The sequence below is a fragment of the Triticum dicoccoides genome, chromosome 4A (genome assembly GCF_002162155.2).
Source record: "Triticum dicoccoides isolate Atlit2015 ecotype Zavitan chromosome 4A, WEW_v2.0, whole genome shotgun sequence".
In the NCBI taxonomy this organism is placed as follows: domain Eukaryota; kingdom Viridiplantae; phylum Streptophyta; class Magnoliopsida; order Poales; family Poaceae; genus Triticum; species Triticum dicoccoides.
In genome coordinates, this window is record NC_041386.1 from 377,789,754 (window position 1) to 377,933,932 (window position 144,179).

Sequence of the window (144,179 nt, forward strand, 5' to 3'; positions counted from 1 at the left end):
GGTGGCGGAGGCCGAGCTGAAGACCCTGCGTAATGAACGTGCTACCAAGGGGAGCCAGCACGAGGCACGGGAGGAGAAGCTGAAGGCTAGAGAGGATGCGGTTGCCGGCCGTGACACCGAGCTACAACATCTGGCGCGGCGCAGGCCGCGGAGCGTGATCGCCTGGAGAAGATGAAGGAGGAGGTGCAAGGGGAGAAGGCCCTGTTGGAGGCCAAGGCCAGCATCCTTGCCAACGACTGTGCCGCCTTTGACTCTCTTGAGAAGAGATCCCGCGAGGCATTGCAGGAACTCTACGGGAGGGGGTTGAAGAAGTCGTTGGTGACCGTCGAGGAGGGCCCTGCTGAGCTGCTCCCTCAGCTTGTCGAGGCGCTCGAGGGTGTCGCCAATGGGGTTGGCACCATCATGGAAGGGGAAGCTCGACCGCTCTCCTACTTGTCTATGATGCGCGTCTTCAGCCACCTCCACGCTCGCGACCTGAGCACCGACCTTGGAGCTCTACTTGAACCTATGGATGAGAAGCACTATGCAGCTACTGCCGACGCCATCAAGGACTTGGTGGAGGCCCTGCTGGAGAATTTCCTGGCCATCAACCCTGTGCCTCTGGCTGATGGTGCCGCCGATCCCATGACTACAGAAGACGACACGGGAGACGGCGACGCTGCCGATGACGGGGCGCTCCCTGACGGTAGTGCCTAATGCTGAAGAGGAGGCTTAATGGTGGTGCTCCTTTCCACTTTTACTTTCCTGCGATATGCACCGTGCCTCGTGGAGGAGTTAAAACTTCTGTTTGGCATTTGGGGAACAACATGTCTTATAATAATTTGGTAGGATTCCGCGATTTCCTTCCTGTTTGCTTGGTGTTCTACGTCGGTAGGGCCTAGCCCCGCGCATACCTCTGCCGCCGTTGGGTCGTCCGGATCACCAGGACGAGACCGAGGGGTTAGGGGCTACATGACCAGTTAGGCTCCCGAGTCGTGATGCTCAGGAGTCCCCCTTGATGCACAAACGTCCTGCTGGAAGGAGATGCCATTGGAACGCATCGGTGCTATACAAATGGTTTTTAACCCCTTTCCGCGACGGCATTTGGAGCCGTCGCCAAGTGAGTGTGGGCAATAGGGGGTCCTTCCCACACGACCGAGAAACCGTCGGGGATATGCCCTCCTAGCACACACGCTTGGAAAAATGATGTCGTGTGCGACCTACGAGCGCTCAAATATGAAAATATGTATAGTAGAGCTAAAAAATACAATTATACAGGCAAAATTGTTTCGGGTCGCAAGTACATCCCACATAGTCAGCCCTCGCTAAACGTTTTCATTCGTATGTACATCCCACATAGTCACTCCAAGGAAAACTTCTCCGTTCACAGGTACATCACACACAATTTTTCCCATTAAATCATTTATTATAGTGTTGCCATTGCACACGATATTAATAATTTAATCGTTTGCATTGTTGAATGCATCACACACGGTGCGCAGAAGAAACTGTGTGCCAAAGGTTGTCCATCACACACACTTGTTATGTGGTAAACGTTTGTGCAAGGTCGCCTAACGCAAATAGTTTTCAACAGGAAGTCGTGTGTGCAGTGGATATTGATCGCACACGTACTCGATCCTAGAAATGTTTCTCATCTCCACGTATATCACAGACATTTCGCTTTTGCAAACCGTGTGCTGTGTAATCCCTAATTAATAAAATCACATGTTTTGAATTTGAAAGTAGGCAATCACTTATTTCATATCCAACCATGTTTATTACAAATATAGGTTCAACCACGAATCCATGGGTACATATACTAAAGAACTACAGAAGCACCAAATAAAGAATGATGAACCACGGTTGTACTGAAGACTGTAAAGAGAGAGGCGAAAGACATTCTGGTTGTTGGAGAAGGTGAAGCGGAATGCCCATATTGTGCCCTCATTCATGAGTAATGCGTGCACGACTCTAGGCCAACCCCTTGTGATGGTTGCCGTCCATCCTTCACTGTCTTCATTAGGACTTATCGATGCTCATTGTAGTCTGGATGAAATACTTTAACCTTCATTGCATGTCCAGCAATCATGTACTTTGCGAGGTAATCTTGAGTGAACTGCTTCGGGAACCACTGGGAACAAAAAATATTCACACATCATTGTCTAATAACTCATTATGGGCAGCAAAAAAAAGAAGGCTGCAGAGTTTGTTGTTACCATCCTACAACTCACTATTGTGTTGGATAGAGCATAAACAAATAAATTTCTTGCCACCATTCTTATCTTTTTGCTAATAATCCTTATCAGTTTCATCACTTGATGCTTGTTCATCAATATCTCATTGCCCCATACGCAAAAAGGGTGGATGCATGGATCCTTGCCAAGGGCATATGTACCTACAAGCAACAAGTCAATAATAGAAGCTAACTAGTGTCCAGGCCTGGATCTATATGCACTACATTGTGGAACGACGGGGGGAGTACAAGCCGAGGGATTAAGCAAACCTCGGCGGAAAATGGTGGGCACTCCCGTTGTTGTCCTGCATAAGTAGTGGAAAGCCATGATAAGTACAACAATCTTAACATCAAATAAATATAGCAAATGTGAACAACATCATCCCCAAATAATAGCTTGAATGTGTTGGTTTCAGCATGCTTTTAAAGCAGATATAAAATGGAAGGCAGTGTTACCGACAGCATGCTTAACAGCCATCAAATATTGCAATTCAAACTGGTATTGTTGAAAATGAATAGAACGTAGGTAATTCTTAAACATCACACTGGATTAATGTGTAAAACTGAAATAAAGGGCATGTATTAACTATGCTAGGAATAGCCGTTCAAACTGGTATTGATGTAGTCAAGCGGCACAATTTTGACTTGCACATAATGAACAACACATTGTGATTGACTGAAATAAACAAGCATAAATGACCAGTATATCAACCAAATATAGCCATTGAAAACTCGAGAGAGTCTCACTGCAACCAACCTAACAAGCAAATACAGATAAACAGGGCATATGCTTGAAAATTGGACAAATGCTCACTGCAACCAACCTAACAAGTAGATAAAGATAAACAAGGCATCTGCTTGATAACTAGACAAATGTTAACAAAGCAACCTAACAACCAAATACAGATAAACAAGGCATCTTCTTGATAACTGGAGAAATGCTAAAAAAAGCAACCTAGCAACCAAATACAGATAAACAAGGCATCTGGTTCATAACTGAACAAATGCTCACTACAACCAAACTAAGAACCAAATACAAATAAACAAGGCATCTGCTCGATAACTGGAAAAATGCTCACTCCAACCAACCTAACAACCCAATACAGAAAAACAAGGCATCTACTCACTATAAGCAACCAAATATAGCCATTCGTGAAACTGAAGTGGACAATTCATACTTAAAGCACCACACAGCAAATGCTACTACAACAAAGGGTACGGGTTGGCATGCTAGAAAAGGTAAGATTTGCTGATAGAATGTTGCCTCCCATTTCATGGACGGGATCCTTCCAGTTGGAAGAGCATAGACCCATGGTGCGCTCTCTGATGTCACGGATGGGCTGTTTCACCTTGGAAGAACCTTCGTGGGTGCCCTCCTCATGGTCGTGGTCATGGTCGATGATATCTGACCTAGCAATTGAGGATCCCAAGCCGCCGTCGTAGAACTTGTCCTTCAGAAATGAAAAATGGGCTCGATGGCGTATAAAGCTCGCAAATCCTTGACCGCTTGGTGGAGGAAATCAGCGGCAGGGCTGTCGAAGAGATCAACGGCGGTTGAACCAGAGGGGTTGGGGTTGGACCTCTTAACCTGTGACATGGCCCGCGTGAGGCCATAAGTGTGGATGAGCTTGATGTCGTAGCGAGCTTTCCTAAGATACAGTAATACACTAGCCCGCTGACATGAAGCCTTTGGCATGGCAACATAGTAAATGTCTTCAATGGCTTCCGCGGCTACATGTTGCTCTGGGATCAACAGGTCAGGGCGAATGGCGGCCACTTCACGAATGTCCGCCGAAGAGGCCATGATAAACCTCTTCTTGGCCAAACGCTCGTCGGGCTCCACAGGATACGTGGTCGAGCTTACACTATGACATTCTGGAGCAAGGGATGTGGATCTGGCAGGAAGGGACACCGCAGACCTCATCAAGAAACTCAGGGGGATTGGAGCAACGGTATGGGAATCGCTGGGTAACCTGAACTTTATTATCTAAGCTAGGAGGAACGGGCAGACCGACAGGGGTTGGCAGCGGCGCCGGTGGCCACCGCAAGCTAGATTTCGAGGGGGGGAGAGGCGGGTGCGGGACTGTGGAGGAGGGGTTGGTGTTTGAGGATACGCCGCGGCTACTGGAATTTTTAGTAATGGTGGGTGGAGATGGTGGTGGACGAGGGAGGGCGACGGTTCTAATGGTTCGGCTAATGTAATTTTACTATAAGGTCGGTGCTGGAGGAGTGTGGGCGACGGTTGAAGTATGGCGGCTACTAAAATTTGGGTAAAGGAATTGATGTGGGGCGGGAGTACCCAAGATCGCGCATGGTCCAATAACAGCAAGCGTGTTTGATAATAAGGAAAAGTGGTGCAGATCCGCAGATTTTTGCAATGCTCAAGGAGTGTAGTTTGTTTCTTTTTTATATTTCTAGCTAGCTGGTCTATCGCACATGGTTCGTCCTAATTTCCAAATAAACTTACCCGCCTTTAGCTTGCACAGGTGATGGTTTTACAGCGCACTTGCATCGCACACGGTTAAGCCAGTACCTCCACCGTTTGCTCGTGCTTGCGCGATCGTGGTGATTTCAGCGCACTTGAATCGCACACGGTTGAGCTAGTACCTCCACCTTAATTTGATCGCGCTTGCGCGGTCGTGGTGATTTTAACGCACGTGCAGCACACACGGTTCAGCCAGTAGCTCCACCTTAGTTTGCTCGCGCTTGCGCAGGCGTGGTGATTCACTTCGCACTTGTACCGCACACGGTTAAGATATTGTACCCCGCGTCCGTTGAAGGTCATCTGAGTCTTTGCAGCAAAAAATAACGTTAGAGAGGGTCACAAGACGGCCACACCAGCATGTGGCCCAAATATATATGAGTGAAAAGGGTGGTCTGTGATGTTCAAAATTCCAATGCACAACTTTGACCCCACGGGCCCATGGTTGGGCGTGTCGTTGAAGCTCGATGAGAGGGGCCAGAAGTCAAGAACCACTTGGAAGTGGCCAAATATATGCACGAATATTGGGGATGTTTAAAACTTTAAATACACAATGCATAACTTTGGTGGCACCTGCCTCATTTACCAGAAAGCACCCTAACAACCACCTAGCTAGGATATATATAATGACACAATGTTGTACCTAGCTAGGATGCTTGGCCCACCACCTCCCACTTCGTGTCAGTAGGGCGGATGCATGTAATGATCGATACTTTGGTCATACATGCATGTCGCCATGACCTACCATAAGACGGACCAATGAATCTATCATTTGGTCAAATGACATTTGTTGTTGTCGATAAACCGCTTGGGCCAATAGATTGAACCATCATAAAAATCGCACGAGAGGGACCACAAAACCAACACCTCTTGCATGCTGTCGGATTTCGGGTTCCGGAAAAACCCTTGAGGTTCGTACACTTGGGTGCGCATGAAGATCTCTCCCCACCCCCTTGCACTCTCCCTCACCGCGATCTCAAGGCTTAGCGCGTCGAAATCTCAGAACAAAGGGACACAAAATTTATACTGGTTCGGGCCACTGATGTGGTGTAATAACCTACTCTAGTGTGGCATGGTGGATTGCCTCTTGGGCTAGGGATGAACAGTTACAAGGGAAGAACAGCCTCCTGAGGAGAGGCGCTCTTCTGTTTGGTGAGTTTGTGTGGATGAGGATGATCTGAATGGCTCCGATCAGTTGCCTCCTACTGTGGTGGCTAGTACTATTTATAGAGGCCCTGGTCCTCTTCCCAAATGATGGCGGGAAGGGATGCCACAACGGCCAAATTTCAAGGGAGAAAACTAGTACAAGTTATCCTGATTAAAGGTGGTCTTCGCCTACCAAAGGCTCTAGTGGTGACCCCGTCCTGGGCTCCACGGTGACCTCCGTCCCGCCGTCTTGCTGGTCTTGGTCTCGTTGCACTGATATGGAAACCTTTGCCTGATGCCTCGGGACTCCTCGCCTGCGCTTACCTCTTTAGCACCAAAGAGGAAACGAGGACACTATGCACGCTGGCGCCCGCCTGGCCCTACTAGTCATGGCTTGCATGACAGGAACCTCGCGAGGTGGCCCTTGCGTTGATCTCTCTGCCCCTCTCGAGCCAGCCTGGTGAGGCCGCCCCCGAGGAGGTCTTGCATCGTCTGCCTCACGAGGCTCGGCCCCTCGCGAGGGTCTTGAGTGTTTGCTGGTGAAGATTGGTCGTACGGGGCCGCTGGCGAAGCCACGCCATGGGCCACAGGCAGGAAAGTCTGGGGATCCCCATTCCCAGGACGCCGACAGTTGCCCCCGGGCCCAAGGCGTTCTCGGACTTGGCTTCGAGGCGAAGCCAAGGGGCAAGTGTGGAGAGCCGCGCGCACCAATAGTCTGCGACCTCGGTTGACGCATGGCTTTCGATCAGATGTGGGCGTCTCCGCTTCCCTATGCTCCCTTGGCAACTACCCGACTTGACGAGTCACTGTTGCATGCAGAAAAGGGTGATTATTACCTTAGATTGTGGAGGCCGACAGTTGGCCTCCTGCTGGCTATTAATGGGAAGGGGCAGTGGAGCCCCCGCCACCCATCTCTTCCTTTGCTCCTCCTCCTCCTTCTTCTTCTTCCTTGCTTTGCTGCTACACCACGTCTCCCATGGTGCCAATTCGAAGGTTCTCCGCCACCGAGAAGGGAAAAAAACCCCGCAACGAGCCCGGGCCACTTCCGCCAAAGAAGAGGCTGGCCCACCACCACGACGTAGTCGTGAGGCCTGAGGTGTCGAGGCCTTGGTGAGAGCGGCCACCTCCTGGCTAGCTGCTCCCTCTGTACGCCCAAGCCGAGGGCGCCGGAGTGAGAGGCGGCGAGCCGCGCCGTGGTGATGCACGCCGTCGCCCCAGGAGCCCACACAGCGGCCTCCTCATGCAAACTCGGGATGTGGGTGGCGATACCTCCACGCACTTGGATCCGCTTTCCACAGTTCTTCTCCACCGAGATGACGCCGAGGGGCCCCCTCGAGCTTTGGCTACAGCACACCGACTGCGACGCCACGGCGACTGGAGCGGAGGTTAAAGACGTCTCCCCAGGAAAGATCTTCATGACCCATGGCTAGGGCGAAGTTGCTCGAGTCTGCCATGCGGAAGGCGCCCTTGCCTTCCATTTTGAGTGCGACGGCGCCTCCACGATGCTCTTCAAAGCCATCGACGAGGAAGGCCGCCGCCTAGAGTGCTATCTAGGAGGGGGTCGTCGGGACGATTCCGCGGCCAATGCTGAGCCTGCCGCTGGCTTCCCTAGCAGCTCCTCCAGCATTAGCGGCGGCTGAGGGAGTCCTTGATTAGGGGGTCCTCAGACTGCCGGACTATATACTTTGGCCGGACCCTTGGACCATGAAGATACAAGATTGAAGACTTTGTCTCGTGTATGGGTGGGACTCTCCCTTGCGTGGAAGGCAAGATTGGGAATTCCGATATGTAGATCTGCTCCCGTGTAACCGACTCTGTGTAACCCTAGCCCCCTCCGGTGTCTATATAAACCGGAGGGTTTAGTCCGTAGGACAAGAACAATTGTAATCATAGGCTAGCTTCTAGGGGTTGGCCTCTACGATCTCGTGGTAGATCAACTCTTGCAATACTCATATCATCAAGATCAATCAAGCAGGAAGTAGGGTATTACCTCCATCGAGAGGGCCCGAACCTGGGTAAACATTGTGTCCCCCGCCTCCTGTTACCATCCGCCTTAGACGCACAATTCGGGACCCCCTACCCAAGATCCGCCGGTTTTGACACCGACATTGGTGCTTTCATTGAGAGTTCCACTGCACCATCACGATTAAGGCTTGATGGCTCCTTCAATCATTGGCAATGATGCGATCCAGGGTGAGCTTTTCTCCCCAGATAGATCTTCGTATTCGGCGGCTTCGCACTGCGGGCCAACTCGCTTGGCCATCTGGAGCAGATCGAGAGCTACGCCCCTGGCCGTCAGGTCAGGTTTGGAAACTTAAACTATAATGCCGACATCCACGGAGACTTGATCTTCGAAGGATTCGAGCCCGTGTTAGGTGCACCGCACAGCCATGATGAGCATGACTTAGCTCTGCCGGCAGACAGTGTTCGGGAGATCACACCTGTGGCAGCTCCGGCCCTTGATCCGGAGCAGGTTGCGGCGTCCGGGGACTGGTGGATGGACCCTGCCACGGAGGCTGCACACTTAGCGGTGACAGAGCCGAATACTGACTTCACCTCCTACAAGACCTGTGTTGGAGGATCCTTGGATATGTCCCCAGCCACGGGCTCCGAACCGCCTGTGTCCGTACCTATCGAATCTGATGCCGACCATGGAGTTTTCCTCCATGAATATCTTTCAGCACTCGCCCTTGGGCGATGTGCTAAATTCATTAAGGTCTCTCTCCTTGTCAGGAGGCCCTTAGCTGAACTGTGTCCGGCTTGAGTGGGAAGCGGACAACGAAGAAATTTGTCCCCCACCCACCACCCACTTAATAGCCACTGTCGACGACTTAACCAACATGCTTGATTTTGGCTCCGAAGACATCGACGGTATGGACGACGATGTAGGAGAAGAACAGGAACCACCGCCCACAGGGCGCTGGACTGCCACCTCATCATATGATATATACATGGTGGACACCCCCAAAGAAAGTGATGGCAATAAGGCAATAGAGGATAATCCCCTCGAGAAGCAATCTAAGCACCAGCATCAACGGTGCCGCTCTAAGCCCTGCCATAGCAAAAACGGTGATACCGGCACAAGAGACAATAACGCAACGGATAGCGCCGAAGACGAAGACAATCCCCTCCAGGCCTCGAGCGGGAGGATTGGCAAGCTAGCCCTAAGGAACAGGTAGCAGACAGAGAATCAGAGGATGACAATTACATGCCTCTCTCCAAAGGAGAGGTGAGCCTGGGCGATGAAGAATTTATCGTGCCTGAGGATCCCGCCGAACAGGAGCGCTTCAAGCGCCGGGTTATAGCCACAGCAAAAACCCTGAAGAAAAAGCAACAGCAGCTTCAAGCTGACCAAGATCTGCTAGAGGATAGATGGACTGAGGTCCTGGCGGACGAGGAATACGAACTCGAGAGCCCAACCAAAAGTTACCCAAAGCGCAGGTTGCTACCCCAACTCGAGGAAGAAGCATTAAAGCCTACACTTCCAGCGTATGATGCGGCTGACCGGCCACCTCGTGGCTGAGACAAAGCGGCATGTCAGGCCGAAGTCTAGCCCGCACCCCGTCGCCAGTTAAACAAAAATACCAAGGCCCGGGGTAACATGCAGGACCTGCAAGACGTATTGGAAAACAAGGCAGGAGATGCAAGATCGATCTACAGATCACGGGGGCACGCCCCAACGCGTGACAATGACCGTCACGCCGGATATACTAAAAGCAAATCCGGCCGGGCCGAATACAGCAGACAAGACTCGTATGAACTGTGTCATGATATAGCCCGGCACAGAGGCGCCGCACACCCCCTATGCTTCACTGATGAAGTAATGGATCACAAATTCCCAGAAGGTTTTAAACCCGTGAACATTGAATCATATGATGGTACAACAGACCCCGCGGTATGGATCGAAGATTTTCTCCTCCACATCCACATGGCCCGCGGTGACGATCTACATGCCATCAAGTACCTCCCATTAAAACTCAAAGGACATGCTCGGCATTGGCTCAATAGCCTGCCGGCAAACTCCATTGGCAGTTGGGAGAATTTGGAGGGCGCATTCCTTGACAACTTCGAGGGCACTAATGTGCGACCACCGGATGCCGATGACTTGAGTCACATAACCCAATAGCCAGGGGAATCAGCCAGGAAATTTTGGACTCAGTTCCTAACTAAAAAGAACCAAATTGTTGACTGTCCGGATGCCGCAGCCTTAGCGGCATTTAAGCATAACATCCGCGACGAGTGGCTCGCCCGACACCTCAGCCAACAAAAGCCGAGATCCATGGCAGCCCTCACGACACTCATGACCTGCTTTTGTGCGGGCGAGGATAGCTGGATGGCTCGCAGCAACAACACATCAAGAAACCCTGGCAATTCAGATGCCAAAGATAGCAACCGCAGGACACGTTGCAACAGACACAAGCGCCGCAACAACGGTGACAGCACCGAAGACATGGCAGTTAATGCTGGATTCAGTGGCTCTGAATCCGGTCAATGGAAAAATCCGTTCAAAAGAAGCAATCTGGGGCCGTCCATCTTGGACCGCATACTCGATCGTTCGTGTCAAATTCACGGCACCTCCGATAAACCAGCCAAACGCACCAACCGAGAATGCTGGGTGTTCAAAGAGGCCAGCAAGTTGAATGCCGAAAACAAAGAAAAGGGGCTGCATAGAGACGAAGAGGAGGAGCCCCGGCCGCCGAACACAGGAGGACAGAAGAAATTTCCTCCGCAAGTGAAAAAGGTAAACATGATATATGCAACCCATATTCCCAAGTGGGAACGGAAGCGTGCACTTAGGTACGTCTATGCGATGGAGCCAATCGCCCCAAAGTTCAATCCATGGTCTTCTTGTCCGATCACCTTCAATCGCAGGGACCATCCCACCAGTATCCGTCATGCCGGTTCTTCCGCATTGGTCCTTGACCCCATCACTGACGGATTTCACCTCACTCGAGTCCTTATGGACGGTGGCAGCAGCCTGAACCTGCTCTATCAGGATACAGTGCGCAAAATGGGTATAGACCCCTCGAGGATCAAACCCACCAAAACCACCTTTAAAGGTGTCATCCCAGGTGTAGAGGCCTATTGCACGGGCTCAATCACACTAGAAGTGGTCTTCATATCTCCGGACAACTTCCGAAGCGAGGAGTTAATATTTGATATTGTCCCCTTCCACAGTGGCTATGACGCACTGCTCGGACGAACCGCATTTGCCATATTCAATGTGGTACCGCATTATGCATACCTCAAGCTCAAAATGCCAGGACCTTGCGGGGTTATAACAGTTAATGGAAACATAGAACGCTCGCTCCGCACGAAGGAGCACACTGCGGCCCTCGCAGCAGAAGTGCAAAGCAGCCTTATGAGGAAAACCGCCAACACGGCGAAAAAGACCCCGGACACCTTCAAGAGAGTGCGGAGTACCCTACAAGAGGATCGCCAGGCACGTTTAGAGCTCTCCTAGCAATTGGCCTCCTGCCTAGTCCCAGTCAAGCGGCGAAATTTGTGCCGCGCGTACATAATTACGCACTCAAGATACCATGGGCATAGGCGGAGGCACGGCCATGGCATGGCCCAGAATGCGGCTCAACTGCTTCAGGACCCGTATACCTTTAACATTTTCTTCCTTTCAGGCCCCTATTCTCTGAAGGCCCTCTCCGATCGTCTGATTATAGGACCCGTCATGGGAAGGAAACACCAAGGAAGCAAGAAGCTTTGACGTACAAGGGCATCCTCAGGTGGTCTCTGATAACGATCGATATACCTGTTTTGCATACCCACACGCAGCTTCAACTTGGATAGGACATGTCAAATAGTCCTATCTTTTACATATTGCACTACATATATGCATACGCTTTGACGTATCATCTAAATAACAATGTACAACATTAGCTCATTATTGCATTCCTTCATCTTTTTTCCCTGTCTGCTTATTTACGACAAATCGCACCCGTACATTCTGATACGACCAGTGCGCCAGGAGCTTCAGTGTACCCCATAACATGGCATGAAAAGTCCGTACACTTTCGACAGTGCGGCACCCCGAACTTATAGAATTATATGCATCAGCTCCGAATCATGTCTTGGGTCAATAGTTGGGTTTGCTCGGCTCCCATGTTTTAGTACCTTACATTCCGCTATATCGGCTAAGGTAGCACTGGGAGAACTACTGTGATTGGGTCCCGGTTCTTCCGGACAAGCACCTCAGTAGGGAAAGCCGAAAACTGAATGTCATGATGCGGCGAGAGCCGGTCGCTGTTCGAGAGGTCTCAAATCCTTAAAGATTTTTTCCGCTTCGGACGAGGAGTCGGCCTTGTCCGATTTAGGCGTACATAACGCCCCATGTTCGGCCTTCTGAATACTAGGGGCTTCACAGAAATTTAAAATTGTAGACTTCTATGGCTAAGTGAGATTGATAAAGCTTTATAGTCTGATTGCCTGGTTCGCTGTGCTGAACACCTCCTTCGAAGGACCCAAAACTGGGATAAAGAGTGGTCAGGTTTATCCCGAACACCTCAGTACTAGTTACATGGGAGCAGAAGCCGACGACTGGACAACTCTCAAATTTTATGAACAGCCGCACAGAAGGTAATATTTTAAATTAACAAGCGTTACATAGCGCACATGAACTCATTCCACATTACAGGATCACATGAGTACATTCATTCAAATATTACATCCTTAGCACATTCCTCTGCCACAAGGCGAGCACCCTTCAGGACACTGTCATAATACTTTTCGGGGTGGCGATGCTCCTTGCCCTCCGGCGGCCCCTCCTTCACCAGCTTTTCGGCGTCCACCTTCGCCTAGTGCACTTTTGCTTGGGAAAAAGCCCTGCGCGCACCCTCAATGAAGACGGACCGCTTTATGACTTCAAACCATGGGCATGCATTCACAAGACGCCTTACCATGCCGAAATAGTTGCCAGGCAGGGGCTCGCCAAGCCACATCCGGTCTATGAGGCCCTTCATGGCCAGTTCGGCTGCCTTGTGAAGCTCGACCAGTTGCTTCAACTGGTCGCTCAAGGGCATCGGATGTTCGGTCCCAGTATACTGAGACCAGAACAACTTCTCCGTCGACCTCCCTTCCTCGACCCGGTAGAACTCCGCGGCATTAGACACACTACTGGGTAGATCCATGAACGCTCCTGGAGAGTTCCAAATTCGGTTAAGTAAAAGGAAAGTTTCCTTCACATGCTTGCTTTGCATAATGAATGCCTTATCCGCCACTATCTTCTTGACCACCTCAATTTCCTGGAGGACCTTTTGGGCTTCGGCCTTGGCATTTTGTGCGTTCTCGAGGGCCTTCGCAAGCTCAGACCCTTGCATCTTAGAGTCACGCTCCAAGGACTCGTACTTCTTGACAAACTGTTGGAGCTCTTGTTGCACCTCGCCGACTCAGGCCTCTTGCTTCTCGCGCTCGGCGCGCTCCTTGGCCGCTTTTCCTTCGGCCTCGGATAGTGCCTTCTTTCGGGCCGCCACTTCGGTCGTGGCCCCTAGCAAAATTCATGACGATCCTGTGATCTAACAACCACTTTCCTTTTTCTTTATCAATAAATAGACGAGGTATTACTTACCTTTGTTCTCTTCGAGCTGCCTCTTGGTAAGGCCGATCTCTTCCTCGGACCGATCAAGGTCCCGCTTCAGTGCGGAGACCTCCGCCATGCGAGCGGCAGCGGCCAGCAGTGAAGCCTGCTTATTCACATAGACAAATTCTGATTAGACTCCTGTGATTATTATTTGATCCTCTGTTCGGCCTTTCTTTGCGAACACCAAACAAAACATCAGGGGATATTGTCTATGCTGTAACATTTTCTCATAATTTGATTACTTACCTAAAAGCCTGTTACGAGGCTGTCACAGGCTTCAGTCAGTCCGCTTTTGCTGGACCGAACCTTCTTGACCACCGCACTCATGATAGTGCAGTGCTCTTCGTCAATGGAAGTGCCGTGAAGCGCTTCTAGCAAATTGTCCGATGCCTCTGGATGGACTGAGGCCATCGGCACAGACGGCTTGCCCCCTTGGCGAGGGGTCGCCTGAAAGAATCCGGAACCACTAGAGGTTCCGACGCAGTGTTCGGCTTGGGGATAGACTCGCTGCCCCCGGCATTAGAGCCCATGGGAGTCTTGCCCCTCGTGCGCCCAGCCTCTGGAATGTCGCCTTGGGGCGCCTCCGGAACTATCTCCCCTTGGTTCAGTACCCTTTGAGACAACACCTCGACGTCGTCCATAGGGTGGGGGGAGGAGGCGGTCGGGAGTGAATCAATGTTCATCTCCAACGGGCCCAAAGACTCATCCGAAGAGGATACGTTGATATGGGCTTTGGATGGGATGCATGATCATGTTCGGCATGATAAGAAGCAATAAAATAAAACATACCAAGAACTATTATGGTATCCGGATACTTACGACTTTGACAGGGCCTTGTCCCTGGGTAACCACTCCTCGTCGCTAAAAGCGGCCGCCGTGGAGCAGTCCGGAAGGAGAGTCCTTCCCTTCTTGGACCCTTCGGCCTCCCCTGACGGGGCGGCCTTCCTTTTCTTGTCTCCCCGGCCAGGGGGGGAGAACTTTCCACTTCCTCCTCGTTTTCGTGGGAGGAGGGAACCTCGGTGTTATCGGACGATGAGTCTGATACGACCTTGCGTCGGAGACCTTTCCTGGTCCCCGTGGCCTTCTTCTTGGCCTTCTTCTCAGGCGCCTCATAGGGCGCCGGAACCAGCATCTCCGTTAAGAGAGCCCTTGCTGGATCTTCGGGCAGTGGGGCCGGACAATCGATCCGCTCCGCTATCGCGACCCAGTCCTGTTAAATGGCGTGGAGGCTTAGATCCCCCACATGATTATACTGGGGAAAGAAACATCTTACGAGATATAAGGAGCTCACCGGATTGGCAGGGCACTTTGCGCTGAGTCCGCGATCCTCGCTAAGGGGAGGAGGTACCTCGACGGACTTGAACATCACCTTCCAGATGTCCTGGTGTGTCGTGTCGAAGAGCTCTCGTAGCGTCTGGTGCTTAGCCAGGACGAACTCCCACATATTGAATGCCCGTCTTTGACACGGGAGGATCTAGCGGAAGAGCATGACCTGGACCACGTTGAAAAGCTTGATTTTCTTGCTTATCATGTTTTTAACACAATTCTGAAGTCTGGTCAGCTCCGCCGATGAACCCAGGATAGGCCCTTCTCTTTCCAGGAGATGAGCCGCATGGGGATGCCGGATCGAAATTCGGGAGCCGCCACCCAGTTGGTGTCACGCGGCTCGGTGATGTAGAACCACCCCGATTGCTACCCCTTCACGGTCTCCACATAGGAGCCTTTGAGCTAGGTGACGTTGGGCATTTTGCCCACCATGGCGCCTCCGCACTCCACTTGCTGGCCGACAACCACCTTCGGCTTAACGTTGAAGGTCTTCAGCCACAAGACGAAGCGGGGCTTGATGCGGAGGATGGCCTCGCACATGACGATAAACGCCGAGATGTTGAGGATGAAATTGGGGTCACGGAGGTCCAGCCCGTAGTAGAACATGAGCCCGCGTACAAATGGGTGGAGGGGAAATCCCATCCCGCGGACGAAATGGGTAAGGAATACAACCCTTTCGTGGGGTTCGGGGGTAGGCACGATCTGCCCCGCTGAAAGCACAAGTGCTCCCCAGGTAGTTTTGATAATTGATGACAACATATCTCTTGTTGCACTAACATTTCGATCTAGCATGTTTCAGATAAGTTCAACAATGGAGTGGCATGGACTAAAGGTTGTGGGAACTCCTTCAAGATGCTAAGGACAAAGGATTGGCTAAAGCCGCAAGCTCAAGACTCCTCATTTTACATTTTAGTGATCCAAGATCACATTGAGTCTTTAGGAAAAGCCAATACTATCAAGGAGGGATGAGGTGTTGCTTAATGAGCCTCTTGCTTGATGTGCTTAGTGATATGCTCCAAAACCCTCAGCTACTTTCCCACTTCCACATATGACCTAAACCCTAAGCCAAACTCGGTCCTACCGATTCTTCCTATCCGGCGCCACCGAGTTTCACTTGTCATAAGCCACTGCCAAACCCTAATCAGTTCGGTCTCACCGATGGGATCTCGGTCTCACCGAGATGGGCTTGCAAACTCTCTGTTACCCATTGCAATATTCTCGGTCCCACCGAGGTATGCAATCGGTTCCACCGAGTTTGCTTGGCCAAATCTCAGTTTCACTTATTACCCAAATCGGTCCCACCGAGCTTGAGTAATCGGTCAAACCGAGTTTTGGATTTACCCTAACCCTAGCACATCAGTCCCACCGAGTTGCTCCAGTCGGTCCCACCGAAATCTCTAACGGTCACTAGGTTTACCTTTTCGGTCCGACCGAGTTTGTTGATTCGGTCCCACCGAGATTGGAAAACTGCGTGTAATGGTTGGATTTTGTGTGGAGGCTATATATACCCCTCCACCTCCTCTTCATTCGAAGTGAGAGTTATCAGAACGCATACACCATTCCAACTCATATGTTCTGAGAGAGAACCACCTACTCATGTGTTGAGACCAAGAAATTCCATTCCTACCATATGAATCTTGATCTCTAGCCTCTCCAAGTTGCTTTCCACTCAAATCTTCTTTCCACAAAATCCAAATCCTATGAGAGAGAGCTGAGTGTTGGGGAGACTATCATTTGAAGCACAAGAGCAAGGAGTTCATTACCTACACACCATTTGTTACTTCTTGGAGAGTGGTGTCTCCTAGATTGGCTAGGTGTCACTTGGGAGCCTCCGACAAGATTGTGGAGTTGAACCAAGGAGTTTGTAAGGGCAAGGAGATCGCCTACTTCGTGAAGATCTACCGCTAGTGAGGCAAGTCCTGTGTGGGCGATGGCCATGGTGGGATAGACAAGGTTGCTTCTTCGTGGACCCTTTGTGGGTGGTTGCTTCTTCGTGGACCCTTCCTGGGTTGAGCCCTGTGTGGACTCGTGCAACCGTTAACCTTTGTGGGTGGAGCCCTCCGTGGACTCTCGCAACCGTTACCCTTTGTGGGTTGAAGTCTCCATCAACGTGGATGTAGGATAGCACCACCTATCTGAACCACGGGAAAAACATCCGTGTCTCCCATTGCGTTTGATTTCTCCAAACCCTTCCCTTTACATTCTTGCAAGTTGCATGCTTTACATTCCGCTGCTCATATACTCTTTGCATGCTCGCTTGATATGTATTGTGTGTGTTGAAATTGTGCTTAAACTCCACTTAAACCGAAAAAGCTTAAAAATTGCAACTTTAGCATTAAGTGTCTAATCACCCCCCTCTAGACACATCTACTTCTAGATCCTACACCTGCGTCTGGGAGCCGGTGCGCGATATCTGCGGCTAGGTATCCGGCTTCCCGGAGCTTCGTAATGTTCTCCTCTGTAACAGAGGAGACCATACACTTGCCTCCCGCTCCGGACATGTTTGGAGTGGTTTTTTGGAGAAAATGCAAACTTGGGCACTAGAGCTCGAGTGCGCGAGAATGGATGGGCAGGGAAGAAGAAGGCGTGGATGAAAAGGAGGAGTCCTTGTCCCCTTATAAGGACGGAAGAAACTATGCACCTCCCCACCTTCCTGGTAAACTCGCCTATTCCCCAAGCACAGTGATTGATGGCATGGTTGGGTTACCCACACCCGTCTTGATGAGAATCCCGTGATAAGGGGACACGATCTCTGCTTCGACAAGACATGCCAAGAAAACCGCCTCGCAATATGTGCCATAGCTGGTTGAGAAAAACAGTTCGAATAATGACTAGGCCATGACATGATGTCACGTTATGAAAAGTTGTCAGTAGATTAGATTTGTGGAAATATTATACTCTCTACGGTGGTATGTGGAATTTTGTTTTGTAGAGCCGGACACTATCCTTGTGTTCGAAATCTTCTATGGAGTATTTGGAGGAGGAACCCTCCTTGCAATGTCGAAGACAATCTACGCGCCGGACTCATCGTCATTGAAGCCTTGTTCAGGGGCTACTGAGGGAGTCCCGGATTAGGGGATCCTTGGATTGGCGGACTATATACTTTGGCCGGACTATTGGACTATGAAGATACAAGATTGAAGACTTCGTCCTATGTCCGGGTGGGACTCTCCTTTGCGTAGAAGGCAAGCTTGGCAATTCGGATATGTAGATCTCCTCCCTTGTAACCGACTCTGTATAACCCTAGCCCCCTTCGGTGTCTATATAAACCGGAGGGTTTAGTCCGTAGGACAAGAACAATCGTAATCATAGGCTAGCTTCTAGGGTTTAGCCTCTATGATCTCGTAGTAGATCAACTCTTGTAATACTCATATCATCAAGATCAATCAAGCAGGAAGTAGGGTATTACCTCCATCAAGAGGGCCCGAACCTGGGTAAACATTGTGCTCCCCGCTTCCTGTTACCATCCACCTTAGGCGCACAGGTCGGGACCCCCTACCCGAGATCCTCCGGTTTTGACACCGATAGCGGCGCTTGCGAGTCCAGCGACTCTCTTGAGCCCTACGAGACCCCGGAGACGAGTGAAGATAGCTACATGCCCCTGAGCTCTCGCCGCGCCCGGAGCAAGGCCACAGCGTCCTGCCGCCTCCGTTGCTGATCTGGATGGGGTTGGCGCCGACCTCCCGTAGCCCACTGTTGATGGTGGCGTCGGCCGTGCTAGCGCGTGTAGATAGTGTTGTAAATATGCCCTAGAGGCAATAATAAATTAGTTATTATTATATTTCCTTGTTCATGATATTCGTTTATTATCCATGCTATAATTGTATTGATAGGAAACTCAGATACATGTGTGGATACATAGACAACACCATGTCCCTAGTAAGCCTCTAGTTGACTAGCTCGTTGATCAATAGATGGTTACGGTTTCCTGACCATGGACATTGGATGTCATTGATAAAGGGATCACATCATTAGGAGAATGATGTGATGGACAAGAACCAATCCTAAGCCTAGCACAAAGATCGTGTAGTTCGTATGCTAAAGCTTTTCTAATGTCAAGTATTATTTCCTGAGACCATGAGATTGTGCAACTCCCAGATACCGTAGGAATGCTTTGGGTGTACCAAACGTCACAACGTAACTGGGTGACTATAAAGGTGCACTATAGGTATCTCCGAAAGTGTCTGTTGGGTTGGCATGAATCAAGACCGGGATTTGTCACTCCGTGTAAGCAGAGAGGTATCTCTGGGCCCACTCGGTAGGACATCATCATAATGTGCACAATGTGATCAAGGAGTTGATCACGGGATGATGTGTTATGGAACGAGTAAAGAGACTTGCCGGTAACGAGATTGAACAAGGTATAGGGATACCGACGATCGAATCTCGGGCAAGTACAATACCGCTAGACAAAGGGAATTGTATACGGGATTGATTAAGTCCTTGACATCGTGGTTCATCCGATGAGATCATCGTGGAACATGTGGGAGCCAACATGGGTATCCAGATCCTGCTGTTGGTTATTGGCCGGAGAGGTGTCTCGGTCATGTCTGCATGGTTCCCGAACCCGTAGGGTCTACACACTTAAAGTTCGATGACGCTAGGGTTATAAAGGAAGTTTGTATGTGGTTACCGAATGTTGTTCGGAGTCCCGGATGAGATCCCGGACGTCACGAGGAGTTCCGGAATGGTCCGGAGGTAAAGATTTGTATATGGGAAGTCCTGTTTTGGTCACCAGAGTTTCGGGGTTTATCGGTAACGTACCGGGACCACCGAGAGGGTCCCGGGGGTCCACCAAGTGGGGCCACATGCCCCGGAGGCTTGCATGGGCCAAGGGTGGTGAGGGACCAGCCCCTAAGTGGGCTGGTGCGCCTCCCACAAGGCCCAAGGCGCAGCAAAGGAGGAGAGAGGGGAAACCCTAGGCTTAGATGGGCCTAAGGCCCACCCTAGGGGGCGCCCCCTCTCTCCCCCTCTTGGCCGCCTCCCCTTTCCCATCTAGGGCTGCAGCCCCCCCTAGGGGTGGGAACCGTAGAGGGGGCGCACCCTCCTCCCTCTCCCCTATATATAGTGAGGCCTGGGGCTGCCCATAACACGCGATCTGATCTCTGCCTGTTGATGCAGCCCTCCCTCTCTTTCTCCTCATATCTCGCGGTGCTTGGCGAAGCCCTGCAGGATTGCCACGCTCCTCCATCACCACCACGCCGTTGTGCTGCTGCTGGATGGTTTCTTCCTCAACCTCTCCCTCTCTCCTTGCTGGATCAAGGCATGGGAGACGTCACCGGGTTGTACGTGTGTTGAACGCGGAGGTACCGTCCATTCGGCACTTGGTCATCGGTGATTTGGATCACGACGAGTACGACTCCATCAACCCCATTGACTTGAACGCTTCCGCTTAGCGATCTACAAGGGTATGTAGATGCACTCTCCTTCCCTTCATTGCTAGTCTCTCCATAGACAGATCTTGGTGACACGTAGGGAAATTTTGAATTTCTGCTACGTTCCCCAACAGTGGCATCATGAGCTAGGTCTATGCGTAGTTTCTATGCACGAGTAGAACACAAAGTAGTTGTGGGCATCGATTTTGTTCAATATGCTTGCCGTTACTAGTCTTATCTTGATTCGGCGGCATCGTGGGATGAAGCGGCCCGGACCGACCTTACACGTATTCTTACGTGAGACTGGTTCCACCGACTGACATGCACTAGTTGCATAAGGTGGCTAGCGGGTGTCTGTCTCTCCCACTTTAGTCGGATCGGATTCGATGAAAAGGGTCCTTATGAAGGGTAAATAGAAATTGGCATATCACGTTGTGGTCTTTGCGTAGGTAAGAAACATTCTTGCTAGAAACCCATAGCAGCCACGTAAAACATGCAAACAACAATTAGAGGACGTCTAACTTGTTTTTGCAGGGTATGCTATGTGATGTGATATGGACAAAAGGATGTGATGAATGATATATGTGATGTATGAGATTGATCATGTTCTTGTAATAGGTATCACGACTTGCATGTCGATGAGTATGACAACCGGCAGGAGCCATAGGAGTTGTCTTTATTTATTTATGACCTGCGTGTCAACTTAAACGTCATGTAATTACTTTACTTTATTGCTAAAGCGTTAGCCATAGTAGTAGAAGTAATAGATGATGAGACAACTTCAAGAAGACACGATGATGGAGATCATGATGATGGAGATCATGGTGTCATGCCGGTGACAAGATGATCATGGAGCCCCAAGATGGAGATCAAAGGAGCTATATGATATTGGCCATATCATGTCACTATTATTTGATTGCATGTGATGTTTATCATGTTTATACATCTTATTTGCTTAGAACGACGGTAGTAAATAAGATGATCGCTCATTACAATTTCAAGAATGTGTTCTCCCCTAACTGTGCACCGTTGCTAAAGTTCGTCGTTTCGAAGCACCACGTGATGATCGGGTGTGATAGATCCTTACGTTCACATACAACGTGTGTAAGACAGTTTTACACATCCAAAACACTTAGGGTTAACTTGACGAGCCTAGCATGTACAGACATGGCCTCGGAACACAAGAGACTGAAAGGTCGAGCATGAGTCGTATGGTAGATACGATCAACATGAAGATGTTCACCGATGATGACTAGTCCGTCTCACGTGATGATCGGACACGGCCTAGTTGACTCGGATCATGTAATCACTTAGATGACTAGAGGGATGTCTATCTGAGTGGGAGTTCATAAGATGAACTTAATTATCTTGAACATAGTTAGAAGGTCTTCGCAAATTATGTCGTAGCTCGCGTTTTAGTTCTACTGTTTAGATATGTTCCTAGAGAAATTTAGTTGAAAGTTGGTAGTAGCAATTATGCGGACTAGGTCCGTAAACTGAGGATTGTCCTCATTGCTTCATAGAAGGCTTATGTCCTTAATACACTGCTCAGTGTGCTGAACCTCGAACGTCGTCTGTTGATGTTGCGAACATCTGACATACACATTTTGATAACTACGTGATAGTTCAATTAAACGGTTTAGAGTTGAGGCACCGAAGAGGTTTTAAAACGTCGCGAAACATATGAGATGTTTCGAGGGCTGAAATTGGGATTTCAGGCTCGTGCCCACGTCAAGAGGTATAAGACCTCCGATGATTTTCTTAGCCTACAAACTAAGGAGAAAAGCTCAATTGTTGTGCTTGTGCTCAGATTGTCTGAGTACAACAATCGCTTGAATCGAGTGGGAGTTGAACTTCCGGATGAAATAGTGATGGTTCTCTGAAGCCATTACCACCAAGCTGCTAGAGCTTCGTGATGAACTATAATATATCAGGGACATATATGATGATCCTTGAGATATTCACGATGTTTGACACCACAAAAGTAGAAATCAAGAAGGAGCATCAATTGTTGATGGTTGGTGAAACCACTAGTTTCAAGAAGGGCAAGGGCACGAAGGGATACTTCATGAAACGGCAATTCAGCTACTGCTCTAGTGAAGAAACCCAAGGTTGAACCCAAACCCGAGACTAAGTGCTTCTGTAATAAAAGGGGAACAGGCACTAGAGCAGAATTACCCTAGATACTTGGTAGATGAGAAGACTGTTGATAGAAGTATATTGGATATACATTATGTTAATGTTTACTTTACTAGTACTCCTAGTAGCACCAGGGTGTTAGATACCGGTTTGGTTGCTAAGTGTTAGTAACTCGAAATAAAAGCTACGAAATAAACGGAGACTAGCTAAAGGTGAGCTGACGATATGTGTTGGAAGTGTTTCCAAGGTTGATATGATCAAGCATCGCACGCTCCCTCTACCATCGAGATTGGTATTAAAACCTAAATAATTGTTATTTGGTGTTTGCGTTGAGCATAGACATGATTGGATTATGTCTATCGCAATACGGTTATTCATTTAAGGAGAATAATGGTTACTCTGTTTATTTGAATAATACCTTCAATGGTCTTGCACCTAAAATGAATGGTTCATTGAATCTCGATCGTAGTGATACACATGTTCATGCCAAAAGATATAAGATAGTAATGATAGTACCACCTACTTGTGGCACTGCCACTTAAGTCATATCGGTATAAAACGCATGAAGAAGCTCCATGTTGATGGATCTTTGGACTCACTCATTTTTGAAAGGATTGAGACATGCGAACCATGTTTGTTGGTAGATATGCATGAAGAAACTCCATGCAAATGGACCGTTTGAACTCACTTGATTTTGAATCACTTGAGACATGCAAATCATACCACATGGGCAAGATGACTAAAGCCTTGTTTTCAGTAAAATGGAACAAGAAAGCAACTTGTTGGAAGTAATACATCTTGATGTGCGCAGTCCAATGAGTGATGAGGCATGTAGTGGATATCGTCATGTTCTTACTTCACAGATGATTTGAGTAGATATTGAGTATATTTACTTGATGAATCACGAGTCTGAATTATTGAAAGGTTCAAGTAATTTCAGCGTGAAGTTGAAAGATCGTCGTGACAAGAGGATAGAAGATCTATGATATGATCATAGAGATGAATATCTGAATTACGAGTTTGGCACAGAATTAAGACATTGTGGAAATTGTTTCACAACTAATATAGCCTGGAACACCATAGTGTGATGGTGTGTCCGAACATCATAACTGCACCCTATTGGATATGATGCATACCATGATGTCTCTTATCGAATTACCACGATAGTTTATGGGTTAGGCATTAGAGACAACCACATTCACTTTAAATAGGGCACCACGTAATTCCGATGAGATGACACCGTATGAACTATGGTTTAGAGAAACCTAAGCTGCCATTTCTTAAAAGTTTGGGGTTGCGACGCTTATGTGAAAAAGTTTCAGGCTGACAAGCTCGAACCCAAAGCGGATAAATGCATCTTTCTAGGACACCCAAAACAGTTGGGTATACCTCCTGTCTCAGATCTGAAAGCAATATGGGATTGTTTCTAGAATCGGGTCCTTTCTCGAGAAAAAGTTTCTCTCGAAAGAATTGAGTGGGAGGATGGTGGAGACTTGATGAGGTTATTGAACCGTCACTTCAACTAGTGTGTGGCAGGGTACAGGAAGTTGTTCCTGTGGCACCTACACCAATTGAAGTGGAAGCTTATGATAGTGATCATGAGACTTCAGATCAAGTCACTGCCAAACCTCGTGGGATGACAAGGATGCGCACTACTTCAGAGTGGTACGTGATCCTGTCTTGGAAGTCATGTTGCTAGACAACTATGAACCTACGAGCTATGGAGAAGCGATGGTGGGCCCGGATTCCGATAAATGGCTCGAGGCCATATAATCCGAGAGAGGATCCATATATGAAAACAAAGTGTAGACTTTGGAAGAACTACTTGATGGTCGTAAGGTTGTTGAGTACAGATGGATTTTAAAAGGAAGACAGACAATGATGGTAAGTGTCACCATTAAGAAAGCTCGACTTGTCGTTAAGGTGTTTCCCGAAAAGTTCAAGGAGTTGACTACGATGAGACTTTCTCACTCGTAGCGATGCTAAGAGTCTGTTGGAATTATATTAGCGATTACTGCATTATTTATGAAATCTTGCAGATAGGATGTCAAAACATTGTTTCCTCGACGATTTTCTTGAGGAAAGGTTGTATGTGATACAACCGGAAGGTTTTGTCAATCCTGAAAGATGCTAATAAGTATGCAAAGCTCCAGCAATCCTTCTAAGGACTGGAGTAAGCATCTCAGAGTTGGAATGTACGCTTTGATGAGATGATCAAAGATTTTGGGTTTATACAAAGTTTATGAGAAACTTGTATTTCCAAAGAAGTGAGTGGGAGCACTACAGAATTTCTGATGAGTATATGTTGTTGACATATTGATGATCAGAAATGACGTAGAATTTCTGGAAAGCATATAGGGTTATTTGAAAAGTGTTTTTCAATGGAAAGCCTGGATTAAGCTACTTGAACATTGAGCATCGAGATCTATAAGGATAGATAAAAACGCTTAATGGTACTTTCAAATGAGCACATTCCTTGACATGATCTTGAAGGTGTTCAAGATGGACCAGTCAAAGAAGGAGTTCTTGCCTGAGTTGTAAGGTATGAAGTTAAGACTTAAAGCTCGACCATGGCAGAATAGAGAGAAAGGACGAAGGTCGTTCCCTATGCTTAAGACATAGGCTCTACAGTATGCTATGTTGTGTACCGCACCTGAAGTGTGCCTTGCCATGAGTCAGTCAAGGGGTACAAGAGTGATCCAAGAATGGATCACAGTACAGCGGTCAAAGTTATCCTTAGCAACTAGTGGACTAAGGAATTTTCTCGGTTATGGAGGTGATAAAGAGTTCAATGTAAAGAGTTACGGCGATGCAAGCTTAACACCTATCTGGATAGCTCTGAGTAGAGATACCGGATACGTATAATGGAGCAACTATTTAGAATAACTCCAAGTAGAACAGTTATTTGAAATGGCTCCAAATAGAGCGTGGTAGCTGCATCTAGGAGATGACATAAAGATTTGTAAAGCACACACGGATCTGAAAGGTTCAGACCCCTTGACTAAAACCTCTCTCACAAGCAACATGATCAAACCCAGAACTCATTGAGTGTTAATCACATAGTGATGTGAACTAGATTATAGACTCTAGTAAACTCTTTGGATGTTGGTTACATGGCGATGTGACCTGTGAGTGTTAATCACATGGCGATGTGAACTAGATTATTGACTCTAGTGCAAGTGGGAGACTGTTGGAAATATGCCCTAGAGGCAATAATAAATTAGTTATTATTATATTTCCTTGTTCATGATAATCGTTTATTATCCATGCTATAATTGTATTGATAGGAAACTCAGATACATGTGTGGATACATAGACAACACCATGTCCCTAGTAAGCCTTTAGTTGACTAGCTCGTTGATCAATAGATGGTTACGGTTTCCTGACCATGGACATTGGATGTCATTGATAACGGGATCACATCATTAGGAGAATGATGTGATGGACAAGACCCAATCCTAAGCCTAGCACAAAGATCGTGTAGTTCGTATGCTAAAGCTTTTCTAATGTCAAGTATCATTTCCTTAGACCATGAGATTGTGCAACTACCGGATACCGTAGGAATGCTTTGGTTGTACCAAACGTCACAACGTAACTGGGTGACTATAAAGGTGCACTACAGGTATCTCCGAAAGTGTTTGTTGGGTTGGCACGAATCGAGACTGGGATTTGTCACTCCGTGTAAGCGGAGAGGTATCTCTGGGCCCACTCGGTAGGACATCATCATAATGTGCACAATGTGATCAAGGAGTTGATCACGGGATGATGTGTTACGGAACGAGTAAAGAGACTTGCCGGTAACGAGATTGAACAAGGTATAGGGATACCGACGATCGAATCTCGGGCAAGTACAATAACGCTAGACAAAGGGAATTGTATACGGGATTGATTAAGTCCTTGACATCGTGGTTCATCCGATGAGATCATCGTGGAACATGTGGGAGCCAACATGGGTATCCAGATCCCGCTGTTGGTTATTGGCCGGAGAGGTGTCTTGGTCATGTCTGCATGGTTTCCGAACCCGTAGGGTCTACACACTTAAAGTTCGATGACGCTAGGGTTATAAAGGAAGTTTGTATGTGGTTACCGAATGTTGTTCGGAGTCCCGGATGAGATCCCAGACGTCACGAGGAGTTCCGAAATGGTCCGGAGGTAAAGATTTGTATATGGGAAGTCCTGTTTTGGTCACCGGAAGAGTTTCGGGGTTTATCGGTAACATACCGGGACCACCGGGAGGGTCCCGGGGGTCCACCAAGTGGGGCCACATGCCCCGGAGGCTTGCATGGGCCAAGGGTGGTGAGGGACCAGCCCCTAAGTGGGCTGGTGCGCCTCCCACAAGGCCCAAGGCGCAGCAAAGGAGGAGAGAGGGGAAACCCTAGGCTTAGATGGGCCTAAGGCCCACCCTAGGGGGCGCCCCCTCTCTCCCCCTCTTGGCCGCCTCCCCTTTCCCATCTAGGGCTGCCGCCCCCCCTAGGGGTGGGAACCCTAGAGGGGGCGCACCCTCCTCCCTCTCCCCTATATATAGTGAGGCCTGGGGCTGCCCATAACACGCGATCTGATCTCTGCCTGTTGATGCAGCCCTCCCTCTCTTTCTCCTCATATCTCGCGGTGCTTGGCAAAGCCCTGCAGGATTGCCACGCTCCTCCATCACCACCACGCCGTTGTGCTGCTGCTGGATGGAGTCTTCCTCAACCTCTCCCTCTCTCCTTGCTGGATCAAGGCATGGGAGACGTCACCGGGCTGTACGTGTGTTGAACGCGGAGGTACCGTCCATTCGGCACTTGGTCATCGGTGATTTGGATCACGACGAGTACGACTCCATCAACCCCGTTCACTTGAACGCTTCCGCTTAGCGATCTACAAGGGTATGTAGATGCACTCTCCTTCCCTTCGTTGCTAGTCTCTCCATAGACAGATCTTGGTGACACGTAGGAAAATTTTGAATTTCTGCTACGTTCCCCAACAGATAGGGCCCCTAGAAACTCCCTTCCTTTGTTCCCTGTGAGGAATCTAGATGGACCCTGCGGGGGCGTGTAAAGGGTCTGTAATGTCTTTTATTGATATTATCCTTAATATGAAAATTTGCGAACACATGTCTTGTTTCGCCTCGGTCTCCCCTTTCCAACCCACGGCAGCTTGGTGCTCTGCGCTGATAGGTCCCGGTCCCCAGGCAGGCTGCAACCATCACTGGTATGCCAGCTCGCGATGCCATGTTCAAGGCCAGGAGGTGAGTGGCCCGAGGTCCACTAAGAGCTCCTGAGGCGCGATGCTCAAGAGTTCCTCTTTAGCGCACAAGTAGCCACCGAGAGGTAGGAAAGGGAGGTGATGTTGTCGTGACAAGGCTGCAACAAGTGAGAATCCTATGTCATGGCGCTTGGTCGAACTGGGCGCGAAACTTATCCTGGCAGTCCAGACTCGGTTCCTTGTGCTGCACCAGACTCGTGCGTCGACGGCCGTAGTGTAGCTAGGTTAGGCCCGTGCGAGCCTCCCCCTCTTCTCCACGCTCTTCTATGTGCTCTACGTCCTCGGGTCCCGGCCCTCGAGCGAGCTCTGCCAGCGCTGGTATGCCAGGTCACGGTGCTGTGGTCAAGGCCAGGGGGTGAGGGTTGGAGAGCCAGTAAGAGCTCCTGAGTCGCGATGCTCAGGAGCCCCCCTTTTAATGTGCAAGCGAATTGCATGGGAGAAGAGGGAGCCCACGGTACCGCCTGCTGTTGTCCTCAGGAGGTTCTTGCAGGTTAGCGTGAGGAGGGACACAAATCGCCACTATGATTTCCGGTCTACCACTGGTCGCTCCGCAAGAAGATGAAGGCACTGAGGGTCTGGTGAGGTGACGTGCACGGGCGTGCCACGAGCCAGAGCTCGACCGCTCAGATTTATCAGTGTTGCAGGGATGGACCTGAGCACAAGCACCATGCCAGCATGGGCAGCCCCTGTTGCTGGATGAGCATGGGGCATATCGGCAACGCGGGCGGTCACGATGGGTGACAAGCAAGCAAGGGATGACAATAAACAAATCATGCATGGGAACCAGCTAGCTTAGATAGATGCGAGAACAATACATTCCACTGGGACGGACCCGAGCGGCCTGGGGATGATGCAGCCTAAGGGGCACCCCCAGTAAGGTAAGCTAAAAATGCGGAAGGAGACATGCCGCAGGGACAGGCCCATGCGACCTGGGAATAATGCAACCTGAGGGGCGCTCCCAGCTGAATGAACTTGGAAAATGTCACCTGGTTTTGTTGTCGAAGGAGCATTGGGGTAGCTGAAGGCACGCGCTGAAGAAGTCGCTCCTCATGAGCCGCCAAGACCCTGAGCCTCGGGAGGCTCTGGGCTCAGGAGGCTCCCTGAGGACCGTCTCCATCTCCGCCAGGACTGCATGATGCCTGACCTCCAGGGTTGCCAGGATGCTTCGTAGGTTGCGCTAGAAGGCGGCTACCACGCTCGGCAGGCCAAACAGCATGAGAACGTACCTGTGAGGTGGACCCTCGCACCGGCCAGCACGCAAAGGCCAGAAGCGCTCCTAAGATGCGGCTCGGTTGAGCCCTGGGATGACGATACAGACGCGAAGCTCGCCACCCTCGCCTGGATGGGAAGATGCATTAGGTGGGTGGCGGTCACCGCGTATTTCCCTTCCTTCCTGAAGCTCCTGGGTGGCCTTGATGATGAACTCCTGACCGCCGGGCGCTCCTCACCTGGTGCCCTCCTAAGGCAAACGTGCCGCGAAGCACGCCTCCACATGGTGCTCGAGCGCCTCTCTCGTGATGTTGTCCAGGTCTGAGGCCCCCTGGAAAAGAGCCCCCGAGCCTCGCCCAAGGAGGGCGCTGGGCGCGCCTTCCTATGCGAGGGAGGGAGGCGCCCCAGGCGCAGGCGCAGATCCTGAGGTGGCGCCGTTAGAGACACCGCCCCCTGAGGCCCTGTGTGGAATAGCTGCTTCTTCTTCTTCTTGGGGTGGCTTCAAGAGGGTACTGCGTGCCCTGACTCTCAAGGTCTTCGATTTGCTTCGGCTTGGAAGGCGCACTCGTGGGAGCACACCACATCTCTTTCTTCACAGGGGACTGTGATGATTCCGCCCCTTCCTGGCATCTTGAGGACGTTGTAGCCATGGTGAGTCACTGCCATGTACTTGGCTAATGATGGGAACCCGAGGATGGCATTGTATGGCAGACGGATGTGAGCAACGTCAAAGTCAATGAGATCGGTGTGGTAGTTCTCACGCTATCCGAAGGTGACAGGGAGACGGACCTGCCCTATCGGGTGGTGGAGCCGTCAGTCACTGCTGAGAAGGGCTTGGTGGGCTGCAGCTGATCAGAGGGCACTTGAAGGCTGTCAAACATCTCGACGTACAGGACACTGAGCCTCACGCCATCGTCGATGAGGGTCTTGGTGACTTGGACATTGCTGATGATGGGTGAACAGAGCATCGGGAGGACGCCGGCGGTCGTCGCGCACTTGAGCTGATCCGTCGAGCTGAAGGTGATGGCGTACTCGGACCACCTGAGCGGGCGCGTGGCCTCGGTCCTAGGAAGGGTTGCGTTCACCTCTTGAGCAAATTGCTTGAAGATATGCTAAGATGCAGGGGCCTGAGCTCCACCCAAGATGCAAGCGATGGCGCGCGGCTCCTGGAAGCCCCCAACCCCCTCGTCCTGATGGTGGTCGTCGTTCCTTCTTGGTGGTCGAGGCAGCGGAGGGAGGCCAGGATTACCCTAAGGATGGTCCTCGTGAGGCTAGTCGCGCCAGGTGCCCTCGCGAGGCTGCTCCTGCCAGTGGTCCTCATGAGGCCGGACGTGCCACTCCTGGCGAGGGTTGTGGTTGTCCCAGCGTCCTCCGCCTCGTCCTCCTCCTCGGCCATAGCCCCGGTCGTTGCACTCGGGGCGTCGACCTCAGCGTCCATCTCGGATCACCTTGAGCTCTTGACAATCATTGGTGTTGTGGTTGTGCACGTTGTGGAAGGCGCAGAACGGACGACTGCCCTTGGACGACTCGTGGTGCTCCCGGCCGCGCTTCGTGTCTAGCTGTGCCGCGAGTACGGCTATTCCCTTGCACTTCACGTCCTTAGCCTTGGCTTTCTTCTCCTCTAGGTCGGCACCAGGGAGCTCGAGGAGGGAGAGATGCTCCTCCTCAGCTCTTGCACACTTGGTTGCTATGTTGCACAGCTCCAGAGTCGTGCATAGCTCCTCATGGATGGCGAGCTCCTCCTTCATCTTGATGTCACGAACGCCATCGGAAAACGCTGAGATGATGGCCTCGTCCGTCACCTTGGGGATCTTGAGACAAACGTTGCTAAAGCATTGGATGTACTTCGGCAGGGTCTCTCCCGGCTGTTGCTTGATGCGGGGCATGGTCACCCGCGGCCGGAGGGCAGTCGCGAGTGCCCTCAAAGTTGGCGATGAAGCGGTTGCGCATCTCACCCCAGGAGGAGATTGATCCCGCGGGCAGGTTCAGGAGCCATGAGCGGGCACCATCCTTGAGAGCCATGGGAAACCGGTTCGACATGACCTTTTCGTCGCTGTTGGCCACCACAATGCTCAGCTCGTAGAGCTGCAGGAACTCCGCGGGGTCAGGGGTGCCGTCATAGCGCAGAGGCAGATCCGTCTTGAACTTGCCTGGCCAAACGAGGTGCGCAGCTCAGGAGCGAAGGCGGGTGGTCAGCTGGTGCGCATGTGGTGGCCACCGGGGCCCTCTGGAGGGGCGGAGCTTGCCCTGGATGTCCGTACACCGCCGCCGCAGGCGGCACGCGGCCTTGTCATGGTGGTGCGGGGAGCGCCGGAGCATTTTGTTGTGGCCGGGGAACCTCTTGGCAGCTTCCTTCTTCGTGCGTGGGCACACAGCATGGCAGATCACACCGCGTGACCGTGCATCTTTGAGCGAGGACACCGTCTTGACATGGAGGGGGCGGTGGCACTCCGTGATGCGCGTCTTGGCGCAAGGGCGCCGTCTTGATATGGAGGCGGTGGAGGCGGTCTGTGAGATACGACGCCCACGGCCGAAGTTGGGCGAGGCAGCGAGAGGGATGGTGCAGGGGAGCCCCAGCGGCGCTGACGACCTTGGCAATGCGGTCTAACTAGTCCTCGTAGAGGTCATCGACCGGGCGGAAGTGCAGGAGCTCACATGCCATGAGCACCGCAGCCTGCGTGCCCGTGGGGGCGCGGCGAGCGTGAGACGATGAGGTGGCCGGAGTCAGCGACAGGGTGGCAGTGCGGCCGTCCCGCCGCACGGAGGGGTGCAATGATGATGCTTGCTGCTCGTTTGCTGCCGGGCCAGTAGCGGCGTTGGCAACAGGAGATGGAGAACGACGGGGAGGCCCGCCGACAGGGGTTGTCTGATCGACATGGGCGGCGAGGGCGGCACGGCACTCGGCGCAGGCTCGACGCGGGCTCGACGTGCGTCTGACATGGATGCAGTGGAGCGGTGGAACGTGGATCAACGGAAGGAAAGCTTCAGAGCACCCCTACCTGGCGCGCCAAATGTTGGATTTCGGGTTTTGTGAAAACCCTTGAGGTTCGAACACTCGGGTGTGCACGAAGATCTCTCACCCCCCTTGCACTCTCCCTCACCGCGATCTCAAGGCTTAGTGCGTCGAACTTGCAAAACAAAGGGACACAAGATTTATACTTGTTCGGGCCACCGATGTGGTGTAATACCCTACTCCAGTGTGGTGTGGTGGATTGCCTCTTGGGCTGGGGATGAACAGTCACAAGGGAAGAACATCCTCCTTAGGAGAGGTGCTCTTGTGTTTGGTGAGTTTGTGTGGATGAGTATGATCTGAATGGCCTCCGATCAGTTGCCTCCTAGTGTGGTTGCTAGCCCTATTTATAGAGGCACTAGTCCTCTTTCGAAATGCCAGTGAGAAGGGATGCCACAACGGCCAAATTTGAAGGGAGACAGCTAGTACAAGTTATCCTGACTAAAGGTGGTCTTCTCCTGCCAAAGGGTCTGGTGGTGACGCCGCCCTGGGATCCATGGTGACCTCTGTCGTGTCGTCTTGCTGGTCTTGGTCTCATTGCACTGATATGTAAACCTTTACCTGATCCCTCGGGACTCCTTGCCCGTGGTTGCCACTTTATCACCTAAGAGGAAATGAGGACACTGTGCGCGCTAGCACCCGCCTAGCCCCCACCTGGCCCCGGTCATCATGGCTTGCATCACAGGAACCTTGCGCGGAGCCCCTTGCCTTGATCTCTCCACCCCTCGCGAGCCAGCCTGGTGAGGCCGCCTGACGGTGTCCTGGACTAGGGGGTACTCAACACGTCATCTCCCGATCTGTTAGATTAGGCCGAGGACCCCCATGGATGTATACTCATGGGCCAGTTCGGTCATCTGCCGCATACATGGAAGATTCCACAAGACTTGATGATCAAGACAACGACTCCTCCCCACCGGCGTTTTCGGCTAGGACTCTTGTTATCCTAGGCCTTTGGTGCATTATATAAAACGAGGCCAGGCTAGTCGATAGAGGACATATACAACATATAATCATACCATAGGGTAACTTCTAGGGTTTTGCCTCTCCGATCTTGTGGTAGATCAACTGTTGTACTACTCATATTATCAAGAATAAATCAAGCAGGACGTAGGGTTTTACCTCCATCAAGAGGGCCCGAACCTGGGTAAAACATTGTGTCCCCTGCCTCCTGTTACCATCCGCCTTAGATGCACAACTTGGGACCCCCTACCCGAGATCTGCTGGTTTTGACACCGACAATGGTGCTTTCATTGAGAGTTCCGCTGTGTGATCGGCAAAAGGATCAATGGCTCGCCCGCAGGTCAACTGCGACGCCAACATCTTCGTCGCCGGCTCGACTGGTCACCGTGGCTCGACTGAGGACCGTGCTCCATCTCTGATTGTCATGTTCGGACGGGGCCTTCTTCAACATCAACTCCAATCTCTATCATGATCATTGAGGAGTCATCCATGGAGCTCGAGGGCTCAACGTCAACATCGCCCTCGGGCGGCCGTGCTGTTTTTATGGACAACGAACTTCTATTCACCGTCACCACCTCCTCAAGCGACGGTTTGACGATTGCTTCAGTGGAATAATGCGGAATTACGTCTACAACAGCCATGCAAAATTTCGTCGAGTTCCGATGGAGGAATCTCCTACAATCTACGATATACCGAAGCCCTATCAAATCTGGATGGGAATCTGGACGAGTTTAGGGCGTGGTCTCCAGAGCCCAGCTCGGAGGTCCTTTGGAAGATCCAACCGTTCATCTACTGTGGAATTCTCATATCTACCACCCCTCCAAATTTCAGCTTGATCCGACGGTTCAAACTCCGGGAACTTTCCCATGAGTGGACCAATTTTCGGATCCGTTTTCTGCGCGAATACGGATCGGACCGGAATTCATGTTTCTTTATGAACGTGATATTGGACAACCTTTTTAGAGGAATTCTCTTCTAGGGTATTGTGTGTTGTTTTTAAACACATGCCCGTAAATTTTAAAGCCTCCCCTGAGGTCATGTTCATCATCATACTGGTGTCAAACTAGTCCGGCAATATTGCTCCAAGACTGCCGACCTGCGCTAGACACGTCGTCACTTTGTTGAGCCGAACTCAACTTCTTCGGATCATCATCTCGGCAAGCCGAACAAGAGTCCAGCATCGCGAAGGATAAACCATCACCAACATCGTCGCCCCACGGATTACACGGAGCGGGCATTCCGGCATCGCCGCATGGTCACTTCATCAAGTCGGCATCGACCACGTCACGACCTGAATCGGCAGGGCCGCAATACTGCTTCTTCAAGCCGATGTCCATCATGCCGACCTACTTCGACTTATCGGCTGACATCGAGGCTTCGACATCTCGGCTGGACCGGGGGCTTCGCCATCTCTTCATCAACCTACTCCGGAGACTTCGGCATCACTAGCCAACCAGCTTCGTCACGTTAGCTGGACCGAGGGCTTTGCCTCCGCAAGCCAACCTTTGCCAGCATCACTAGCCGACCAGCTTCGTCACGTTAGCTGGACCGAGGGCTTTGCCTCTGCAAGCCAACCTTTGTCGCTTTATCTCCCATCAGGCAATGGGTGTGCGGATCGAGTCCCAATTTTGGGAGTCACCTTTCTTCGGATTGCTACAACAAATAAACCAGGTGCTATCAATCCTAGTAACTTTTGCTTGTTGGAGTTTATTTTTCCCAAGAAATTATTACTCTGGTTTGTTCCTATACACAGGTCTATCGAATGATGTTGGCACTAACGACGGTCGCGTGGTGGTTCGGTCAGTTTCCATACATAGTCCGGCGAACGCCGCATCCGGAACTCGGACCGACCTGTGAATTCAGGCTTTGCCACACCTTTACCGCATCACGCCGACGCCCTGCATCGACATTGACTTCGGCGACAGGCCATATTTCTTTTATTACTCACTTTGCATAAATTATTTATTATGCAACATTTTTTATTATCATTACTATTATCTCCGGTTTTGCACTATTTTTTGTGCACAGGAAAATGATCCGGGTTGGGCAGTATCGTCAACTCGGTGTATTGACATACCACGTCACCTCGGCTGGACGGGGGGCTTCGTCAACATTTCATTACCCCATGCCGGGGACTTCGGCATCACTCTGTCGGCATGTATTGACCGTGCTATGTCACCACTTCGGAGTGCCGAGCCCTTTGCTCCGCCACCTCGGGACCGGCTTGGGGGACGGAACCTTGTCCCGCATCAAGCTCGGACCGCGTCATCAATACCAAACACATTAACCAGCTAAGTTGCCTTCATGCTCAAAGTTTTAAATTTTTAACTTGTGTTCGGTTCGACCAAGCATTATACTTTTTTGGAAAAAAGTTGCTTGTAAAAAATTTCCTTGTCCAAACTTTGTTTGTGACGCACAAATTCAAATACCCCGTTTATTTGGTGGCTTCCTTTATGAAGCTTTTCCTCTTGCATATGATTATATTTGTACGGCTTCGTTCCTTGTTCGTGTATTATGCCACAATATGCACCATATTGACTTAAGCGATTTGCAAGCTGGGTTGCCTGGCTCCCGTGCTTACCCCTACGTTCCCGATTGTTAGGCTAGGGAGTAAAGGGAGCACCTCTGTGATTGTCACGACTGGGTCCTCCGAGCTCTGACCTCAGACTGGGTGAAGCCGAAAGCTAGCGCTCTTATTGTTTTCAATCATGGTCGGCACACAACGGAACTCGTGAGTACAAAAAATATATTGCACAAGTCTGATAGTAATAATGAGCACCCAAGAAAGGTATCGGTGGGGGTACTATTTTCTTCGAAGATGCTTCTTACACTTCGCCTGTAATATAGCATAAGTTCCCTGAGCGCGCTTTGTCTGTTACAGCCTTATGGCCCGGTTGCCTGGTTATCGGAAACACTGTCGATATTCTCGACAGGTGGAGTACATAACACTTTTCGGTCCTTGACCGAAGAGGGAGAAGCCGATGGTCGGTTAAGACATGTTTAAAGTTCGGGTGAACAAAGATATGATATTAGTACTTCGGTACATACAATCATTATAAATAAAATTCTTTTACCCAAGTCACTTGGGGGATCTTAAATTTATATGAGCCGTTTTATAATAAGTGTTCTTCTTCTTAGTTGTTGCAAAGTTTTTATTACTATTATTATTCATCACTCCTTTTTTCTACACGATTGTGTGGTCACTAGCCGGGGAGCCTAATTTCTCTCTCAAAGCTGCTAGAGTTTAGTTTGCTAAACTGGCCTAATGAGAAGTACTCCGCCTTCGGGATAGGAGGTTGAAGCCATAGGCTGACCCGCTTGGAGTCTTGAGATAGGATGTGTCATGTTAAAGCATGATCGAAGCACTCTTTTACTTGATCTTGTTCGGACGTCATGTTTTTAATGACGTTTTTTGGTTTTCCAAGCCTTTGGCACTTTTACACCATTTGTGTGTTTTCAGCACAAGTCTTGCAGTGCAACGCCGGACACCTTTAGAGATTCGGCAAAAACATTCTCGGATATTGCTATATATGCATCAGTTTCGAATTGTGTCTTTGGTCAATAGTTGGGTTTCCCGGCTCCTGCGCTTGCCTCCTACGTTCCGCTTTGTTCGGCTAGGTGTGCAAAGGGAGAACCACTGCGATTGTGCTTCCAGCTCACATGGTTAAGCACCTTAGTGGAGAAAGCCAAAAACTGACTGTCACAATAAGCCTAAACTAGTCAGCGATCCGATGACTGTGTTAAATGACAGGCCATTCATAACAATGGCCGAAGTGCTTACGACTTGACCTCCATTGTCGCCGTACACTACCGGGGGCTATTAACTGGCCTCCCAAACTAAATCCTCGATATTTTTCTCTTACATTAGAGCTGAGGTTTCATGTTCATGCTTAGCATGACAACCCAAAGAAAGGAACCGATAGCGGGACTATTTTCTTTGGAAGACATTTCTTATGTTATTCAGTAATATAACATATCTATCTGCATACCTTTGTTTATAAAACCGTCTGGCCAGATTGCCTTGTTTGTCGTAAATCTTTGCCCTCATAATGGCTTTATAAAGTAGGACAAACACTCCTCAGCTACTGGCCGAGGAGGTGGAAACCTATGGTCGGTCAACAAAGTTTTGTACAATGCGCATCCGAGCATCAATGACGTAAAGTACTTGGATACATAGAGTCATTACACATAATTTGTGATTTTACTATGGATATCGATCCTTAATACGGCGACCCGTGCCCGCATTAAGGCTCGGGGGCTACTGGGCTTCAGGCTTATTATTTACAAATATTGAAGGGGCACATCGATCCCCTGATCTAGTGTTGCCACCCGCCAGTGTCTCGGGGGCTACTGCATTGCCTCTTCAATGCAGAATATTTTAAGTGCAATATAGTTTCTGACGAGATTTTGATCCTCAGGTTGGTCGGCCGCACCCAACCTGAGTCTCGAGGACTGAGCACGCCACTTTTTGTGTCCCGGAGTATTCTGCCGAGCTAGGACTTGATCCTCAGACGGATTTTGCAAATCAACCTGAGTCTCAGCGGCTACTGGGATCAGCGGTCTTACGTCATCCTTCAGGTGCATCTTGGGTTTTAGACCGATACACACCTTGAGGGCTACTGGCTATATATCTCGGCAGAGAATAAATTCCACCAATCAAAAATATTGACAAAAAATCGGCCCACAGTCGGGGTGATGCACCACCTCGGATACATTCCGACGTTGGAGCTCGGAACCATAGAGGGCATTTCCGGCATTAAGCTCGGCTAAACTCCTTCAACTTTTTTAAACCAATGTGATTTATGACAGTCCGGCGTTGGATCTTGGACATAGTCCGGCGTTGGAGCTTGGACATAGTCTGGCGTTGGAGCTTGGACATAGTACGGCGTTGGAGCTCCAATACAGTCCGGCATTGGAGCTCGGATACATTCCGACGTTGGAGCTCAGAACCGGTCCGGCATTGGTGCTCATCTGCAAAAGATACCTCGAATGCAGTCCCGCGTTGGAGCTCGGACGCAAGAGGACACTGCCTCCTGGGGAGAACTTCAAACCCGAGGCGTGGCATAAAAATAACAAGGCATTGATAAAGGCTGGAAATTTACAGGGGCTCCTCGGATACCCGACGTATAAACTCGTCGAATGCATTTCGGAGATCCTCAAGATCGAAGATGAGAAGATTTGTTGAACCAGTTTTCAAGACCGACAACCGAAGATGAATAACAGTTCGGAAGAATCAAGGAGCGTCCCTAACTTGAAGACCGGTTCAGGGGGCTACTGACGGTGTCCTGGACTAGGGGGTACTCAACACGTCATCTCCCGATCTGCTAGATTGGGCCGAGGACCCCCATGGCCGTATACTCATGGGCCAGTTTGGACAGATGCCGCATACATGGAAGACTCCACAAGACTTGGTGATCAAGACAAGGACTCATCCCCACCGGCGTATTCTGCTAGGACTCTTGTTATGCTAGGCCTTTGGTGCATTATATAAACCGAGGCCAGGCTAGTCGACAGAGGACATATACAACATACAATCATACCATAGGCTAGCTTGTAGGGTTTAGCCTCTCCGATCTCATGGTAGATCAACTCTTGTACTACTCATATTATCAAGAATAAATCAAGCAAGACGTAGGGTTTTACCTCCATCAAGAGGGCCCGAACCTGGGTAAAACATCGTGTCCCCTGCCTCCTGTTACCATCCGCCTTAGACGCACAGCTTGGGACCCCCTACCCAAGATCTGCCGGTTTTGACACCGACACCGCCCCCGAGGAGGTCTTGCGTCGTACGCCTCGCAAGGCTTGGCCCCTCGCGAGGGTATTGAGTGTTTGCTGGTGAAGATGGGCCGTACGGGGCCACTGGCGGAGCCATGCCATGGGCCGCAGGCAGGCAAGTGTGGGGACCCCCGTTCCCAGGACGCCGACACATGTGGCCCAAAATGATGTATGTTGGGAAGGGGTGATGTGTGTCTTCAATATATAATAATGTACAATTTAGATGTGGTGCCTACCTCTCGATATAGACAACAACCGTGAAGGCAAGGTAGTTAAGGACGAGATACGCAGGGTTCGATGTAGGTCGAACCTAGCAATCTGAGCATCTGGGAGGGAATCCTGACAACGCATGAGCTCGAGCTTTGGTTGACTGGCATTTGAAGGTGACCGGTCCTAACACGAACTAGGAAGAATCCATTCCTGGGCAACACATACCCCTAATTATCGGTCAAAGGGGTGATATATATACACTCGGGGAGCCCACGGATATCCGTGTCATCACAAAAAACCGCACAAGGGAGACATGGTCGATTAGAAGACCCCGTATACACTGCATGCGGCCCGAAAATATTTATGGGTACGATGGTATATGATGTGTTTAAATCCCAAATTGTAACACCCTCAATGCGACTATAACTCCCACGTGTCGAGACACGACTTAGAGACATAATCACATTGAAGGCATATGTCGCAAGTAAGGTAATCTTTACAATCCCATGTAATATAATAATAAAGGGGAGATAACATAGTTGGCTTACACTTGCCACATCAATCAAGGTACATAAATAACATTACATCATCCAAACACTCACGGCCCGACTACGGCGCCAAAATAAAAGATAACCCAACATGCGACACGGTCCCGATCACCCCCAACTTGGCACCACTACAGATCATCAGGAAAAGAAACATAATAACGTTGAGAGTCCTCGTCGAACTCCCACTTGATCTCGAGCGCGTCACCTGGAGCGGAATCATCAGGCCATGCATCTGGTGTAATAGTAATCTGTGAGCCACAGGGAACTCAGCAATCTCGCACCCTCGCGATCAAGACTATTTAAGCTTATAGGTAAGGCAAGGTAAATATAAGTGGAGCTGCAGTAAGCGACTAGCATATATGGTGGCTAACCTGTTCACAAAAGAGAGCGAGAAGAGGAGGCAAAGCGCGAGCGAGAAACTAGAGGACAACCTGCGCAAGCATTACTCCAACACCATGTCCACTTCCCGGACTCCGCCGAGAAGAGGCCATCACGGTAACACACTCAGTTGATTCATTTTAATTAAGTTAAGGTTCAAGTTATCTACAACCGGACATTAACAAATTCCCATCTGCCCATAACCACGGCATGGCTTTCGAAAGTTCAAATCCCTGCAGGGGAGTCCCAACTTAGTCCATGACAAGCTCTCACGGTCAACGAAGGAATAGACCTCCTCCCAAGACGTTCCGATCAGACTCGGTATCTCGGTTCTTCAAGACAACTCCGACAATGGTAAAACAAGTCCAGCAACACCACCCGCTGTGCCGACAAATCCCGATAGGAGCTGCACATATCTCGTTCTTAGGGCAAACCGGATAAGCTAAGTGTACGAGAGCCAACGTAACCCAAGTTTCCAAGGGACGGCCCCGCACGGTGCTCTAGGTTGGACCAACACTCAGAGGGGCACTGGCCCGGGGGGTTTAAATAAGCTGACCCTTGAGTCCGCGAAACCCAAGGGAAAAGGCTAGGTGGAAAATGGTAAAACCAAGGTTGGGCATTGCTGGAGGAGTTTTATTCAAGGCGGACTGTCAAGGGGTTCCCATTATAACCCAACCGCGTGAGGAACGCAAAATCCGGGAACATAACACCGATATGACAGAAACTAGGGCGGCAAGAGTGGAACAAAACACTAGGCGAGAGGCCGAGCCTTCCACCCTTTACCAAGTATATATATGCATTAATATAACAAGATAATATAATGATATCCCAACAAGTAAATAAATGTTCCAACAAGGAACGGCCTCCAATCTTCACCTGCAACTAGCAACGCTATAAGAGGGCTGAGCAAAGCGGTAACATAGCCAATGAACGGTTTGCTAGGACATGGTGGGTTAGAGGTTTGACATGGCAATATGGGAGGCTTGAAAGCAAATGGTAGGCATCGTAGCATTGGCATAGCAAAAGAGCGAGCAATCTAGCATAGCAAAGATAGTAGTGATTTCGAGGGTATGACCATCTTGCCTGCAAAGTTGTCAGAGTTGAATGGATCCTCGAAAGCAAACTCAACGGGCTCCTCGTTAGCGAACTCGTCTCCCGGCTCTACCCAAACAAGACAAACAAGCAACAAGGACACAATCAACCACGTGCAAGGATCAAACAATATGATGCAAGGATGGTGTGCTATGCGGGATGCGATGCGGGATGCATATGCCAGAATTGACAAGGGATGCAAGATCCTGGCCTCAACTTGGAAATCCAAGTGTGCCACTGGAAAGATGATATGAAATCGCTTGAAAACGATATAAAGATCACCGGAATCGGAGTTACGGTTTGGAAATGGCAAGCAAAACAAATATGACACCGGTCTGCGATTTACAGCAAGTAGTCATCTAAATAAAATGAGATGAACATGCTACAACACCCAAACATGACAACAAAATACATGGCAGGGATGCATTCATGAAGCTTAACAAAAGTCTAGCACTGAGCTACGGCCAATTCATCCATTAACAGGTTCAAACAAGCATGGCAAAAATGCATATGGCAAATAGATTTCAGACTTAGTGAAATTAACACTTGTCTGGAATTTCAGATCAGGTAGCCCTCTTCGGAGCCACAAAACTACATGCTACAGGACCTGAACATGGCAAAGTAAAGCATGCCATGGAGCTACTCAAATAGCTTAACAAAAGTCCCTTAGTGACCTTGAGCCAAAAGGGATCAGAAAATACAATTGCAAGCATGTGAACATGGCAAAAACATAATCAGATCACAGACTTAGTGAAAACTGGAGCATGCTGAAAACAGATCTCAAGTAGGCATGTTTACGAGATCGATGCACTCACTACGGAGCAAGACAGGAAAAGCTAAGCATACATCTATCAAGAACACACAAAATGCAAGCTAGGCATGGCAAGAACAATAGCATAGCATGCATGGGTCAACTACAACATCATCGGCAAAATTGCAAACAAGTTGACAATCTGCCCAGATTCACAAAGTAGCAAAAATAGAGCTCGATTGACTCAAGCTAGGGTGCTCCATAATTGCAAACAAAGACATGGATGGATAGAACACTACAAGATTAACAAAACATCCTTACTGATCATCCTCAAAAGAGGCACGGATCACCCGGAAACAACAAGAACATATGGATATATGAAATAAACAACCCAAGGACTTCATGAAATTACTAAATCCCTGAAATCAGCACTACCAAGTGCCTCACTTCGCAAGCTTGTGCTAGTCACCACACACATCACAAAAATACATGGGTTGCACATTTGGAAAGATGGCAAAACCCTTAACAAAACATATGTAGAGCTCATGGGCATATCATGCACACAATAATCATGGCAAAAATGACAAATATGCAAATGGAGTAGCATATCTGACAAATATCTCAAGTAGCCATCTTCTAACAGCATTTCGAGCATCAAGATGAACTCAAATGCAAAGGATGCAATGGAATGAAATGATGTACTCACTGAGATGAACATTTTGATATGCTATACACCAAAAATGGAGCTACGGATGCGGAGATATGATGCGATGAACAAGAGCACATGGATTAGGGTTTCGGGGGAAAGTCAACCCACGTTGGATCTAGATCTGAGATCCGGCGCACGATTTACGAGGATCGCCGGAGAAGCTGCGGACGGCAGCCGGAGGAGAGGTCCGGCCCTGGGTCTGCCGACGTGGCGGAAGCGGCGCGGCGGAGTGGCGGCGCCGGGCGGGCGCGGGCGGCGCTGGAGGCGGGAGGAGGCGCGGGGCGCGGCAGAGAGGCGGGCCGCGGGGCCTCGCCTGGGCTAGGCGGGCCGCGGTGGGAGTGGCGGTGGCGATGCCACGTGGCGGCGCGGGTGTGGTTGGTGGTGGCGTGTCCGGCGCCGGCGGACAATGTCCGGCGCGCGGAGAGGAGCGGGACTAGGGTTAGGGGTGGAATGGACCACGAATTTCGGAGGGGGTGATATTTATAGGCGTAGAAGGAGCTAGGAGAGTCCAAATGAGGTGCGGTTTTCGGCCACGCGATCATGATCGAACGCTCTAGATGATGGAGCAGCTTTAGGTGGTTTTTGGGCCAAATTGGAGGGGTGTTGGGCTGCAACACACACGAGGCCTTTTCGGTCCCTCGGTTAACCGTTGGAGTATCAAACGAAGTCCAAATGATACGAAACTGGACAGGCGGTCTACCGGTAGTAAACCAAGGCCGCTTGTCAAGTCTCGGTCCAATCCAGAAATGTTTAATACCCACACACGAAAGAAAGCTAGAAATGACCATCGGAGGAGAACGGAGCGCCGGAATGCAAAACGGACAACGGGGAAAATGCTCGAATGCATGAGATGAACACGTATGCAAATGCAATGCACATGATGACATGATATGAGATGCATGACAACGATAACAACACATGGAGACAAAAACCCGAACCCGAGGAAATAAAATAACTTAACGCCGGAAATAGCAAGAGTTGGAGTACAAATTGGGAAAGATACAACCGGGGTGTTACAACACTCCACCACTACGAAAGGATCTCGTCCTGAGATCTAGGACTGAAAGAACGCCGGGTACTTAGAACGGAGGTGATCCTCGCGTTTCCAGGTAGCTACACGGTCGGAATGATGTGACCAATTGACTTTGAGGAATTTGATGGACTTATTGCGAGTCTTGCGTTCTGTCTCTTCAAGAATAGCAACGGGGTGCTCACGATAGGAAAATCTTCTTGGAGCTCAATGTCCTCGAAGTTGACGGTGCGGTCAGGAGTCTTGAAGCACTTTCGGAGCTGAGAGACATGGACCACATCATGAACATTTGCAAAGTTTGAAGGAAGCTCAAGTTGATAGCGAGATCGCCTCTCTTGCTGACAATCTTGAAAGGTCCCACATATCTAGGGGAAAGCTTCCCTTTGATACCGAAGCGACGAGTACCTTTCATAGGAGAGACACAGAGGTAAACATGATCCCCGATCTCGAAAGCCAAATCACGGTGCTTACTGTCATAGTAGCTCTTCTGGCAGGATTGAGCTGCTTTGAGGTTATCACGAATGACTTTGCACATCTCCTCTGCCTCTGTGATTAAGTCATTTCCGAGAAGTTGACGTTCACCGGTTTCAGACCAGTTGAGAGGGGTACGGCACTTCCTGCCATACAGAATTCCAAATGGGGCCTTGCCCGAACTTGCTTGAAAGCTGTTGTTGTAGGAGAATTCAGCATAAGGAAGGCAATCCTCCCACTTCATGCCGAAGGAGATCACACAAGCCCTAAGCATATCTTCAAGAATCTGGTTGACACGCTCGACTTGACCGCTAGTTTGAGGATGGAAAGCTGTGCTGAAGCGGATGTTGGTGCCCATGGCCTTCTGAAAAGAATCCCAAAACATGGAGGTAAAGATGCTGCCACGGTCTGAAGAGATCACTTGTGGAATACCGTGCAGAGAGACAATCCGAGAGGTATAGAGTTCTGCCAATTGAGCTACAGTGATCGACTGTTCGATAGGCAGAAAGTGAGCCACTTTAGTGAGTTTGTCGATGACAACGAATATAGCATCATTGCCACGCTTGGACTTTGGAAACCCAGTCACGAAGTCCATATCAATGTGGTCAAACTTCCATTCTAGAATGGCAAGAGGTTGGAGGAGACCAGCTGGACTTTGGTGTTCTGCCTTCACTCTTCTGCAGACATCACATGTTCACGAATTGAGCAATCTCGCGCTTCATTCGAGTCCACCAATAAGCCTGCTTGAGGTCCTGATACATCTTCATGCTCCCAGGGTGGATGGAGAGGAGAGAATTGTGAGCCTCATTCATGATCACTTTACGAAGGTCACCTTTGGGCACGACAATATGATCCTCGAAGAAGAGAGTGTCCTTGTAATCAAGGCGGTAGCACTTGTACTTGGGTTGACTCTTGGCAATCCCAATCTTCACCTTTTTCACCATAGCATCAAGAAGCTGGGCTTGGCGAATCTGGTCTTCTAAGGTAGGAGAGACTTGAAAGTTGGCGAGGAAACCTTGAGGAACAACTTGCAGATTAATTTGCGGAAAGCTTCACAAAGCTCGGGTTGATAAGGCTTGAGAATCAGACTGTTGCAGTAAGCCTTTCTGCTCAATGCATCAGCAATCACATTGGCCTTGCCTGGAGTATACTCGGTACTCGGATTATACTCTAGAATCACTTCGACCCATCGAGTTTGCCTGAGGTTGAGATTAGGCTGAGTGAAGATGTACTTGAGACTCTTGTGATCAGTGAAAATGTCCAGTTTTCTTCCCAATAAGAGATGTCTCCAAGTCAAAAGAGCATGCACAAATGCCGCCAACTCGAGATCATGAGTGGGGTAGTTTTTCTCATTAGGCTTCAACTGGCGAGATGTATAAGCAACAAATTTCTTCTCTTGCATCAACACTGCGCCAAGACCTTGGAGAGAGACATCACAAAAGACCTCGTACGGTTTGGATTCATCAGGCGGAGTCAGAACTAGAGCAGTGATCAATTTCTCTTTCAAAGTGTTGAAAGCAATGTCACACTCCGGAGACCAAACGTACTTGACGTGCTTCTGGAGAAGATTAGAGAGAGGCTTCGCGATCTTAGGAAAGTTTTCAACGAATCTTCGGCAGTAGCTTGAGAGACCGAGGAAGCTACGGAGTTGCTTCACGTTCTGAGGAGGTTCCCAATTTACAATTGCAGACACCTTCTCAGGATTCACGGCAATGCCCTTGGCAGAGATGATATGACCAAGATAAAGAACCTCATCGAGCCAAAATTCACACTTGGAGAACATAGCGTAGAACTGATGTTCTCAGAGCTTATCGAGCACCAACCGCAAGTGTTTGGCATGATCTTCCTTGTTCTTCGAGAAAACCAGAATGTCGACGAGATAGACCAAAACGAAGTCATTGGTGTAGGCATTGAAGATGAAGTTCATCATGCGAGACAACGTCGGAGGAGCGTTGACGAGGCCAAAAGACATGACAGTGTATTCATATGAACCATAGCTTGTCCTGAAGGCCGTCTTGGGAATATCTTGCTCACGGATTCGAATCTGATGATAACCCATACGGAGATCAAGCTTGGAGAATACTTGGGCACCTTTGAGTTGTTCGAACAGCTCATTGATGTTGGGAAGTGGCTATTTGTTCTTGATGGTCTTCTTGTTCAATGGACGGTAATCAACACAAAGTCGGTCTGTTCCATCCTTCTTCTTCACAAAAAGAACACCACAACCCCACGGAGAAGAACTAGGCCGGATGAGACCCATTCTCTCTTGAATATCGAGTTGCTTCTTCAGCTTCTTCAACTCTTCAGGTCCGAGCTTGTAAGGACGCTTGCAAACAGGTTCCGTGCCAGGCTCAAGATCAATAATGAATTCAACTGGCCGGTGCAGAGGCATTCCTGGAAGCTCTTCTAGAAAGACGTCTTGATATTCGCAAACGACTGGAATTTGTGAGATGGCATCGAGTTCACCCTTCTCATTGAGAGAAAACAGACGGATGGTATCTTCATTAGCGGCAAAGACAATTACATCCTCAGACGGATGGGTCAATTGAATATGCCTGGCTGCACAATCAAGCTGAGCTTTGTGCTTAGAAAGCCAATCCATCCCGAGAATAAGATCAATATCCGAGTTGCCAAGAACCATTGGAGAAGCCAGAAACTTGAAGTCACCCAACATGATAGAAACATCTAGGACTATTGAAGTAGCCCTCATAGACTTAGCCGGAGAAACCACTCCCATAGGTTTACCCAACATTTGTGAAACGAAGTCATGCTTGGAAACAAATGATCTTGACATGGAACAATGTGATGCACCCATGTCAAAAAGAACTTTTGCGGGAAAAGAGTTAACTAGAAAGTTACCCATGATCACATCTGACGAGTCCTCTGCCTGAGCTGCATTCAGCAAGTTGACCTTAGCGTGCTTGGGGTTATGCTTGACCACAGCTGTACTTGCCGATCTCATAGGAGGAGGAGGAGGAGGAAGACGCCTCTGGTTGAAACACTTGTTGGCATAGTGACCCTTCTGTTGGCACTTGTTGCACGTGACCTCTGAAAGCGGACGGTGATACAGAGCACTCGATCTTGGAGCTTGAGACGAAGTCTTGTTCTGAGAGCCAGGGTTGGGTGGGTGAGAAGAACCACTGCCACCTTTGCTCTTCTGCTGATACGGCTGACGGAACGGAGGAGGAGGAAGCCAATACTTCTGCTGCTTGGCCACTTGAGTAGAGGAAGAAGGAGTAACATCTCTGACTCGCTTCCTGGAAGCATCACACCTCAATTGAGTAGCCTCTTTCTTCAATGCCATGTTGTAGAACTCATCGTACCTCAAGGGCTCAAAGAGGACAGGAGCTAGCTGAATTTCTTCTCTGAGACCACCCCTGAAGTGGTATATCATGCTCTTCTCGTCATGGACGTCCTGCTTGGCAAAGCGGGCGAGCTTTTGAAACAACTTGTTATAGTCATAGACAGACAAAGAGCCTTGCTTTAGGTTGCGGAATTCGTCACGCTTGCTTTCAACCACGCTCTGAGGGATATGGTGAGCTTTGAAATCTCGACGAAAATCATCCCAAGTGATAACACGTCCACCTCTGGAGTCCTTGTACTGCTGGAACCATTCTACAACTTGATCTTTGAGTTGGAAGGAAGCAAACTTGACAAAGTCCTCAGGCCTGACGTTACTGCACTCGAAATGCTTGCACAGATCCACAAGCCAATCGTCAGCATCGGTTGCCTCAACACAATTGCTGAATGTCTTTGGCCTGTTAGCAAGGAGCTGGTTGAGTGTAGCAGAGTGATTCTGATTGTTGCCTTGATTCCCTTGGTTGCCTTGATTGCGCTCTTGAAGAATTTGCATGATCAACTATGTGTTTGCATTGGTTGCGGCCATCACAGCTTGCCATGCCTCCGGAGGAGGGGGAGGTGGTGGCGGATCAGGATTCGGAGTCGTGCGCGTTGGAGGAGCCATCCTGAAGAGGTTTACCACCATTAGCACATAGACAGATAAAATGAAGCTGAATCCAACGGAATGAAAATTGCAACATATAGTCTTCACATCCGAACAAAATGAGCGAATGCATTCCTCTTGAAATGGTCACATATCCATAAATTGAGAAGCCACTTAGAATTTAGGTAGAGAAATAAATCAACAAGGTACGGATCAAGAACGAATAATCGGTAAGAAATCCCAATCTCAAACCAATATCCGTGGAAGAAGAACTAGAGCTACGAGAATTCCCACCTATGAAACTCCCGAACCTTTCCGGTTATGCAATCAGGTGTTGGGGATACAGGGGAAGCATAATATCTCCCCAATTCTAGCAAATCCTACATCCAGCTGTATCCATCCTTCAACACATAACCGAGAAAAACTTCGGAAACCATCTACCTCAACCGTCGAAAAGCATCCGTTATACAAGTTATGGCGATACTCCCGAACTCCCGCCCCAGTATTGGGTGGCGTCGAGGTTATCTCACCAACGAACTGCATAAAAGAGATTTTCGATGTCGGCGTGCTAAACTCAGGTATTTCAGAACTGCAACGATAAAATTATGATGACAACACCTCAGAGCTCAACTCCCTAGGAGACTTCCACAAAACCCCTGACAGGAGGCACCAAGACAATGTTCTCGTCATAAAACCATCGGAACGATTCCAAGATACCCGCGTGATCCTAAATTTTTTTTGTGAAATTTGAGAAGAGAAGAGTCAAAACTCTACGTCAGGATGCCTTACCAGAGTGATGAGGAGACTGGGAAGTAAAAAGAATTCCTAAAGTCTCAGATATATAATTCCTAAATGACTCAAAACATTTTTCTAGACACAACTCGGGCGCTAAAAATGATCAAGCAATGGGGCTCCTAAGGTCGGGGAAGGCTCTGATTACCAACTTGTAACACCCTTGATGCGACTATAGCTCCCACATGTTGAGACATGAATTAGAGACATAATCACATTGAAGGCATATGTCGCAAGTAAGGTAATCTTTACAATCCCATGTAATATAATAATAAAGGGGAGATAACATAGTTGGCTTACACTCGCCACGTTAATCAAGGTACATAAATAACATTACATCATCCAAACACTCATGGCCCGACTACGGTGCCAAAATAAAAGATAACCCAACATGCGACACGGTCTCGATCACCCCCAACTGGGCACCCCAGACAGGGAACTCAGCAATCTCGCACCCTCGCGATCAATACTATTTAAGATTATAGGTAAGGCAAGGTAAATATAAGTGGAGCTGCAGCAAGCGACTAGCATATATGGTGGCTAACCTGTTCGGAAAAGAGAATGAGAAGAGGAGGCAGAGCGCGAGCAAGAAATTAGAGGACAACCTGCGCAAGCATTACTCCAACACCGTGTCCACTTCCCGGACTCCGCCGAGAAGAGGCCACCACGGTAACACACTCAGTTGATTCATTTTAATTAAGTTAAGATTCAAGTTATCTACAACCGGACATTAACAAATTCCCATCTGCCCATAACCGCGGGCACGGCTTTCAAAAGTTCAAATCCCTGCAGGGGAGTCCCAACTTAGCCCAAGACAAGCTCTCACGGTCAACGAAGGAATAGACCTCGTCCCAAGACGTTCTGATCAGACTCGGTATCTCGGTTCTTCAAGACAACTCCGACAATGGTAAAACAAGTCCAACAACACCACCCACTGTGCCGACAAATCCTGATAGGAGCTGCACATATCTCGTTCTCAGGGCACACCGGATAAGCTAAGCATACGGGAGCCAACGTAACCCAAGTTGCCAAGGGACGGCCCCGCACGATGCTCTAGGTTGGACCAACACTCAGAGGAGCACTGGCCCGGGGGGGTTTAAATAAGATGACCCTTGAGTCCGTGAAACCCAAGGGAAAAGGCTAGGTGGCAAATGGTAAAACCAAGGTTGGGCATTGCTGGAGGAGTTTTATTCAAGGCGGACTGTCAAGGTGTTCCCATTATAACCCAACCGCGTAAGGAACACAAAATCCGGGAACATAACACCGATATGACGGAAACTAGGGCATCAAGAGTGGAACAAAAGACTAGGCGAGAGGCCGAGCCTTCCACCCTTTACCAAGTATATAGATGCATTAATATAACAAGATAATATAATGATATCCCAACAAGTAAATAAATGTTCCAACAAGGAACGGCCTCCAATCTTCACCTGCAACTAGCAACGCTATAAGAGGGCTGAGCAAAGCGGTAACATAGCCAATCAATGGTTTGCTAGGACATGGTGGGTTAGAGGTTTGACATGGCAATATGGGAGGCTTGAAAGCAAATGGTAGGCATCGTAGCATTGGCATAGCAAAAGAGCGAGCAATCTAGCATAGCAAAGATAGTAGTGATTTCGAGGGTATCACCATCTTGCCTGCAAAGTTGTCAGAGTTGAATGGATCCTCGAAAGCAAACTCAACGGGCTCCTCGTTAGCGAACTCGTCTCCCGGCTCTACCCAAACAATACAAACAAGCAACAAGGACACAATCAACCACGTGCAAGGATCAAACAATATGATGCAAGGATGGTATGCTATGCGGGATGCAATGCGGGATGCATATGCTAGAATTGACAAGGGATGCAAGATCCTGGCCACAACTTGGAAATCCAAGTGTGCCACTAGAAAGATGATATGAAATCGCTTGAAAACGATATAAAGATCACCGGAATCGGAGTTACCGTTTGGAAATGGCAAGCAAAAAAATATGACACCGGTCTGCGATTTACAGCAAGTAGTCATCTAAATGGAATGAGATGAACATGCTACAGCACCCAAACATGACAACAAAATACATGGCACGGATGCATTCATGAAGCTTAACAAAAGTCTAACACTGAGCTACGGCCAATTCATCCATTAACTGAAATGGCAAAAATGCATATGCCAAACAGATTTCAGACTTAGTGAAATTAACACTTGTCTGGAATTTCAGATCAGCTAGCCCTCTTCGGAGCCACAAAACTACATGCTACAGGACCTGAACATGGCAAAGCAAAGCATGGCATGGAGCTACTCAAAGACCTTAGTGAAAACTGGAGCATGATGAAAACAGATCTCAAGTAGGCATGTTTACGAGCTCGATGCACTCATTACAGAGCAAGACAGGAAAAGCTAAGCATACATCTATCAAGAACACACAAAATTCAAGCTAGACATGGCAAGAACAATAGCATAGCATGCACGGGTCAACTACAACATCATCGGCAAAATTGCAAACAAGTTGACAATCTGCCCAGATTCACAAAGTAGAAAAAATAGAGCTCGATTGACTCAAGCTAGGGTGCTCCATAATTGCAAACAAAGACATGGATGGATATATCACTACAAGATTAACAAAACATCCTTACCGATCATCCTCAAAAGAGGCACGGATCACCCGGAAACAACAAGAACATATGGGCATATGAAATAAACAGCCCAAGGACTTAATGAAATTACTAAGTCCCTGAAATCAGCACTACCAAGTGCCTCACATCGCAAGCTTGTGCTAGTCACCACACACATCACCAAAATACATGGGTTGCACCTCTGGAAAGATGGCAAAACCCTTAAAAAACATATGTAGAGTTCATGGGCATATCATGCACACAATAATCATGGCAAAAATGACAAATATGCAAATGGAGTAGCAGATCTGACAAATATCTCAAGTAGCCCTCTTCTAACAGCATTTCGGGCATCAAGATGAACTCAAATGCAAATGATGCAATGGAATGAAATGATGTACTCTCTGAGATGAACATTTTGATATGCTATACGCCAAAAACGGAGCTAGGGATGCGGAGATATAATGCGATGAACAGGAGCACATGGATTAGGGTTTCGGGCAGAGAGGCGGGCCGCGGGGGCCTCGCCTGGGCCGGGCGGGCCGCGGGGGCCTCGCCTGGGCCGGGCGGGCCGCGGTGGGAGTGGCGGTGGCGATGCCACGTGGCGGCGTAGGTGTGGTTGGCGGTGGCGTGTCCGGCGCCGGCGGACAATGTCCGGCGCGCGGAGAGGAGCGGGACTAGGGTTAGGGGTGGAATGGACCGCGAATTTCGGAGGGGGTGATATTTATAGGCGTAGAAGGAGCTAGGAGAGTCCAAATGAGGTGCGGTTTTTGGCCACGCGATTGTGATCGAGTGCTCTAGATGATGGAGCAGATTTAGGTGGGTTTTGGGCCAAATTGGAGGGGTGTTGGGCTGCAACACATACGAGGCCTTTTCGGTCCCTCGGTTAACCGTTGGAGTATCAAACGAAGTCCAAATGATACGAAACTTGACAGGCGGTCTACCGGTAGTAAACCAAGGCCGCTTGGCAAGTCTCGGTCCAATCCGTAAATGTTTAATCCCCACATACAAAAGAAAGCTAGAAATGACCACCGGAGGAGAACGGAGCGCCGAAATGCAAAACGGACAACGGGGAAAATGCTCGAATGCATGAGACGAACACGTATGCAAATGCAATGCACATGATGACATGATATGAGATGCATGACAACGATAACAACACACGGAGACAAAAACCCGAAGCCGAGAAAATAAAATAACTTAACGCCGGAAACGGCAAGAGTTGGAGTACAAATTGGGAAAGATACAACCGGGGTGTTACACAAATGCACATCTTCGATGGGCCACCAACTACAATACAAAACGAACACCAAGCCTGGTTCAATACGTACGATGTGAGTTTCCCAACTTCGAGGCGGCGACGGCGGGGGTGGGGGGGTCTTCCCACGCATGCACTGAAACTTTATTTTGTCTAGCATGGGACACATCTATATATATATATATCTATACATCTATACACCTATATAGTGTGCAAATACCTTTCAAAGTTGCTCATTGGATGAAGCCAATCCGACGGTACAGAGATGGAAAATCCGAGCATTGCTGGTCGTTGGATATCATCTACATTCCACCAGATTCCGCCACATGTACAATCTAGAAGACTCCCTGGTTGAACTTAAGCATAATGCACAAACCTCAAAACACAAGCACTTCTCCTTTGTTCTCTAGAATCTTCCATATCTTAATTGCCCAAACTTTTTTTCCAAATGAATTGTCACTTTTTGTTTTTACCTTTACAATGCACAATTCCATGAATCTTAAAATAGATTTTTTTATAAAAGTAATTGATTTTGGATGAGATGAACTATAAAAACTAAACGAACATCTACATCATGCATATCTGGGAGAAGAGGCGGGAAAACAATGAGAGGAGTGGCGAGAAACAATAGCCTGTTTTGAATGAAAACCCAGTAGAGAAGGAAGTGTGAGCTACTCGACGCATGTGCACAGTGCATACCCATGTACTGCATGTGCTGTCGAAAGGGATCAGGGTTGTCGTTCGATCTAGGAGCATTCAACGGTGCACACGTATGATCTGTGGGGTTTGGGTTCTAGCCAGTTAGAACGCACAATTCAGATCGCGCGCGCAGTGGGGGGGATATCATACGGAAACTAACATTCGGTGGAAACCAGTGAAAACCACGAGAAAAATATGTTTTGAAGTTTCAAAAAAAATTGAAAAAAATGTGGGATGTTAAGAGGATGATGTTTTATTGCCACACAAAATTTCAATTTGAAACACATTATGAGATGTGAGCTATGAAAAAGAAAAAATCAGTGTTGAATAGTGCTCAATAGTAATGTCACTATTCAGGGCTGAATTTGTCTTTTTCATAGCTCACATCTCCTAATGTTTTTCAACTTGAAATTTTGTGTCGCAACAAACCATCACCTTCTTAACATCCCACATTTTTTCAGATTTTTATGAAACTTTAAAATATGGTTTCCACGAAGTTTTCATTAAATATCGGCTTTCATCAGTGAACCGTGTGCTATTTGAAAACATTTTGTGAGAAGAATCTTGGTTTTTAAATCCCCGTAAATCAAAAACTAAGCCGAAAATAATGAAACTTGCCATGGTGTCACGACATGGCACTTATATGTCGAGGAATTTTTTTCATCCATTGTGGCGCAAGTTTTATTACAAGCCTCCTATAAACTGGAGCTTCTCTCAAAGAAGCCTCGTGGTTCCCATAGGGAAACGTGTCCCCCATGTGGTCGAAATGTAATCACTGCCTCTTTTTCCTTGTATTTTCTTCTACGGGCAACATGGAACGACACGATATTCGTGCTGACATTTAAACTTATTCAGGGTTCGTTTGTCCTTTTTATAAACTAATTGAGTTTCATAGGCATTTAATGTCCATAATTCAAATCTAGACAACGAATACATGCTCCAGTTCACCGAAATGCCTAGAAAAATTATACATGTGTCCTTGGGTGCATATTTTGGTCCCATGCCAGGAATGGGAATGAATTACAATAGTACTGGTGTCATGGCTCGTCCTCAAACATTTTGAATCTCGGCTTTTAAGTCCCCATAAATCCTAAACTCACCAGAAAGTCATTAAAGGTTGCATGGTGTCACGTCATGGCACATATACATCATGGTAAAAACATTGTCCAACTAGATAATACCCCACGCATTGCCGCATGAATTTTTGAAGGATATAAAACATACATGAGTAGATCCATCCCAACAAATATGTTTTTAAGTGTAATAGATAATATATTGTATTTTATCATAAAAAAGATAATATCATGCACATTTCCAAAGATGATATAATCATAGCTACTTCTGAGGGGCACGAATTTCACGTTAGAGATAACGATACTATCAATTCAGCATGTACAATATGATTTTTCATATGGATTTGCATGAATTGTACCTGTGCACCGATCATTAATTAAGGTAAATTGTGCCAAAAAAGTGCATCACTCTACATGAACTCTCATATTTTTTAGGGATGGTAAAAGAACGGCGCTCTTCGGAGCATTACATAACTGACAAAAAAGAATGAACATAATCTGCAAAATGTAAAACATAGGTACCAAACTTTGTGTTCAGTTTATCTAAGGAAGGGACATTGCTACTTGCATGGTTAAAAATAGACAGTAAATAATATAGTTTGTGAATAGACTATAAATAATTTATTTTGGGGCATTCAAAGACATATTTATACAATGAACAAAGGGACAAATAGTCCTTTACAACTAAAAAATAATAATGGCTACCAATTCAGCAAGTAATCAGTTGAACTTACCTTATCTGTTACATACCTCCAAATTTCTGTAATAAAACACCAAGAAAATGACTCCCTGATATATGCATGATCTGAATTTCAGACAGAGATTGACAAAAGGTCAGCCCAATAATAAATAAAATGATTGGCGGGATAATGATGAAAAGGTAAGTCTGCATGCCTTCTTTTTGAGCTGCACGCATGTCATCTAGATGGAGAAAGGGAGAAAACAATTAGCAAGAACACTCTTCACTTCAGGATAGAATTTACTTGCATGCAGGCACATAGATTAAAGGCTTACAAAGATAGTATGCAAATGCTACCGTCAAAGGATACTGGAGCAGGAGGCGATGGGAGAACCTGCTTGTCACTTGGCTCCAATCTCAAATGCCCCCAGCTTTGAATTCACTCAACTTGCATGCAATCCAATCTCGGCCATGACAGCTCGCCTCTTGCTCATCCGGATCACCGAATTCTTCTCCTCCCACCATCTCCATAGAAGCGACAGCTCTCCGGCCTCAACATCGCTTGGCAGCATGGGCAACAGCAGCGCGGCGCCGATGTTCCTGTTGCGGCTCAGCCCCACACTGCGGCCATGTGCTCTTCTTCGGCGACACTACGCTGCTCCTCCTTGTGCATCTCTCGAACGTACCAAATAAAGGAGAAGCAGAAGTTGACTCGTCACTACAAACTGTGAATGGGCGAAGGGGAAAAGACAATAGGCGCTGAGATACATGACTTTTGGATTGGACACGCAATCTTGTCTATATGCTCCTATTTAATATATGGAAGATTAGTGGGAGGGGAAGTGGGCTGTGTCTGATAAAATCCAAATCAAAAGGCTAAGTGGGGAGAGGAATAGTTGATGGATGTGTGGTCAGGTGCTGCGCGGGATCCATTCAGAAGAAGAGGGGCTCAACCAGTGGTTTATACAGCTGGATGCGGGATGAGCGGCTATGGGCAAGGGAAAAGACTGATTGGTTACTTTTGGAAACTGGATAGTGACGTGGCACATCGCTGATGTGGACAGTGTGTGTGGTGAGAGAATAGGGAGAAGTGGGGAGCAACTTCTTAAGAATGGTTGATTTGGGCCAAGATTTATTACAAACCTCTTACAAAAATTGGAGCTTCTCTCAAAGAAGCATCGTGGTTCCGATAGGGAAACGTGTTCCCTTTGTGGGTGAAATGTAATCACTGCCTCTTTTCACCTTTTATTTTCTTCCACGGGCAACATAGAACGACATGATATCTATGCTGAAATTTAAACTTATTCAGGGTTCATTTGGCCTTTTTATACGCTAATTAAGTTTCCTAGGCATTTAATGTCCATAATTCAAATCTGAACTACAAATACACGCTCTAGTTCACCAAAATGGCTAGAAAAAGTATACATGTGTCCTTGGGTGCATGTTTAGGTCTCATGCTAGGAATGGGAACGAATTACAGCCATACCGGTGTCCTGGCTCGTCCTCAAACATTTCGAATCTCAGTTTTCAAGTCCCCATAAATCCTAAACTCACCAAAAAGTCATCAAAGGTGGCATGGTGTCACGTCATGGCACATATATGTCGTGGTAAAAACATTGCCAATTTGGGCCAAGCTTTATTACAAACCTCTTACAAACAGGAGCCTGTCACAAGAACCCTCGTGGTTTCAACAGGGAAACGTGTCCCCTTATGGGCCAAACAATAATAACTCCCTCTTCCAGCCTCATATTTTTTCTACACGCTCAACTTTGAAATTATTCAGGGTTTGCTTGACCTTTTTTATTCATTAATTAAGTTTTCTAGGAATTTAATGTCCATAATTCAAATCTGAACTACAAATACATGCTCGAGTGCACCAAAATGGCTAGAAAAAACGTACATATTTCCTTGGGGTGCATGTTTAGGTCCCATGGAATGAAGGGGAACGAATTCAACCATGTCGCCCTCCTGGCTTGGCTACAAACATTGTGAATCTCAGTTTTTAAATCTCTGTAAATCCAAAACTCACCAGGAAATCATGAAACTTGGCTTGGTGTCACTACATGGTACATATAATTGTCTAATTTGGATGTAGCAATATTACAAGCCTTTTACAAACTGGAGCCTGTCGCAACCCTCGTGGTTCCGGTAGGGAAACATGCCCCTATTGTGGGCGAAATGGTAATCACTGCCTCTTCTCGCTTTGAACTTTGTTTTCTACAGGCAACATAGAATAACAGGATTGTCGGGCTGGAATGTGAAATTCTTCAGGGTTCGTCTGGCCATTGTATATATATATTACTAATTACTAAGTTTTCTATGCATTTAATGTAGTCCATAATTCAAAATTGAACCACATGCTCTGGTGAAGCAAAATGGGTGGGAAATCGTACATGTGACATGGCACATATATGCGATGGTAAAAAAATCATCCAGTTTGAGAAGAGGCGCACACATTAGTAGCCAACGAAGTCCTTTTTGAAACAAAAAACTGACATGTTAATATCGCAAATGGTTATATTATATTAACTGTGTCAAAATTTAACCATACATGGTGGCGTGCGTGCAGCTGTTTGATTAGACGGGACGATAAGTCCATCGTGCGGGCTCGACGGGACGCGTGCATCCTGCCCACCTCGCAGGCTCGACGGGACACATGCGAGCAGCAAGGCCGCCCATGCTCACCGGGAAGCGAGCTCTTTGACCACCATGCACTAGCCACCACCCGCCTCGCTCACAACTCTCCATTAATGGGTTAATTAAAGCACCTGGATGGAGGGTGTTTGCTTGTGATCGCATGGCAGCATTTGCTTTGTTCGTGTTTTCAACTCGTATGCCACCCTAATTTAAATTACCACATGGGGCAACAGATAATACGACCAAAAATAAAATGGCAACGCATAATACGACGACAAATTTACAATGGCGCAGATAACAATTGTCTTACATATTCCGGATAATTTAAAATGCCACATGCGGCAAAGCCCGGAAGACACACAGGCAAGAGAAGAAGGAAATTGCAAACAACGATCTGGGCGTTACTATCTCTACTCGTCGATGGATTGCTGGGCGGCGAAATCCTCCAACTCCTTCTTCAATTTCTCATGACTTTGCTTGAAAGCAGCCACGGATTCCTCCACCTCCTGCTCGCGCTCGATCCGGAGCTTCCTAAAGCCACCCATCAGTTCCTCAACGACCACTTTCAGCGTCATCTCCGAGGCACTTCTCTGCTCATGTAGTATCTTCTAGCCGAAGGCCTCCTCCTTCTCAGTGACCAACTTGAGGAGCTTCGCATTGTCACCCATGAGTTGCTCGATGAGGCGGTCGTCTTGTCAACCAAGGCATCGCTGATCTTGAGCAGCTTCATCAAGCCATCAACCAGCTCCTGCTGTGTAGGGACGCCAGCGAGAATGTCATTGTCGCCGGCGAAGGATTTCAGGAACGCTGGCTCATCGCGATGGCCGATGCCTTGAATGCGCCTGTGAGAGCCCTCGCGTGCCCGTGAGAGCTCATTTGAGGGCTCCGCGGCATACCGGGACATCTCTGCTATGGCTGCGGCTTCACGATGGGACCTCTCTAGTGCTTCCACATCGCTGTTGGAACTCTCCGGCAAGTCATCGACAGGCACAGCACAATCTGGAGAGGTACGCTTCCCGGATTCCTTGCTGGTGTCCCCATTATCCTTCTTCTTTCCTTTGTTTTCCTTGGCGGGAATATCCGCTGCCGTAGCCTCTGTCGCGACTGCGTCCCGATACATCTTGTCCACGCAAATGATTACATCTTACTCATTTGATGGAATGGCAATGACTACCACTGGCCCTGGCATCATCAAGATGTTGTAGGCATAATGAGATGCTGCCATGAACGTTGCCAAGGCTAGGCGTCCAAGGATCCCATTTTATGGCAGGGAGTGGTCAACCATGTTGAACACAACCTTCTCGGTCTGGTAGTTCAATTCTGCCCCAAATGTCACCGACAACGTGATCTTTCCCTTTGGGCGGCTCCTGCCGAGATTAATTACTTGAATCGTGCCTATGACCTTTAGTTCCTCCTCTGCTATCTGAAGCTTGCTGATCACCTTTGGGGAAATCAGATTCAACCCGGCCCCACTGTCGACCAACATCTTTGTGACCTTGAGGATGCGAATTGTTGGAGAGACCAACAATGGCAAGGACCCTACCGTGGTGGTGCGGTCAGGATGGTCCTCTTTGTCGAAGATGATGGGCGTGTGTGACCATTTGAATGGCTTCCAAAACTCTACTACTGGCTCCACGACATTAACCTCACGCGCCCACTGCTTGAGCTAGCGGTGAGAGGAGTGCAAAGATGCACCCCCGCCAATGCAAAGGGCGTCAGTGGCCTTCTGGAATTCCTGCTCGTTGGTTTCCTCTTCATCCCCTTCATTACGCTCACCATGGAAAACTTCCTTCTCACGGCCCCTGGCGGGTTTTCCTTGGTTCCGAAAGGCCTTGCTGAGGCGGTTTGCTTCACCACCTCAGCCCTTCCCGCTAGCGCCATTCTGACTCTTTTCCTTGTCACGCTTCTCATATTCAGCCCTCTGCCTCTTGACGAGCTGCTCTACCTGATGACACTCTTGTAGATCATGGCCCTTGGTCTGATGAATTTTGCAATACTTCCTACCAACTTTCCCAGCCTTCTTGGCAGCCGCAGCCTCCCGGTAGTCAGCGCATGTGGCAGCTTCCTTGCTGGGGGCTCCGGCCTTAACCTTCTTGCCAGTACTAGGAGTGCCCGATCCTTCGACGGCCATCCCTTCCTTATCCTTGAGCCTCTTGTTGCGCTTCTTATTCTTCTTCTTCCGGCTGGCACATTCATCATCATCTTCTGAGTCGATGTTGACGCAATCCTCCTCTCTAGGAAGTTTCCTCCCTTCCTCCACCCGAGCACACTTGTCCGCCAAGGTGTAAAGCTCCTCCATAGTCTTGGGCAACTGCACGTTCATTTTGTAACGTATCCTACAGTTATGCACATTGGACTGGAAAGCTGTTATCACTGTTGCCGGGTGGATATCTGGAATATTCCTGTGGACTCCGCTGATTCTCTGCAAATATTTCCATAGAGTCTCTCCTTCTTTCTACTAGAGAACTCATGGCACCCATCCTGGTTCATGATGGCCGCCCGTGAAGGTGCCAATGAACTCATGGCACATGTTAGCCCACGACGAAAAAGAGTTCAATGGCAGGTGCATCAGCCAAGACCTCACATTGGATTTGAGCACTAAAGGGAAGTAGTTGGCGAACGCCTTCTCATCTGTTCCCCCGACAGCTTTAACAGCGATGGTGTAGATGCTCAAGAACTCTTCCAGGTTCAGCCTCCTGTCATACTTCTCGGGTATCTCTAGCTTGAACATGCGCACAGATGGCCAGCGGACTTGCCATAGCTCATGAGTAAAGGCACGACACCCAACCTTGAAAGGCAGGTACCCACCATCCTTGAGCGCTGGCTCGTTGGCGCCAAGGCCACCGCACCTATTAGGCCGATGATGCTCGTCGTGGCGTTGCTCAATCACGACACGTGTGCCTCCCCTTTGCCGGTCCTCAGGGCCTTGCCGTTGGCCTAGAGGTGCTCTAGGGTCGAAAGAGGCCATTGAGACATTTTCAGGTTCTTGACCCCGCGGCTCCCGCGCTGGCCGCCATGGTGGGGATTGCACAGTGGGGGTGCCCCCCTTCCGTACGGCCAACTACGCGAGCTGTCATCATCGCTTGGGGAGGTCGTGGTAGGCCAGCTCGGTATGAGCCCCCAGCCTCGACGAAGCCAACCAAACTTTGGATGGTGGCCATACACTCATCCATTTGATCGGCTACCAGCGGGAACCTCAACAGTAGCTGGGCCCATGCCATGGCCTCAGTAGCGGTGCTTGGCATCCGTGATGACGATGTGGACCGCGTCATCACCCTTCCTCTGAAGGTACTGGCGGCGGTGGCGACATGTCCTCATTGTTGCGACCCAGCCGCTTTGATGGCTTGGTGATGCGGTGAAGGTGCTTGTGGGCTAGCGGCTCCGTTGGGCGCAGCGGTGGGGTTGACCTGCTCCGGGGGAGGCTCGTCCCCTGCGGCCATGCCTATGATGGGGACGGCCGGAGGGTGGCGATTCGCCCCGGACCGAGCTCCTCCATTGTGGTTGTGCCCTTTCGCGAGGAGAAGTGGTATGGACGGCACAACACCTTCGTTCGTACCTCTTGGGGCATGGCCACCGAGATGTTGCTGATGCTGCTCTCCTCCGGTGCCTTCTACTCCTACTTCAGCTGCAGGGGAGGTGGTTGCGACGCCGGTTGCGTCGACCACGTCTCCCTCCATGCCCGCATCTTTCCCGCGCCCCCGTGCTCTCTACGGCGCCGGCGGCTGCGGGTAGTGGAGCCTTTTAGGTGGACGGGTGAGCTGCGGCACCAGGCTTCTTCTTGGGCACCATAGTCGATGGAGTCATTGATGAAAAAAATATGGAGATGAAGGTGGCGCACTACTCACGCCTTCGGGTTCGCGCAAGTGATCCCCCTACCTGGCATGCAAAATATGCCGCAGGAAACCACGGCCACCTATGGGACCAAGATCCCCTTTCTGGTTCGGCGGGGGGATGGCTGATACGTCTCCAATGTATCTATAATTTTTTATTGTTCCGTTCTATTATATTATCATCCTTGGATGTTTTATATGCTATTTTATATGTTTTGTGGGACTAACCTATTAACCTAGAGCCCAATGCCAGTTTCTGTTTTTCCTTGTTTTTGAGTTTTATAGAAAAGGAATACCAAACGGAGTACAATTGGCGTGACAATTTTTAATGATTTTTTACGGACCAAAAGAATCCCTCGGAGTAAAATATTTGGGCCAGAAGAGTTCCGAGCTGTCCACGGGATAGCAGGGCGAGCCTAGGGGGGTAGAGCGCGCCCTCCACCCTCGTGGATGACTCAGAGACCCCCCTGACGTGAGACAGACGCCAAAAATTCCTATAAATACAGAAACCTCCAGAAAATAACCTAGATCAGGAGTTCCGCCGCCAGGAGCCTCCGTAGCCACCGAAAACCAATCTAGACCCGTTCTGGCACCCTGCCAGAGGGGGGGAATCCCTCTCCAGTTGCTATCTTCATCATCCTGGCGCTCTCGATGATGAGGAGGGAGTAGTTCACCCTCGGGGCTGAGGGTATGTACCAGTAGCTATGTGTTTGATCTCTCTCTCTCTTCTGTTCTTGAGTCGGCACGATCTTGATGTATCGCGAGCTTTGCTATTATAGTTGGATCTTATGATGTTTCTCCCCCTCTACTCTCTTGTGATGAATTGAGTTTTCCCTTTGAAGTTATCTTATTGGATTCAGTCTATAAGGATTTGAGAACACTTGATGTATGTCTTGCATGTGCTTATCTATGGTGACAACGGGATATAACGTGCTCCACTTGATGTATGTTTTGGTGATCAACTTGCGAGTTCCGTGACCTCGTGAACTTATGCATAGGGGTTGGCACATGTTCTCGTCTTGACTCTCCGGTAGAAACTTTGGGGCACTCTTTGAAGTTCTTTGTGTTGGTTGAGTAGATGAATCTAAGATTGTGTGATGCATATCGTATAATCATACCCACAGATACTTGAGGTGACATTGGAGTATCTAGGTGACATTAGGGTTTTGGTTGATTTGCATCTTAAGGTGTTATTCTAGTACGAACTCTATGATAGATTGAACGGAAAGAATAGCTTCATGTTATTTTACTACGGACTCTTGAATAGATCGATCAGAAAGGATAACTTTGAGGTGGTTTCGTACCCTAGCATAATCTCTTCGTTTATTCTCCGCTATTAGTGACTTTGGAGTGACTCTTTGTTGCATGTTGAGGGATAGTTATATGATCCAATTATGTTATTATTGTTGAGAGGACTTGGACTAGTGAAAGTATGAACCCTAGGCCTTGTTTCAACGCATTGCAATACCGTTTGTGCTCACTTTTATTGCTTGTTACCTTGCTGTTTTTATATTTTCAGATTACAAAAACCTATATCTACCATCCATATTGCAATTGTATCACCATCTCTTCGCCTAACTAGTGCACCTATACAATTTACCATTGTATTGGGTGTGTTGGGCACACAAGAGACTCTTTGTTATTGGGTTGCAGGGTTGTTTGAGAGAGACCATCTTCAACCTACGCCTCCCACGGATTGATAAACCTTAGGTCATCCACTTGAGGAAAATTTTCTACTGTCCTACAAACCTCTGCACTTGGAGGCCCAACAACATCTACAAGAAGAAGGTTGCGTAGTAGACATCAAGCTCTTTTCTGGTGTCGTTGCCGGGGAGGTTAGCGCTTGAAGGTATATCTTTATATCTTGTAATCAAATCTTTTAGTTTCTTGTTTTATCAATAGTTTAGTATATAAAAGAAAACTAAAAAATGGAATTAATGTTACTTCCTATGCTTCATGTTTTTAATGTCTTTCTTGGAAATAAGGATTCCGATAATTATGCAAGTGTTAGAAGAAGAATGCATTAGAATGTTTGGCACTAAACCTTTGTATGATGAGCATGATTGCAATGTTGTTAGTACGAACCCTTTGAATATCCATAATTCTAATGATATGCAAAGCCACAAGCTTGGGGAAGCTATGTTTAATGAAGATGATATTTTTTGTCCCCCAAGTTTTGATGAGAAAATTTATTATGATGATAGCACACCTCCTATTTATGATGATTATATTGATGAAAGTGGGTTTGAAAGAGTGTTAACTTTAGGAAGTAATGATCCCACTATTTTGGAGGATGTTGAATCTTATTGTCATAATTATGAAAGTGGATTTGGAGAGGTCATGACTTTATTTAGTGATGATTCCACTATTTCGGAAGAGGTTCCAATTGATTATGAGAACAAAGTTGCTATCTATGATGATTATTGTGATGACATGTATGCTATATATATTAATGATAACCATGAAACTTGTCATCTTGATTTTAATTTTCAATTGGATTATGCCTCACATGATAGTTATTTTGTTGAGTTTGCTCCCACTACTATTCCGAATGAGAAGAATTTTGCTTATGTGGAGAGTAATAAAAATTCTATGCTTGTGGCTCATGAAAATAATGCTTTATGTGATGGTTATATTGTTTAATTCATTCATGATGCTACTGAAAATTATTATGAGGGAGGAACATATGCTTGTAGGAATTGCAATAATATCAAGTCATATCTTTATGTGCTTAAAGTTCTGAAGTAATGCTTGTTTTGCCTTCCTATGCTAGTTAATTATTGTTCCCATAAGTTGTTTGTCCACAAAATACCTATGCATAGGAAGTGGGTTAGACTTAAATGTGCCAGTCATATTCTTCATGATGCTCTCTTTATGCTTCAATTCTTATCTTTTATGTGAACATCATTGAAATCATCATGCCTAGCTAGGGGAGTTAAACGATAGCACTTGTTGGGAGGCAACCCAACTTCATTTTTGTTCTTTTCTTTTTGCCCTGTTTATTAATAAATAATTCATCTAGCCTATGTTTAGATGTGGTTTTATGTTTGAATTAGTGTTTTTGGCAAGTAGAACCTTCGGGAAGACTTGGGTGAAGTCTTTGCGATCTTGCCTGTAAAAATCAGAAACTTTAGCGCTCACGAGTTTTGCTGCCATTTTTTACTGGAGAGTGTGATTAGGTTGATTCTTTTTCCAGATGATTAATAGGAAAATTCCTAACTTCCACCAATTTATTTCAGAATTTTTGGGGTTACATAAGTATACGTTTGATACAGATTAGTACAGACTGTTCTGTTTTTGACAGATTCTGTTTTCATTGTGTTGTTTGCTTATTTTGATGAATCTATGAGTAGTATCGGAGGGTATGAACCATAGAGAAGTTGGAATACAGGAGATATTACACCAGTATGAATTTAGAATGAGTTCACAACAGTACCTAAGTGGTGATTTATTTTCTTATACTAACGGAGCTTACGAGTTTTCTGTTAAGTTTTGTGTTGTGAAGTTTTCAAGTTTTGGGTAAAGATTCGATGGACAACGGAATAAGGAGTGGTAAGAGCCTAAGCTCGGGGATGCCCAAGGCACCCCAAGGTAATATTCAAGGACAACCAAGATCCTAAGCTTGGGGATGCCCCGGATGGCATCCCCTCTTTCGTCTCCGTTCATCGGTAACTTTACTTGGACCTATATTTTTATTCACCACATGATATGTGTTTTCCTTGAAGCGTCATTTTTTTTCTTTTGTTTTGCTTACTATTTGAATAAAATACCAAGACCTTAAATTCTTAAATGTTAGAGAATCTTCACATAGTTGGATAATTATTCGACTAGTCATTGATCTTCACTTATATCTTTTGGAGTAGTTTGTCATTTGCTCTCGTGCTTGACTTATATCTTTTTAGAGCACGGCGGTGGTTTTATTTCGAAGAAATAGGCGAACTCTCATGCTTCACTTATATTATTTTGAGAGTCTTTAGAACAGCATGGTAATTTGCTTTGGTTATGAATTTAGTCCTAATATGATAGGCATCCAAGAGGGATATAATAAAAACTTTCATATAAGTGCATTGAATGCTATGAGAAGTTTGATACTTGATAATTGTTTTGATATATGACGATGGTAATATGAGAGTCGTGCTAGTTGAGTAATTGTGAATTTGATAAATACTTGTGTTGAGGTCTGCAAGTCCCGTAGCATGCACGTATGGTAACCGTTGTGTGACAAATTTGAAGCATGAGGTGTTTCTTTGATTGCCTTCCTTATGAGTGGCGGTCGGGGACGAGCGATGGTCTTTTCCTACCAATCTATACCCCTAGGAGCATGCTCGTAGTGCTTGGTTTTTTATGACTTTTAGATTTTTGCAATAAGTATGTGAGTTCTTTATGACTAATGTTGAGTCCATGGATTATACGCACTCTCACCCTTCCATCATTCCTAGCCTCTTCGGTACCATGCATTGCCCTTTCTCACCTCGAGAGTTGGTGCAAACTTCGCCGGTGCATCCAAACCCCGTGATATGATATGCTCTGTCACACATAAACCTCCTTATATCTTCCTCAAAACAGCCACCATAGCCATTCCGAGATATATTGCCATGCAACTTTCCACCGTTCCTTTCATCATGACACACATCATCATTGTCATATTGCCTTGCATGATCATGTAGTTGACGTCGTATTTGTGGCAAGGCAACCATGCATAATTTATCATACATGTCACTCTTGATTCATTGCCCTTCCCAGTACACCACCGAAGGCATTCATATAGAGTCATATTTTGTTCTAGTATCGAGTTGTAATCATTGAGTTGTAAATAAATAGAAGTGTGATGATCATAATTAATAGAGCATTGTCCCAAATAAAAAAAGGAAGATCAAATAAAAAAGGCAAAATAAAAAAGGGAAGAAAAAAAAGGAAAAAAGATAAAAGGGACAATGCTACTATCCTTTTTTCCACACTTGTGCTTCAAAGTAGCACCATGATCTTTATGATAGAGAGTCTCTTGTTTTGTAACTTTCATATACTAGTGGGAATTTTTCATTATAGAACTTGGCTTGTATATTCCAACAGTGGGATTCCTCAAATGCCCTAGGTCTTCGTGAGCAAGCAAGTTGGATGCACGCCCACTTAGTTTCTTTTGTTGAGCTTTCGTACATTTATAGCTCTAGTGCATCCGTTTCATGGCAATCCCTACTCCTCGCATTGACATCAATTGATGGGCATCTCCATAGCTCATTGATTAGCCGCGTCAATGTGAGACTTTCTCCTTTTTGTCTTCTCCACACAACCCCCATCATTATATTCTATTCCACCCATAGTGCTATGTCCATGGCTCACGCTCATGTATTGCGTGAAAGTTGAAAAATTTTGAGAATACTAAAGTATGAAACAGTTGCTTGGATTTTCATCGGGGTTGTGCATGATGGGAGCATTTTGTGTGACTAAAATGAAGCATAGCCAAACTATACGATTTTGTAGGGATGAGCTTTCTTTGGCCATGTTATTTTGAGAAGACATAATTTCTTAGTTAGTATGCTTGAAATATTATTGTTTTTCTTTCAATATTAAACTTTTGTTTTGAATCTTATGGATCTGAACATTCATGCCAAAATAAAAGAGACTTACATTCATAAATATGTTAGGTAGCTTTCCACATCAAAAAGTCTGTTTTAATCATTTACCTACTCGAGGACGAGCAGGAATTAAGCTTGGGGATGGTTGATACGTCTCCAACGTATCTATAATTTTTATTGTTCCATGCTATTATATTATCAACCTTGGATGTTTTATATGCTATTTTATATGATTATTGGGACTAACGTATTAACCTAGAGCCCAGTGACAATTTCTGCTTTTTCCTTGTTTTTTAGTTTTACGGAAAAGGAATACCAAACGGAGTTCAATTGACGTGCCAATTTTTGATGATTTTTTATGGACCAAAAGAAGCCCCCGGAGTAAAATAGTTGGGCCAGAAGAGTCCCGATCCATCCACGAGATAGGAGGGAGAGCCCAGCGGGTAGGGCGCGCCCTCCACCCTCGTTGATGACTTGGAGACCCCTCCTGACATGAGACCGACGCCAAAAATTCATATAAATACAGAAACCTCTAGAAAATAACCTAGATCGGGAGTTCCACCGCCACAAGCCTCTTTAGCCACCGAAAACCAATCTAGACCCATTTCAGAACCTTGCCGGAGGGGGGAATCCCTCTCCGGTGGCCATCTTCATCACCCTGGTGCTCTCTATGATGAAGAGGGAGTAGTTCACCGTCGGGGCTGAGGGTATGTACCAGTAGCTATGTGTTTGATCTCTCTCTCTCCTGTTCTTGAGTTGGCACGATCTTGATGTATCGCGAGTTTTCTATTATAGTTGGATCTTATGATGTTTCTCCCCCTCTACTCTCTTGTGATGAATTGATTTTTCCCTTTGAAGTTATCTTATCGAATTGAGTCTTTAAGGATTTGAGAACACTTGATGTATGTCTTGCATGTGCTTATCTGTGGTGACAATAGGATATCACATGATCCACTTGATGTATGCTTTGGTGATCAAATTGCGAGTTCCGTGACCTCATGAAGTTATGCATAGGGGTTGGCACATGTTTTCGTGTTAACTCTCCGGTAGAAGCTTTGGGGCACTCTTTGAAGTTCTTTGTGTTGGTTCAATAGATGAATCTAAGATTGTGTGATGCATATCGTATAATCATACCGACGGATACTTGAGGTGACATTGGAGTATCTAGGTGAAATTAGGGTTTTGGTTGATTTGCGTCTTAAGGTGTTATTCTAGTACGAACTCTATGATAGATTCAACGGAAAGAATAGCTTCATGTTATTTTACTACGGACTCTTGAATAGATCGATCAGAAAGGAAAACTTTGAGGTGGTTTCGTACCCTACCATAATCTCTTTGTTTGTTCTCCGCTATTTGTGACTTTGGAGTGACTCTTTGTTGCATGTTGAGGGATATTTATATGATCCAATTATGTTATTGTTGGTGAGAGGATTTCCACTAGTGAAAGTATGAACCCCAGGCCTTGTTTCAACGCATTGCAATACCGTTTGAGCTCACGTTTATTACTTGTTACCTTGCTGTTTTTATATTTTCAGATTACAATAACCTATATCTACCTTCCATATTGCACTTGTATCACCATCTCTTCGCCGAACTAGTGCACCTATACAATTTACCATTGTTTTGGTTGTGTTGGGGACACAAGAGACTCTTTGTTATTTGGTTGCAGGGTTGTTTGAGAGAGACCATCTTCAACCTACGACTCCCACGGATTGATAAACCTTAGGTCATCCACTTGAGGGAAATTCGCTACTGTCCTACAAACTTCTGCACTTGGAGGCCCAACAACATCTACAAGAAGAAGGTTGCGTAGTAGACATCAATGGCACGTGGCACAAAGAGCAGAAAAACGTGAAACAGAACGAAAGAGATCACACGGGCAATTTTACCCAGGTTTGGGCTGCCGTGAGGCGTAAAACCCTACTCCTACTTTGGTGGATTGATGTGGAAAGAATCATGGTGAACGCAACTAGCTTGCTCGGCATGGTTGCCTTAGGGCAAGAGCGGCTACGTGCGTATGAGTGTGTGGGTGTGTAAATTATAAAACCCCTTCTATGGTTGCCTTGGGCCTCCTTTTATAGAGTGAAGGGGTTACCACAGTGGCAAATTAGTCATTATGCACTTATTAGATAGCAAATAGTGCTCTGATACCTAACTCTTCTGGCTGACAGAGCGCATTAAATGCGCCACTCAACGTCACAGCACAACTTGCCCGGTAGGGGCTGCAGGGTTGTTTTGCCAGCTTTGCGCCTACTTGCTTCGCACGTCGCAGGACATGTGTCACTTATAGGCGTTTTTCGTCGGAAGTGGCTGCCAAGTGGTGGATAGCAGTCACTTAGTCACCTTGGAGCTTGACACCACACTAATTGACGATTTGGGTCATGATGAGGTTGTGTGGTGGGTTGGTTCTACCTCCGTAAGTTCCGGCAGGCCTATCGAGACGCCTCGAAAGCTTGCTTCCGGGGTAAACCCCATATTCGCTAGGCTTGCCTACCCGGCAAGGGAGGCTTTTTCCTTGGCACGCCTTGCTTCTCTGGTTCCTCTTGGTCTTCTTGATCTGCATGTTGGATCCTCCAAAGGGCTAATATTTTATGGTCTAATCTGATCCTGGAGTTTTGGTCTTGTCCCCGTGCCTGTGCATAGTCCGGTCAACAGACCCAGGGTTTGTTGCACCGACACTTATTGAGGTCAATGTAATCAATGCAAAGCCTCCATTTCCCATTTTCCTTGTGCACCATGACCGAATTCGCCAACCAGGTTCGGTGCAACACTCCTCTCACAAGGCCAGCCACCTCGAGCTTGTTGATCTCTTCTACAATGAATTGCTACCGCTCCGAAGCTTGCTTCCTGAACTTTTGCTTGACAGGCTGAGCATGAGAGTAGATAGCAAGTTAGTGCCCAATTACCTCCCTAGGAGCACCAAGGATGTCAGATGGTTGCCATGTAAAAACATCTACCTTCGCCCGCAGGAAGGTAACGAGCGAGCGTTCCTATTTGCTATCTAGGGTGGTTCTGATGGTGAAGGTACTGTCAGTGCCATCCTGCCTCGCGGGAACATTCTTTCTCGCAGGTGGAGTGGTCTTGAATCTCTTGCCGACAGAACTTCCCGTTAAGTCCTCGATGGGAGCAACACTCCGACGAGGTGCGTTTCTCGGATGTCTCACTAGATGTCTTGCTGGTCTTTTTGTGAATTTTCGTCTTGGCAGGAGTTGTTGTCTCGTCAACTTTTACTGGATTCGCATCTCTGTAGATCTCGTCCATACAAATGGCTGCGTCTTTTTGGTCGGAGCTAATGGAAATGACATCCATGGGCCCTAGCATCTTCAATGTATTATAGGCGTAGTGAGATGTCGCCATGAACTTGGCCAGGGCAGGGTGGCTAAGAATGCCATTGAACGACAAGGGGATCTTAAACACATCAAACACTATCTTCTTAGTACGGCAATTCAGGTCTCCGCCAAACATCACCGCCAGCATGATTTTTCCCTTTGGCTGGCTCCTTCCCGGGTAAATTCCCTAGAACGTGTTAGTTTTCTTGAGCTCTTCCTCGGGTATCTGCAACATCTCGATCACCTCAGGGGAGATCAATTTCAAGCCAGCTCCATCGTCAACAGACATCTTTGTGACTTTGAGGTTGCGTATCGTTGGTGAGACCAACAAAGGCAAACATCCAACCACAGTCCTGCGATCAGGGTGGTCCTCATCGTCGAAAATGATAGGCGTGTGAGAACATTTGAGGGGCTTTTGTGCATCTGCTTTCGGTCCCACTGCATTAGCTTCACGTGACCATTTCTTGAGCCGGCGATGGGAGGAGTGCAAGGATGCTCCCCCGTCAATGCACATGGCTTTCGTTGCCTTCTAGAATTCTTACTCGCTAGACTGATCATCCGCATCCTCACTTTCTTCGCTTGCATCTTTCTTTTCTCTGCCCCTGGCGGGCTTTTATTTCTTCTAGCCAATGTTGCTGCGGCATCCACTTCGACCGCCGCAACCCTTATTGCCGGATCCACCTATACCTTCCTGGGCCTTCTCCTTGTCCCGCTTTTTGTACTCCGCTTTCTGCTTCTTGACCAACTGCTCAACTTGGTGGCATTCTTGGAGGTCATCGCCCTTGGTAAGATGAATCTTGAAGTATGGCCCATCAGACTTGCCAGTCGTCTACCCTGCAGCGGCAACCTCGCAATCAGCGCATGAAGCTGCTTCGTTGCCGGTACTCTCCGTTTTGGTTTTCTTGGTGAGGCTAGAGTTTCCGGACCTTTCCATAGCCATAACTGCTTTTCTCTATGCTTTCAGTTGCGTCTTCGACCTTTCTTTCCCGGGGCAGTTCTGTTGTCATCAGAATCGACCACGGCAGCATCGTCCTCTCCATGAAGCATTCTTCCTTTGTCAACATGCGCACATTTGTCTGCCAACTTATAAAGTTGGTTGACAGTCTTCGGCAAGTAAATATCCATCTTCTCTCGCATCTTGTGGTTGTGCACATTCATATGGAACGCGGAAACTACGACCATGGGGTGGATATCTGGGATGCTGCAATGCACACGGCTGAACCTCTGGATGTACTTGCGCAGGCTTTCTCCTTCTTCCTAAGGGATTACTTGCAGGTCGATGGGAAGACCTGGACCTTTCTTTCCTCCAGTAAAAGCACCAACAAACTCATTGCAAAGATCAGACCATGAGTAAATGGATTTTTCTGGCAAGTTCATCAGCTAGGACGTCACATTGGGCATGAGCACCAATGGGAAGTAATGGCCTAGCACCTTTTTACCCCTTCCCCTGGCAGCTTGCACATCGATGGTGTAAACACCTAAGAACTCTGTCGGGTTTTGACTTTTGTCGTATTTTTCTGGTACTTCGGGATTGAACGCACGGACGAGCGGCCAAAGGACTTGCCGTAGCTCACGTTTGAAAGCAAGGTACCCAATCCCATAAGGTAGGTACCCGCCAACAATGGGCGCAGGCTCATCGACGACTGGACCATTGCGCTCGTTTGACTGACGACGTGCCTACCTGCGCCGCTGAATGGTGGTGTGAGCATCCTCCGCTCGCCTTTCCTGTAACACTTGCCTCTGGTCCCACTTCATCTGTGGATCTAAGGAAGCCATGGACGCGTCGTCAGGTTGCGTATCCTGCTGGTTTTACTATGAGGGCCAGAGTTGCTGCTGAGATTGATGTCGAGGAGGGGACTGCATCATGGGTGCATCACCTACCCCACGACCCTTAGTTTGAGCAGCAGGCGTAGTTGGCGGATGCCGTGAGGGATATGCCAAAGGACCTGTATGCATTGGCAAACTCGATAAAACTCCGAATGGTATCCCTCCACTCGTCCATCTCGTCAGCTACTGGAGGGAAGTTTAGTAGCATATGCGCCCGTGCCACCGCCTCAGTCACTATTTGGGGCATGTTAGAGCGCGAGGAACGTGACGTTGCTCGACTCCTGGCAGAGCCAGAAGGAGTAGCGTTACGGTCACGTTGCCGAATCGCGAGGCAGGCAGTGGGCTGGCATGGTGGGAGCAGCGCCTGGAGATCATGAGCTTGATCAAACAGCGACTTGCCATGCGAGTGATGTTGTGGAGGAACAATAGCACAGCTCAGCGTCTCGCCGTGTCCATCTCATGATGGGCACAACACGTGTCTTGAGTTGTCTCTCCCATGGTTACTGAGGTCGGCGCAGTGGGAGGATCTTGTCTTGCACCAAACAAGGCGTTGTTGCTCCAGTGGTTGCGCTCGCCATGGCGCGGGGGAAGTGGGAGTTGCACGTCCGTGCCGCCCGCTCCATCGTAGTGGTTGTCACCGGAGGGCCATAGGAGCTGACCGGCCCGGGTGTTTCTATCTTCCGCTCACGTCACGGTGGGCACAGTGACGACACCTCCAGTGCTGGTCGTGCACCCGGTGGCTCCCGCACCGCCTGCCGAAGTGGCGTCGCCTACACCATCCGCGTTTGAATGTGGCGTGAGTTTGGAAGAGGATGGTTTCATCGTCATGGATGAGGAAAAGGACGCATAACTTCACATAGCCGATGCGCCGCTCACTGCTTTGATTTACGCCAATGCAGTTCCCCTACCTGGTGCGCCCAAGATGTCGGAGTGGAGCTGGCCATCTATGGGGCAGTGCAGCTCCTTTGCTGATTTGGCAAGGTGGCGATCGACGCAAAGAGAAAACACAATGAGGGACGCACGGTCTTACCCATGTTTGGGCCGCCCGGAGGCATAATACCTTACTCTTACCTTGGGTGTACTGGAAGTGTTTAGGCACAAACACGAAGCGCTCTCCCCCGGCAAGTGGTGGGAAGGGACCAGCTACATGAATACCTATGCGTGAGTGTTTCTAAGATTCAAACCCCTTCTAATGTTGGCATGGCGCTCCTTTTATAGCTCAAGGGGTTACTACACTGGCAGAAAGGTCTTTACAAGGGTGATTAGACTGGAACAGAGCTATCATATCGAACTCTGTGAGTTAAGACAAAGAGCATTAAATTCATCATCAGATGTCGCGTGGAGAGGCAGCCCAAGAAGGGTTCTGCCAACGCTTGTTTAACTACCTCTAATTAGCATGACATGCCGTCAGGATGGGTGTGAATAAAGGTGATTTATCCCTCCAGCAAGCTGACACACGTGGGTTATATCCACCTAACAGCTGCAAGCTTAACACCCCACTAATCAGCGACCAGCAGACCAGAGAGGCAGAGCGCTAGTGTTGGCGGGGAACCCATGTCCAAGGGGCTTACCGGGTCTTGGCTCGCCGGATCGTTTCTGCCGTAGTTGGTCGCTCCCGTTATGAAACATGTGCCTTGTCCCAACGATCGGTCTTCTTAATGCTCTCCTCGATCTCACGAAGAGTGGTTTCTCTGGCTTAGTTGTATATGAGACTTGGCACTAGATGTGACAGTTGTAGCTTGCCTATGCATAAGGCAGGGTGGAAAAAGTCCAAGTTTGTTGCACCGACAGCCGACTATCCCATCCATCCCTCCTAGCGTGCCACCAGCCAGTGTCTCCTCCACCTTGGGATGCCCTCCCAATGCAAACCACCAACGACAGATGCCATTGCACCTCCAAAAATTCCACGCTGTGCCAGCCGCTCTAGCCCCGAGCGCCCTCACCTTTGCACCTGCGCCTGATGGCCTCCTCACCCCGAGTCTCCGCCCCTACTCAATCCCGCACGAGCATCGCCATGCGCCTGACAGGAGGCCACCCCTCACCGCTAGAGCAGAGCTACTCCCTCACCGCCACTACTCTACCAGCCTTCTCCTTCCTAATTTTCTTCTCCTCTGCCAGAGCTCATCTCCCTGCCTCTCTCCCCATCAAGGATGCTTGCGCAAGCACCAAGTTGCCGCTGCTAGGACCTGCTTTGCCAACGTCAAGGTCCGGTCAGAGCTTCACCTCTGCCCCATGTTTTCCTCCCATCCTATTTTCTCTCTTCCTTGCTTATCTTTCTCTTGGTCAAGGCTTCTCTCTCTCCCATGTATCTCCCTTAGGGAACCCCCATGGCTACCTACAGGATCCTGACGTAGCCGGCCTCCTTTGTTGCGCTACCCCCAGACACTACAAGAAAAAGACACATCCGTGACATTTTGGGCTAAACTATTTCTTTACTGGCATGCTTATGACACTTCAATGATGATAATTGTGACAAAAAACACTTTAATGCAATTTTCGTCCTCGGGGGAGGGGGGGGCGAAGACACAGCTGCATGACATTCTTTGGGCCATCCATGACAGAACAAATCTCTGTAGAAGCAAGGGCAGGGAAAATATTGAGTAGTTCCCGATTATGGTGGGTGGTCGAGGCCGAGCGATGCACCGTGGTTTGTGTGTTTCTCTTGTGTACGTGCATTTGTGCGAGGCGTTGGCTAACTAAACCTGAGCAATCGCATGTTACTGAACCCGAGCTATCAATCCCTTTATTGTTAACTGAACCCGAGCGATCGATCACTGCTGCTGCTTACTAAAGCCGATCGAGCCCCCGTGCGAGACATAGACAGCCGGTGTTGGGTTGCCTCTCGATGAACGATGATCATTGCTACCGTGCACGCGGTACGTAGAACGAGTCGAGACGTGGTGTTTCGAGCCGGTCGGCTGGCTGTGGATGAATAGTTCCTTGTGGGGGTTGGATGAACAAGACCCGTGGTAGTAGGCCATTGCCGGTGGATGAAAAAGACCACGAGGAGACCGTCCCACCCCAGCCGGTTGGGGGTCAATGAATAGGGCCCTATGGAGGCTCTATGAATAGTAGCCAGTGGAGGCTGGATGAACCGTATCCCGTGGATGAACAGTAGCTGGTGGAGGCTGGATAAAGTCAACGGTGAATGAATAGTAGCCCATGGAGGCTAGAGCGAGGCAGTAGATGGTGGATGAATATGACCTCGTTTCGACCATAGGCGCTCCACAACAATTCTGTTTCCTCCGTTTTGCGGTACGCCACACCCCTCTCGATCAACAAGACCCCGTTTCGACCGTAGGCACTCGGAAAGAAGTCTGTTTCCTTCGTTTTGCGGTATGCACGACCCTTCCCGATGTACAGGACCCTGTTTTGACCGTACGTCGTCGATAAGAAGGCCATTTCCTCCGTTCCACGGTATGGTAGACTTCGTTTTGGCAGTTCCGTCCAAGCCGGTTGGCTCCTGATGAACACGACGTATCCCAACCCAGTCGGTTGCCTATGAATGAAGATGATGATGTTTCCTCCATTCCAACCCAGTCGACTAGCTGCCGATGAACATGATGACGTCGTTGTACACCTTCGAGACCCAACCGTATATACGTCTTTTGCCATATTTACTTTCTTGGAGTGTGGTTGTATGTACGTGTACACAATATAGATGGGACAACGTGACATTCTACGTCTGCGCCTCTACTATGGCACATGTCGCTCCTTACTCGGCCATAGTTCATCACTACAAAGAGACCGATCAGCCAGTATGTACATACACGTTCGCGACCAGACATATAACGCTATGTACGCTTCGACCAGGTGGGTCCCAGTTGTTCCTTGCGTGTGAAGATATAGCTGGTGGTTCCCAACTGTCAGGGGGAAGAATCATTTTTTTGCACGTAGTATGGACGCACTTCCTTTAGTGCGAAGATGTAGCTAGTGGGTCCCTGCTGTCACGTGGATGAATAATTATTTTACACATAATAGGTTGCACTTCCTTGTTGCGGCCGTGGACCCAATTGTCAACCTGTCCACGTACAGTCCTCTTCCGAGGAAAGTCGTTCCTTGACCATGTTGACCACGCTGCTCTGAGAGCACCAAGGCACTGGACGACGGTGGGGCCTAGGAAGGGGACAACGCGGAGCCCAGGAAGATGTGGGAGTGGATGCCCGCGGGGAGAGGAGTACGAGGGTTGATTGGTTTGACTACGGTGTGAGGCTGCCGTTGCTGCAGTATAACAAGGGTTGTGGGTGACTAGAGGGATGGCCTGGCTAGCTGTAGGAGTAGGAGGGGGCAGTGAGGCTTGCGCAGTAGCATAGCTGGCCATTAGAGGCAGGAGAAGGAGGCATGACCCGTGATAGTTTCGGCGACTGGAGCAAGAAGACCAGAGGTTGAATAAGCACGACAACCATTGGATGGACATCGTATGGTCACTGCAGCTAGAATCATTTATATTGACTGAGTTGACAAAGCCTTGTGTCCGCCTAAACTTAGTAAGCCCACAAGTCAGCCTCCAAGTTTGGTGTGTCCCACCTAGCAGCGGGGGTATTCCTTTTTGTGCGTAATAGGTAGGCACTTCCTTGCGTGCGAAGATATAGCTAGTGGGTATATGCGAAATATAGAGGCCCTTCCGATGGGTCCTCGCTGTCATGTGGAGGAATCATTATTTTGCGCGTAATAAGGAGGCACTTCCTTGCTGCAGTCATAGAACCAGCTGTCAGCCTCTAAACGTATAGTCCTCTTCCGATGGAAGTCGTTCCATAACCACGTTGACCACGCCACGTCAAGAGCACCAAGGCGGGGACGACGGCGAGGCTTACGAAGGGAATGACCAGGAGCCGAGGAAGACTCGGTAGTTGCTTGCCACATGGAGGGGAGTATGAGGGTTTACTACTTCGATTGCAGTTTTATTCTGCTGTCACCGGAGAATAACAGGAGGTCTGGGTGAGTAGAGGGATGGCTAGGCCAGCAATGGGAGTACGATGGGCGGTGGGGCCTGCGCGGCAACAGAGCCGGCTGCGGGAGGAGGGAGCAGGCAGTCCCGCTGGCGCTTGTCTAAGCGGCTGGAGCAGGAAGAGCAGAGATTGAAGAAGCACGATGGCCTTTGGATGGACATCCAACAGTCACTGCTCTCGTGTGTTGACTAAGTTGACACGGTGTTGCATGCACGTCAACCTTTTTTTAGGAGAGCGTACGCGTCAACCTATAGTAGGCGCACAAGTCAACCTCAATTCTATGGAAAACAACATACATCTCATCTGCCATTATTTCTAATAATTTATAGCACATTTGCTAATTCTTAAGGATTTTTTGGATCCCATATTCTTTTTGCGAGCATTACAGCCCATATTGCGGCCACGGTAAAAAAATATACGAAATTTTGCATATTTTGGTGCGGTCCGTACTATTTTTAATGCCAAAATTTTCAGTCACATACAAACTAATTTGAAAAATAAATTTATATCAATATAAAATCCAAATGATTGTCCATGCATATAAATCAATGGAATTTAATATCTCTAAATGAAAAAATGAAATTTGAAACTAATTGTTAGTTTATGTGTTTAAAAATAGTACATCCCATTTCTCATTACTGATAGCCCATTTTCTGGGAAAGCCGAATGAAACTCTCCTCATCTTGAAAGATATGCAGCCCAGCTGAGCTGACAAAGCAAGTAGGCCTCGGTTGGGTATTCTGTAAAAGAACAAAAAACTGGGCTAGCCATTTTCAGAAAGAAAAAAATTACTGGGCTGGTCTTGGGCTAAACATAAAATAAAAGGCTGGCTAGATAGGCCAGAGTGCCCCGCATAGCCCAGTTGACACCCTACTTCCGTCTCAAAAACAAAAATAATTGGGCGAGTTGTTGGGTCTCTGGTGTCAGCCCCTCGTTGTGCAATTCTCTTGTTTATTGACTACATTGACAATGGCATGGGAACTAGATGTCATAAATCCATTAAGAGGAACCATTGTTTTGGCTTGAAATAAGGAGGCACTTGCTTGCGCACTGCCATGTCCCTGGTGGGTCCCTGTTGTCATCCTCTCCACGTACAATCATCTCCTGATTTTGTACGCGTCAACCTAGTAGGCCCATAATTCAACCTCTAAACCCATGGCAGGCAAACACAACCCATTTAAAAAATAACAGCCCATTCCATACGTTCAAATGGGAAGTTCAACATTCAGAGCAAACTAACAGGTCTGATCCAGATATGGAGTACAGAACTTCCACGTTGACAACCATCATAGCCAAGTTAACTATCTAATGCCACTAATACTCTAATAGTGTACAAGTACTAACTTACTCTTAGCTAACTAGACGATGCCGGCCACATCTGTGGTACATGCTAAACACTGGCACTGAAGTCCTCCTCCTCGCCTCGGACTTGCCAGAGGTGTGATAGGGCATGTTGGTCGCGGGCGTTGGCCATTTCCATGCCGGCGTGGTCTACCGAAGCTTCGGCTAAGGAGGAAACCCACATGACGAGCTGGTAGTAAAATTCGACGCCGCGAATGCATTTGTTCTGGACAGCCTCCAGGGCTATTTGCCGGGCACGGGCGTCCACGTAGTCGGCCCAGTTGCGGGCACTCTGCTTGTGACTCAGAGCCTCCGTGTGCTGCTCCTCAGTGCCCCGCTGGCGGCGCAAATCGGCAATACGCTGCTCCTCAGCTAGGCGGTCACGCTCCAACAAGTCCTCATACTCCGCATTGCCATCTAAAGACCAATTTAATGCCTCCTCCCTCCTATGCCTTCTGGTGAAAAACTGAACACTAGTTCCGGTGGTGACCACCTCCTGCGTCGCCTATTGCAGACAGGCAGGGGCAAGACGGAAGTGGCGAGAGGTAGGGCAAGTGGCGAGCGACATTAGGCCAGTGGGGACCTATGAGGAGAGGGCGAGTTGGGTGATGGTGCCACCAGAGAATGCCGGGAACCAGGAATTATAGGCGGAAGGTACGTGAACCAGTGTGTCGTGGGAAACGCGATGGTCATCGCAGTCATTGGAATTTAATACATAAGCAGGCATGCATGGCTTAGTGCGCTAGCTTGCCATGGAAAACTAGAAAACCTGAAATTATGATTATGTCATCCCGTCCCATCTCGTCAGTGGTGTGTCCCGTTCGTGCTAGGTTTCATGTCGGCATGGCGGTCAAACGAGTGCGCTCAAGTCATACAGATGAGGTACATGCATGATCCACTGGTTATCCGCATACGATTTGGTCGGATTGTGTAAATGTAGGATTGCAATAGCTGATGAATGTTCGCTGGGAGATAAGGCATTTGTTAACGTTTTTGCTGGTAGTTTTTTAGATTCCCATGGCATTTTCTTCAGAACACCATGTCAGTTTCCTCAGAGGTAGGGATTTTTATTCAAAAAGCTGCCACCTTTGGATCTTGCGTCGCAACTAAAACTGCCAGGAGCGTATTAGTAGGCTAGCTAGTGATCGATTAGTAGCTTGTAAGCACTGAGCGAACAGAAATAAGGAACTGCTAGTAACTTGTAAACATTGCGCACACAGAAATAAGGATCATGTTGTGCACAGTAGTAAGATGCGATCCGTTTGAAGTGTTCACACGAGACTCACAGGCCTAGCATTGTAATATGTTCACATTAGTAGCCCAAATTCACAACCAACTAGTATGATTCCCATACATAAGATCAACATGTTAATGCATCTCAATGATTCACAGATCATATACAAATATGTAGCTCCAAAAGCAAAGATCTAAGAAACATTTGTTCTTTCTACTAACATGGATGCTTCTCTGGGCCAACATTCATTATAGAGTGAAAGACAAATTTGTTTGTGAAGTCTACAATTCCTCTTGCAAATGTAAGTGGTTTCACCAACAGCTAGAACCATGAGAATGAACCACACATGATGGAGGAACATCCACTGCAATATGATTTGGTCTTCTCCCTATCACACGGCGAGACTATTTTCGGAATACAAACTCTAACTTAGGCAAAATAATGCCCATTGTATAATCAGACCAAAGCAATGAAGCACCTAGTATTGGCCAATAAATAGTACAATACTACTTTTGTGCAGTCCATGAAGTGACTATGCAATCTTTCTGTGTCTATTTTCAAATGGCATTGCATGCAGTGACTATACTATTCTCTTGTGTAGTTCCACCAAAATTAAGGTCACTATGTTTGTTTTCCAAATAGTAAAGGGCAGACATCTGTCTGCACAAATATAAAGCAGCTAGTGAACATATACCCCACCTTGTATTTTCGGTTTAAACATGTCTCTTCTAGTCGTTCCACTTAGCATCTATCATGTTTTGCAGTTAACAATTTATACTATCATGTTTTTCCCTGGACAATTTCATACTGAATTGATTTTCTAGTACAGAGCAAAAATATAGCACCTATTCTTCATCATACCAAGGATATCCATGTTCGAAGTGAGGGAAGAGGTGAAATCAATACAACCGAAATTGATCATACAATCATTGAATCATGTCCTGCACCTCCACTGTAGGTCCACAACCCTACCAATAAATTCACATGCAAACCACTAATATTACTATCTAATGACAGAACAAAAGAGTAGCAAAGCATGTACCTTCGTAATGATCAGCTCATAATGCAACCAATTGGATATAACAGTTTGGAAGAAAACATGCTCCTAATGTTGAACCATTTGGACTTTTTGTGCAATTCCACTAAAATCGAGCATCCCTGTTTGTGCAGATATTGAAAGTGTGATTACTATAAAAGTGGCACTAGTTGAAGCATAGACTCACAAATATAAGCATTCCTATTTCTTAATGGGAAATGGTAGCAAGACTGTTTCTAACCACCTACTTGAAGGAATAAATAAGGCAACAACAGCTAGTGTCAAGAAGGCATACATAGTATTTTCTGAAAGATTGAACCATTCCTGACCTTTCCTCTTCTTTTAAGCATATTTTGTGCAGTTCAACTAAAATAAAACGCCATCACCACCTTGACAATTCAATGGCATTGTACAAAAAGCAATGACTTACCATTACATCATGATGTCAGGTATGTAATCGACATGCATTAGAGACAAACATGTAGACCTCCTCTAATAACATTATGAACATTAATTTTAACAAAGGCATAATTTGAGTGAACTCTACACCCTCTGTTCCTTAATATAAGACGTTTTCGCAGTTCAATTTAAAGTAACCAAATGTCTAGTATTTAGAAAAACAGGTAGTAGTTTTCTTGAGCACATATCTCGGAAAGCTTGCCACACGTTATATATGTCCATACGCTAATGCAACACCATTCAAATAGTACAAATATACACTAATCCAGTGGCTAGTGCAATAGTAGAGTATTTTTTTATTACGGGGTTCAGTACAATGGTTTTACTGAACATATTTCCATAAGCTAGCACTCAAAGATTTCTATAAGCATTAACATTGGTATACTAGTTGTGAACAACATTAAACCAAATACAAAAGTCTGAAGGTAACTAGCATTATTAACTAATGACAGTATTAAAAAAATTGCAAACCATGTACCTTCAAGGTAAATATCATTTCGAACTTGAGGGGACTTGAAAATTTTCTATCCCAATCTTGATAATCGATCAAACATAAAAACTTGATGAACCGAATCAAGAAAACTGCCGGAGGAGGAGGTGGCCACTCTTGACATTTCCTCTTCGCTTCATAATTTTTTGTGCAGTTTAACCAAGATAAAATGACATCAGCGCCTTGGCATTTTGATGACACTGTACAAAAACTTGACTTATCTCATGAAAGTGAGGTATGTAATCTGTAAGCATTAATAGTGCAAAAATCGGAAGGTAGTAATGAGTTTCATCGTTGGTATACTGGCTGTGCAAGAACATTACTATGCCTTAGCTGCAAAATCTTTAATCCATCCACAATCAACAGCTAACCCTGAAATAATCCAGTGACATTAAATGGCATTGCTTAAATTTGTCGGTGGCATTATACTGAGTGCAGCATTAGTTAAATGTGGCATAACTTTAGAAGTAGCATTTCTTGACTTTACCATTGGCATTATACTAACAACAAAGAAGTGGCAATAATAGCATGTGTCGGTGTCAAAACCGGCGGATCTCGGGTAGGGGGTCCCGAACTGCGCGTCTAGGCTGGATGGTAACAGGAGGCAAGGGACACGAAGTTTTACCCAGGTTCGGGCCCTCTTGATGGAGGTAAAACCCTACGTCCTGCTTGATTAATATTGATGATATGGTTAGTACAAGAGTAGATCTACCACGAGATCGGAGAGGCTAAACCCTAGAAGCTAGCCTATGGTATGATTGTTGTTGTGTATGTTGTCCTACGGACTAAAATCCTCTGGTTTATATAGACACCGGAGAGGGTTAGGGTTACACAAAGTCGGTTACAATGGTAGGAGATCTACATATCCGTATCGCCAAGCTTGCCTTCCACGCCAAGGAAAGTCCCTTCCGGACACGAGATGAAGTCTTCAAGCTTGTATCTTCATAGTCCAGGAGTCTGGCTGAAGATATGGTACGGCCAACCGGACACCCCCTAATCCAGGACTCACTCAGTAGCCCCTGAACCAGGCTTCAATGACGACGAGTCCGGCGCGCAGTTTGTCTTCGACATTGCAAGGCGGGTTCCTCCTCCAAGTACTTCATAGAATATTTTGAACACAAAGATAGTGTCCGGCTCTGCAAAATAAGTTTCCACATATTGCCATAGAGAGAATAATATTTACACAAATATAATCTGCTGACGTATTCCGTAGTGTGACATCGCACCAAGGCCAAGCCTTTATTCGAATCGTTTTATTGTCCCACCTTAGTGTGTCACGCGAGGAGGTTTCCTTGGCACGTCTTGTTAAATCAGAGACCGTGTCCCCTTATTCCGGGATTCTCATCAATACGGGCGTGGGTAACCCAACCGCTTCTAGGACTCCTAGACTATAGGCAAGCCCAAATGGCCACGAAGAGGACGCTTTATATTCACCCTCTTTATAAAGGGACAAGGCTTTTATTTTTTCCCTCACATGCTCAATCAAATCCTTCCCCCACCTCAAGCTCAAACACCCAAAGTTCAGGTCAGGTGCTCCGAACCTTCAATCATGTCCGGATCTAGCCTTCAAGGCCGATGGATGTCTTCCTCCGTCACGGAAGAAGACATCAGAAAGTTGAGGGAGGCCAGATATCTGACCTCCGAGGTTTCGCATCGGCTGCCTGCCCGAGGGCAGGCCGTCCCCTCCCCCGAACCCAACGAGAACGTCGTGTTCGTCTCCCACTTCCTCCGAGGTCTAGGCCTTGCTCTAGATCCTTTGGTCAGGGGTTTGTTGTTTTATTACGGGCTAGATTTCCATGATCTAGCTCCGGACTCGTTTCTTCATATCACGACATTTATTGTCGTGTGTGAGGCCTTCCTCCGGGTTACCCCTCACTTTGGCCTATGGCTTAAGACCTTTGAAGTAAAGCCGAAGATGATCGAGGGGCAACATGCAGCGTGTGGAGGTGCCTCAATATGCAAGATGACGGGAGCTTGATGGCCCAAAGGTTCCATTCCAGAAGTGTCTGAATTGTGGCAACAGGAGTGGTTCTACATCACGGCTCCTAGAAGTGCCAAGTGGGCGGCCGCCCCTGTTTTCCGCTCGGGCCCTCCACCACAACTGATGTCATGGATCAGCAAAGGTCTGAGCTGGGGTCCAGCCAAGGATGTGCCTATACTGCAAAGCCGCATTCGAGATCTCTTTAATGGAGATTTTAGTTTGGTTGCGGTAATACAAGTTATGCTGGTTCATCAAGTCCAGCCTTGCAAACGCCGGCGCCTTCGCTTGTGGGAGTTCAGTCCCGAGGGACCGCGTGTCATTCAAAATTTCCTCAGCCTGACGCACGAGGAGATGTACAAGTCATTCTTCGTACCTCGGGTAGAGTGTCCGGAAATCACCAAGGACGTGGGCCTGAGCAGTAACCGCGCCACCGAACAGGTTAGGAATCTTCCGGCCGGACATACTATCTCTCATTTGTTACGAAGTTATTTCTGAGAGTTCGCTTTTTGACCAGGACTAGCTAACAAAGGCAAAGTTGATTCGGTGTTCGGCCCCCATCCCTGAGGGTTTGGACAATCCGGTATTGGAAAAATTGCTCCAGGTCGCACCTTGCCCGGAGCCCTTGAAGGAAGATACTGGGGAGGATAATACGGGAAGATGCGGGCCCCCAACCCTGCCCATTCTAACCGAGGGAGCGAGCGTCTCCATAAAGGAAGAGGCCGGAGGAGGAAAAGGACTGCGCCCGGGGATTCGGAAGCCGAAGCTTCCAAACGGGAGAAGAAGTCTCCCATGGAGGGTCCTACCTTGGGGGGTGCTTTTGCCGCACAAAGTCCGCGGGGGGATCAATTCTCCAGTGAGTCGTAAGTGACCCGAAATACTTTAATAGTACATGTATGCCATCTTTTTCTTCTGAGAAAATAACCACCGCATATATCTTTGCAGTTCGGGCCTTAGCCCCTCTCAAATGAGCTCGTCTTCGAGGGATCTTCTTCCAGAGATGATGGAGAGCGAAACGCCTCCTCCGGACTCCTCCGCTCCGGAAGCAGGCGACCCCGAAGTGTCGTCGCGGAGGGCCTCTCCGAGTCCGGTGAGGCTAGAAGATAATCCCATTGACCCCCGAAGCTTCCAGTGTCCGGCTCCCGAAGAGAGCAGACAAAAGAGTCCGGCACCGTCTGGTGTGCGATCGGATGTTCTGAGGGAGTTGGTGGGGCGAGCGGCCATCTCAGATGAACACCGTATGCTGATGAATACAGTGATGGAGAGTCATCTCGTCCGCCGAAAGCGGATTGCCTGAAGCTTTTATGAGTCTACTGACAAGCTTTGAGGTATGTAAAATAATGTATGATAGTCCTGCACATGCTAGGTGTGCCATGTGTAGATAGTAGCCCCTGAGACTCTGGTTGTCGTCGAAAACGACGACGAACAGAGGATCATATTCCCAGGTAATAACCATACTGCCTCTATGTGCAAGTGATGGATGCTCCGGTGGCTAGCCGGACTAGCGAGTTTGCCCATTTAAAACGGAAGTTGGATGCGGCAGACGCCGACATCAAGCTTGTTAACAAAAGGCTTGACGAGGCACAGGGTAAGTGTCATTATCTGGTAAACGCCACATAGTAAGAGCAGCATGATGCCAGTATCTTTAATATGTTGTGACTGCAGATGGAGCTGCCATTGTTGAAGCCTTGCGGGTAGAACATGCCCGAGCCAAGGAACAAGTGAGGTTTGGTAATGCGGCTGCTTTGAAGGTGGCCGAAGAGTTGAAAGCCGAGAAGGCCGCGCATGGCGAGAGCTGAGATAACATGGCCAAGGTGGCCATATAATTAAAAGCCACCGCCGACCGTTGCCGGGTTCTTGAAAAGGAAAACCTGGCGAAGGCATCGGACCTTGAGAAGGCTGCTGCGACGAGAAAAGACATCCGCTCTGCTATGAGGGTGAAGGAGGAGCTGTGGGAAGCCGGGGATATTGCAGCTGGGAAATCCTTTATGTTGCGGAGGAAGTTCGGAGATCCACGGTATGCCCCTTTGGATTGGCTGTGGAGTTCGGAGGATGTGTATATGGATTTGGCAGCGAGCGCTGCCGATGCGGCCAAGTACCTCCAGGGTCAGACGGACCGTGAAGTGGACCAGCTATTTTGGACACAATTCCATTCTCCCGAGCGTCCGCTTTCATTGACTGACCAATTAGCCAAATGTGCCGAACTGAATAGGTTGTCCAGACTCGCCATGAGGTCTGTTGTGGATCAGCTATGGCCGGAAAGGCCAAAGCTGAACAGCTATTTCATCTTGGTGCAGCAGTTCCTTGACGTGGTGCCGCGCATTAATGCGATGAAGAGGTCGGTGTGCATAGAGGGCTCACGGATGGCCTTTGCCCGTGTTAAAGCATACTGGGCGAAGATGGATGCTACCATTGTTGCAGCGCGGGATTCGGCCATAGGCTGAATGGCTGCTGAGCACTACTTTGAAGAAGTTCTTTAGGGTGCTCGTTTGATAGAGACCTAGTGCTCAAAAAATATTATGTTTGAGTGATATGTAATCTCATTGTAAGCGAAATGCTTTTATAAATTTTTATAAGGCTATTTTTATACTTTTGCCTGAAAGTAATATGATGCCTCCTGGGCGGCCATTTATGTATACATGTGTATAACCTGAAAGATTGCAGCCGTCGGCTTCAACCCCCATACATATAATGCGGAGGTGCTCGCAAAAAATATGCGTTCACACTTAACCCAACGTCTTGGTCCTATTAAGGAGGTGATAGCGGAGCGAGCGAGGCAACCGGGCTATAATGCTTTAGCACTTTCACTTAGCCATAGGAGTTTGACAGTGGGGCTACTAGATAGCCCCTGGTGGCTCCGCACTCTCCCGATCCCTGGGTGCGTACATGCCTGGCCGGAAAACGGTCCTTCGTTAAGATGGAGGAATTCTAACATTCCAACAGGTCATCGAGTGGTTGACCAGTCTTAGGCTATATCATGACAGTCAGTTTTTGGCTTTCTCTACTGAGGTGCTCGTCCGGATGAACTAGGGCACAATCGCAGTAGTTCTCCTGTTGGTACCTTAGCCGGTAAAGCGGAACGTAAGGCACCAAAACACAGGAGCCGGGAAAACCCAACATTTGACCAAAGACAATGATTCGGAGCTGATGCATATAGGGCCAAACTCGCGACACCGAACACTCCCTAAGGTATTCGGTGTTTGTGGTATAAACCAGGCCTAAATAGTGGCCTTTGTAAGAAGCCCCTTGTGTCCAGGTACGTGCATTGTTCTGGCGTGGCCACATGCCATGACGTCAGCATCCTTCTCAACGGTGGACATGTATCAACAAAAGACAGTAAAAAAGGTTTACGCAGGGTCTTAATCTAAAAAGAATCCTTGGAGCGGGTCCCTGCTGCACGCCTGCGCCTGTGTCTCCATTGTGCCGTATCCTGGACGGGTGTAGCACGATGATCGTCTGTAAAAGAGAGGAATTTAGGTGAAAAAGTTGTCGTGCAAAAAGAGAGTTTTTAAAGAAACCATGTATAATTCAAGATGAGAAAAAATTGCCACTTATCTGCACGCGTTGAGCCCCTTGTATTGACAAATAGGGGTGTGACCATTTATTCAGTATAAATAGCAGCACCGGACTTGATTAGTTGTGTCTGAGGTCTTGACGGCCTATTGGATGCTTTCGCTGTTCCGGGCGCCTCTAGTGTGCTGCTGCCAAGGCAACCACGCTCTCTTCGGCGCGCAGAGATCGCTTGATATTTCTGTTCACTGAAACTATGCCACGTGGACCGGGCATCTTGAGTGTGAGGTAGGCGTAGTGTGGTATTGCATTAAAGATAGCGAAAGCTTCGCGTCCGAGAAGTGCTTGATAGCCACTTTGGAACGGAGCGATGTGGAAGGTTAAATGCTTGCGAAGGAAGTTATCGGGGGAGCCGAATATAACTTGTAGTAGGAGGGAGCCCGTACAACGAGCCCCTGGGCCTGGCGTCACTCCTTTAAAGGTAGTATTGCTATGGCGAATTTTTGTTGGGTCTAACCCCATCCCGCGGATTGTATCCTGATATATTAGGTTTAGATTGCTGCCGCCGTCCATCAAGACTCGTGTGAAGTGATATCCGCCAATTACTGGGTCTAATACCAGGGCAGCCCATCCTGCGCGCCGGATACTTGTTGAGTAATCGCGATGGTCGAAAGTGATCGGTTGAGACGACCAGTGGCCGGACTTCGCGGTGACAGGCACTTGGGTATATTTTCCTGGGAGTGCCGCGTTGTTTTTTCCCTTGATCACATGTAACATGTTTACTGTTTTGACTTCTGGTGGAAATTTCTTTTGTTCCCCAGTGTCTTGCTTGGGAGGCTCGTCCTCATCTTCACTTGGTGTATCCTCCCCCTTGTGTACGGTGTTGAGCTTGCCGGACTGCTTGAAGACCCAACATTCTCTGTGGATATGATTAGCGGGTTTACCAGGGGTACTATGGATCTGACATACTTGGTCTAGAATTTTGTTGAGGCTGGACAGTTCATCCCTGGTGCCTTTAGAGGGTGGCTTTTGCTGACCTGGCCGAGAGCTTTTGAATCCGGCGTTTACTGTCGTGCCCTTCGTGTTGTCTTCTTTATTACGGCATTTGTTAATGATGTTGCACCGTGATTTCCCGTTTCCATATCTAACTTCTGATGTACTGGGGTCGCTGGTGCTGCATCTAGCTAGCCAGCTGTCCTCACCCGCGCAAAAGTGGGTCATGAGGCTTGTTAACGCGGCCATCGTTCTCGGCTTATTTTGGCCGAGGTGTCTGGCAAGCCATTCGTCACGGACGGTATGCTTAAAAGCTGCCAAGGCTTCGGCGTCCGGACAGTCGACAATCTGGTTCTTTTTAGTAAGAAACATGTTCCAAAGCTTTCGAGCTGACTCTCCGGGCTGTGGAGTTATATCACTCAAATCGTCCGCATCCGGAGGTCGGACATAAGTCCCTTGAAAATTTGCCTGAAAGGCGTCTTCGATCTCTTCCCAACTTCCAATGGAGCTTTCGGGGAGGCCTTTAAGCCAGTGACGAGCTGGCCCTTTGAGCTTGAGGGGTAAGTACTTGATGGTGTGGAGATCATCTCCTCGAGCCATATGGATATGAAGGATGTAGTCCTCAATCCAGACCCCAGGGTCTGTTGTTCCGTCGTATGTCTCTATGTTTATGGGTTTGAATCCCTCTAGAAATTCATGGTCCAGCAACTCATCGGTGAAACATAGGGGGTGTGCGGCACCCCTGTAGCTGGGTGTACCGCATTGTTCGGATGTTTGTTGTGTTGCATTGTATGCTAGGGCATGCTTGCGTGGTCCATAGATGGATCTTGTTGCGCCGTCCTTTGGGTGCGAGCCCTCACATGGGTCGTGTGTTGTATTGTGAGTGGCGTTGTATGCCGCTCTGTGTTGGTAGAGGGGTCGTCTATCCGGCTAGGTGGCTGCTTTGATATTTGGTTGTGGGGGGTCTGAGGCCTCCTCATCGAATTCAGGTAGCATCTTCCGCTTTGGGTAGCTCTTGGAGGGGCGATTGTCGCCGTACCTCACTGTTGTGTTGAGTATTTTACTCCATCTGATTTGGAGTGTGTCTTGCACAGCCTTGAGCCTTTGCTTTTGCTTTTTAAGACTCCTCGCGGTAGCAACAAGCCTTTTACGGGCATTCTGCTGCTCCGGGTGCCTGTCCGGTGTTATGTCGTCCGGACTATTATCCTTGATAGAATTTGTTTGTTCGCCCTGCTCCAGCGCTGGGTCTGTGTGATCATTATTTCTGTCAAGGCGGGATTTGGGGCGGCGCTTGCGTCGCCGCTTTGACTACTTCTCGAGGGAACAAGCCTTCGGTGCGTCCTTCCGCTCCTCGTCGTCATCTTTTGGTGCGTCCACCATGTATACGTCATATGATGAGGTGGGCGGTGGTTCTTCTTCGCCTCCCACATCGTCGTCCATACCGTCGATGTGTTCAGATTCGAAGTCGAGCATGTCGGTTAAATCGTCGACAGTGGCTACAAAGTGGGTGGTGGGTGGGCGTCGAATTTCTTTGTCTTCCGCATCCCAATCCTGCTGGCCATGATCCGGGCAGGGCTCTCTTGACAAAGAGAGAGACTTTAGTGATTTCATAATATCGCCGAAGGGCGAGTGCTGAAAGATGTCTGCGGTGGTAAACTCCATGATCGGCGCCCAATCGGATTCGATCGGCAGGGGCGCGGAAGGTTCGGAGTCCAGGGAGGAGTCTGGCTCCTTGGAGTCACGAGTCTCGCGGAGTGCGGGGCTGATGTTCGGCTCGATCGTCATTGGGATCGCAGCCCCCGAGGTGGCATCCAACCACCCATCCTCGATCGGCGCAGTTGGCTCCGAATAAAGGGTCTAAGCCAATGTGGGTGCGGCCTCCAGGGCACTGATCGGCGGCAGAGCTGGATCATGCCCGTCATGACAGTGCGGCACGCTCGACAGTGGCTTGACTCCGTCAAAGATCAAGTCCCCGCGGATGTCAGTCGTGTGGTTTAAACTTCCAAACCTGACCTGACGGCCAGGGGCGTAGCTTTCGACCTGCTCCAGATGGCCAAGCAAATTATCCCGCAGTGCAAAGCCGCCAAAGAAAGAGATCTGTCCAGGGAGACAAGTTTCACCCTGGACCGCATCACTATCGATGATAGTAGGAGACATCAAGCCTGACGGCGATGACATAGAGGAACTCTCAGTGAAAGCACCAATGTCTGTGTCAAAACCGGCGGATCTCGGGTAGGGGGTCCCGAACTGCGCGTCTAGGCTAGATGGTAACAGGAGGCAAGGGACACGAAGTTTTACCCAGCTTCGGGCCCTCTTGATGGAGGTAAAACCCTATGTCCTGCTTGACTAATATTGATGATATGGGTAGTACAAGAGTAGATCTACCACGAGATCGGAGAGGCTAAATCCTAGAAGCTAGCCTATGGTATGATTGTTGTTCTGTATGTTGTCCTACGGACTAAAACCCTCCGGTTTATATAGACACCGGAGAAGGTTAGGGTTACACAAAGTCGGTTACAATGGTAGGAGATCTACATATCCGTATCACCAAGATTGCCTTCCACGCCAAGGAAAGTCCCTTCCGGACACGGGACGAAGTCTTCAATCTTGTATCTTCATAGTCTAGGAGTCCGGCTGAAGGTATAGTCCGGCCATCCGGACACCCCCTAATCCTAGACACCCTCAGCATGGAAGGCCCATTTGGATAGTGGGTGCACCAGTATGATGAACCTCCACGAACGCATAGAGTGGCAAGGGAGGGATGGTTGCCCAGAGCAACAAATATCCTAGCAGCATATCTGGATTATGTCCCATTTTTGTTCTCTTTAGCCACCTTTTTCCTATGTCAGGACAACAAACCGATCGACCTGGTCATTCTCTATTGCATTGTCATGTCTTTCTACCCTTTTTCAACCAAGAGACACGTGACTCGTTCCTTAGCTACCGATTTTCCCCTTTTCAACCTTGATGCGGGTTCGATCCCTAGTCTCTTCGACAATACTTTCTCCCTTTCCTTATTAAACCTAGACATGGATTAGTCTGCATGAAGTAGGGTTTCCTTTAGTAGTTCAAATTAAGGTTTACGTCTGCGTCACTAGTAGAGCAAATGATAGCAAATTGGGGAGATGGTGGAGTAGAAAACGTTCCACATGCAGCGACGTGGCAGATGGGGCAATAGAACAAGGGTATGGTTCGAATAGAGGTAGCATACCTGAGGGTCGGCGGGAAGTGCTTCGCTCGCGGTCGTCGTCCTCCACACACACTACGGTAGCGAGCTTGGGGACAGAGGCCATCCCACATGAGTGCTAGGTCTAAGAGGACGGCCTTATCATTAGTGCGTGACCTCGCTCGCCGATGAGGAGTGCGTCAATGCTACACGTCCTTTTCTTCCCCAGCAGATCTATGACCACCGGTGAGGAGGGAGACACATGGGCACCGTCGGCTCTTTTAGATCTGGAGAGAGGGTGATAGTGTGAGAAGCAAGTGGGCAGCCCTTAGCAAGCAAGCGCTGAACCTCCAACCTATATTTCTTTTTTGATACTGGTACTTGAGGTGGAGTAGTGGTAGAGTATTTTATATTTTCTCTACATACAGTACCGGTTAGTCATGCTTCAAAACTGAACGGCATGCCATTAAAAAAATAAAGTCAAGAAATAATGTTGCACCTTGGACCAACTTGGCCAGATCGCATTTTGCATGAGATATGACACACCATGTTTTGTTGACATGTGGTGACGTTCCAACATGTGAGTGAGATGACGGCGAGTCCTCTTGTACAATTTCCGAATGGACGTCTATGTAGGCCAGGGAGCCTCTTCATGTACTATGGAAACCGTCCACTGCCTCTTCGCCTTTCCCTCTCTATTTGGAACTGCTGTCACACGCTATTCCTTCCTCCATTTGCCTTCACCCTTCCTTCTTCCATTGTTCGATTGTCTTCTCCATGGAGGGAGCAGGCCAAAAACGACCACGTTATTCTTGCCTCGATCTGAGAGATGACGTAGTGGAGGAACTCATTGATCAGTGCGATGTCATCACCACACCTAGCCTGGTAGGTTCGTTCAACATCAATCTCGACTCAACAAATAACATCATTATAAAGAACCCAAGGGTCCAGCAGCGGTTTGATCTCCCCTGTCTTCTTCTCCATGACCGTGCTCACTGGAGCGCGAACGAAGGAAGCCTCGCCTTGTGAAAGTTGATGTCATTAACAATGATATGTGTGATATTAAGATGCCATCGCTTAAGGGTAAGGCTTGGGCAGGCACAAATGGAGATTGGGTTGTTTATATTAGGTACAACTGCGAGTGGGAACTAGTGAATGTGTACACTCATCACCGGGTTCCACTTCCAAAAATCTTAGAGTGCCCTGAGGTTACGCACACAGATGATCTACGTACGTTAAAATATGATCATGGTGACTGTCTTCTATGGAAGATAGCAATTTGTTGAGTTTCCAACCGCTCTTGGGATTACAGGAAGTATGATGTTGTTGCTATCTTCGACAAGCTTGTTGCCATCCTTACTTCCACGCCTCGTTGGATATTTCTCAAAAATCAATTTCTATACACAGATGAGTACTGTGATGCAATTCAAGAAGAGCGCCTTGTGTTTGCTGCCACCACTTGTGGCACTGTTTTTGCATGGAATCCTTATGATTTCGGCATGTTTGTCTTCCATCGTCATTAGAATTGTTTCATCCACATCCATGCGAGTTAGTATCCCCGTACTAATTAACCTTCTTGTGTTTCCAAGGTCCTGTGAACATTCCACCACCTATACTTAACTTTTTTTATAACCAAGGGGGACATGATGAAGGTGATGATCACGAGCATGAGGACGAGCAGGACCTACATACTCAGTCATGCCTGGCAACTTATTCCGATGGATCACCTCTTCTTGTCTGTATACAGGGCACTACTGATGTTACTAAGGAAGCAGGTATTGTCTCCCATGGCAGCACTCTCCGGACCTATTCCAACATCAGTTGTGGGGTAGTCAGGGTCGATACTAGTGTGATAGCGCCAACACCTTCTCCCAGGTTCAATATTGATAGTCTTGGACAAAACTCGCTCTTCCTTGGACTAAACTATCCAGTGATGGTGAAAGGCGATCCAGCTGCTGTTGGCACAATGTTACTATCATTTATAACAAGCAACTATATCTATACATCGGACATTGCTATGGTTCCCTACCTGGCTATCACAATATGCGTCCTAATATATGCCACTTCAGCCTGGATGATGAGTCCTGCATTGGTCTCGATATTGACAATAGCTGGCCCTTCCCAGAGGCTTACTTATGGTTCAAACCAAGCATTTCCAACACCGAGGATTGGTTGAGGTTAAGTTCATTTCATTTCTTGTTATTGTTTGTGTGATAAAAACTTTTGTATTTACTAGAATGTTTTGTTGGAAATAATCTATTATCCAACATGTATCCTCGTTGTCGTTGTGTGTTGATGACTTGTTGTATGTAATTAATGGTACATTTGCATATGCATGTGATAAACTCAATTTAAGAATGGTTTTCGAGTCACTTCTTGGAGTGTGAGTACCATAGTAGTATAGCCAACATCCGGCTATATGAAGTTGCCACAACACATAGAGCCAAACTAATAGTATGCTAGTACAATAGTTAGTCCTAGTAGTAGTATACCATCAACTAGAGCTAGGTGTCGCATAGAGGACGAGAAATATGGTGATAGCGTGAGGTGAGCTTTTACGTATGATGTAGGCACATGCTTGCCATGTTTCCTACTCCTCCAGTCTTAATGTGGATAACCTTTGGTCGAGTTCTTCCTACTTTTGCCTACATGTGGGACATCTAGCATCCAAGTCGTGTCATGCAAGAAAATGGAGTGCTAGTTGAAACCACGTGATGTGCATCTTGGGTTAAACTGTAAACAGAATCTCACTCTAGAGTAACTCCAAAAGTGGCCACCGAAGATCTTTATTGGATTTGTTTTTCATCACCAACACGTCGAGGTGAAAGATGTGCAGGTTTAGTCAGTCGTCTTGCATTTTAACTGACATGTGGGACTGCATGTGAGCAAACATATGATGGCACACTTCGCGCGTTTGCTGGCTGGCTCAGAAGAGACAGAGGAGGGCTGAGAACGGACTCTAGGAAATTTCATGATAATGTGAGTAATACTAGTGGTGTACTATCCTCCTGGAGTGATAATGTGTTCACTCTACGTAACCAGCACCTCGATATAGTGAGGTGTCATGGGCCATTACTAGCATTCACGTCTAGTAGTGCGGCACACACCTCCCACACAAGTCCCATCTGACACCAATTTTCATGGAGTCCATGGTACAACTATCTCTTCTCCCTCCTATTTTCTCTAAGTCAGCCATCACGTGGCGGGCGGGGCGGGTGAGGGAATCCCGGATTAGGGGGTATCCGGACAGTCGGATGATATCCTTTGGCCGGACTGTTGGACTATGAAGATACAAGATTGAAGACTTCGTCCCGTGTCCGGATGGGACTCTCCTTGGCGTGGAAGGCAAGCTTGGCAACACGGATATGTAGATCTCCTTCCTTGTAACCGACTCTGTGTAACCCTAGCCCCCTTCGGTGTCTATATAAACCGGAGGGTTTTAGTCCGTAGGACAACATTCAATCATACCATAGGCTAGCTTCTAGGGTTTAGCCTCTCTGATCTCGTGGAAGATCAACTCTTGTACTACTCATATTATCAAGAACAATCAAGCAGGACGTAGGGTTTTACCTCCATCAAGAGGGCCCGAACCTGGGTAAACATCGTGTCCCCTGCCTTCTGTTACCATCCGCCTAGACGCACAGTTCGGGACCCCCTACCCGAGATACGCCGGTTTTGACACCGACATTGGTGCTTTCATTGAGCGTTCCTCTGTGTCGTCATCGTTAGGCTTGATGGCTCCTTCGATCATCGATAGTGATGCAGTCCAGGGTGAGACTTTTCTCCCCGGACAGATATTTTTATTCGGCGGCTTTGCACTGCGGGCCAACTCGCTTGGCCATCTAGAGCAGATTGAGAGTTACGCCCCTGGCCACCAGGTCAGGTTTGGAAGCTTAAACTACACGGCCGACATCCGCGGAGACTTGATCTTCGATGGATTCGAGCCCCTGCCGAGCGCGCCACACGGTCACAATGAGCATGATTTAGCTCTACCATCGGACAGTGTTCCGGACACCGCACGGGCAACCGAACCGAGCCTCAATTCGGAGCCACTTGCGCCTTCCATGGACGGGGGGATAGACCCCGCTACGGAGGCCGCATTCTCAGCGGTGATCGAGCTGAGTATCGACCTTACCCTTCACGAGAGCCATGATGCCAAACTACGAGATTCTTCCCCGGCCACGGACTCCGAACCGCCTGCGCCCGTGCCTATTGAATCCGACTGGGCGCCGATCATGTAGTTCACCTCCGCGGATATCTTTCAGCACTCGCCCTTCGGCAACATACTGAACTCATTAAGGTCTCTCTCCTTGTCAGGAGAGTCCTGGCCGAACTTTGTCCGGCAGGATTGGGATGCGGATGACGAAGAAATTCGCCGCCCACCCACCACCCACTTAGTAGCCACTGTCGACAATTTGACCGACATGCTCGACTTCGACTCCGAAGACATCGATGGTATGAACGACGATGCAGGAGACGAACGAGAACCACTGCCCATAGGACACTGGACAGCCACCTCATCATATGATATATATATGGTGGACACACCCAAAGAAGGCAATGGCGACGGGACAGCGGAGGATGACCCCTCCAAGAAGCAACCCAAGGGCCGACGTTAGCGGCGCCGTTCTAAGTCCCGCCAAAGCAAAAGCGGTGATACCGGCACAGGATATAATAGCACTCCGGACAGTGCCGAAGATGGCGACAATCCCTTCCAGCAAGATTTAGAGCAGGAGGATGGAGAAGCCAGCCCTCCCGAGAGAGCGGCAGATGGAGAGGAGGAGGATGATAATTGCACACCTCCCTCCGAAGACAAGGCAAGCCTCGACGATGATGAATTTGTCATTCCTGAGGATCCCATCGAGCAAGAGCGCTTCAAGCGCCGGCTTACAGCCACGGCAAATAGCCTTAAGAAAAAGCAACAGCAACTTCAAGCTGATCAAGATTTGCTAGCTGACAGATGGACTGAAGTCCTTGCGGCCGAGGAATATGAACTCGAACGCCCCTCCAAGAGTTACCCAAAGTGCAGGTTGCTACCCCGGCTGGAGGAGGAAGCATTAAAACCTACATCCCCAGCGTATGACACGGCTGATCGGCCACCTCGTGGCCGCGACAGAGAGGCATTTCAGCCCAAAGCTCAGCCCGCACCCCGACGCCACTCAAATAAAAATGTCAAGGCACGGGGAAACACGCTAGACCTGCGAGACGTGTTGGAGGACAAAGAAAAACACGCAATATTGATCTACGGATCACGAGGGCGCGCCACTATGCAAGATAATAACCGTCACGCCGGATACAGTAAAAGTAAATCCGGTCGGGCCGAACACAATGGACAAGACTCATTTGAGATGTGTCGCGATATAGCCTAGTACAGAGGTGCCGCACACCCCCTATGCTTCACAGACGAAGTAATGGATCACCAAATCCCAAAAGGTTTATAACCCGTAAATATCGAATCATACGACGGCACAGCAGATCTTGCGGTATGGATCAAGGACTTCCTCCTGCACATCCACATGGCCCGCGGTGACGATCTACACGCCATCAAATACCTCCCACTCAAACTCAAAGGACCAGCTCGGCATTGGCTCAACATCCTGCCAGCAGAATCCATTGGCTGTTGGGAAGATCTAGGAGCCGCATTCCTCGACAACTTCCAGGGCACTTATGTATCACCGCCAGATGCCGATGACTTGAGCCACATAATTCAGCAGCCAGAGGAATCGGCCAAGAAATTATGGACATGGTTCCTGACAAAGAAAAATCAAATCGTCGACTATCCAGATGAAGAGGCCCTAGAAGCTTTTAAACACAACATCAGCAATGAGTGGCTTGCCCGGCACATTGGCCAGGAAAAGCCGAAATCTATGGCAGCCCTCACGATACTCATGACCCGCTTTTGCGCGGGAGAGGACAGCTGGCTGGCTTGCAGCAATAACATATCAAAGAACCATGGTACTTCAGATACCAAGGATAGCAATGGCAGGACATGTCACAACAAACACAAGCGCCACATCAATAGCGACAATACCGAGGATACGACAGTCAATGCTGGGTTCAAAGGCTCTAAACCCGGTCAGCGGAAAAAGCCAATCAAAAGAAGCACTCTGGGCCCGTCCAGTTTGGACCTTATACTCGATAGCTCGTGTCAAATACATGGCACCCCCGACAAGCCAGCCAACCACACCAACAGGGAATGTTGGGTGTTCAAGCAGGCCGGCAAGTTAAATGCCGAAAACAAAGATAAGGGGCTATATAGCGAGAACGAGCAGGAGCCCCGGTCGCCGAACACCGGAGGACAGAAGAGGTTCCCCTCACAAGTGTGGACGGTGAACATGATATACGCAACCCACATCCCCAAGAGGGAGCGGAAGAGTGCGTTAAGGGACGTATATGCGTTGGAGCCAGTTGCCCCAAAGTTCAACCCATGGTCCTCCTGCCTGATCACCTTCGATCACAGGGACCACCCCACTAGTACCCGTCATGGTGGATTCGCCGCACTGGTCCTAGACCCAATCATCGACGGATTTCACCTCACTCCAGTCCTTATGGACGGCGGCAGCAGCCTAAATCTGCTTTATCAGGACACAGTGCGCAAAATGGGTATAGACCCCTCAAGGATCAAACCCACAAAAACGACCTTCAAAGGCATCATACCCGGTGTAGAGGCCCATAGCACAGGCTCAGTCACACTGGAAGTGGTCTTCGGATCCCCGGATAACTTCCGAAGCAAGGAGTTAATCTTCGATATAGTCTCGTTCCGCAGTGGCTATGACGCACTGCTCGGGCGAACCACATTCGCAAGATTCAATGCGGTACCGCATTATGCATACCTCAAGCTCAAGATGCCAGGACCTCGGCGGGTCATCACAGTCAATGGAAACACAGAGCGCTCTCTCCGCATGGAGGAGCACACTGCGGCACTCGCAGTAGAAGCACAAAGCAGCCTCTTCGGGAAATCCACCAGTTCGGTGATTGAACACCCGGACACCATCAAGCGTGCCCAGAGTAATCTGCAACAAGACCTCCTCGCACGTTCCGAGCTCGCATAGCAATGCGGCCCCCACCCCAGTCCCAGCCAAACGACGAAATCCATGCCATGCGTACATAATTACGCATTGAAAATACCATGGGCATAGGTGGGGGGGCACGACTACAGCATGCCCCAAAATGTGGCTCAACCGCACTAGGGGCTTCCCGCTTTGTTATTCTTTTCTCTCTTTCAGGACTCTACTCTCCGGATACCCCGTCCGGCAGTACGATTGCCGGACACACGATACAACAATGAAGGAGGCAGAAAGCTACGTCGCACCATGGAACTCCCAGGTGGTCTCTAATAACGAGTGAAATACTTGCTTTAAATACCATTCCTCAACTTGCCCTTGGAGGGGACATGTCAAATAGTCCTACTTTTTGCTCATCGCACTACTTGTATCATTCTGCTTCGACGCACCTTTTTGAATAAATAATGCATAGCACTAGACTATTACCGCATTCTCTATTCCTTTATACATATATGTTCATTCATGACATTCAGCACCCGTACACTCTGGTACGGCCAATACGTCGGGGGCTTAAGCGTACCCCATAATACGGCGTGAGAAGTCCGAACACTTTCAATAGTGCGGCACCCAGAACTTATAGCATTATATGCATCAGCTCCGAATCATGTCTTGGGTCAATAGTTGGGTTTGCCCGGCTCCCGTGTTTTGGTACCTTATGTTCCGCTATATCGGCTAAGGTAGCACTTGGAGAACTACTGCGATTGTGCCTCGGTTCATCTGGGCAAGCACCTCAGTAGAGAAAGCTAAAATTGACTATCATGATAAGGCGAGAGTTGGTCGCTGTTCGAGAGGTCTCGAGTCCCTAAAGACTTATGCCGCTTAGAGGGAGGAGTCGGCTTTGTCCGGCTTAGGCGTGTATAGCGCCTCAAATTCAGCCTTCCAAATACTAGGGGCTTTGCCAAAATTTAAAATTGTAGACTTGTATGGCTACGTGAGAGTGATAATGCATTATAGTCCGATTGCCTTCTTCGTTGTGCTGAGCACCTCCCTCGAAGGACCCAACAATGGGAAAAATAGTGCTTAGATTTATCTCGAACGCCCCAGCACTCGTGGCATGGGGGCAGAAGCCGACGACTAGGCAACTCTCAGATTTAATAAACAGCCGCACAGAAGGTAATATTTTAAATTCAAACAAGCATTGCATAGCGCATATGAACAAGTTTTCATAATACAGGATCACACGAGCAAGTTCATTCAAAAATTACATCCTTCGCACACTCGTCTGCCACAAGACGGGCACCCTTCAGGACACCCTCATAATACATTTCGGGGTGGCGATGCTCTTTGCCCTACGGCACCCCCTCCTTCACCAGCTTCTCGGCGTCCATCTTGGCCCAGTGCACCTTCGAACGGGCAAAAGCCCGGCATGCATCTTCGATGCAGACAGACCGCTTTATGACCTCCAGCCGTGGGCAGGCATCGACAAGCCGCCTCACCAGGCCGAAGTAGCTATTGGGAAGGGAGTCGCCAGGCCACATCCGGACTATAAGGCCCCTCATGGCCTGTTCGGCCAAATTGTGCAGCTCGACCAGTTGCTTCAGCTGGTCGCTCACAGGCATCGGGTGTTCGGTCTCAGTATACTGAGACCAGAACAACTTCTCCGTCAAGCTTCCCTCCTCGGCCTGGTAGTACTTTGCGGCATCCGACACACTGCGGGGCAAATCTGCGAACGCTCCTGGAGAGCTCTGGACTCGGGTAAGTAACAAGTAATTTACTTTCACATGCTTGCTTTGCATAATGAATGCCTTACCCGCCGCTATCTTCCGCATTGCCTCAATTTCCTGGAGGGCCTTTTGGGCTGCAGCCTTGGCATGCTTTGTGATCTCGAGGGCCGCGGCAAGCTCGGACTCTCGCATCTTCGAATCAAGCTCCAAAGTCTCGTTCTTCTTCACGAGAGCCTGGAGCTCTTGCTGCACGTCGCCCACCCGTGCCTCTTGTTTCTCTCGCTCGGTGCGCTCCTTGGCCGCTTTGTTTTCGGCCTCGGACAACGCTTGCTTTAGGGTCGCCATTTCGGTCATGGCCCCTGGCACATCCATGGTGGTCCTCTCATTTTTGCAACCACATCTTTATATATATATATATATATATATATATGTATATATATATATAGACCAGGTATTACTTACCTTTGTTCTCCTCGATCTGCCTCTTGGCAAGGCCGAGCTCTTTCTCGGACTGCTCGAGGTTCTGCTTCAGTGCGGTGACCTCCGCAGTCAGTGCGGCAGAGGTTAGCAGCGAAGCCTGCATACGCATATAGACATACTTATATTAGACTCCTGTAGATATTATTTGATCCTCTATTCGGCTTTTCTTTGTGAACACCAAACAGAGCATCAGGGGCTACTGTCTATGCGGTAATATTTTCCAATATTTTAAATACTTACCTCAAAGCCTGTTAGAAGGCTGGCACATGATTCAGTCAGTCCGCTCTTGGCGGACTGAACCTTCTTGATCACCGCATTCATAATAGTGCGTTGCTCTTCGTCGATGGAAGCGGCATGAAGCGCTCCCAGCAGGTTGTCTAGTGCCTCTGGATGGACAGAGGTCAATGGCACGGGCGGCTTGCCCCTCTTGGAAGGGGGCCGCCTGCCGGAGTCCGGAACCACTGGAGGTTCCGGCGCGGTGTTCGGCTGAGGGCCGAACTTGGAGCCCTTGGGAGTCTTGCTCCCTTTGCGCCTGGAGTCCGAAAGGTCTCCTTGAGGCGCCTCCAGGACTATCTCCTCCTGGCTCGGTGCCCCTTGAGACAATACCTCGACATTGTCCGTAGGGCGAGGAGAGGAGGCGGTTGGAAGTGACTCACTATTCATATCCGACGAGTCCAGGGAACCATCCGACGAGGATACGTCGATACGGGCTCGGGCGGACTGCATGATCATATTCAACGTTAGGAGAAGCAGTGCAATAAAAGTATGCTATGAGTTACTATGGTATCCGGATACTTACAACTTCGCCAGGGGCTTGGCCCTGAGTAACCACTCGTCTTCCCTGTCGGCGGCGGTGGCAGAACAGTCCGGAAGGAGAGTCCTTCCCTTCTTGGACCCTTCGGCCTCCCGGGTTGGGGCGGCCTTCCTTCTTTTGTCTCCCCCCCGGCCGGAGGGGGAGAATCTTCATCTTCCACCCCCTCGTTTTCCCGGGAGGAGGGCATCTCGGAGTTATCGAACGATGAGTCCGATACCACCTGGCGCCGGGAACTCTTTCGGGTTCCCATGGCCTTCTTCTTGATCTTCTTCTCCGGCACCTCATGAGGAGCCGGAGTCCGCATCTCCATCAGGAGAGCGTCTGCAGGGTCTTCGGGCACAGGGGCCGGACAGTAAATCTACTCCGATGTCTCCACCTAGTCCTGTCAAAGGCATGGGAGCTCAGATCCCTCACATGGTTAAACTATGGAAAATAAAATACCCTACAAGATGTACAGAACTTACCGGATTCGCAAGGCTCGTCACGCTTAGCCCGCGGTCCTCGTTAAGGGGAGGGGGGACCTTGGCGCCCTTGAACAACACCTTCTAGACGTCCTTATGCGTCGTGCCGAAGAGCTCACGTAGAGTCTGGTGCTGGGCCGGGTCAACTCCCATAAGTTGAAAGCCCGTTGTTGACACGGGACGATCCGGCGGAAGAGCATGATCTGGACTATGTTGAGAAGCTTGAGTTTCTTGCTTATCATGTTCCGGATACACTTCTGGAGTCCGTCCAGCTCCACCGATGAGCCCAGGACAGGCCCTTCTCCTTCCAGGAAGTGAGCCGCGTGGGGATTCCAGATCGAAACTCAGGGGCCGCCACCCAGTTGGTGTCGAGTGGCTCGGTGATTTAGAACCACCCCGATTGCCACCCCTTTATGGTCTCCACGAAGGAGCCCTCTAGCCATGTAACGTTGGGCATTTTGCCCACCATGGCTCTGCCGCATTCCGCTTGTTGGCCGCCTACTACCTTTGGCTTGACATTAAAGGTCTTCAGCCACAGGCCGAAGTGGGGCCGGATGCGGAGGAAAGCCTCGCACACGACGATGAACGCCGAGATGTTGAGGACGAAGTTCAGGGCCAGATCATGAAAGTCCAGCCCATAATAGAACATAAGGCCGCGGACGAATGGATGGAGGGGAAATCCTAGTCCGCGTACGAAGTGGGGGAGGAAAACCACCCGTTTGTAAGGTTCCGGGGTAGGGACGATCTGCCCCGCGGATGGCAGCCGGTGCACGATATCCGCGGCTAAGTATCCGGCCCCGCGTAGCTTTTTGATGTCTCCCTCCATGACGGAGGAGACCATCCACTTGCCTCCCGCTCCAGACATGTTTAGAGAGAGTTGAGGAGAAGGATGTGGACTTGGGCGCTGGAGCTCGAGTGCGCAAGAATGGATGAGCAAGGAGGAAGAAGGTGTGGGAAGAAAAAGGTGAACCCTTATCCCTTTATAAGGGCGGACGAAACTATGCGCCCCCACCAGCCCGGTAAAACTAGCTTATCCCCAAGCGTCGTAATTGATGGCGCGGTTGGGTTACCCACGTCCGTATTGATGGGAATCCCGTAAGGGGACACAATCTCTGCTTCGACAAGACGTGCCGAGGAAACCGCCTCACCGAAAACGCTCAGGTTGGTTGTGAAAAACGATTTGAATGGTGACCTGGCTGTGTTGTGATGTCACACTATGGAATGTGTCGGTAGATTAGATTTGTGAAAATATTATTCTCTCTACAGTGGTATGTGGAACTTGTTTTGCAGAGCTGGACATGTTCCTCCTGTTCAAAATCTTCTATGAAGTATTCGGAGGAGGAACCCACCTTGCAATGCCGAAGACGATCTGCACGCCGGACTCGTCGTCATTGAAGCCTGGTTCAGGGGCTACCGAGGGAGTCCAGGATTCACTACTAGGAAAAGGCCTACTAATGGCGCACCAGTTTTGCCTACTAATGGCGCATCACTGGTGTGCCATTACTAGCACGCCATTAGTAATTTTTACTAATGGCGCACCACTGGTGCGCCATTAGTATCTGGTATACTAATGGCGCACCACTGGTGCGCCATTAGTATAGGCCACTGGTGCGCCATTAGTATAGGCCACGGTGCGCCATTAGTATTTTTGAATTTTGAAGGCGGGAAAATAGTAGTGGCGCACCGTCTAACCCCCACTGTGCGCCATTACTATTTTTGAATTTTGAATTTGGATCTAGATCGTGATTTTTTTGCCCATTTTTTGCTAGTTTTTTTTGCTCGTTTTTTGGCACGATATTATTTCAAATTTTGTTCCTGTTTTTGGATCTTGTATGTTCTTTTGCCGTGTTCTTTTTCCGGAGAGGAGTTCGCCAGAGAGGAGGAGGAAGTCGCCGGAGAGGCGCTCGCCTACATCGCCGGAGAGGAGGAGGAGGTCGCCGGAGAGGTGTTCACCGAAGCATCGGAGAGGAGGAAGGAGAAACCATGAGGGAATGGGAGGAGAGGAGGGAGGAGGAGCTCACCGGAGAGGAGGGAGGAGAAACCATGAGGGGAGGGGAGGAGAGGAGGGAGGAGGAGGTTCCTGGAGAGGAGGAGGTCGCCGGAGAGGAGGAGGAGGAGGTCGCCGGAGAGGAGGAGGGTAGTATGATGGAGGAGAGAAGGGAAGATGGAGTGGAGGAGAGGAGGAGATGGAGTGGAGGAGAGGAGAGGAGGAGATGGAATGGAGGAGAGGTGGAGTGGAGGAGGTGCTCCATGGGAAGATACGACGGGAAGATACTAATGGCGCACCATGGGCAGGTGCGCCATTAGTAACTTTTTTTTATTTGTTTGACTAATTTTGAATTTTGAAGGCGGGAAGATACTAATGGCGCACCATGGGCAGGTGCGCCATTAGTAACTTTTTTTTTATTTTTTTGACTAATTTTGAATTTTGAAGGCGGGAAGATACTAATGGCGCACCATGGGCAGGTGCGCCATTAGTAATTTTGAATTTTTTTGAAATTTTTTGCCTCTCCAGATCTTAAAAGCCCCATATCTTTTTTTCTATTAGGTTTTTGAGGATTTTAAAAATGTTTAACGGGGTTCCCCCAGTTAAATTTGGATGTAACTTTTCGAGTAGATGACTTTGCATATAAAAAACTTTTTCATCCGACTTAGTATGCAAAAGTTATGCCCATTTTTACAAATTCTCGAGAGATTTTGCAAATGAAGTCGAAATTCATATTTGCAAATTTTCCCAACAACTAGACCACGTATCACATGGGAAACTTATTTTCTTTTATTTTTTTGACATTTTCATCATTTTCTTTATTTTTTTTAAAACTGAAAAGGCGATCCACTGTGCACACCACTCCCACTCCCACGGTGCGCCATTAGTAGTTCTGAAAAAAAATTCAAAAAATTCAAAAAAAAAATTTTACTAATGGCGCACCGTGGATGTGGTGCGCCATTACTAGTTCAACTAGTAATGGCGCACCACACCCACGGTGCGCCATTAGTAGTTTTGAAAAAAATTTAATTTTTTTTTACTAATGGCGCACCCGCAGATGTGGTGCGCCATTAGTATTTGGACACTAATGGCGTACCAACACATGGTGCGCCATTAGTATATAGTAATGGCGTACCACATGTCTGGTGTGCCATTAGTGTCAATTCCATCTATAGCCCTTTTCCTAGTAGTGATTAGGGGGTATCCGGACAGTCGGATTATATCCTTTGGCCGGACTGTTGGACTATGAAGATACAAGATTGAAGACTTCGTCCCGTGTCCGGATGGGACTCTCCTTGGCGTGGAAGGCAAGCTTGGTAACACGGATATGTAGATCTCCTTCCTTGTAACCGACTTTGTGTAACCCTAGCCCCCCAGTGTCTATATAAACCGGAGGGTTCTAGTCCGTAGGACAACATACAATCATACCATAGGCTAGCTTCTAGGGTTTAGCCTCTCTGATCTCGTGGCAGATCAACTCTTGTACTACTCATATTATCAAGCACAATCAAGCAGGACGTAGGGTTTTACCTCCATCAAGAGGGCCCGAACCTGGGTAAACATCGTGTCCCCTGCCTCCTGTTACCATCCGCCTAGACACACAGTTCGGGACCCCCTAACCGAGATCCACCGGTTTTGACACCGACAGTGGGGGTTTGCCAATAGTCGGTTTGCTCAACTACAGTCCCACTTGCAAGTGAAAATGCAACACAACACACATTCCCTTGAGCGGCGTGCTGGACCAACCGTGCGGGGGTGCGACGAGAATAGGACAAGCTTTTGCTTTTGAACTTGTAACTTGTAAAATTTGGTTCTTCTCCTTGGCGCGACCGATAGATAGAAATACCGATTTTCCCTAGAGTAGTGAGATGTTTGGTTTTGGCACGGTTCATGCATGGTACTCCCTCCATTCCTAAATATTTGTCTTTCTAGAGATTTTAAAAAGTGACTACATACGGAGCAAAATGAGTGAATCTACAATCTAAAATATGTCTATATACATCCGTATGTGGTAGTCCATTTGAAATCTCTAAAAAGATAAATATTTAGGAACAGAGGGAGTACGTACGAAAATTATGAAGTTGATGTGAAAGGAAAGATAATTACTAATGCAATATACTACTACATGGAATTGACAGAAAGGTAAAGATACATGCTGATCCATCAAAGACATCATCACGCCCTAGTGCACCGGGTCACCAACCGAAGTGTGAGAAGCAGCGGCGAGCTCAACGTGCTTCTGAAAAATGATGTCCAAGGTTGCCATGCGGTCCAAGAAGGCTAGTGTCCTATCGTCCTCCTGTTGCAAGTAGTAGTCCTTGTGGACAATTTGCGCATAGACATGGGTGATTATGTCGATGGTGCCTCCCTGCGCCAGGCGCTGCGCGGCAAGCATGACCTCGAGGTGGACATTCTCCGGTGTGACAGCGGGTAGTCGCAGGGCCACCAGTGCGAAGAGGTTGTCACCATAGAGGTCGTTGAGGGTGGCGGGCATCGTAGAGCCTATGCACTTGGGCTAGAGGTGTACGTCAAGGTCGTCCGCGAGCTTCTTGACAACGGTGATCTTATCGAGGAAGCCAACAAGGACCTTTTTGAACAAGGAGACGAAGCTATCGTCCAAGAGGCCTCTCGCCCTGGCGGCTGCAAGCACAACCCGGAGACGTTCCTCGGCGCCGGGCCGCAGCTCGGTGTCGTGGACTATCTGGCACAGGTGGCTCATGCTCGCGCTCATCGCCTCCATGGGTCTACCTTCTAGTCAACTGATCATGTGAATGGAGAGATCAGTCTTGCCCTTGGTTATGGTTCGTAGGTGTGTAGGATTTCGTAGATTGGTCTAGCGGGGAGCCTTTATATTTGAAGTGCAGGCTGCGTTGCATTCACGTGTGTGTTGGCCATCTACCTGTCGGCCCTCCCTCCGTACCGGTGTAGTATAGTCATCTCACTGAGACCAAGTTGGGGCAAAATGAGAGAACTTTGATGTTTATTATTTTGTAATTAATGTCATTGCATGCAGGTAATTGAGCACTGCATGTTGTGCTGAAAGTAGTCTCAGGTCATTGAATGCATATGCACCCCACGTCTCCTATTGGCTGATTTATTTTTTCATGGCAAAAAACAAGGAACAAGGTCGGTAGTTAATGCATCGTGGCCAGGCTATGCAAAAGTTTTGGGATTACTCCCCTCTGTCTGGGTGCATAAGTCGTGCATCACGACCAAGGCCAAGGGAAAAACAAGAGAGCTTAATGCTTATTTGCTAATTAATACCATTGCATGCAATGAACTAACCACTACATGTCATGTTTGGTAGCCTCAAGTGATTGAAAGCATGTATGCCCCACATCTCTTATTGGTTGACATGTCTAGAAACCCGAAACGAGGTGGGAGTTAATGAACCGCGCCTAAGTGTCTTGAGATTATTTGTTTTTCGTAAGATGACTTATACACCTAGATGGAGGGGAGTATTTGGTTTTCTTAACGTGACTAATGCACCAGTACAGAGGGAGTACAATACTAGTCTTTGATTGCAACTTTTTGCTCGTAGCTTACCAAGCTGACAGCTCGGTGAGACAATAGTAGTCTGATTGATGAGATTTCAGATTTGAGCCATCTACTGGAAGGGATAGTATATAATATCATCGGGAACTACACTCAAACCCGAATAAAACAATACGCCATGTATTTATTTACAGAGGGAGTAGTATATTTTTGTGACATGCATTACTAGATCTTGCTAGTCAAATACTAAATCCAGATGGAGGTGGTAGTAATACTAAATCAAGAGGTGGTACTAGTACTAGTAGTACTACCAATGTAGTAGTACTATACTACCAGTTGGTCAAATTATTACGTGCTCATGCTCACAGTGAAGTGAAAAGACCCTACGCCGGAGATGACACCTGAGTTTAGGCGCCGTGTTCGGCATACCAAATTCACCCTCACCATGTGCAGTCACTATCATCATGGCTGTAGAGCTAGCCTACTTACAACTAGTTGTGTTCTCTACTCTTTTCGTGCGTTTCCACGAGTATCTGTACTCTTTTCTCTACTCTTGTAAAAAACAGGGTTGGTGATGATGGTATGCCTTCCATCATGCAATATAGGTCATCCGATTTATATCTGACGAATAGGAAGGAAACTATGGCAATTTCGTAAAAAGATACACACACCCCTATCCACATTTGAAAATAAGGCTTTCCCTCATTCATCCTTTTCTATCACAAGGTAAACTACTCATACAAATGCATCTAGATGCTCCGTGCAAAGCACGGGCATCTTGCTAGTCTCCTCTTATAAAAACACCGAGTAGGTGATGATGGTGTGCCTGCCATCCTGCAATATAGACTGTTCGATCTATATCTGACAGATAGAAACCAAACTATTGCAATTTTGCAAAAAGATACCCACACCCCTCTCCACATTTGCAGATAAGGCCTTCCCTTGTTCATCTTTGTTTCCTACAAGATGAATAGCTCGTATAAATGCATCTTGATGTTCCATGCAATGCATGGGCCTCTTGATAGTAATAATAAATATTGTACTCGAGTATTGGGTATATCGTTGCCGCACCTATGCACACGAACATTTATCATAACATAGTACCTCATGCTGGATAGTCGTAATATTACAAGTTTCAAACTGATATTACAAATGCTAGGAGTAATGTTGTACCAATGAAGAGGGAATTATTAGGAAGTTTACGTAAGAAATTTCGTTACTTTAGGTGGATGCAACATTATCGTAAAACTAAAATCCACCACCCTGCCATGTCACTAATGGGAAACTCTGGCGACTTGATGTTTCAAAAACAAATTCAACTCCTGCAGAGACTTTGCCATTTAGGCTTAGACGCTTATGGTGATCAACATGACATTCATTGTTACGACAGAGAATGCCAAACCTCATTACTTTGAGCACACTTACCTCCAGAATAAAGAACCTGGCCAATTTAATCTCAGATGTGCTGCCTCGGTAGTCGATCAAATCAATTTCTATAAGATGTTGACCAAGTCTTTCGATGAAATTGTTATAGTGCAGCACATTTTTCAGTTTCTGGTCTTTTTTATTTGCAAAAGAAGAGAACACATTAGAGCAGCTGGCTGTATAAGATTGCCGCGTCATCAAGAGGTACACATATCATTCTCTCATACGATAGGTTTGGCTCTAGGGCTAGTGATATTTTTTCACTCTCTCTTTCTCTTTCCTCTGATTTTCCTAGGAGCACGTGAAGAGATTGGTCATTTGTTGTCTTCCACTATGTGGTCGATTCCATATTTCTCAAAAGTATGCCACATAATACACATCGATGTCAAATCAAAAGATTTGGGCACTGCTCTAGTGATGTGAGAGAGTTGGCACCATTGTGCACACAGACCCACATGTATAAACAAAACAATCAAACCAACTACACCAGCCTCTCCCTCTCCCTAACAAGTGTTTTTATTGCCTTAGTCCTCTCCTTCTCCCACGCAAGTGTTTGTTCATTGCGTGAGTTAGTTTGGCACCGGACCAAAGTAGGTTATCCAGATTGGGGCACCAGGTGAGGAATGGAGGGCATCGATGCCAAATGTATCAGAAGTGAATTTGGCACGTGTTTTGGCCTACATAGTCGAGGGACGTTATAACCCACTTTTCTACTACCTCGTATTTAGTACAAAATTTTGATCATAGATTTACCTAAGAAAATGCCAGTGCATGTCATCCAAAATTTTACCATTTGAAATTATGTTCAAATACGAATCCAACAATATAATTTTTAGTGACATGCATTAAGATTTTGTCAGTTAAATCTATGGTCAAATTTTCATACTACAGAAAGAGTAAACCAGGACGGAGGTAGTACTTGCTCTTAGTCTAACCATAGAGTTACTTGTCTATGTTACTTGCCACTATGACTAGCCTAGGCTACTAGTAGTACAACAAAAAACGATACAGGTGATCATGTGAGAAAAAAAAATACTAAAAACATGTCTTTTGGTGCAGTGCGTAGATGCAGTTTTGAACACTACAATTGTCATTGTAATTTGGAAAAATTACGAAAGAATTGAGCTACATTGTGATTATCGTTTACTAATATGAAAGAAATTTCACCTCTATGTGTAGCTTCTCCGTGCACGTAAAGCATGTAAGGAATCCAACAACTTGATCCACATTGCAGACTATAGATTCTACCGCCAAGATCTTCACTATGCGCATAGACTGGGTCAAGCTTGTGGGAATCATTTTCTGGATGATAGTCATAAATACATAAAGAAGAAATTTAAAAATATGAATTTCAAAAAGATGGGGAAGAAGATGAGTATTGTGCCTGAATGATTACTGATGCAATAAAGTATCCAAAAAATTTGCCAGACAAGTACACCAACGCTGTCAATTTCGGCGTGTCAATGACCCTGATTTTTGTTGGACCTTCTAGATCAGATACAAGCAATCGCTCAAGGAAATGCACATTCTCAGTGACCATAATGTGGAATAGCTCGAGTGATCTCTTCCCAATTGATGTCTTGTTGCGGGGCTAGCAACACAAATAAACCCATCAGAGATTCGTCGAGGCGATTTGGAGGCCAATAAACCCGTGGACCTGCCAAAGATGAAGGTACTTGATACGTCTCCAATGTATCTATAATTTATGAAGGATTCATGCCGTTATATTATCATTCTTGGATGTTTTACAATCATTTTATAGCAACTTTACATCATTTTTTGGGACTAACCTATTGACCCAGTGCCAAGTGCCAGTTGCGGTTTTTTGCTTGTTTTTTACATCGCAGGAAATCAATATCAAATGGAGTCCAAACACCGCGAAACCTTTTATGGATTTTTATGGACTAGAAGACCACTAATGGGCCAGAGCAACACTTGGGGGTGCCCCGAGGGGGGCACAACCCACCGGGGCGTGCCTGGGGGCCCAGGCGCCCAGGTGGGTTGTGGCCTCCTCGGTGGCCTCCCGCACCCCCTCTTTACCCTATAAATCCACAGATATTCCAAAAACTCTCGGGGTTAACCTTGATCAGATGTTCTGCCACCACAAGGCTCTGTAGCCACCGAAAACCAATCTAGACCCTTTCTGGAACCCTGCCGGAGGGGGAATCATCTCCGATGGCCATCTTCATCATCCCGGCGGCCACCATGATGAGGAGGGAGTAGTCCAACCTCGGGGCTGAGGGTTTGTACCCGTAGTTATGTGTTTAATCTCTCTGTCTCTCTCTCTCTCATGTTCTTGAGATGTCATGATCTTGATGTATCGCAAGCTTTGTTAATATAGTCACATCATATGGTGTTTTCCCCTCTCTATCTTGTTGTGATGAATTGAGTTTTTCCCTTTGAGATTTTTTGTTATCGGATTGAATACTTTTATGGATTTTAGAACACTTTATATATGTCTTGCAAATGAATACTCATGGTGACAATGGGTTATTATTTTGATTCACTTGATATACGTTTTGTCACTCAACTCATGGGTTCCCGAGGTGACATTGGGGTAATCTATGCATAGGGGTTGATGCATGTTCTTGTCTTTGTTTCTTCGGTAGAAATATTGGGGCACTCTTTGAAATTCTTTGTGTTGGATTGAATAATGTGAATATGAATTTGCTTTGGTGTTATTTTAGTACGAACTCTTGGTTAGATCGATAAGAAAGAATAGCTTCATGTTATTTTAGTACGAACTCTAGGATAGATTGATCAGAAAGAATAGCTTTGAGGTGGTTTCGTACCCTACAAACAATTCTGTAACGCCCTGAGACCGATGTGCCAGTTGTCCTCTAGTTATTCGTTGTTGTTGCCTTGTCATTGCTTGCGTGTCATGCATTGCATATCATGTCAGCATGTGCATTTCATTTGCATACATGTTCGTCTCATGCATCCGAGCTTTTTCCCCATTGTCCGTTTTGCAATCCGGCGCTCCTATGTCACCCGGTGTCCCTTTCTACTGCTTTTTTGTGTGCGGGCGTTAAACATTTCCGGATTGGACCGAGACTTGTCATGCGGCCTTGGTTTACTACCGGTAGACCGCCTGTCAAGTTTCGTGCCATTTGGACTTTGTTTGATACTCCAACGGTTAACCGAGGGACCGAGAAGGCCTCGTGAGTGTTGCAGCCCAACACCCTTCCAATTTGGCCCAAAACCCACATAAACCTCCTCTATCATCTCGGTCGTTCAATCACGATCGTCTGGCCAAAAACCGCACGTCATTTGGACTCCCCTAGCTCCCTCTACCTATAAATATGTGCATCTCCCTGAAATTTCGAATGAAACCCTAGTCTTCTTCCACCTCCTGCCACCGGACAGTGTCCATCCCGAGTCGGACGTGTCTGCATCGCCGCGCCGGACTAATCGGTAAGCGCCACATGTCCGAGCGCCACCCTCCGCCGCCGCGGCCTACGAGGCCCACGGCTGGCCCACCCGCGCCTGCGCCGGGCCCGAACCACGCCCCGCGCGCCGCCCGTCCCCGCCGCCCGCTACGTCGTGCTCCGCCGCCGCGCCAGTTTGCCGGAACACTGCCGCCTCACCACGCTCCACCATAGCTCGCCAGAGCCCCGCCACCTCGCCGCGCCTCCGCCTCAGCTCGCCGGAAACCCCGCCGCCATTCGCCCGAGCGCCTCCCTATGGGAGGGCTCGAACCGGATCGAGCTCGCCGCCCCTTCGTCACCGGCAACTGCTCCGGTCGGTGAGCGCACCCACCGACCCTTCCATGGCTGCCCCGCTCGCCGCCGACGCCGGATCCGGAGAGATCCGATCGAGGGCGCCCCAGATCCATCCTTCCCCGGCCTCCCCGACCACTCCCTCGACCTCTGCCGTCGTCTCCATCGTCTCCGGCGACTTTCCAGTGAGATCCACGCCGCCGTTGACTTTTGCTCTGAGGTGCTGATATTTCACTAAGTCCCCGAAATTTCCAGATTCAAATGCCCATGTTCATCAGGTCATAACTTTGCATCCGTAGCTCCGATTCATGCGTGTAGCATATCAAAATGTTCGTCCCTAAGATTACATCATTTCATCTCATTGCATAATTTTCATTTGGGCTCATCTTGATGCCCGAAATGCTATTGGAAGAGAGCTATTTGAGTTAATTGTCAGATCTACTGCATCAAATAGCTATTTGTCATTTTTGCCATGATTAATGTGTGCATGATATGCTCCCGAGCTCTACATGTGTATTGTTATACGCCATTCCATCTTTACAGAGGTGCTTACCATGTATTTTTGTGATATGTGTGGTGACTAGCACAAGCTTGCAAAGTAGTGTATTCGGTAATGCTGATTTCAGGGACTTAGAATTTCTCTAAGTCCTTGATCTGTTTTTATCAATATGCCATATGTTCATGTTGTTTCCTAGTGATCCGTGCCTCTTTTGAGGATGATCAGTAAGGATGATTTGTTAACATTGTGGTGCTCTATCCATCCATGTCTTTGTTTGCAATTATGGAGAAACCTAGCTTGAGTCAATCGAGCTCTACTTTTGCTATTTCGTGAACCCTGGCAGATTGTTTACTCGTTAGCAATTTTGCCGAGGATGTTGTTGTTGATCCGTGCATGCTATGATGTTGTTCTTGCCATGTCTAGCTTCTATGACATGTATTCTTGATGGGTGTATGCTTATTTTGTCATGCCATGCTCTGTAGTGAGTGCATCGAGCTCGTAAACATGCCTACCCGTTAACAGATTTGCATGCTCCAGTTTTTCCCTAAGTCTGTAATCTGATTATGCTTTTGCCATGTTCACATGCTTGCAATTGTATTTTATAATCCCTTTTGACTCAAGGTAACTAAGGGACTTTTGTTAAGTGCTTTGAGTAGCTTCATGTCATGCCTTGCTTTGCCATGTTAAGTTCTTGTAGCATGTAGTTTTGAAGCTCCAAAGTGTGCTACTTGATGATAAATCTCCGACTTGTGTTAATTTCAAGTCTAAAACCTGTTATCGTTTGCACTTTTTCCAGGCTTCCTTGAACCTGTTAATGGATGAATTAGCCGTAGCTCAGTGTTCATCTTTTGTCAAGCATCATGAGTGGATCCCTGCCATGTATTTTGTTGTCATGTTTGAGTGCTGTAGCATATTTATCTTGTTGCATTTAGTTGGCTACTTGTTGTTTATCGCAGACCGGTGCCATATTTGTTTTGCTTGCCATTTCCAAACCGTGCATCCGATTCCGGTGATCTTTATATCGATTTCAACCGAAATCACCTCACCTTTCCAGTGGCACTCTTGGATTTCCATGTTGAGGCCAGGTTCCATCATTCCTTTGCAAATCTTGCATATGCATCACATACCGCATCCCGCAAATCATGCCATGGTCATGTGTTGGTTGTTTACTATGTTGTGTGCTTCTTTTCGGTGTTGCTTCTTCGCTTTGGTTCCGGTAATGTCGCGTTTGTGAGGACCCGTTCGACTACGTCCATTTGTCTTCTTCATGGACTCGTTCTTCTTCCTTGCGGGATTTCAGGCAAGATGACCATACCCTCGAAATCACTTCTATCTTTGCTTGCTAGTTGCTCGCTCTTTTGCTATGCCTATGCAGCGATAGCTACCACTTGCTTATCATGCCTCCCATATTGTTGAACCAAGCCTCTAACCCACCTTGTCCTAGCAAACCGTTGTTTGGCTATGTTACCGCTTTGCTCAGCCCCTCTTATAGCGTTGTTAGTTGCAGGTGAAGATTGAAGTTTGTTCCTTGTTGGAACATGGAGATGTTGTTCCTTGTTTGGACATGTTTACTTGTTGGGATATCACAATATCTCTTATTTAATTAATGCATCTATATACTTGGTAAAGGGTGGAAGGCTCGGCCTTATGCCTGGTGTTTTGTTCCAATCTGGCCGCCCTAGTTTCCGTCATATCGGTGTTATGTTCACGGATTTTGCGTTCCTTACGCGGTTGGGTTATAATGGGAACCCCTTGACAGTTTGCCTTGAATAAAACTCCTCCAACAATGTCCAACATTGGTTTTACCATTCGCCACCTAGCCTTTTCTTTTCCCTTGGGAGTCGCGCTCCTGAGGGTCATCATTATTTTACCCCCCGCCCCTGGGCGAGTGCTCCTCTGAGTGTTGGTCCAAACAAGAGCCCCTTGCAGCGCCACCTCGGGGAAACTTGAGGACTGGTTTTAGTTGTACGGACTGCTCATCTGAGTGTGCCCTGAGAACGAGATATGTCCAGCTCCTATCGGTATTTGTCGGCACATTCGGGCGGTGTTGCTGGACTTGTTTTACCATTGTCGAAGTTGTCTTGTAGAACCGGGATGCCGAGTCTGATCGGAATGTCATGGGAGAAGGTTTATCCTTCGTTGACCGTGAGAGCCTGTGATGGGCTAAGTTGGGACACCCCTGCAGGGATTTGAACTTTCGAAAGCCGTGCCCACGGTTATGGGCAGATGGGAATTTGTTAACGTCCAGTTGTAGAAAACCTGAAGTTGACCTTAATTAAAATGCATCAACCGCGTGTGTATCCGTGATGGTCTCTTTCCGGCGGAGTTCGGGAAGTGAACAGGGTGTTGGAGTTATGTTTGACGTAGGTTGTTCTAGGATCACTTCTTGATCATAGTTTCTCAATCGTGCTTTGCCTTCTCTTCTCGCTCTCATTTGCGTATGTTAGCCACCATATATGCTAGTCGCTTGCTGCAGTGCAGCTCATACCTTTACCTTACCCATAAGCTTAAATAGTCTTGATCGCGAGGGTGCGAGATTGCTGAGTCCCCGTGACTCACAGATACTTCCAAAACCAGCTTGCAGGTGCCGATGAGTCCGTGCAGATGACGCAACCAAGCTCAGGAGGAGCTCGATGAAGATCTTGTCCTTTGTATTGTTTTGATCCAGTTGATCAGTAGTCGAGCCCAGTCGGCACGATCGGGGATCTATGTAGCATTTGGGATAGTCTTATTTTATTTTGGCTTCGTAGTCGGGACTTGATTGTAACTGGTTGATGTAATGGTTTTATTCATGTAATTGTGTGAAGTGGCGATTGTAAGCCAACCATGTATCTCTTTCCCTTATGTATTACATGGGTTGTTTGCGAAGATTACCTCACTTGCGACATTGCTTTCAATGCGGTTATGCCTCTAAGTCGTGCTTCGACACGTGGGAGATTTAACCGCATCGAGGGCGTTACAAGTTGGTATCATAGCCTTCCCCGACCTTAGGAGCCCCCATTGCTTGATCGAATTAGCTGACGAGTTGAGTCTAGAAAAATGTTTTGAGTCATTTAGGAATTATATATCGGAGAGTTTAGGAATTCTTTTTACTCCCCAGTCCCTTCATCACTCTGGTAAGGCATCCTGACGTAGAGTTTTGACTCTTCTCTTCTCAGATTTCACTAAAAAAAATTAGGATCACGCGGGTATCTTGGAATCGTTTCGATGGTTTTGTGACGAGAACATTGTTCTTGGTGCCTCCTAACAATTAGGGATTGTGGCAATGTCCCGGGGAGTTGAGCTCCAAGGTGTTGTCGTCACAATTTTATCATTGCAGTTCTAGAATACCTGAGTTTAGTTTCGCCGACATAAAAAATCTCTTTTATGCAGTTGTTGGTGAGATAACCTCGACGCCACCCAGTACTGGGGTGGGAGTTCGGGAGTATTGCCATAACTTGTATAACGGATGCTTTTCGAAGGTTGAGGTAGATGATTTCCGATGGTTTCTTGGTTACGTGTTGAAGGATGGATACAGCTGGATGTAGGATTTGCTAGTTTTGGGTGAGATATTATGCTTCCCCTGTATCCCCAACACCTGATCGCATAACTGGGAAAATTTCGGGAGTTTATAAGTGGGAATTCAAGTAGCTCCTAGGATATCTTTCCGACAGATGTATGATATGAAATTGGGGTTCGACGTCTAGTGGTCCGCCTATTCACGGTCGGTTTTACAGTGGTCTCATTGTGTCTTAAAGAGTCCTTGGCTATGCCGACTCGGGGATGCTTCGTATTTCATGTGCACTGCCTTGTACATGATGGTGCTGTACGATCGAGCTCGTGTAGGCCCCACCACAAAAACTTCGGACGAAAACTCTATCATATGTTTGTTCCGGCTTATTCTGCAAGCCAATCCTTTGCTTTGTTTTGAGTTGTGGTATTCAAGTTGCTTCAATGTCAAATGTTGATTCCATACCTGTTCCTAAGCGGTGTTCTCATACTCTGATGTGAATACCAATCCTTCTTGTTTATCGAGATTGTGCTATCAATCCTTTTCAACCGGTGTGTCTCTCTTCAAGTGGATCCGATCACTTCAACATTCGCAAGATCAAGTATCAGTTCTTCTCAACGGTGTTTCTTTCATCTGTCTCCAAGTTGCCTTTGTTTTTCCCGCCCACCCACCCTTTTTCTTCAAGGACTCAGATTTCTCAATCAAGTATCATTTTATTTATGGAAGTCTCTCCATTCTTTTCCTTCAATGTTCTTATCCGGTGATTCTCATGAAGATCCTAACGGAGCTCCAAGTTCATCATTCTCCATTCTTTCCTTTTTCCGGTGGATCCAATTCAAGCTTTCGGTGTTGATCATATTCTTTTCTGTATTTCAAATGCTTTTCTTGTGCCGGTGGACCTCATAACCATTCATTTCTCACTATTCATTTGTTCCAGAGTGCTCAAGATATCTCGAAGATTCGTGTTTTCCACTCTGCATTCGTTCAAGATCTTTTGAGGTTGTTATCTCATTCTAGCCATTTAATTCAACTGGTGCAATCTCAGTTTCTAACAATCGTTCAATGGTGTTTCTTTTGAGTGGGCCCTAACCCACAGGTCTTTTCCAGGATCTTACCTGACTCTTCTAATTCTCCCGGAGTTATTCTCAAATTCTTTTCCAAGTTTGACGTAAGAATGAATTATCATCAGTCAAATGTCTTTCACCAAGATCTTTCAAATTATTTTCATCATTGGTTCAACCTTTCCAATTTTAATTCCGGAGTACCTCAATAATTCTTGGTGGTGTTTCTCGTCGTCATTCTCTGCATTTGAAGACCGAAGAAGAGTCTTTCCTCCATATCTTGGCTCGTTCTCTCAAGATTCATGGTTCTAGCGTTATGCCATCCTCTCATAATTGTTTTCGATTGTGAGAATTCTTTTCATCCATCCGGAGCAATTCAAGAGTCTTTTCAGTTTGTTTCTCCGATGGCCACCACCTTAGAAGTATTCATTCTCAGCTTTCAGCTCTCTTTCTCTAAATCTTACCGGTGCATCATTCAAGTATACTCTAATCAGTTCGTGATCCCTTCGTTCACTTGTATCTAAATTCTCTAAAGTATCCTCATTCATTTCATAATTCTTCCCGGTGTTCCTCTATCTTTCCTTTGGTCATTTTCATTCTAACGGTGGCTCGTTCAAGAGTTCTCTTATTTATCAATTTATTCGTTGTTCCAATCCTACCGGCAGTTCGTCGAAGACATTCTCAAGTTTATGTTATATCTCTCTTAATCTTTTCTACGAGAATAAGTAATATGTCAAATCCGTTGATTGTCATCAATTTAATTGATGAAGGATAAGCATAATGTAATTCTTATTCTTGTTTCATCCAAGAGATTAATTCCTTATTCCGGAGGCTTATCAAATTCGCTGTTTCATTTGTTTCATCTTTTCTTTCCCGGAGTTCCAAGCTCTAATTATCACAGAGATCCATCTAAATCATTGCAAGGATTCAACTTGTGTTTTCCACTTCTCTTTCATTTTGTTTGACCATTCTTTTGTTTACTGGAGTTCTTCATCAAGGTGCTACATGATGGTTCATCAAAGAAATATTTCCTTCTCCAAGTGTTCATTGAGATTCTTTTCAAAGGAGCTCAAGCTTTCTTCATCTTGCTATCCGGAGTGCAATTATTTATTCCGTATCATTGGAGGTGGTATTATGTCATTCTTGATAACTTGAGTTCATGTTTCATGATTCACATGCTATTAAGAATGAGGTATTTCAAATCCATCAACCTCTTTGTTGGAGTTATCTTGGGTTATATTTCACCTAAAGCCTTCCTTAAGGATCGTTTGCTATTTATGGTGATCACAAATGACCCAAGTTCTTCATCTACCCTCCCGGTGAAATAAGTTTCTCATCTTGTTCATATCAACCAAATTCTTCTTTCCGTGAGTGGCAGGTTGTCACCTCATAATTTGAGATGTATTCCATAAGACCATATCAAGCTTATTCTTTTTGTTGTTGGTTTTTTTCCAACAACTCCGTTCGACCCTTTTCCTGAAGATACCTGTTCAAGCTCTTTTGTAGCAGAAGTTGGCATTTTCTTCTCAATTCTCCTATTTCAATTATCTATCTACTATTCTTCCATTACGGAAGCATCGTGATGTTGCTCTCTTCAACCTATCTTCTTGTTTTGTCAGGATCATGTTCTTTTCATGCCAATCCATCTAACCGAAGTGTTGTGCCTTTTGGCACAAGTTCTTTTCATCTTATCAAGCTTTGCATCCCTTCTCAACCGGAGTGCTGCCCAAAGTTGTTCTTCCTTGTTCCTCTTTGCTAACAGAGTGCTTTCAACTTCTTTTATCTCTGTTGTATTCTTTTCTCGATATGGCTTAACCTTTTCAAGGTTCTTTGGTTTCACTGGTTTGTCAAAGGAGCAACTTAGTTTTACCTCTTCTCTTTCTCTTCCGTTTTTCCCTCTGGTGCCATTCTAGATCTCGGGACGAGATCCTCTCGTAGTGGTGGAGTGTTGTAACGCCCCGAGACCGATGTGCCAGTTGTCCTCCAGTTATTCGTTGTTGTTGCCTTGTCATTGCTTGCGTGTCATGCATTGCATATCATGTCAGCATGTGCATTTCATTTGCATACATGTTCGTCTCATGCATCCGAGGTTTTTCCCCGTTGTCCGTTTTGCAATCCGGCGCTCCTATGTCACCCGGTGTCCCTTTCTACCTCTTTTTCGTTTGCGGGCGTTAAACATTTCTGGATTGGACCGAGACTTGTCATGCGGCCTTGGTTTACGACCGGTAGACCGCCTGTCAAGTTTCGTGCCATTTGGACTTCGTTTGATACTCCAACGGTTAACCGAGGGACCGAGAAGGCCTCGTGAGTGTTGCAGCCCAACACCCTTACAATTTGGCCCAAAACTCACCTAAACCTCCTCTATCATCTCGGTCGTTCGATCACGATCGCGTGGCCGAAAACCGCACCTCATTTCGACTCTCCTAGCCCCCACTACCTATAAATATGTGCATCTCCCCGAAATTTCAGATGAAACCCTAGTCTTCTTCCACCTCCTGCCGCCGGACAGTGTCCATCCCGAGTCGGACGTGTCCGCATCGCCGCGCTGGACCAATCGGTGCACGCCACGTGTCCGAGCGCCGCCCTCCGCCGCGGCCCGCGAGGCCCACGGCCGGCCCGCCCGCGCCTGCGCCGGCCCGAACCGCGCCTCGCGCGCCGCCCGTCCCCACCGCCCGCTCCGTCGTGCTCCGCTGCCGCGCCAGTTCGCCGGAACACCGCCTCCTCGCCGCGCCTCCACCACAGCTCGCCAGAGCCCCGCCGCCTCGTCGCGCCTCCGCCTTAGCTGGCCGGAAACCCTGCCGCCGTTCGCCCGAGCGCCTCCCTATGTGAGGGCTCGAACCGGATCGAGCTCGCTGCCCCTTCGTCGCCAGCAACTGCTCCGGCCGGCGAGCGCGCCTGCCGCCCCTGCCATGGCCGCCCCGCTCGCCGCCGACGCCGGATCCGGTGAGATCCGGTCGAGGGTGCCCCGGATCCGTCCTTCCCCGGCCTCCCCGACCTCTCCCTCGACCTCTGTCGTCGTCTCCATCGTCTCCGGCAACTTTCCGGCGAGATCCACGCCGCCGTTGACTTTTGCTCCGAGGTGATGATATTTCACTAAGTCCCCGAAATTTCCAGATTCAAATGCCCATGTTCATCAGGTCATAACTTTTCATCCGTAGCTCCGATTCATGCGTGTAGCATATCAAAATGTTCGCCCCTGAGAGTACATCATTTAATCTCATTGCATCATTTTCATTTGAGCTCATCTTGATGCCCGAGATGCTGTTTTAAGAGAGCTATTTGAGTTAATTGTCAGATCTGCTGCATCAGATAGCTATTTGTCATTTTTGCCATGATTAATGTGTGCATGATATGCTCCCGAGCTCTACATGTGTTTTGTTATATGCCATGCCATCTTTACAGAGGTTCTTACCATGTATTTTTGTGATATGTGTGGTGAGTAGCACAAGCTTGCAAATTAGCGTATTCGGTAATTCTGATTTCAGGGACTTAGAATTTCTCTAAGTCCTTGATCTGTTTTTATCAATATGCCATATGTTCATGTTGTTTCCTAGTGATCCGTCCCTCTTTTGAGGATGATCAGTAAGGGTGATTTGTTAACATTGTGGTGCTCTATCCATCCATGTCTTTTTTTGCAATTATGGAGCATCCTAGCTTGAGTGAATCGAGCTCTACTTTTGCTATTTCGTGAACCCTCGCAGATTGTTTACTTGTTACCGATTTTGCCGAGGATGTTGTTGTTGATCCGTGCATGCTATGATGTTGTTCTTGCCATGTCTAGCTTCTATGACATGTATTCTTGATGGGTGTATGCTTGTTTTGTCATGCCATGCTCTGTAGTGAGTGCATCGAGCTCGTAAACATGCCTACCCGTTAACAGATTTGCATGCTCCAGTTTTTCCCTAAGTCTGTAATCTGATTATGCTTTTGCCATGTTCACATGCTTGCAATTGTATTTTCTAATCCCTTTTGGCTCAAGGTAACTAAGGGACTTTTGTTAAGTGCTTTGAGTAGCTTCATGTCATGCCTTGCTTTGCCATGTTAAGTTCTGTAGCATGTAGTTTTCATGCTCCAAAGTGTGCTACTTGATGATAAATCCCAGACTTGTGTTAATTTCACTAAGTCTAAAACCTGTTATCATTTGCACTTTTGCCAGGATTGCTTGAACCTGTTAATGGATGAATTAGCCATAGCTCAATGTTCATCTTTTGACAAGCATCATGAGTGGATCCCTGCCATGCATTTTGTTGTCATGTTTGAGTGTTGTAGCATATTTATCTTGTTGCATTTGGTTGGATACTTGCTGTTTATCGCAGACGAGTGTCATATTTGTTTTGCTTGCCATTTCCAAACTGTGCATCCGATTCCGGTGATCTTTATATCGATTTCAACCGAAATCACCTCACCTTTCCATTGGCACTCTTAGATTTCCAAGTTGAGGCCAGGTTCCATCATTCCTTTGCAAATCTTGCATATGCATCACATACCGCATCCCGCATATCATACCATGGTCATGTGTTGGTTGTTTACTGTGTTGTGTGCTTCTTTACGGTGTTGCTTCTTCGGGTTGGTTCCGGTAACGTCGCGTTTGTGAGGACCCGTTTGACTACGTCCGTTTGTCTTCTTCATGGACTCATTCTTCTTCCTTGCGGGATTTCAGGCAAGATGACCATACCCTCGAAATCACTTCTATCCTTGCTTGCTAGTTGCTCGCTCTTTTGCTATGCCTATGCTGTGATACCTATCGCTTGCTTATCATGCCTCCCATATTGTTGAACCAAGCCTCTAACCCACCTTGTCCTAGCAAACCGTTGTTTGGCTATGTTACCGCTTTGCTCAGCCCCTCTTATAGCGTTGTTAGTTGCAGGTGAAGATTGAAGTTTGTTCCTTGTTGGAACATGGAGATGTTGTTCCTTGTTGGGACATGTTTACTTGTTGGGATATCACATTATCTCTTATTTAATTAATGCATCTATATGATTGGTAAAGGGTGGAAGGCTCGGCCTTATGCCTGGTGTTTTGTTCCACTCTTGCCGCCTTAGTTTCTGTCATATCGGTGTTATGTTCCCGGATTTTGCGTTCCTTACGCGGTTGGGTTATAATGGGAACCCCTTGACAGTTCGCCTTGAATAAAACTCCTCCAGCAATGCCCAACATTGGTTTTACCATTCGCCACCAAGCCTTTTCTTTTCCCTTGGGAGTCGCGCTCCTGAGGGTCATCATTATTTTACCCCCCCCCCCGGGCCAGTGCTCCTCTGAGTGTTGGTCCAAACTAGAGCCCCTTGCAGCGCCACCTCGGGGAAACTCGAGGGCTGGTTTTAGTTGTACGGACTGCTCATCTGAGTGTGCCCTGAGAACGAGATATGTGCAGCTCCTATCGGGATTTGTCGGCACATTCGGGCGGTGTTGCTGGACTTGTTTTACCATTGGCGAAGTTGTCTTGTAGAACCGGGATGCCGAATCTGATCGGAATGTCTTGGGAGAAGGTTTATCCTTCGTTGACCGTGAGAGCTTGTGATGGGCTAAGTTGGGACTGCCGTGTAGGGATTTGAACTTTCGAAAGCCGTGCCCGCGGTTATGGGCAGATGGGAATTTGTTGACGTCTGGTTGTAGAAAACCTGAAGTTGATCTTAATTAAAATGCATCAACCGGATGTGTAACCGTGATGGTCTCTTTCCGGCAGAGTCCGGGAAGTGAACACGGTGTTGGAGTTATGTTTGACGTAGGTTGTTCTAGGATCACTTCTTGATCATAGTTTCTCGGTCGTGCTTTGCCTTCTCTTCTCGCTCTCATTTGCGTATGTTATCCACCATATATGCTAGTCGCTTGCTGCAGCTCCACCTCATACCTTTACCTTACCCATAAGCTTAAATAGTCTTGATCGCGAGAGTGCAGGATTGCTGAGTCCCCGTGACTCACAGATACTTCCAAAACCAGCTTATAGGTGCCGATGAGTCCGTGCAGATGACGCAACCAAGCTCAGGAGGAGCTCGATGAAGATCTTGTCCTTTGTACTGTTTTGATCCAGTTGATCAGTAGTGGAGCCCAGTCGGGATGATCAGGGATCTGTGTAGCATTTGCGGTAGTCTTCTTTTATTTTGGCTCCGTAGTTGGGCCTTGATTGTAACTGGTTGATGTAATGGTTTTATTCATGTAATTGTGTGAAGTGGCGATTGTAAGCCAACTATGTATCTCTTTCCCTTATGTATTACATGGGTTGTTTGCGAAGATTACCTCACTTGCGACATTGCTTTCAATGCGGTTATGCCTCTAAGTCGTGCTTCGACACGTGGGAGATATAGTCGTGTTTCTTTGTGTTGGATTAAATAATGTGAATATGAATTTGCTTTGGTGTTATTTTAGTACGAACTCTTGGTTAGATCAATAAGAAAGAATAGCTTCATGTTATTTTAGTACGAACTCTAGGATAGATTGATCAGAAAGAATAGCTTTGAGGTGGTTCCGTACCCTACAAACAATTATTTCTTATGTTCTCCGCTAGATAGGAACTTTGGAGTGATTCTTCGTTGCACGTTGAGGGAAGGTTATATGATCCAATTATATTAGTTCTGTTGAAAGATTGCACTACCGAAAGTACGAACACTAGGCCTCATTTTCACGCATTGCAATATCGTTTTTGTGCGTGTTTACTATTTGCTACCTTGCTGTTTTTACTTATTCAGATTATAAAAATATATTTCTACCATCAATATTACACTTTTATCACCATCTCTTCGCTGAACTAGTGCACCTATACAAATTACCATTGTATTTGGTGTGTTGGGGACACAAGAGACTTTTTATTATTAGGTTACACGGTTGTTTGAGAGAGACCATCTTCATCCTACACTACCCATGGATTGATAAACCTTAGGTCATCCACTTGAGGGAAAATTGCTACTGTCCTACAAATCTCTGTGCTTGGACACCCAACACGTGTCTACAAGAATAAAGTTGCGTAGTAGAGATCAAGCTCTTTTCTGGCGCCGTTGCCGTGGAGGTGAGTGCTTGAAGGTATATCTTTAGATCTTGCAATCAAATCTTTTAGTTTCTTGTTAATCACTAGTTTGGTTTTTAAAAGAAAACTACGAAAAATGGAATTGAGGTTGCATCATATTATTCATCTTGATAATGTATTTTGTGAAAATGATGGAATGGAAAATTGTGCTCAATTGATAGTACAAGAATTCAATGGAATGTTTGGTATAAATGATGAGCATGATTGCAATGTCGTTAGTATGAATTCTTTGAATATCCACAATGCCAATGATATGCAAAGCCATAAGATTGGGTATGCTATGTTTGATGAAGATGATATTTTTAGTCCCCCAAGATTTGATGTGCAAATTTGTTATAATGATAGCATGCCTCCTATTTATGATGATTATATTGATGAAAGTAGATTTGGACAGGTCATGACTTTATTTAGTGATGAATCCACTATTTTGGAAGAGGTTTCAGTTGAGTGTGACAACAAAGTTGCTATGTATGATGATTATGTGATGACATATATGTTATAGAGAATAATAATAAGCATGAAACTTGTCATCATGATTCTTATTTTTAATCCCATGATAGTTATTTTGTTGAGTTTGCTCCCACTACTATTGATGAGAAGAAATTTGCTTATTTGAAGAGTAATAAGTTTTCTATGCTTTTGTGTCATGAAAAGAATGCTTTATGTCATGGTTATATTGTTGAATTTCTTCATGATTCTACTGAAAATTATTGTGAGGGAGGAACTTATGTGTTGAAAATCTTGAAGTTTTGCTTGTTTTGCCTTCCTATGCTAGTTGATTCTTGTTCCCATGAATTGTTTGCTCACAAAAGCCCTATTCATAGGGAGTGGGCTATACTTAAATGTGCTTTCCATGTGATTCATGCTGCTCTTGTTATGTTTCAATTCTTCTTTTATGCAGGTATCATTGAAACATCATGCCTAGCTAAAAAGGCATTAAAGAAAAGCGCTTGTTGGGAGACAACCCAACACTTTTACCTACTGTTTTTGTGTGTTCACATGATTAGGCTACTGTAGTAATCATGTTTTATTGCTTTTGTTTCAATAAAGTGCCAAGTAAAACCTTTGGGAAGGCTTACAGTGATACTTGATTTGATCTTACTAAAAAACAAAAACTTTTGCGCTCAGGAAAAAAATTCTCAGTTTTATCAGAAGCTTGATAAAATGCTTATTCTTTCTGTATAAGATTAGACAAATTACCCAGGTTTTACTATTTTTTCAGAATTTTTGGAGTAGCAGAAGTATGGTCGGAGTACAGATTACTATAGACTGTTCTATTTTTGAAAGATTCTAGTTTCCGTGGCTTATATTTCTCAGTATAAATTGTGGAAATGATATTCTACAGTGGGAATTGTGTGGAAACAATTTTGAATCTTGTCTTTTACGGTACCAAAGTGAAATGGTTTGCTCTTTATCATACTAACCTATCTCACAAAGTTCTGTTAAGTTTTGTGCGATTGAAGTTTTCAAGTTTTGGGTGAGATATCGATATGAGGAGAAACAGGAGTGACAAGACCCTAAGCTTGGGGATGCCCAAGGCACCCCAAGGTAACTCAAGACAAGCTCTACTACATCGTGAAACTCTTCTTCCAACATGGCGAAAAGGTCTCCAACAAGATCGCGGAGTACGAAGGTTTGATCGCCGACCTCAAGGCCGCAGCCGCTTTGGGCATGAAGAGCCTCACCATTAAAGGCGACTCTCATCTCCTCGTCAACTTCTCCAACAAAGTACACGAGCCGAAGGATGAACACATGGAGGCATACATGGCGGAGATACGCAAGATGGAGAAGCAATTCCTGGGCCTGGAGCTGTAGCGCGTGCCCCGCGGCATGAACAAGGAAGCCAACAATATCGCCAAGAGGGAATCCAAGCGCCAGCCTTAGGAGCCTGGTGTCTTTGAAGAACGGCTCTTCAAGATCTCAGCAGCCCCTCCTGCTGCGGAGCCAGCACTGCCTCAGGAGGAGCTCCCGCCAGCACCAACCTTGGGGGCCCCAACCCGCGGCCCGACCTCAGGAGCATGCCTGCACCTTGCACTCGAACCTCAGGAGGGGTGCTGGACCGAAGAATTCAACGCGTACCTGCTTCAAGGAACCCTACCTGAGAAAGAAGAAGACGCCAAATGAGTAGCTCGGCAGGCCACAGCCTACTACATTCGGGACGGTGAGCTTTTCCGAAAACGACCAAACGATGTTTCCTTGCGATGCATCTCCAGGGAACAAGGGCACAAGCTGTTAGCCGACATACACGGCGGAGACTGCGGGCACCATTCATCATCACGCACCCTCGTGGGCAAGGCATTCCGCAGCGGATTCTACTGGCCCACGGCGCTCATCGATGCGGTCGAGCTGGTGAGATCATGTGAAGCTTGCCAGTTCTAAGCCAAGCAAATCCACCAGCTTGTCCAGGGCATCCAGACCATCCGACTCTCCATGCCATTTGCAGTCTGGAGGCTAGACATCTTGGGTCCGTTCCCCCGAGCGCCCGGGGGCTACCGTGGCCTCTACGTCGACGTCGACAAGTTCACTAAATGGGTGGAGGTGGATGCAGTCCGCACCATCCCGGCCAGCTCGGCGGTCAAGTTTATCAAGGGCCTCGTCAACCGCTTCAGAGTCCAGAATCGCATCATCATTGATAACGGCTGGCATTTCACTAGCAATCTCTTCAAAACATATTGTGCTAACCTTGGAACGCACATATGCTACACCTCGGTAGCACACCCAAGGAGCAACGGCTAGGCTGAGCGCATCAACGCAGAGGTCGTGAGGGGCCCCAAGACAAGAACATTCAAGAAGAAGATCGAGGCATGCGGCAGGGGATGGCTCGATGAGCTCCAGTCCGTGTTGTGGTCCGTCCGCACCACTACGACCAAGCCAACCGGCAAAACTCCGTTCTTCCTCGTCTACAGAGCTGAAGCGGTTCTCCCACATGAGGTCAGGCATTGCTCCGCATAGGTCTTGGCATTTGACGAGGTGCGCTAGGACGCCGAGCGGGGGATGGACCTCGTGCTGGGGGAGGAACACCGCCGTCAATCCATGCTCCGAGCGGCAATGTACCAGCAGGCGCTGCGGTGGTACCACGGCCGCAGCGTCCGCTCCAGGACGCTCGAGGTGGGAGATATCGTCCTATGGCGGGTGCTCTCCAGGGAAGGACTGCATGAGCTCCCACCCATGTGGCCCGTTAAGGGTCGCGCGCGTGGAGACACAGGACGGGATCCCATCCAGAACACCTAGAACATCCAGTTCCTCTGGAGGTTCTACCCATGAAGCAAGGCCCAGTGCCTATGAAGGTCAATGCTCGTGACACTCTCACATAATAATGAGTGGGGCTGTACATGCCCCGGAGTCTCCAGATTGCTGTCCTCCGGACTCGGGGGCTCCCTTTCACATCCTAGTGGCAGCACTTAGCTCGGCGCTGGTGAGATGACTAGACTAGGTGCCGGACGCGGCTCTTCATTTGCTTTCTGTATCTGATTTGCAACCTTTTAATTAATTTGGAGTTTGCATGCTTTCAGTTGCTTGATCGACTCCCCCCTCCGTTTTCTCTTTTTGCGTTTTGGTCTTGGTTCTGGAGGAGCGGTAGTTGCCCGTCGCTCCTTCTCGCGCGTCTCGTGCGCGGGGGCTGGGCAGGTGTGTACGTGCAATGGGCTCACCCTGCGCAGCGAACACACTTCACAATAGCGCCGCTCCTGCGGAGCTCTGGATTCTTCTATCCTCGCGAGACGCCCTCGAGCAAGCTCATGATCTATGCACCCTCTTGATGTCCATGCCCCCCGGGTATTGCGGCGCTGTGCACTGAGCCACGATAGGCTCATGCCTGAGGGCTCGTGCAAGGAAGAACAAGGACACCTAAAAGAGCTTTCTAACGACTCTGCAGGTTGGAGACTCCCAAGCCAACAGCAAGAAGGGCCGCACTAGATAGTGGGACGCGCGCGCCCTCACAAGGAGGGGAGCTACCGCAAGTGCATCAAGCTAACTATCCTACCGTACGCATCGGAGCAATAAGCATAACATAGTATCATAAATACCATAGTCCATTACATGCCCCAATAGGGCCCCATGCTTGTTTTTTTAATTATGTAGGAAGAAAAGGAAGGATAAACAAAAGCGGCATGCACAGCTGCGGCAACACATGAGGGTTGTCTCCAAGGGCCCCCGGGCTCAGCCGTATCATTCCTCGCACTTCGCCTGAGCGCGGTAGGACCACCCACCGCCATCCTTGAAGTGAGCCCAGCGGCACAGCGGCTGGTTGGAGCCACCGTTGCTGGTGCTCTCGCTGGAATAGGAACCGCCGCCGCTGAACGAGCTGCGGTCGTCGCCAAGGGAAAGTTCACCTTCTCCATCGTCACGGCCGTCTCCAAGGCCGAGCCCTCCATTGTCGTTGTTGTCTTCGGAGCACCAAGCCTGTCTTCGTCGTCGTCGCCAAGGCTAAAGCACGACTATATCTCCCAAAGACAGCGACCATCTTCCCCAAACACCCTCTCGTAGAGAGTCTCAACGCCATCTTACTTGAAGTGGAGGGTGCACCTCCTACTCAGGCCGCGCACGCGGGCGGATGTCTGCCAACCGCGGGGCAGGACTGCGTTTCCCGCAGCGGAAACAACCACTGCAGCCCACGAGGCCTTGCTGCAGCAGCCGTCAACTTGCAACCAGAAGCCGACAGGGCTTGCGCCCGGCATCTCACCGGCTAAGGAGCGCGGGAGCTAGAGCCACATGCCGGCCGGCCGCTCCAACCACACGACGAACTCCGGGAGCACCTCCGCCGAATGGAAGAGTGGACGAGGTGGCCTGGTGACCACGGCGCGCCTCCCCTCGGTGTAAGGACTGCCTCACCTCGAGTGGACCCCACCACGAGAGGAGGCACCACTGCGCCCACCGAGGACAACACCGGTACCCGAAGGAGTACGCCAGCGCCCCCGAGGTTCCACAGTAGGAGTCGCAGCGTGCTTGCGAGGGCAGCCATGCCCCCTCTTGGGTGGCAGTGAGCCAGGCCCCTCCTAGCGAGCCTTCCCCTATTCCACGGGGAGAACCTCTTCGTTGGCGCCATGGGGGCTGCGGTGAGGCAAGTAGGAGGGAGAAGAACCCGGCCGCGAGAAGACAGAGATGAGTGAGGAGGCTCTACCCTTCCCCTCATTTATAGCCTGAAGGAGGCCAAACGCTGGCCTCCATGATCGCACGTAATGATAGTTTCTTCTACATGCAGCAGCGTCTCGTCAAGTCGAACGGTTTCTGAGGCAGCATGCGGAAGCGGAGACGCCCACGTCCCATCAATCGCCATGCGTCGGCCAAGGCCGCAGACGGTTGGGGCCCGCGGTGCTCCGTGCTGGCCCCTTGGCTTCACCTCGAAGCCAAGCTCGAGCTCGCCTTGGGCCCGGGGCTACTATCTGTGTTCTGGGACCGGGGGTGCCCAGACTTTCCTGCCTGCAGCCCATGGTGTGGCTCCACCAGCGGCCTGGTACGGCCCAGTTCCAGCAACAACGACTCAAGACCCTCGCGAGGGGCCTTGCCTCACAAGGGGCCATGCCTCGCGAGGCGGACGACACCAAGACCTCCCCGGGGGGGCGGCCTCACTAGGCTGGCTCCCGAGGAGTGGAGATTTCAAGGCAAGGTGCACCTCGCGAGGTTCGCATGACGTGAGCCATGATGACCAAGGCCAGGCGAGCGCCAGCGAGTGCAGTGTAACAGTTCCCTCTTTGGTGCTAAGGGGGAAAGCACAGGCGCGAAGTCGCGAGGAATCAAGTAAAGGTTTCCATATCGGTGCAACAAGACCAAGACCGCTAGGACGACAGGACAGAGGTCATCGCGGAGTCCACTACAGCGTCACCACCAGAGCATTTGCAGACGAAGACTACTTTTGTCAAGATAGCTTGTACTAGTTGTCCCCCTTCGAATTTGGCCGTTTTGGGATCCCTTCCCACCTAACATTTGGGAAGAGGACTAAGGACACTATAAATAGGACTTAGCCACCACCGTAGATGGGAAGGATCATTCAGACCATCCTCACACCCACCATCTCATATATCTCAAGAACACCTCACCTCTCGAGGCTATTCATCCATTGTACTAGTTCATCCTCATCCCCTCGAGGAAATCCACCACAAAGTTGGAGTAGGGTATTACACTGCAAGGTGTCCTGAACCAGGATAAATCTTTGTGTCTCTCGTTCTTAGAGTTCGTCGAGCTAGGCCATGGGATCATTGTGAGCGAGCTAGGGAGAGAGTGTTCTTTGTGCACACCCCAGTGCTCGAACCTCTCAAGGGTCTATGGAGCCCTGAATCCGACAGTATGGCTGGCCCAGGTTGCGATGATAGGATCTTGGATGGCAATCCCCATTGCAGAGGCAGCTGTCGATGGTGAAGTTGAGGGGGACGCAGCGCCAGAGGGGGCGCCACCACTAGGAGAGAAGGGGGTTCGCGCGGCAGATTTGTTGGGGAGGAGGCCGATGATGACGTGCAGCATGTTGTCGGGGAGGCTGCCAATGAAGTGCAGGGTTGTCGGATGCGGTTTTGGCTCGAGCTGCCTCCGTATGGACTAGTTGACTGGTCAACTAAACAATATACGGAGCTATACGCTGACATAGTGACTGTATAATCTCTCGGTATACAAAGTATGAGTGAGAGGGGAGGCCCGTGAGAGTTAGTAGAGAGAGAGCTACTCTCTCCTTTCGATAATGTAGTGTCTATATTTTTTTAAAGCCAAACTTTTGAAACTTTGACCATGTTTATAAATAAATTACATATATCTACAATACCAAAGATAAATGATAGTATGTAGTAAGAACATGTTGTGATGAATCTAATGATCATTCTAGATGTTAATGTTTTTCTCCACATATACCTGGTTAAACTTTTCTGAGGATTGTCTTTTCAAAACATCCATATGTTTATGGACGTGAGAGACTACCTAACTAGAGAGAGAGATTCAAATAGAAAGAGTGAGTGAAAAAAGTGTGTGTGTGTGTGTGTGTGTGTGAAAGAGACTTGGATAGCACACGATAAAGTAGAGAAAAAGCGTGTGTGTCTTATGCAAACCTATCACACATGCATCTTCAACAGCCGAAGTGAGGTGAGGAGATTGTGTGTGGTTGTTTGCAACTGAGAGAGGAATACCCCTAGCATGTGGGGAATAGAGGTCTTACAAACAAGGGAGAGAGGTAGAGAGAGACGTACAGAGAAAAGGTAGACATGCGCAGGAGAGAGTGTATGTTTGTGACAAGGAGATCCCCTGGAGATTGTGGTGGGACTACATGGGTGGGAGGTAGAGTGACAAGGTGTGTGCACGATAGAAGATACCCTGGGAGATATCGAGATAGATGTATGGATGGAAGGAGACAATACGTGTGTTCTAGATGGCTAGTGAGAGATAGTCATACTTAGGGGGGAGTCCATGTGCCTATGATGGAGTGAGGGATTATCGTACTTAGGGGGGTGCATGTCACATAGAGAGAGAACAATTGCAGAGAGTGTTAGATGGGTAAGAAGCGTGAGCGAGATATGTGTATGTGTGAACCAAGGAGATATAAAGTTTGAGAGAGATAGAGCAACCCCGATACAGCTGAGTGTTGTGTCAGATAGCTGAGAGGGGGAAAGAGATACTCCATCCTTTCGACAATGAAGTGCATATAAATTTTTTAGAAGTCAAACTTTGGAAACTTTGACCAGGTTTACGTAAATACTCTTTATATCTACAATACCAAAGATACATCATACAGAACTACATCTCACCATGAATCTAATAATATATGTTTGCCCTTCTAGATGTAAATGTTTTTCTCCATGTATATGGTCAAAATTTGTGATGTTTGACTTTTCAATAAATCTACATGCTATGGACCGAAGAGAGTACCTAAGTCGAGAGAGATCAAGTGCGTGCGAAGGAGAATGAGTGAGTGTGCAAAAAGAGTGTGTGTGTGTGTGTGTGTGGCAGGGAAAGGGACAATAAACAATAAAATAGAGAGAGTGTTCGTTTCTTATGCAAACATATCACGCATGCATCTCTGAGATAGAAAAGCGAGGTGAGCAGATACACGAAGATAGCTAGTGCGTGATTGTTTGCAATGGAGAGAGACACCACATATCCGATAGAGGTCTGGCAAACAAGGGAGAGAGGTTGAGAAGGACGCATGGAGAAGATGGACGCATGGTGAGGGAGAGAGGGTGTGTTTGTGATAGAGAAATCCCCTCAAGATCGTGAGGGGACTATATGGGTGGGAGATGGAGGGACGAGGTGTGAGTGCGATAGAAAGATCCCCCGAGAGAAATCCAAATAGACCAAGTGAGGGAAAGAGGCAATGCATATTTTTGTGATGGAGACTAAGAATTAGTCATATACATAGGGGGACTACGTGTGCCTACCATTGAGTGAGAGACAATCATACTTAGCTAGGCGTGAGATTGTGCGTGTGTGTGTGATGGAGAGAAACGAGGGAGAGAGAGAGAAAGAGTTTTAGATGGGTCTATCAACTGCGAGTGAGATATGCATGTTATGTGTGACCCAGCGAGATGGAGAGTTTGATAGAGAGAGAGGGATGAGCTCCGAGACGGCAGAGTGGTGCACGAGAGAGTTACGGGTAATGAGCTAGGGAATTCTTGTGCGTAATATGAGTGCACCCTAGATATTTATCTTGGACTAGAGAATCATATGTTGTGTGCCAGAGAGACCTATACATGGAGTGTGCATGTGAACTACAAAGATCGCACACACACACACATAGAGAGATAAAGAGAGGGAGAGGGACAGACAAGGTTTGTGTTTTGATGTGTGCGATAGAATTCAAGATTGTTGGCAAGAGAGGGAGCAGGAGTTCGAGATAGGGGCAGGTCGGGTTTATGCATCAAAGACTAATATAAACCATGTTTCAATATAAATTTATATTCAAATATTCGAATTGGAGAACATGTTGTCTACAATCCACACACGAACGGAGATATGCATATCCAACAAGTTCATTAATTTGACTTTCAACATGTTCATGGAGTACTATAATACAACATGCTACTCAATTGAGGTGTTCAATTTTTTATTTAGTTCACTACTTTGACCTGGTGAACGAGCTATTTCATCGAATCGAGATATTTCATTTTGGGTTTGATTCCCGTGTTTGAGTGGGTCAACTATTAGTCATATAGTAAATAGTTAGCAACGAGCATGTAAAAACACATTAGTCTCGAGCATCATCTCACCATCTAAAAAAGAAGTGGCAAGCTAATATTTCAAAATTTGATTCGAATTGACTTTTTTTGAAATGGAACACTCCGATTCCATACTTAAACTAGCTCAGCCAAATTGCTGGCCATTCGAATCCACTTGGTAAGGTAGATGTGGATGCTCGTTCTCCCAAAATTTGAACGAACCGCTAAACACCGTCTGCTCGGTGGAATTCACCCAAGAAAAAAATTGTGAGACGCAAAATTACCGGCCTATGTGGGACATGCATCAATTGTCCCATTGTACATCGAGGGTAGGTTCGTAACTTCATCCAAGCATGCCTTCTCGGCCGGAATGATAGGTGCTGAATAATTCATAAACCATGGGCAGCAAAACACCCTCTCCTCGGCCGAAATCGCTCGTGTCGACTATTTTGAAACAAGCCCTCCTCGCCCAAAATTACTCGCGCCCACAATTTCAAAACACGCCGTCCTCGCCCGAAATCGCTCTCGCCTAGTATTTCAAAACATGCCCTCCTCGCGCGAAATCGCTCTCGCCCACTATTTCAAAACATGCCCTTCTCGCCCGAAATCACGCGTGCCCACTATTTGGGAGAAGTAAAGTTACTCTACTATCCCCAACCCTCAATAAACAGATCCAAGCACAAAAGCCTAAAGGAAGGGGTTGAACAGTAACCCCCCACACCCATTTCAGAAAAATGCATCTATAAGACATGGTTCCCCTGCCCAATTCCCCATTCATATGTCTTGGGTGCGAAATCACCTTCTCCTCGGAAGCTCACTTCTCCCCAGCCATGAAACCTCAGCCCCTCCTCCATGGCGACCCCACCGCACCAAATTCACTACCGCCCTCCTCCCCAATGCCAGAGACGCTCTCCGTCTGTTGTCATGCGCTGGGACGTGTGCCTATTACTCCGTGTCGCCGGAGCTGCCTCGACGATGACCGCGTGAACCATACCATAGTCGATTCAGCCACGCTGCTGTGCACGATGCCGGAGCGACTACAACTTCGGATATGTCCATGGCCCTGCCGCTGCTTCCTCATAGCCGTCGACCATCGCGATATCTCTATTTTCCTACCACCGGGAGCCACCGTAACCGCGCCACCCTCACTGACTCGGCAGTTGGAGTAGCCTACTTCACTGGGCCGCAAGATAGGTCATACACTCATCTTAAATCACTTTATTTAGGCGTTAGTTGTCTAAATTTTTATTCTGGGCCAATCGATTTCTAATGGGAAGCAGCACCGCTTAAGGCGGCGGAGGTCCTAGGCTGCCGGTTGAGTGGTGTCTAACGTAAGGGTGCGGGGTCACAAGTTCGCCGCGGAAGAAGCGCTTAGGTGGCTATCTTAGAGTTGCGTCGGCTGAAGGTACTGCCGCCGCCGGATCTGGATGATGACCAATTATTGTGGATTAGTCGAGGGCGGCGCAACCACGGCACTGCGGTGGGGGCGGGGAGCATGGTTTTGGTCGGAGCTCTCGCGACCAGGGATGGTGGAGGTAGGCTATTCTGCCGGTGGTCGCTGGCTCTTTGGGGGAAATTATGACCCGCGTCAGCCAGGAGGCACAAGATGGCCATCAACCCATCCGGCATAGATCGGATAGTACAAAAATAAAAAAAATCGTGTGACCCCAATTTACTTTTTAGTCAACGTACATGTGACCACTCTCATACCTTACTGCTGATCTCTTATGGTATTTCTTCAGATCAGAGATATGTGTCGTTCTTAACATTATATGTTTTCTGTATCTTCAGCCACACCATCTTCCTTCTCACTTCAGCTGCTCGAACAAGGTAAGCATACACCAGAACGGAGCTATAGTCCCCACTCAACAGTTCCCTACATCGAATGTGCGTGCCTGACATGGACAGCCACAACAACTGCGGGGCCATCGACAAGTCAGCACATGATGCTCACTCCTATGTATGGCAGCCAGATAGGTTGTACCCTCATCTTACTTGTGTGCAAAATTTATGGCTTTGTTATTCATCTAAGCATGGAAACTAGATTATCACATTTCACTATATATTCAAGCTGATCTCTTAGGAGTCTTGTTCAAGAGTTAACGTTGTTCCATAGTTCAGATAAGAGACTTGTTATTTAATTATGTAACACTGTTCCATAGTTATCATCCATCAGCCAATGTTATCCCACAGACTGGTGATTATACTACCTCTAGTATTACCTACGTTGTTCTTTAATACTTTTGTGTGCCATCTAGTTAATCTCGAGTACAAACGATACATATTATGTAGCTTTCATCTGTGTTCTCCCTTCAGTTTTTAGACTTGTTGCTACTAGTTAAGCCTAGTCCTACTATTTATATCATCTCCTACAAGCACTCATTACATAAATGCAACTACTAGTTGTCTTACATGCATGTCAGATATAATTGCACACACTGATATGTCCGCAAGAACCTCACGGAGCAATGTAACGGCCAACAAACTTGACGTCAATGATACCCAATATGATGGAACATGTAAAGGCAGTTCTTTGGAAGACTTACAGAAAGATGACGAATCCTATTCAACCCACAAGGTCTGTGATCTAACTTGCCCCATGATATGGGTACGTCATGCATATAATGTCCTAAAGTGCATCTACTCTGTTGCAATGCCATGTGCTTAGCCTACTGATCATGCATGTAAATATGTCATGCCTTCCTATTTTTCAGTACCTATTCCATTCATAATAACATGTTTTAAAATTCAAGTACTGTCATTCTACTCTGTCGCAAAGTCATCTGCTTAGTTTGGACATCATGCTTCTGCATATCTTATGCATTGTTATTCATCACTATGTGCTTCATTTGTCTACCATACCAAGTTTTTTACATTGAAGTGTCGTTCTAGTGGTCTGTTGCAATGCCATCTTATTTTCCCAATCATGCACGCATATGTTCCCTTAGTGTTTTTCTGTATGTATTCCGCTATCATACAATTTTACATTCAACTAGTGTTTTTTCATTCTGTTGTCCTGTCGTATCCCTAGCTCTTACATCATACTACCTCCATCCAGATTAAATGCCGCAGAAATGGATAAAATGGATGTTTCTAGAACTGAAATACGCCTAAACACATCCATTTTTTGGATGGAGGGAATACATGTCAATATGTCATGCCTTTCTATTCTTCAGTACCTACTCCATCTCTCTGTCGTAGCATGTTTTATAACTGAAGCACCATTCTTCTATATAAGGCATGCAAGGGGAAGACGGTTGTGTTAGAATCTGAAGGGTTACAAACAAGGTCTTTGCAAAAGATCCAAAGGCCAGGAGATAGTAAACCAACTACAATATTCATAGATACTTCTCCAACACAGAGAAACCCAACTCCTATTGATAATAAGCAGATTTAAGTTGCCAAAGAACTAGTTCGCTCCAATCCAGCAAATATATGTCAGCTCCATTCTAAAAAGCGTGTGTGTATCCTCACATCATGAAATTTTATAGCATTCAGATCATATTTCTCACATGTTTCTTACCCTTCTCTCTTTTAGAAAATAAGCTTAATGGATAGAAGACTTTAGAAACTGGGATCATGTTCGAGGAAAGTCTCTTGGGAGAATTCTCTATGCTCCAATGCTAATGTAAGTACAAGTTGTATATTGCTAAACTTTTACATTAGCATGTATTTTGTTAGTCGGCATGAATCCATCCTTTATCTAATCTAAATTTACTTGTAGCAAAATGTATAATTGAAGGCGACAATGTTGATTTTTGTAAGGAAAACTACGTGGTAGTTTTGCATACTGAGCTACGTGAGTGTACTATATCATATCATGCACATTAATAAATTGTAGTGTTGTTCTGGTTGCCCAATCATTCATTTTGTCAATGATTCTTTCCTATTACCTTACCTGGCTCATGATAGTTGTGCCATATTGTGTTAATTTGGTGTAGGCCGGTGTGATCTGGTTGCCCAAACATTCATTGTGTCAATGTTGCTTTCCTATTATCTGTCCTGGCCAATGATAGCAATGCTAGGGTGTTAATTTGGTGTGGGCTGCTTAAGATAAGAAGACAAACTTTGAAAATAGCAAGGCAACCCCATTGTTTCTTTCCAATAAATATAGGCCAGGTAATATGGCAATAACTCTTGATTAATCTATTTGGTTCCCCTCCTAATTTATGTTATGATGCAGTGGTCGAGACACTCTCTACTATCAATAATACAAGCCTGCCAAAATCGCCATATGAATCTGTTGAGTTTCCTTTGTCTGGAATCCAATGGAAAAAATGTATGTTTCTGAACCAATTACTGGCTGAAGCAATGATGGAAATCATGGAGGAATCAGAGGTGCACATTCTTGCGCAAGGTCAACTGATCAATGTTTTCAGAGACTAGCAAAGAAGGAAGAACTTGCTCACATGCTTATGGGTGTCATCGTGCTGAGGTTGCACATCGTGAGGTTGTATATTCTCAAGTTCTATTCATTTATTTGCACTGGCATCGACCTTTGATTTCCCAGTGGATGTAATTTCTTGTAATACATGCTGGATGTGCAACATTTTTCCATGTATGTCATACGTTTACTTAGAACGCCTCGCATTCCAGCTATCTGGTTGCTAGGGAGCGAAAAAAGCAGTGAAATTATTAGTTAGCACAAACAGTCGCGGGCCCTATATCAAGGAAGCGGTCCACTGCCCTTAATGGGCTTCCCTAATGAGCTCGCATGGGCCAAAATTCTCATAGGCCTTTGATTGATATATTTTTGTCCTATCCATAATTGCTCGTCGTAATGGGCTCAAATTATACCTAGGCCGGAATCGACATTATCTAATTGGGCCTACAGACATGTTCAAACTTTAGTGGGCCCATTAAGTTAGTCGGCCGTAACCAGGCTGAAAGCTCTATTGGGCTGCTATAATTGCAACGAGCCAACAGTTAATGCTCGACCCTATTACCTCCCGAGTCGTTAAGAGGCCGACATCGAAGCGGGCAATAAGTGGGCCCATTTGATTTGACAGGCCTTTAACAGGTCGATACTATGGTCGGGCTATATATGGCCCAACTGTATTGTGGGCCTTTAGCATGCCGAAAGAGACAACTGGCTCGTATTGGACCATGAACAGCATGGGCCGCTAAGAGGCCGAAAGTCAGGTCGAATTGTAAATGGCCCAACTGTGTTGTGGGCCTTTAGCAGGTCAAAAGACAAACCGGGCTGGTATTGGACCATGAAGAGCATCGGACGTTAAGAGGCCAAGTCATTTATGGGACGTTAACAGGTTGAAAGACACACCGGGCTGGAAATTGGCCCAACACTTAAATGGGTCGCTAAAAGGCCAAAACACGTACATCCTTAAAATTGGCCCATCCCTTGAATAGGCCATTAATAGGCCGAAACCTCATTGGGTCGATATTGAGCCCAAATATATAGCAGGCTGTTAGCGGGCTCAAACTAACGATGGGCAACAATGGTGTCAAACAGTTAATGGGTCGTTGACGGGACGAATTGGCACATGTCATATGGGCTATGGGAATGGACCAGACATAAGTAGGCCCTCTATGGGCCAGCCTGCTAATTTTGACTTGGCTGGCCTCTTTCACCTAAATGGGCCACTGCTGGGCCTTGCCATGTGCTAACGTATCATAGGCGCCTCCCGTACAATGAGTGGATGACATCTGTCCCAATGCTGAGCTGACACATGGATCCTCCCACGAATAAGAATTTTACGCGTGGAAATCCCCATTGGTTGGGGCTATTAACGGGCTATCGGGTCCAAACCGGAACCTGATAGCTTAACGGCGACCTGTTACGGTGGATGCCAAGTGTCAGTTACCCTTGACGAAAACACTTCCATGACGCGCAATTTATCATCATGGAATTGGCCACTTCCATGATGATAATTTTGGTATTGTCATGGAACACTTCTATGATAGCACAGGTATGACTATCTTGATTCTGTCATAAAATCATCATGGATGTACATGCATGACAGAAAACGTAACTGAAAGTGCTAGTTATCGACTAGAGGGGGGTGAATAGGCGATTTTTATGAAAGTCTTCAAAACACAAGGTCTTTGAATACAGACGGTCAAATTGAACCTAGATGATATGTAGCGGAAGATAAACTAATCTAGACAGACCATAGTCAAGTAAGCAATATAATGAAAGCACAAAGAGTAGTGGAAGCAAGGTAGAACAGATTGGAATGGAAGACAGTATAAAGCCAAAAAGGTGATAGTCTTTACACAGTGAAGTCAAACAGATCAAGCAAACTAGTAATGACTTCACGAAGACAAACTGAAATGTAAAGGAGGTGGGGGATAGAACCAGTAGCTTGGTGAAGACAAGGATTTGATCGACGAGTTCCAGTTGCTTTGAGAACTGTACGTCTGGTTAGGGAGGCTAAGATTGAACTCAGAAGACCATGTCTTCACCTTATTCCCCTTGAGATAAGGACACCCAGTCCTCGCCCAATCACTCTGGTAAGTCTTCAAGGTAGACTTCCAAACCTTCACAGACTCTGTTCACCGGCGATCCACAATGACTCTTGGATCCTCAGAACATGACGCATAACTAGCTGGAATGCACATTCCTCAAGTGTAACATGTCTTCAAGTCACGTGGACAGGAAGACTTTAGTGATGCCTAACACTCTTGGCTCTAGTTGTTTTGGGCTTGGTCCTCGCAAGGATTCTATCTCAAAGGCTTCACAGGTGGATTGCTCTCAAACGATAAACGCCGTGCACTAACTCTGAGCAACCACCAAGTTAGGGTGGAGGGGTTGGCTATTTATAGCCAGCAGGCAACCTCACATGATATGTCCAAAATGACCCTGGGTCACTAAGCAACTGACACGTGTCCAATGGTCAGATTTCAAACACACGCAGCAGCTTGACATGGGCTACAAGCAAAGTTGACTCATCCAACTCTGGATAAGATTTACTCTCATTGTCTTCACTCGAAGACAGGGATTTGGGTTGAGCATCATGTCAGTCCTCTGACTTTGTTCGCTTGGACCCCACTTAACAGTTTGATGGTTCCTATTTCTCTATAAAGAAGAAAATGAAACTACGAAATAAACTATGTCTTTGCACTCCATAGTATTCAAGTGAGTGTCTTCACACGTCATTAATATTCAATGTGAATGTCGTCACGAACCACCATTGTCTTCAATGTCTTCATACATTTTTAGGGGTCATCTCTGGTAGGTAAACCGAATAAATGAGGGACTTCTACCTGTGTTATCCTGCAATTCTCACAAACACATTACTCCCTCAACCACGTTTGTCGTCAATACTCCAAAACCAACTTGGGGTGGCACTAGATGCACTTAAAATCTCCCCCTTTTTGGTGATTGGTGACAAATTGGTTGATGTTTTCAATGGCGGAAAATTATGTGTAAGTTCAAGAACGCGGTCATTGGCTTCATGAAGTTGAAGGGGCTCCCCCTGAAGATCTGCATCTAAGTAATTTGCCTTTGAATGCAAATGCACATGGCAAGTTCTGCTTTGTGGAGATGTCCTTCAACTCATGAAGACAATGCATCATGCATACAAAAATGTAATGAGGATAATTAATGACATGCACAATGAGAAATGCGCATCTATAGAATGACTCCATGCGGAATTTATCATTGCAACAAATGGTAGCAGCAAAAGTGGCAGACGACCATCAAGTTTTAAGTGTTACAACTCAAAAACCAATAGTTCAAGAATGAGAGTTGCAAAACTTAGCAAAAATAAGAACCCAACCCATATAGACCCGCTTGAAGATTATCAACTAATATGCTTCTCCCCCTTTTGTCAGGAATGACCAAAAAGGAGTGAAGACATAGAGTGCCTATGTGTTCCCATGCGGTGCTGGAGAAGATATTGGGGCAGCAGGGTTGACGGTGGAGTTGGGCGGTGCAGATGGGCTTGATGCAGAATCCCAATGCAGTGAAGCCATAGCTGGTGAAGTGGTCTCATCTTACTCATCAATGACTCGTGCAACAACAACAGGAGATGAAGATGAGTACTCAGATTCTTGAATGGAAGGAGTTGGATGCCAGCTTTGTGTCTATGGAGGCCTGGAGTCAAACTTGAACATTCCGATGAAGCCATCTACTTGGAGTTCATCTTCAGAGCACAACAAAGTGAGGCGAAGGAGTTCTTGGTGGCGATGTTGCATATGAGATTGACATCAAGCTTCATGATCAATGAAGGAGTTCTTGGTGGCGATGTTGCATATGTGATTGACATCAACTGTGACGCCCAAGACCGATGCTCCAGACGCCTTCCATGTTTTTTGTTGTCCCCGGTTGTTTTCTTTGTTTTTTTTTTGCATCGCATCATGTCATCATGCCAGCATGTCATTTAATTTTAAAAACTCAACCAAATAATTGCATGGATCTTCGATCCATTTAAATCAAGGGAATTCACATGGTGATTTCTATTTAAAACATATTCAAAGTCTCCTACTATTATTAGGGAGCTATAATAACTATTCCATTAATTTGGACGTAACCATAACACACTTGCAAAATATGCCATGCCTTTGTTATCCTTGGTCTCCAACTTTTCCCATGAATTCTTTCATCACTTTCCAGAGCTCCAGCAAAAATCTCAACAATTTGGCCACTCCTAAACCTTGTCCTAGTTCAAACCATTTGAATTAAATTCAAATGAGTTTCAATTTTCTTGGAACGAGCACATTTTTGTGAGTCCAGGAAATTTATCCGCATGTCCAACTTCTTCCCCTAAACCCCTCTTTCTTTTTTCTTCCCTTGATTTGTTATCTACTAAATAAAATAAGAGAAGGGAGTGAGACAGAGCCTACACCCACCAGCCTCTTGGTCCTAGGCCTGCCAGGCCGGTCGATTTGCACCGAGGCCTCCCAAGACACCTAATCCTAACCCTAGCCACCCCTCCCGATTCCCCACTCTCCCTCGTCTCCTCCTCTAGCGTCACAAAAGGCACGCACACAGGCGCAGTCTTCTCCCTCGACTACTCACTCTCCCCCTCGTCCTCCATCCAGCGCCGCGCTGTACCCGATCCCCTCGTTCTTCTCCTTCAGTCGCCGCAGGTTTCCTTATTGCCTTCTCGTCGCTCTCCCTTCACATGAGCAGCCTTCATGCCGAGCCCTCAAGTGCCCCTTGCCCCGAGATCCCCACTGCTTCGCTCCCCTCCTCCTGCCATGCTCCAGCGCCACGCCGCTGCCTCCTATGCACGCCGCGCCCGAGGCCCCGCGAGCCTCCCACTCGTCCGACATGCTCTTGCGCCTCCTCCATGGCGAGAACAGCCACCGCCGGAGCTCTTTTTCCCCCGTGCGCTGCCGTCGAGTCGCCATGGGCTTGACCTCTTTGGCCTCCTCCTCACCTCCCTTGCCCCACCGGGGACCCTCCCGCTGGAGCCCAAGTCCGGCGCCTCCTCTCTCCAGCCCCGCCTTGCTGCTCCCTCCCTTGCACAAGCCCCTCCTCTTCCATGGCCTTCTCCTCCCGCATCGACGCCATCCTTCGGCTGGTCGCACCTGCAGCTCCGTCCGCGAGTTCGTGCAGCCATGGCCCCAAGCTCTTGCTGCAGCCGCTGCTTCCCAGCACCTCCCTTGCTTCTCCAACTTCGTCCTCGGCCGAGTAGTCCCGCCATGGCCATCACCTCCCTGACGCCCTTGCTGCTGCTATACCACCTCGATGCCATCAGGGAGTACCATGGCCTCCACCGAGACCCTTGGATTCATCAACATCGCCAAGTAACACCACATACGGCGCCCGTAACGAGCACAACACCGAACGCCAAGTACGGGATGACCCGCGAAGCCCCAGAACGCCATGTACCACAATCGTTGTGTTCCATTTCATCCTTCTCAAGTACCCATGGACGCCAAGTACAACGATGTCGGTGCCCCTCAAGTTCGGCTACACGTAAACGCTAAGTACCCCTACATGTCGGTAAGACCCGCAAGTCGGACCCCGAACGATCGATGACTCGTGGACCATGTACAACTTCAGTTGCCGAACACCCGGGTAGCACAGGTGCCAGGTACCCCAGAGACCACTTGGACGTCAAGTACCGTTGACCCTCGAAGACTCCATGGATGTCATGTTTCTTGTCGTGACCCCGAACATCTACGGAAACTTGTGCGACTAAGAACGTGAACGACTACCGTTGCCAAGATTGCTAGTACCAATACTGTTGAGGATCGATAGTAACACTACTTCTACTACCGTCGCGGAACAACTACTTCCTCAAATTCCTCGACGAACTCGAACCGCCCCGGAAATGCACGCTTCGAAGGAATAACCCCGAGACGACGCCGTGGACCGTATGCATGTGTGTTGTATGAGATGCTCGTATTTGCACCGTGTCCAAGATGTCCTTGCATGTTCCTCCTTGTTTGCCATGCAGTCGACCCATGGGAACCCGGTTACCGAGATCACTACTCATCACTCTTGCATGTTTCGCACACTTGTTCCTTTTCACCGGCATCTCAATCGAATTACCAGAACAGGAACGTTGTCATGGCATCGTTTTTGTTATCATCGCTATGGCACCCTTTCGTTCCACCATGGTGACCAAATGCTTCATAATATGTTCATATCAACATTTTCAAAAAGTTGCATAAAAGTTGTATATGTCATCCGCATCATGATAACAACATTTAATATGTTTATAATTGGTGTTTGCTTTAAATTGCCAAATGACATGAGGAATTACCGGAATTGTTGTTGTTGTTTCCGGCCTCATTTATATTGCCTAAAATGTGTAGTTTACTTATGCTTCACCATATTGCCATGTTTCATTAACCGGACATGCATCATATGCTTGATTGTGCATCATGCCATACTTATGCTTGTTTGTTTACCATGT